Source organism: Molothrus aeneus, chromosome Z (assembly GCF_037042795.1).
Source record: "Molothrus aeneus isolate 106 chromosome Z, BPBGC_Maene_1.0, whole genome shotgun sequence".
NCBI lineage: Eukaryota > Metazoa > Chordata > Aves > Passeriformes > Icteridae > Molothrus > Molothrus aeneus.
The window spans coordinates 52932596-53076774 of NC_089680.1; positions in this window are offsets into that span (position 1 = coordinate 52932596).

A 144179-nucleotide genomic window follows, 5' to 3' on the forward strand; every position below is an offset into this window, starting at 1 on the left:
AAGCCAATTCAAAACATCATGGAAGTAATCAAAAGTCAGTCAACAAGACAAATAAATCTTTGTAAAAGATAACTACATATTAAATCTGAGGCAGTTTAAGAAAATGATGGTAGATATAATGTGTTTACAAACGAGTCTGTGAGAATATAAAGCAATGAAATAATAGTGTTGATTAAATCTCAAAAGGTTTGGAGGTGTTTTTTAGCTAGAATAACCATCAAAATTTTGGCTACTTTTCCAAATCTCATGGTTTCAAGAAGCTGACAAACAAAATAAAGCAAACACAAGAAAACAAAAAAAACTAGACAAAGGAAGAATATACACAGAAATCCTTGCACCTTCTTATTTCAAGTGTCTCCTTCCACCTGTTCTATTTGCTAATGCTTCCCAGAGGTATATAAAAAGTGATAATGACCCTAACATTTCTTTATACGTCTTGATTCCTAGGTAGGATCTTACTTATGGGTGTTTACATGTACATGTCCTTCCACCAGAACAACAGTCATTTTTAAAACTACTAGTTAGGGAAATATATTCATATGTAGACAAAGTGGATAGTTGATATTGAGGAAGGTGGATAGTTGAGGTAAAGTAAAACATTCAGATTTTTCGTTTTTAATGGGAACGAGGGAACAGGATTGATTCAAATAACAGCAGATGCTTAACTTGTTAAAAGAAGATGAAAATGCAACAAAATGTTATAAATAGAGCTGCACAGGAGAAAAGGAAACCAGATGGATTACATGTTCTGCATCTGACTGAATTATGGGTAACACACAGGTGTTACAGCTAAGGCTCCAGCACAGCAGCTCTCCTGTAAAATGCAGAATTAGAGGCTGAACCTAGACAGCACTGTGATCAGAAGTCCTCGCTTCCCAATTATCCTCACACATCTTTTTGGTGCATGCCTAGAATGCTCCCATCTTTTCTTTACCTGCATTTTCAGGTCTTACCCTATTACAGAACATGGCTTACATAGATTCAGACACAGGAATGTTCTTTTTTGCTTGCAGTGACTCAGCTGAGTTTGGGATAGTAGCAGGAGCTAAAAGGAGCCAGTAGGAATCTGAGAATGTCAAGATTGTGCCCCTATATTTTTTGTAGTGAATGGGCTTGGAGACACTTAAGGAGTTTTATCTATTCCTTTGTCCCTCTTAGAATTTCCCAAATATTTACCTTATTTCCCATTCTGGTATAGAGGCCCAGGTTGCTAAATCTCCAGATGTAGTTGTGTGTCTGTACTTCACACTATCTCTGCTTTTTACTGTGTGGAATGTGGATTATCTCCCTAGCTAAAGTAGAGCTACAGGTACTCCAGATGCCAGATAATGGTCCTTCCCATTATCTGTATTTATATTTTACATACTTGCCAAAGCTAGTAGCTGCCTCCTTTTAATACTATCCAAGAATAACTTTTAGGATACTTTATCATAAAAGTGTTCATATTCAGGAGAAAATTTGAGTACTTTAGTGGTGTGTTAGTCATCTAATTTCTTTTTACAGATCAATGTTGCATTTACTTAATGTTAAGATTGACAGAAATGTAGTTACCAGTCCATCACTGTCCATATTTTGTTCTTCTGTTCCCGTTGGAACTAGGTGACCTTTAAGGTCCCTTCTAACCCAAACTATTCTATGATTCCATGATCAGTTGCTCTGAATTATTCTGTGAAGCAATCCCTCCTTCTGTTGGCTATGTAACAGGTTTAGGGAGATTAACATCCTAAATTCAGTGCCTAAAATCAGTTGTGTAAATGTCACTTTTAACACTGTTTCTGCTGTAAAGTATGTAAAGCAACTCGGTATTACTCATATGCTCCCAAAGTACTTTGTGTCAGCAGTGAGAATGACAGCTTCTACTCAGAAGAGGAGGCCCACTGGATGCCTCTGCTGTAGTACCTATGGAAACACCTCAAAGTGGAAAGAGATGAGCCCTGGTAAGAAGGAAAATGCAAACAGCAGACAGAAAATTATTGACGGTTTCCATGAGCAGAAAAATTATGTAAGCTTCAAAGTGAGACCATGTTTAGAGCAGCACGTATTTCCACACCTATTGCCAGATATTAGTTCTCGGAATCTGTAAGCAGCAAAGCCAAAGTTTTCGCTTTGCTAGACAACTCTTTCCATGATGTCCTTAAAGGACTAGGAAGGAACTTGAAAAGTTTAAAGGAGTTATGGTACATGAGGATATTCTCAAAGTATCTAGCTGCAAAAGCCACAAATCTAAGTACATGAGTTAAAGAAGAACTCATTATTTCAAAGTGAAAGAGGATATGCAACCAGTTGTACCCAATTTAAAGTTATTTTTGGTGAAAGCAGTACTTTTATTGCACTCCTGGATTTACTGTTGTTGCAAAACATGTGTTCCATATTTTGCACGTCTGTTTTCCCAGATGCTTAAAATCTATTTATCAATGAGACACATTGCAGAAAAAATTCATCCTCTGTAGATAGAAAATGTGACCCTGTTCTTTAAATATGACATTAGGCATAGGTTTTAGTAATTTATACTTTCCATGACTGAGCATTTCCTTGGTACTGACTGAAAATTTCCATTGTGAATTATTGTAATTGCAATTTTTTTCTACTTCTAATAACTCAGTTTCAGTCAAAATCAGTGACAACTATCAAGAGGGGATCACAGATCTACCTACTCTCTACCATGAGTGCTGTATGACTGACAGGTTATCTGTTAGACTCTTGGAAAAAACCACAAGGAATTAAAGTTGTCAGGAGTTGCAAATAGATGAGGTACAGAGTAAACAGCTTGACTCTAAGAGGACTTTAACAGATATAGTGAAATAGCTGTGTTCCTGAAAAATCTTGAAATGGTCTTTAGGTAGAATTTTACCTAATGGGCAATAAGCGGACTCATTCAATTCAGCTATATTTTAGGTGAAGGAACCTTGTGAATTGTAATGTCCATGTCTGTAGCACAGCTGCATAGTGGTGGCATCACGCCAGGTTTCAGAAAATTTTTGCCCATTTGTATAATACTCAAGCACCAGTTCTGTGAATCACTGAGGGCTGACTGGAGGCTAAGGGAATTTCATTTCTCGCTGTCACTCACTTGAAAGCCAGACCCGGCTTTAAGAGTATTCCAGTCATAGAAAAAAGTAACCACCACAACAAAAGGCTGATCATTTGTGGCTGATTTTGACTATTTTCTGAAATAAAGAAGATTTGGGAACAAAACTACAACAAAATGTATGTTACTAATTTATAAAGTACAGAACAAAGTGCCACATTCTATTCTTTCTATTCTTTCTATTCTCATTTCTTTTTGTCATTTTTGCAGGTAAATATTCATAAAATATTTATCAACAGTCTCATTATTTTTAACTAGAATATATTATGGAGACAGCTGAGAAGCAAAGAGTTTTCTGTCAAACTGTAGTTTGTCTTCAAATGCAAGGTATGCCTTCATTATGAGGGATGATTTTGTTTTTCAGGCTGAGTGTGAATAATACCTAATAACAATGACCCATAATATCCAGACCCAGACCACTAAGGACTGCATGAACAGCCTTCTATTTTTTTTTAAATCTTTTTTTACCCCTTCTCACAGTCTACATTTTTCTCATTTGTTTGATGTTTTAAATATTTTATGATTGATTTAACACTCCTTTCCAAGTGGTGCAGAAAAGGCTCCCCGAGTTCAATGATTGTTTCCCAGGATTGCTCAGATTAGCCTGCTAAGGACAGGTGCTAACTTTTATTAGCCCCTGGAGAGGAAAGAAATTTCTATTTGTTGCATTTCTCACAGTTCTCAAAATTGTGAAGACCAGGCATACAAGTGTAATTTTGCTGAATGTTTCATATACAAAGAAGTCAACCATGCAAACACTTAAACACATGCTTGGCTTTATACACATGAATAGTCCTATTAAAGTAATCTATTACTATTTTTATGGTCAAAAAAAATTGCATTTAGAACTCTCCAAAATTAATGCTACCATTATATTTTATAACTTAATGAACACATAATTTAAATATACTTAAGATTTAATTACAGGTTTGCCATTGAAAGAGTCTAAGAGAAGAGTTATAAAGATATTCCAGTAATCTGGAACCCATGGTAAATTCATTATGTTCCTTGACAAGGAGAAAACTTACACCACATTATCTGTAATTTCATGTGAAACCTGCAGTGCATTACAGCATCTAAGTAAATTGAAAGAAGGTAAAGGCTATGCAAACAAAACCAAAGACTTTCAAATGGTCTTAGAAAATTAGTAGCTTTGCACTTATTTGCTGGGGTCAATTAAAAAAATACAATCACCTTGAAACATGTCTGAGATAAACAGCCAAATCCTCTTTCAGTGATCATAAGATGAGTACAAAATTAAATATGAAGTACAACTTCAGCCCAAGAAAAAAATTTAAAACAGAACAAAAACCCAGGAAATGCAACTGTGACAGGAAAATCTGTGTGTCTGCACTATTCTCAGTCAGAGAGTTTAGATGCAAAAGCACATATAAATCCAAATCCAAGTGCATAAACAACTACCACACTGCCTAACAAAGAGAGGATCATGATAACAAGGATGGATGTCAGCAGCACATGCTGCAAAATCCAAAATCAGGTCAGAAAACACCTGCCAATATTGAACCTATGAAACTGCCACCAAAGCAAACTAGGCAGCAGAGCAAACAATGATTTATTCCCAAAGTCTATACACTTGTATTCTGGATGCTGATATTTAAACAGAATTTGTCAGGATGGAAGGGATGATATAGCATGGTTTAATAGCTACATTTCTGTTGTTACAGCAAGAAAGCTAATAACCAAGTATCTGTAAAGGCTCTCATTGTTATTTTGGGGGAGTACGAGGATTTATAAAGGTCTTGTTTTAGCTGAAATTTTGAATTACTTAAGTACTTACTTTTTAGCTGTTGTTAAGACTGTTTCTCACATGTTAGCATAATATGAAATTAGACAAATGGATGTATTATGGGGTGATTCAGGGTATTACAGAAAAGTGTTTTTGTAATGATCATATACATTGCTTAAAAAGGCTCAAAATTACAGTGCCTTGTGTTACAAAAAGCTTATTCTTTCCATAATGGTAGCGTGATAGCATGTGGGTGGAATGAGTGGTTCCCAGGGCATTAGCAAAGTGCTGGTATAAAATATTTTTGTTTTCTGTAGTTGTTCATTATATTTTGAAGTAAAAGAGTTATTGAATTGTATGTGCAAAAAAATATTCATAAAGAAATTGTAATTTGCGTTTTTGCCATCATTCATTAATACCACACACAGTCACTTGTTAACCAGAAGCAAAATCAGGCACCTCTTTTGCACTTAAAACACCACATAATGTGTCTGGGACTAAATGGTATTTCTGTTTTACTGAGAAGCCTGTGTAAGCATCCCAGCAGACAGATTCAGAATGCCTCTTCTCCAAGAATCACAACATGTACAGAGTTGGAAGGTATCTCTGGGTGTTGTCTAGTCAATCTCCCTGCTTAAAGCAGGATCAGGTATAGCAGGTTGTCTCTCAGGATTGTATCTCTTGGTATGACAGCTGCTCCAAGCCCTTAACCATCTTTGTGGCCCTTTGCTGGACATGTTTCATTGTCCGTGTATCTCTGCTCTGGGCAGCACAGAACCAGACCAAACACCAAGGTGTATTTCTAATCCGGTGCTACAAGTTCAGTTTGGTGTCCACCAGGAAACCCAGGTCTTCTTCTGCCAAGATGCTTTTCAGACAGTTGGCCACCAGTGGAAGTTAGTGTCTGGGGTAATTCCACGAAAAGTTCATGAAGTTGCAATTCTCTTTGTTGAAATTATTGACAATTCTGTCACACTCTTTCTCCAGCATTGTGAGCTTCCTCTAAATGGCAGCACAACCACCTTAAGTGGTCATTTCCCCTGGTTTTGTATCTTGTGCAAGCTTGCTGAGGGTGCACTCAATCCCACCAGCCAGGTCATTAATGATGTGGTTAAATAGTTCTGGCCTAGGATCAGACCTAAGGGTACACCACTGGGACTGGGCTACAGTTGGACTTTGTGCCACTGCTCACAAACCTTGGAAGCCAGCAGTTCAGCCAGTTTGCTACCCACCTCCTCGCCTGATTATCTAACCCATACTTCATCATTTTTTCAATGAGAATGTGATGGAAGACAGTGTCAAAAGACTTGCTGAAGGTGAGATAAACAATATCCACCGCTACCCTCATCCATTAAACCAGACATTTCATTGTAGAAAGCTATTGGGTTGGTCAGCCATGATTTTCCCATTGTAAAGACAGGGTGATTACTCTCAATCACCTTCCTTAAGTTTCTGAGCCGTTTACTCTGAAAAGCACATAAAGGTTTACTAACTTCACCTTTATAATTATGATCAGTTTATAGCTGTTATGACATGGTAATTGTAAAATTCTTACACAAACCAATTGCTGCATTAAAAGCATGATCTTGATGTAGGCATGGAGTCTGTGATTAACAAAAAAATGAGAGAAAGATGAAGTCCAGACAAGATTTATACTAAAAGATGGGTTTGGAAATGCTATTTGGAAACCAGTTGTCTATCTTTTCAGGCTGGCCAGATATAAGAAATATTTTCTTTCTCCCCTTTGCTGTAGAAGTAAAACGATTAGCATTATGTGTTTGGCCACAGCTCAGCAACGGAATCAGTGAAAGATTATGATCTCTTCATAAAACTGCTTCCCTAATCTGTCTAATCGATGTGGCAGTATTCCTGTAAGATTCTCCCTGGGCTAGCAGCTGAATGCTCAAGCAATGTACGATTGTGAGGTTGCAGCAGCACAGAAAGTTACATTGCAAAGAAAAAAAAATATTTTCAAATTAAGATAAATCTTGTTTACACAGCATGGGAAAAGGTTTGGATAGTTCAGACAGTTCAATTATTAGAGTTATTTAGAACAGGCTACAAACCCTTTCTATAAAAACATTGTCATATTTTTCCTCTATCCTTACCATTTAACACAGAACAACAAAACTCTCTCAATGTTTCTTTCCTTTAACTATCTCTAGCAGTATACAACAGTATATATTTGCATACTGACTGCATCTGTTAATCAATAGTTTGGTATAAAGCTCTGCTTTCCCCTGTATTTGATGACTCCTGAGGAGTCTGTTTTCCAAAAAAATTTCCTTCTCTCCTCTATGTGCTGCATTATTGGAAATCTGTCTGCCAATGTAGCCCAGTGTCTGTAAGTACTGTCATTAAGAACCCTCTGTTTGGGGTTCATAATTCAAATGTTCCCATTATTCTTAAGCTGAATTAGAAGCAGCCTCTTAGCCAAAGATGAGTTTCCATAATCACCCCTGAATATGGTTTCTTTTCTTTTGAGCACACACAATACTTGAACAAAGAGTAAGTTTTCTGGAATAACAAAAGTCCTGAATTTTACTGAATTTAGATTCTACTTCTCTATTCTTAAAGCACCAATCAAGAATTTTCAACCTCAATACTTTATTTGAGAACCACTTCATAATACAGGTCTTAAATATGGTCTAGATAGAATGGTTTACAATTGCTTGAAGAAATCCTGTTCAAAGAAAATTATAAGTATATAAGTCCATATTTTTATTCTGAGTCCCACAGTTTGAAATTTTGTCTTAAAAATGAAGTAATTTTTTTTCATGACAAGGAATATGCAACTTGCTTTGGTTAGGGGATGTTGTTCATGTGAGTTAGAGTGTCCCTCTGAGATTTTGTATCACAGATTTGTAATTAAAGTTTCAAGTATCTTTGCAAAAGAGTGCCTCTGTTTTGGTAAACTTAGCGTGCTACTGTCATCTTCCTGATATTGGAAGTTCCCACCTTCAGTGGGAGCTGATGGTTCAATCTTCAAACATTATCTTTTCCTCACTGGCATCCATCATTTTATGTAGTGCTTCTGATAGCATTGGCCACAATGTGTAAGATCTCACATAATATTGTTTTACAACTTTTCTTGGAAATTGTTCCAAAGAAAAGTGAGCTCACCCTCAACCTTTGGCATGTGGACATCCCTCAAGCTGTTGGACACACAGAGTAGTAAGCAGATTATCTCTTATGCAGTGGTTGTGAAAATTTTCTAACTGCAGATTTCACCCCATGTCTGTCACATTTCTTCTGATTTGGTGTAGTGTAACATCATGCAAAAAAAAAAAAAAAAAAAGCTGAAACTCGCCACTGTCATGCAATTCTTTACTAAGAAACAGAGTGTTAATGAGAAACAGCTCTTGAGACACTGTTGTCATCCTTATTACTGAGCAGAATGTGTAAAACCATAGTGTACCACCTGATATTCTTTCCTTATTTCACAAGGTCTATCTAATGCTGTCATTCTCTAGGACAGGAATAGGTGCCATGAATACAAACTGGGGACTAATTCAGCTCTGTCTTCCATCACCCGCCTGGGCAGCTACAGCCTTTGCTGGAAGAAGGGATTTTTTTGGATCCAGAGTAAGTGTGGCTGAGATAAATTCATAAAGATGCACTGACATGTGAGCTCTAAAGCTGTGCGCATCCATCAGAGCTGTTAAGCGGGGGATCACTGGGGTGGAGACCAGGCAGGGCAGTCCAGGAGCCAAGGCACACAGCAAGGCACGCAGCACCATGCCTGCTCCCAAAGGATGCAGGCACCAGGAGGCCAGGAGGGGGTCAGGTGTGCTTGGGGCACTGGTATTTTTCTACCCACAGGCAAAACTCTCTCACGGATGCATCTCCCTGGGGAGACAGAGCAAGACATGACAACCTAAGGCAGCATTTGATATGTTCTTTTATATATATGTATATATACACACATATGTATCTACTCATCCTCTACTGATTTTAAGAAAATTAAAACAAGAAGTTATCAGAAATACACTAGCCAATGCCTCTTTTTATTAAAATTTATGCCTACTATTGAAGAAAGGTCATCATCTGTCTGTTATTCTATTCAACAAGCATGCTGACTCAAGAGAGCATTTACACAGGTCTGCCAAATTCCAAGCTCTCATTGCAATCACCACTGCATGCAAGACATGCGACAATTTTTTATCACTTTTCTGAAGAAAAATGCCTACAGTGATGTATCTCAAGAAAATCTTCAGCGTTGAGCAAAATGCATATTTATTTTTGCCAGACAAGATCTAGCTTAGTTTAAAAAAATATCAATATGCACATTATGTGGTTAGCTTTTTGGAACAATAAATAAATAAACACAATGAGGCCATATTTTCTAAATTAAATTAAAATTAAATGCAATTTCCTATAGTTCCTTTAGTGGACATACCTTTTGCACATGAGAGGAATTCAGACACTATAGTTAGGGAGAGAGCAGAATCTCTACAGTCATTTTCTCTGAGCAGAAAACAGACATTTTCTTGTCATATGTACATCAGTTGGCTTATTTCTATTTTTTATCAATAAACAAAACAAAAAATTCCCCAAACCCAAACATCAATCATAAAAAAACCCCAAACAATAGCAAAAAAACCCCTGCCAAATAATCAAAAAAGCCCAAGACTCACGTTGTACTGCATTGTTATTTTCACTTGTAACTAGAGTTACTTTTTTGGTTTTTTGTAACATTGTCAACATGTCGTGTTGTCTCTCTAAGCAGTAAAGGAGGCTTTGAAGATATTCACATGTGAAAGGTGACACAGCTGTTATAACAGAAAGTTATTAAAGTGTAATGTGTAAGTAAAATATTAAAATAACTTATAATTTGTGTTATTGGAAGGGGCCACTAAACATCAGACACTTGTTAATCATCAGTAATTCAGAACCATAACTCAGACTGGAGTAGAATACTGATAACTCTTTGCCACAGTAAACAAACAGGAAAAAACCAAACTTTTCAAACAGGAAAAGTTCTAAAACATTAGCCCATAGTTGCCCTGAAGAAAAGAAATAATGACAGGTGATTTTTTGATTTGTGGTATTTTCTTGAATTCTGCTAACCTCCAGTGACAAAATTTCACTTTATTTTCTCAAAGAAATATAAACTCCCTTATTTACCCAGAAAGTCTTGCAATTAACAGAAGGTAACTCAATTTGGCTCTCAATATGCTTGAGAATTTGTGAACTTAAAACTAGCAACAGCTTAGATATCTTTATTATGACCTTACAACATTTACTTATGACAAGAAAACACATCACCAAGCATTGCTGTGTGTTTTTGGAGCCAGTCTTTCAAATTTTAAAGCAATGGACAAGGAAATTTTTAAATGGAATTTTACTCTGTTGCTCCCAGCTCTCAAAACATAGCTGTTAACAGTGAGATATCAATCAGCAACAGTTTCTGCTAGGAAACAAATTCTTGATCCAACAATAATTTTATGAGCAAATCTGAATTTCATTCATCTGAATCATGTCTTTCCTGCAAATATTTCAGATGGGATAAGGATTGGTCTAGCAATAAACAATAAAGAGAGTTAGTGTTTTCTTCTTCTTTTTTTGGAAAACTGACCTGATTCAGCTGTATAAGCAGCTAGGGTCCAACCCTCATGTGCTACAGTGGATTAATGTGGATTAATTACTCCAGTGCTGGAAAGCACTGTCTCTGGGAGTGCTTTGGGGTAGCATGCAGTGCTGAGACCAGGAAGGCCAAGGCCAAGTTTCAGAAGGTAAAGGAAGTAAAAGGGTGTGAGGGTGTGAGGGTCACCTAGATCTGAGTACCCAGCCACTCATGAGGACGTTCTATTCTTTGAGGAGAAAGGTGACTTATTTATTTTAAACAATAAACCACCTTGGGTCGGAGACCTCATGCAAAAGGAGCAAATCTCTAAGCAAATCTATTCAATCTGGGTGAGAAAAGAGTAACAAGTTTCAGGGGCTGGAAGTAGGCTATTATAAAATGTTGGAGTTTATCACCAAGACCTTAGGTGAAAAATTACTATCAGAAACCTTGGAGTCAACTTTACTCTGAAATGATGTAGATGTGAACTTTAATCTGTGTTCCAAGAGAAAAATCTACAAATTTTCAGTAAATATCTAAGGTAAGTAGTGTTTGTTGTTCCTTCCCACTTTGGTATCTTTGAATGTGTTATCCTTTGCCTTGAAAATATTTTTCCATGGGCCTTAACTGTATTTCTCTCAGCAACACCATGGAGCTTCCTGCCATGCACTTAGCAAAATGCCAGTATTTTTAAGACAACTAACCAAATGGTCAGGAACTTTTTCCCTTCTTCTACTGTGTAGTTGACCAAAAGGCTTTTGGCAGCATTTTCTGTCTTTTCCTGTCCCTGCGGAGTAAGAAGCCTGGTGAAAGTACAGCCAGTGGAGGAAATACAACTCAGATTTCTGACTTTTAGAACTAAAAGGACCACAGTTTTTGACTGTGAATGAATGCTTCCAGCACACTAATTGATACAGTCTGGTAGTGCTTATCTTTGTAGGAATACTGTGCTTGGTGAAGCCTCTTCATTTATGAACATTAATAGGACTGGTTTTCACTGTTTTTCCTCTCAGTGGTCAACAGATATGGAGATCCCCAAACTTGTAAATAATTATTCTGCATTAATTGACTCATTATGATATCATCTATAAGTTAAAGCAAAGGCAAATCTATGACATTTAGAAAATAAGGCTGGACAAGCTTATCTAGACCTGCATATACTTAATATGAATCCTGTTTTACATTTTCCATCAAGAATCTTAAAAATAACCGGGAAAGATAAGAAGGTTATAAAATTATAGTAATTTTCAAAGATGAATAGGGATAGAAAGACAGAAAGACACTTGCTTTGGATGAATTCTTTCTGTTGAGAGAGAACTTACTCCAGGATAAATCTTATGAATTTTGACAACTACTTTCAAATCCAGGCACTATTTTTAATGAGAGGTTGGGTATGTTAATAAGATGGGATATATAATTTAGGGTCTTTAAATAATATAAGATGCTTATCTTAATTCATGCAATTCCTTTTAAAAAGTATCAATATTCACAAATGTTCAATTAAACATATGAAAAAGTTGCCATCTTCAAAACATTCTCAGCAATGACAACCTGAGTGGCTCTTTGACTCTCCTACCTGCTCTACTTCTCATGTTAAATTTAGAGAGAGAATTTCAGATATATGTGGTAAGGCTTACCACTATGGGTAATAGATGATTAGGATAACATTAAATCTTTGTGGAAATCAAGTATAACTAATCTGCTGTAGGCAAGAGAAAAATACATGACACAGGAAGGTTTCACTTTACACAGTATTTGCAGCTAGGCTGAAAAATACAGGTTTTCAAACATTAAAAAAAATCAACATTAATAAGAGGCTATGGAATTAATAAAGGACTGTTTGTTGGTTTCCCCCACCCTCTGATATTCTTTGTGCTTTTTTTCCTGCCATCTACCTTATGTTCAAATCAATACCATCTGGTCTTTAGGAACACAGATTTGTAAAAATCCTGACTAATTTTCCTTCACAAGTGGGTGAAACTCAAAATAAAATTGTCTTCCAAGCCGTAAAAGAAAGACAGACCACATTGGGTTTATAAAAATAAAAAATCATTTTGGGCCTCTTTAAAAGATTCTTTATCCTGACAGTCCCTGCTCAGAATTAGCTATGGGAGTTATTTCTCACATGACTTTCTCCACCACAGGAAAACCAGTTGACTTGTATGCCTGTGACTTCCTTTGCTTTAAAACTGCAAGTGTGGTACTTCATCATCACCACTTGCAAGGCTTTACAAAAAAGCATATTTTTAGAACAATTAGCTTCCTGTAATGTAATGGGCATTTGAGTGGTGTCATGTTTTGGCTATTACTCTGACTTAAACCCAAAATATTCAGCAGATGATTTATGGTTTTCCTTTGCTCTCCAGAACATCATCATCTCCCCAGTTGTCCACTGGAGATTGGAATTTGTGATTTATAGTTATGTAGTTTCAATTTTAATTTTTGTCTCAAAAATGAGAATTTCTAAGAGGGACACACTTTCTCTCTCAGCTCTGTCAGTGAAAGAGCAGTGGAACTCTGGCACATTGCAGTCATTCAAGAAATGTGTAGGATGTACTCATGAATTAATTCCCCCATATTAATAATAATAATTAATAACAGCCTAAAAAATTTTAACTCTTCTTTAATGGTGAAGTACATATCTGTCATACCTGGAACCAGTGCTCTTTGGAAATATAGATAATATTGATTCTCCTGGCCAGAACCAAGGGCATACACCTTCTGAAAAAATTAAACTAGGAAAAAAAAACCTAGAAAGGGCTGCAATGTCAACATCTCAGTGTTCCTTATGCAGACTGCTCCATTGTTCTAATTTTGTGTCCTTTATAATTACATCAAGTTGTTTAGAATAACGTGATCTAGGGGTTTTTTTCTATTATTCAGGTTTGGGGATTTTTTTGTGGTTTTAGTTTGGTTTTTTGCTTTTGTTATTGTTTTTGGTTTTGGTTGGTAGGGTTTTTCTGATGTTTGATTGGTTGGTAGGTTTTGGGGTTTTTGGTTTTTTTTGTTTGTTTGGGTTTTTTTAGTCTTGTAAGTACACCAGTGTATTTTCCCTTAGTCTTCAGAAGTTTAGTTGCTTGGGATTTGTGCAGTGGATACACATGCATATACAGCGACACAGTTCTGGCTGTGGCTGCAAGTTTGTGCCTGTAACTTATGAAATATCAAATAGTAAACGGCAAGAGCCTGTAAAGTCATGCTATTTCATGTGATCTGCCAGAGCAGAAGCCTGGTGCCACAGGTACCATCTTAGCCATTGAGTTCAGTCCCTTGCAGGCATAGACCCGTAAGTTACAATAAGCAGAGGATCCACAGAAACCTTGGATGTGCTGTGACACACCTACAGTCATGAACTACAAAACTCAAACCCATAACAAATTCAAGACTGTAAAAAAGGCTTCTGAATCCAAAACTGACAATTATTTCAATTGAACCTGAAGAGAAGTGATAAATTTCAGTGTGAGCAAGACCCCCATGACACATATCTCCTCTCATAGCTGATCTAGAAAGCATCAGGGGAAACAAACTCACCCATCATGTTTCTCTCCCTGGGCTTGCATCTAAAGTAAAGGTTTTCACAGTCTGATGGAAAGCTAGCAGAAGCATCAAAATTTGATGAATATTGTTAATAATATCAATGTATCAACATAGCAGACAGCAAGTTCATGTTGCATTCTCCAACAGATTCCAGTACATCACAGGCATTAGAATTCACCTTGCAATTTTATGTTCCATCTTCAAGAATTTTCTTCTATCATGCAATTCTTCCTGAAAAATTGGTTATCCGTCATTTGTAGCAGACAATACATAGGTTAGCTACAATTTTTTTTCATTACAGATATTCTCCTAAAATTTCTTGCTAATTTTTGGAAAGCAGAATTTGAATTGAGTTGAAGTAAATTTTGTTTGAAAAATTGTGAGATCCTTTTCTCACGTGTTGGTCCTTTTAATGTAATGTAATGTAATATTGTTATTACATTTTAACTTTTTTTTTAATTATTGGTCTCATATACTTTTAAGAATTGAAAGATTGCATCAAACTGGAAAAGTTTTGACTTTTTTTTCCAGAGGAAAACTTTTGGAATGCATGGTAATTTTCAAGATGACCTGGAAAGGCGTTTAAGGAATTGAAATATAACTTATCTCCTTAAGTTCTTCTGAAGAATATATGATGTCCATAATGATACCATCACATTCCAGAGGCTGAGGAGCAGTTGGTGGCTTGAAGTGTCTGGATGTACATAGGATTAGCAATGTTTGATTTTGAGATGCTTGGTAAAATTGTTATTTTTGTAACTGATATGTTGTATTTTCATTTTTTCAAGACCATAATTCTTGAAAACATTCTGCCTATAGATAGGCAGAATGTTCATGATCTAAAATTATGCAATACACTTATGCTGATTATCTATTTAGAATAGAGGACATTTGCAAATCTTACAAGTATAATCTCTACTTTACTGAGTTGTGTAAAAAACTCTCTCTGGGGTGATCAGCAATAACCGTGGAAAACTAAGATGCTTTAGTGGCATAGTCCCATGCATAGGCACCCACTTCCAGTCAAACATATTTTGTATTTTAATGCAACTGCAAACACAGTTTTTCTGCAATTTCCTTTAACTCTAGCATCTGTGTTTGGTTGATTTAAATCATACTCATGTTTCTCAAGTGAAACCACTAGCTAACCAAAGCCAGTTTATTAAAATGTTTGTGTTCTTCTGTAAGTTTCTAAGCAATTTACAAAACATAAATTTATAATTAAGAAGGGTTTCAAGCCAGGGTTACTGCAGGGAGTAAGTAAAGATTTCTACTTGTGTGATTGTAAATATTCATCAAAATTCTCTCAGAAAATGTTTGAAAATACTGGAAAGTCTTGCATCTTCTCATCTCAGTGCTACAGAATGTGCTGCACCTTGCTGAAATTCTTTTAAAAACTGCATTTTGGCTCCTAGAAAACCTACAAATCTTTTATTGAAAGGTTAATACAAGAATAATATGCTACAACATGATGAAAAAATGATTGGAGATTGTGATGTTTGCTTTGAAAAGTCTTTCTTCTGAGTTCAAAAGATGTAGTAGAGTTTGAAGGAAATATTTGGGGAATATTTACACTGATCTTGGTATTTGGTTTTTTTTTTTGAGGTTTGGGTTTTTTAATGTATTGCTTAAATTGTGTAGTTTGTGTTTCTAGCTGCACAAATGTGTGATGTGTAAGGCAAAGAATCACAGCAAGAGCAAGGGTATGAGAAGCAGAAGAATAGAAAAGAGTTATTTCTTAAAATTTTACTGTCAAGACAAGGTTTTGTAAACTGCCTACTTATTGCCTATTGCTCTTTTCTATTCTCAGGTATAGCCACTGACACTTAAGAATTTAAACGCCTGAGATGGACCACTATAATTTTCTTCTATCTGATCATGGTTTCAAGATCCTGCACAGCAGCAGACCAGCATTTTTCTGATCCTTATTCTGAGTAATCGAAACCTTTGCTGCTATACCCCTTTCAACCTATTGTTTGATTAGCACGTATCTTCCAGCCATATGAAGATTTTGTAATGCCTTCTTATGCTATAAGCCATTTGTAATCAGATACCACTTTTATTTTTCAATACCTTGTCACAAGCAAAACAGAATTGGATTTTGCTATGCCTTCTTATTCTATAGAGCCATTTTGAATCAGCTATCACTTGTGCTTGCTGTCACATGCAAAACAGCTTTCAGTTGGAGAAACATATTTAACTCATCATTAGTAAACATAAAGTTCTGATCAACGATTTGAATGTTGGAAGTAGGGCAAAAAACTCCAGAAGCATTTATACAAGTACTTAGAGAAACATTTATTGTTGCCTTTTCTCAGCCTAAAGTTTTTATATGTTTTCTGGAAATTGTGCTCAGTGCATCCAAGTTCACCCAGGGAGGTAAAGGTGGTGTAGGAACCTGAGATGCTTTGTCCAGTGGCTTTCCCATGTTCTGTGACCCATGGCTTCTTTCTGCCAGCTGATGCTTCACAGATTTCTGACACTCCATGAGCAACTCCATCTGTGACACTTGTCTGTGCTCCAGAGCACGCCATCCATGGCCTGAAGGCCTTTTAGGGATGTACCTACCCCCTTTTGGCATGAAAACCACCCCAAGAGTGCATATGCCAGTGTTGATCCGTATCGTCTGCACAGGACACTATTCGCTGTTCTCATCAGACATATTTCATAGTGCAGTTCTAAAGTTTTTGGTTTTTTCCACTGGTGCTTACACAGATTTTAGCACTAACTGCAATGGCTTCCATCTGTTCTTCCAATCAGATCACAACTGTGACCCCCTGCTCCTTAAATGTTTAAATTCTGTCCTTTATACGATATATACAATAATACACAATAATATTTCTGCCTTTTTTGGATAAACAAATAGACTAAGCTTGCTAAATGTCTCAAGATAAGGCCTGTCTTACAGACAACAGACTTTAATTCTACTTATTTTCACAGAATCGTAGAATAGTCTGAATTGGAAAGGACCCAGAAGGATCATCAAGTCCAACTCTTTAGTGAATGGCCCATATGGGTTTCTCACCCACAATGTTGGTGTTATTAGCACTATACATTTTCAAGTCCTTTCTAAGTTTTAGACATCATTTTTAGAGAATTGAATGTGACATGCTGGTATACTTCTATTTACCATGTGTACAAATGCCAGTCTCAGTATTCAGATTTTAAATTTTCCCTACAAGGATATCTGCCATTGTTGTGGTTGCTGCTTAGCTGTGCATTTTAAGCTGAGACTGATGTCTGTGATTTACCTACAATTAACACATTTTTCTCTTTCTGAAGAAAAACAATATAGCACTCTCAGGACAATTGGGGTGTTCTGTAGAAGTTCTTTATTCCTACTGTTTTATGTTGTGTCCTGCTTGATTTAATAAGACTGATAATCCATTGCTTGAAGGCTTGCAGCTGGGGTAAAAGCTGTCTTACCCTGCAAATTCATTTGTGCAAATAAGTTGCAAGCAATGTCACTTCTATTTCACTTTTTGAAAAAACGGGCGTATTAAGTGTTTTGTACCAGTCTTATGGGTTCAAACCAGAACAGCTTTGCATTATATGGAGGTAATAATCCTCTCAAAGACCACAGGAAATGTTTGCCTGCCTTTAGACAGGCAAATTCATTAGACATCTTGCAGCGAACTCAGTTAGCATCAAGCTCTAATTATGGATAATTATATTTGAGAGATTTAGGAAGAAAAGATATCCAAACTGTTCTTCAGCTTGGCTTCATAGGACCACTTGTAAGTCCAATGCCTCTAGTTTAAACATAGCAATATAACTGCTAGCTTGTGACTTCCACGAATGCGGCTTGCTGGAAGCTGGTGGAGCTTTTCACTGTAGACTTGCCTCTGCTGCTGCATTGCCCAGGCACAAGCCTCAGGGGATGGGCTCCTGGGATGGCAGGAGATCACTCCTTTCCCACACCCTTCATTCTAGCTGGCAGAGCAGAGGTGTTAGAAGGGCTGACACTGCAATTCAGGTCTCTGTGTTGCAAGGAAAAGAATTAAAACGTATAATATCAGTGGGCATTTTTTTTTATTCTTCCTATTAGCTGATTTTTCCATTTTGGTCAACTTACTGCTCTCAGAGTGGGAGAAACCTGTTTGCTGTTGCTGTTCCAGTTAAAACAAAAGAAATTAAATAGTTTCTTCCAGTGGCCTGCTGCACAGCCTCCCGTAACTGGCTAATTGGCCTCCTATAATTATTGCCCTAGTTGAAACACATTTACTATTAGATGGGAGGTTTATGTAGGTCATCTGGTTTTCTGGAAAAGTTGGAATGTACTTAGGCATGCAACCCATTTACCTTATTGCTGACCTTTATGATTTTCTAACATTTTAACTCTGCCACAACATATCTGGTTTTAAAGAAAAGTATATCTTTTGAACAAAAGTATCAGTCAAGTAGGAAAATTAATTTTAACCTATTTAGAGCTTTAATGGACAGCACAGTGTGAAATAACAGTTTTCCTCTGCATGTTCATTTCAAGTATCTGTTGAAGTATGTACAGTCATGCATGGGCCTATAAAAGTTTGACACTCTCTGGGAAAGCACAGCCTCAAGCTGCAGGTCAGGACTACAAGTAACCACTCGAGTGGGCATATACTTGCATTAGATGCATATAAAACTGAAAAACAGAAGTTGTCTTGCTTCTAGACTTCCACTTTCAGCTTTTTGGTTCATTGTTTAAGATCATCTGTTAAACTGCTTTTCTGTTTCTTCTCTGAATAGAGATATACATCTCAGATTAGAATTATGCCATAGTTAAATTGTTTTAGAAATGAAATTTTGTTTATCATTAACCTGTTTTGAGGTTAACTGGATGTATAAAGAAACTTCAAGTTCTTCTGGTTCTTAAGCATTTTATTAAGGATTTCTTTGAAATATACAAGGACCAATTCTTCCATTGTCTCCTAAGACCATTAATACCTAATATTTTAATTTGTTTTTGTTTGGAGTGAAAAAAAGTCCTTACCAATATGAAAAACCCTTAGTTAATTGTTTCCCATTTTCATTTTCTTCAGGTAACTTTGACTTTAAATTCAATACAAAATTTTTATCTGATTTTTCCTGTTGTCTGTAGCAACATTTCACTGGGGTGGAACTATCACAGAGTCTCAGAGCACAGTGAGTTGGAAGGGACCTGTCAGGATCACCAGTCCAGCTCCTGAGCCTGCATTGGACACCCCAAGAGTCACACCGTGTGCCCAAGAGCATTGCCCAAATGTGTTCTTGAACTCTCTAAGGCTGTTCCTGTGACTACTTCCCCGAGAAGCCTGTTGCAGCACCCAAATACCCTCTTGGTGATGAATCTTTTTCTGATATCCAGGCTAAACTTCCCTGAAACCACTTCAGGCCATTCCCCTGTGTCCTGTCCCTGTCACCACAGAGCAGAGATCAGTGCCTGCCCCTCCTCTTTGCCTCACAAGGAAGCTGCAGAACTGCAGCGAGGTTTCCCCTCAGTCTCCTCTTCTCCAGGCTGAACAAACCAAGGGACCTCAGCTGCTCCTGACATGGCTTCACCAGATGCTTCACCATCCTCAGGGCCCTCCTTTGGGTGCTGTCTACGAGCTCCTAGGCCCGCCTGGGAATGGACTGCATTGGTTTTTATTATGTGCCAGAGGGGCACTAGAAGTCCCTTTCCTTCATTGGCAGTTTGACAGTTAAAGGACTGAGAACCTGCACAAATATGGGCACAAAATTAATGCGTCAGAGCAGGGCTCATTAGAAACCTGTGTGTTTGGCTAGTTGGGCTAGACAGTATTCTACAGCAATTTACAGATTTCCTTCTGTGCCAAGGTACCAGCCAGAAGCCTTGTATGCACACATTAGGATCCCAGTAAATTACACTGAGAGCAATCAGATAATGTTGTTAATATGACTCACTTCAGTGCAATTTCTTTGCTCCTCCCTGTATGATTAATTACAACCAAATTGATGGTGCCAGCAATGATTAATTTACAAGTTGAGATGCAGAGTAAATGAGTTAAGCAAAGCTGAGTTGGCATTGCCCCTCATTTAAGAAACTGCACAAGGGATCAGAATTCACAGCTAACCTTGTGACCCACTACTGTATTTGCATAAGTATTGGCTGGGTTGAATAGCTGCAAACCTACAGTTTATTATTTTGAATAGTAGCTGTTTAGAAAAAGAAATATTTAGTTTAACTAAATCAGAAAACAAAGAGCATCAATCAGTCTTCTAGTGAAAATTTTCAGTGTAATTCAAATTCATGATCGTGTAATATGAAAATGCCAAGTCTTTGATAGTGAACTGGAGATGAGGATCATATTCTTGATGAAATCCCTAAATTTCTCTGAGAAAAAAAAAAGAAAAAACCAAAGCCCATAAATAAAACCACTGAATGAATAAATATATTACATATATTACATTTAATAACTGCTTTTCCTTTAGTGATAATAAATCTATCCTCTAGGAACTACAAGTACTTCCCCTGTTGTATGTAAGTCAGAATTATTGTCTGCATTGTGATGACTGCTAGAGGCTGTCGTAGGATGACTTTATGATGCTTGTATCCTAATCATCTGTTCTGTTTATGCTGGATATTAATTTCTGCACCTTTAAGACTGATTCTGAGTGAAGTGGGGGGAAAAAGAAGCTCAAGTTTGTTATCAGAAACTGCACTCGCTCCCTTGCATTCCAGCTCCCAGACTGTGTTTTCTGCAGTACAGACAGTAGGAGAGAGCTCTTCTTTACCTTTAGTTAGTTTTTTCTAGCTAACTAAGCCAGGGAAGTTCCTCTGACTGTGGCTTTTCTTTTTCCTTGGAACTGATCAGCCTTGCTCTGGACTGAAATCCAGAAGAACACTGGGAGTTCACACCTGTGGCCCACTGGGGCCCAGGATGCTGCATTTTCCAGCACTGGATGGACTGATAGGGACTGAGCAAGCTGAGCTACACCCCACCAACAGGACTCTCTCTGAATTTGCCATCTCTTCAGAACAGCGAGAGGCTCCACTGTTTAATATTATTCATTTTTCCATGTTTGTGAATACTTTGCTTGTTAAATAAACTTTTTTTTTCCACTTTTCTCCAAGAAAATCTTTTCCTGAATCAGATGGAGGAAGAGCCACTTGACTCTGCTTTTTAGAGGGACCCCATTCAGAGGTTTCCTCCAAAATTTGCCCTAAACCAGCTCAGAGGCTTACATTCCTGGGCATCACAGAGTATTTGAGCATCTTCCACATATAGTTGAATAAAAGTAGTAGATTTGAGGGGCTTGTGGAGACTCCTACACTACAAAAATCAGATTTTTAAAAATCAAATTCCTTGTGGTGTGTACAGTGTACATTATGTAGAGGTAATTTCAAAATTTAATATTTCTCATGAATTTTCATCTGATGGCAAGTGTTTCTGATGAATGAAAGAAATGACCGGTAGCCTACTTTAGGCTCTTTTTCCACTACTTTAGCTTTTTTCTGTTTTTTTTTTAAACAGAGGTGTTGATTGAAAAATTAAGTAGACTTTTACACATAGCTATTTGCAGATACAGGGGAGGTCTTGAGGCTTTGAAATCAACCATTGAAGACAGGTAAGATCTGGAATGAGAACTCCTGCTCAGTATGTGCCTTTCAGCGAAAAAGTTTTTCATCCCACCTGGCACAAATTAAATCAAAGGAAAACTCACTTCTGATTATGAAGGCCTCACAAACCAGTACACTGGAAGCAGTGCCACTTATCAGTTCCCTTGAAGGTTCCATCCTTGAAGCTTCTGTTTCAGTACCTGCCACGCTGCCTGACAGCTATTTCCCAAGTGACTATTGGTGCTTTTGAGTGTTCTGTGGCAGTCTCAAGGCAAAGAGAGCCGTGCTAGGCTGAGCACCAGCAGAATGGATTAAAGATTCAAGGGCGTAGGTAAAAAGAAAAATATCAAAAAGCTTTGGAAACACACAAGCCAACATGCATGTGTGCTAGTCAACTCTTGCTTCTCTCACACTCAGTCTTTGAGCCTGTTTGCCCAGATAAAGAGACAGTCTTTGGACCAAGAACTGCTGTGTCCCATGAGAAATTTCTAACCCCTGTTCTGAGCAACTGATGTCTCCCTGGACCACTGGATACACCCTTTCTTACCCAAAGAGTAACATCTCCAGTAGGCAACATAAAGAGATACTCATAAGAAGACAGCTATTGTTTAGTGCTAGTTAGACAAAGGATCTGGCCTTGTATGTTTTATACCTCACTAAGTATATAAACCCAATGTGTTGTTTGGGTTGCGCATACAAGCTTCCTCTCTCCCTCTCTCTGACACAGCCAAATGCATACTATTTTGAAATGCCTGGGATATATTCCTTCACAGAAGGGAAAAACTAAAATTTCAACCATTGTGTGGGAAGGAAGGCTACCTCCCATCTATCTCTAAATCTAATACCAAAGAGGGTACAAATATCATTAACCAGCAAATCAACCTATTATCAACCTTCTCTATGTGGTGATAAGAAAGCAGGCCTTTATAATTTGAGAATTTTTTTTAATAGCTTACACTGTTGAATACAGAGGAACACAGAACAGAGGAATATCTAGAACAGACTTTTTAAATGTCTTAGAATGACCTAGTCTGGATGGAAACCATGTAAATTTCAGCAGCAGGGTGCTAGAAAATTATTCAAACTGAAAATGGAACTTTAGTCCTCAGCTCTAGTTAATGATATATGGGACCTTCAAAAGCCACACCTTAGTGGCTGCCTCCATATAAATTTTGGTTGCTGAGAAATGCTTTTTCATTGCTGTACATCCAGTATCCTAAAATTTGTAGCCCATGGGAGATACAGTGCATCTGTTTTTGCCTTGCAAAGTTCCTCTGGATCCATCAGTTATTATAGAACACAAACTCTTATAGAAGATTATTTGGATGTTGACAGCACACATAGCTTACATTGAATTTTCAATTTCTTATTGGTAGTGCTTGAAAAAAACTAGCTTTTTTTCCTTTTTCCCTTTTTTCCCATAAAGCAGAGAATCCAAGTTGTGTTACATTTTCTAATGACAACGTGTGTTAGCTCATTGAAATGAAAAAAGGCATGTTCTCAGAAAACACACCACACAGGTTATATGGATATATAAATATATACACCAGGGATATATGCTGGCAATACAAGACTCTGGTCGACCCTCCATCCTAGTGTGTATTTCAGGGATTAAGAACTGCCGAATGAACTCCTATCTGTTAATGCTGGTTTCTGGATCTTTGGAGTTAGGCATCATGTCATTAAAAATAGACAGGTTTTTGTGTTACATCAGATTAAATTACTGGTACTTCCTGGCAGAGTGATGGGCTAGAGAAAAACAGCTGAATTCAAAAACACATGGATGATTTTAATAACAGATTTCAAGAAAATATACATATCAGCTATTTTCACCTCTGTGTAGGAGAGAAATCTGTAAGCTCATCTTTACATTCCTCCAGGTCAAATAGAACAATGAACAACTGGATTGAGATTACTGAAATTCAAGTCCTTGTTCAAAGCCTAAATGTGTTTTCTGTGTCGTTTTATGATATATATGTAGCAGTTTGGACCTTGCTGACCTCCTGGTGCTGTTGCAGAGGCCATCTGTGTAGGTTCCCTGAGGGACAGGCTCTGCTGCAAACAGTTTGTTATACAGAACTCCCTCTCTCTTTTCAAACCCTAGTGCTCTTTTTAAACACGATAAAAGTGAAACCCTTTCCTATTAAATGTACACTATTTTACTGTTTTTCAACACAAGCTATATACCACTTTCCAATTAGGTTTATTTTGTATATCCCAAGTCTATCCACTTTCTGAATCTGAAGTGGGTGAATATAAGGTGCTCTCTGCACACACCATGTAGTCTCAGTAGGAATGTAATAACAGAGAGAGAAAAATTAGATCTGTACTAGCATCAGATTAATGTTTCTTCTGAAATAATATGGTATTAATAATTCATCTCTTTCACTGTAGTAATGTCCACCTCTCACAAAAGAAACATCACTACAAATGGCTTCTAGTTCCTGATTCTTGGGTACACCTTGCAAAAAGCCAAAAGATTAAGTTCATAATAAATATACATTTTCATATGGGCAGTCAAGATTGAGATAAGGAACTTTCATTTCCTTATCACTTCTGCCAGAATCACAGCTCTGGATGTCAAGTGAAGGCTCCTCCAGGGTTTTCCATCTATGCTGAGATTACTGTAACCTCTTCTGCATGGACATGGAGTTCCATTCCAAAGTGCTATCAATTTGGATCTATTCAAAGCCTTTAAATCCTATTTAAATTAATACCGATTAGTAAAATTTCTCCTGAGGTGCATGTAAGATGCAGACAGAAAAGAATGAACAGCCCTCTTTGGATTTAAAATACAGTACACACCAGTGTCCTCTTCCTGGGAGCTCAAGAAATTTGGAAACCATGTTGGAGTTATGCCAATGATCATTTTTTCTCGCTTCTTGTTTATAATGCAAAAGCACAACAGACCTTTTAGTAATCACAAATATAGAGAAACAAATCCATAGAATAATTGTGTAAGCAAGCTGCTGAGTTTGTAGAGGTGGACATTCTTAATCTCCATGTATGGATGGCCCATAATGCGTGTTTTCTTTTGGAGGAAGAAGGCTTCCCATATGGAATAAAAATTCTTGAGAGAAAACGCAAGGTACGTCTTTTTGTCCTGTGCCTCAGAGGAAAGGTTTGTGTGTTTACAGCACCAGCAGTGATAGGAAAGTTACCTTTGTGTGCTTTTCTAATATTAATTCAGTTATATGGCTATTTTAAAGAGCACAAAACTGCAAATGTAAAGCAAGGGCTACTTGGAACACTCTTTTTGAAGAACAACACTTCTAAAATTTTGTAGTTCTTGATTGAAAAATTATTGTTATGTTTTACACTAAACCACTCAGACTGGAGCAGATCTGAAACAACACTTTGTTTCAACTTCTGTATTGAATAAGCAATAGTACCATGATCCAGCATCCACAGGTGGTACTACCATGGTCTTTTTATTCTTTGTACTGCACTTAAATATTGTATATCTCCCAAAACTCATATGGGAATAAGATGTGGACATCTGAGGGCCTTCTATACTAATGTTGATAAATACTGGATTTTTTTCCAACAGAGAAATAATTTCTACCCTTAAAATAATATCACTTTAAAATTACACTTACTACCTTAAAATCACCTTTACCTTTAAAATATTACTACTATTCTTACCAGAAACTGACTCAAAAAACTAGGGTAACTACATGTACAGCAAATTCTACCTTGCTTTTGTCCCTATTTATCACCAAAGTCAAGTGACATATCAATCTCATTGGGTTATTGTAATCTGGATGTAACAGGGAAATTTTTTATGTGAAAAACAGTTCAATATGATCAAACTAAATTTAAAATAGGCTTACATTAAATTAATAGTAGGTTTATAGGGGACAAATGAAAATTAAGCAACTTCAACATTTTTCTTTAAAACCTGTTAAATGAGTCCATTTCTCTCATTTGAAGTGTATACTTTTGCCTCCTATTACAAGTACTGTATCAAATTAATTTGCAAACAAGTAACCTTTTCTTTTTTTGGTAAAACTGGTGTTCAGTAGGAAAGCCAAAATTTTTCAGTGATTTCTAAATTCAGGTTGAGATTTTAGCAAGGAGACTGAAGTAACCACGTCCTTGCTGTTACCTTATGTGACAAAGCCTTTCATTTCAGGTTCAGTGCCAGTTCAAGTGAAGTTTCAGGTTATATTCTTGCAGGGCTATTCTTTTTTCCTCTTGGTTCAACCCCAAACAAAAATGTGCTCACACAGCCCTAACTGTGAGATTGTGTAAACACAGAAAACATGACAGTGAACATGGGGGTATTGAGAAATGTAACAGGATACCTGGTATGGTGAGCTGTGAAGAAATACAGCTCTTGAGGCCTGGAAATCTCAAGATTTGCATTACTTCTATTGAGAGTCTTTAAAGATCTCTCAGTATTAGAGGATTTAAATCTCTACTGTAGTAGACCACATATACAAATGTGTGGCTTTTTTGTATTCTCTTGGCTGACATAAATATTAGTTTTAAATAAGCAGTTATGGTCATAACCTTTGGGTCCCAAGACAGATTCAGTCTTTTCTGTGAAATGATAAAGATGTAGTTTTGAAAATAACTTGCACCAAACTCACTGGGGTCTTGAAAACCTTGGGGTTATTGTGTCCACTGCCAACAGTCTTGATTTCATATGTAAAATACTAATATTTAAAACACAGAGAAATTTTTCTATATTATTCCTGCAGAACTTTTTCCTCTCATATGAAATTTCATCACCCCTTCTGGGCTTGTTATAGCTGACATTCAAGTCCTCACTGAAGCTAATGAACCCTATATTTTATTGATTAGGTTACATATCTGCCTTAGAAATTTTTGGAGGTATAATTTCTACTCTGAAAAAAAAAATGTTTTTTTTCTCTTACAAATGGTTGTAAAGTGTGCTAAGGCACTGATAGACAATGAATTACATATCCATCAACCTGTATTGCTCAACTAACTTTTCCAACAAGTTTGGAAAGTATGCATTCCCTTATTGCATAAAAAAGCTGAAAGAGGATAGATTGAAGGATTCCCGTTTGAAATTAATAAAATTGAAAGGTTTTTTAAATAGAAGTTCCTTAAACTTCTGCCTGCAGGAATAAAAAGAAGCATTTCAAGTAATCTATTTTTTTAAAATGCTGTTTTATTGAAGTTATAACTTACCATCTTAAAGTGTACCTTTTTCTTCCATCTTTAGCATCTGACTGAGAATTCTCCTTTTTTAGAAAGTTATTTTTTATTGTAGCCTGTTTATATTCAGGCTTTACTTATTTTTCTTAGGCCTGACTTCACTGTTTGTAAAACTACCCTCTTCCCACCTCCATTTAAATGGCTTCAAAAATGCATTGAATGCATTTCTGATAGTTGACTCACAAAAGAAAAGTCTTTCTAGGGCCAGTAAATACTAGGCTACACAAACTAGCTCCAAAGTCCATGAGCCCTCAGCTGCTGGCAATGGGTGAAAAATGCCACAGGAAGAATATCTGCCACCCTTGTTTTCCCAGCTTCACCAGTGTTAGAGTCTGTCACATAGACAAAGAGCAGTGGGCTGGACCCAGACTTAGAACACTGCATCTTGTTTTATACTGTTAAACATTTCTTTACCTGCTTCCTCTATTAAATGCTCATTCTTTCAGTTTCAGAGCTCCTGTGCTCAGTACAGCATCTCTTCACCTCCCAGAGAGGGCCAACCTAGCACTTGATAGCGCGGGCCTAAAATATTATAAATAATATTTATATAATAAATAAATTTTATAAATTTATACTATAAATATTCCTTCAGTATAGATGTTCACCTTAGGAGGCCTTGTAGAGATGCAGTGAGCTGAAGTCTTTCCAGAGCACATGAGAGGAGTTTGCTTCACTCGTGTTTCAGCAAGATGGGCAACAAATTTGAAGTTAAACGAGGCCACTTGCACTTTGATTGGAAACCAAAGTGGGTATCAGCACTGTCTTCTTTGGCAGCAGAACGAGGCCAGCATGGATAACATGTACTTCTAATACTGTCATGGTGCCTAATTAGTCATTAGCCCTGCATATCTATAGCCCTGAGAACTTTCTTGAGTGGTGGAGAATAGGTGTGCTCCAAATTTGGGGATTGAATTTGAATTTGAAACCATACGGTTTTGTGCTTCTTTATGTTTCTTCTTCCTTCTTCTGCTCTTTCTCTGTAGAAGAAAAGAAAAAAACCAAACTGGCCAAAGGGAAAATATCACATATGAGGTGTTTTTAAATGCTGCTACCTAGACAGGTTAGAGGAAAGAATGAAAAAACACATGTTTAAGCTTCTCAATTTCTTGTGAAAGTAATAAAAAAGTAAAATGATATGTCTTTTTGGACATGTTTAGTTCAGTCTTGTGAATTTTGAACATAGCTATGATGGTCTTGATATAATTCACTTTAGTGAGAGCGTTTTTGCATTTTATTTTATATGCTTAGACCAAAGGCACACTTCCCATGATTAAACAAAATATCATCATGCTTCCAACCCAAGCCATTCTATGATTCTGTACATTTCTCTTAGGGCAACACTATGGCACCAGTACATGCAGGAATTTAATGAAGCTCTTCCTCATGTAAGAAAGGTTTGGGGTTTAGGGTATGAAGTGTAATTTACCTTTAGCCAAAGGAGAAAATAAAGAAAATGAGATTTTTCTCATTGCTCGTATCACCTCAACTGACAGTATTTAAGGAACCAGCAACCCTTCATGAAATGTGGCTCTTACACTTAGCCAAGATCCTATAAATGCCAGAAGATGGAGGTTTAAGGATGAGAATATAGTACACAAGAACAGCAAAAGTCATGAAAGAAACCAAGGCCTAAAGGTTAAGCAATTTGCAAATTACGTATCCTAATCTATTGAATGTTTTCTTTGAGGGGAGAAAAAAAAAATAAAATGACATTTTTAAACAAGGCCAGCAGAAATGTAGAGACAAAGAATAAAGGATTTTCTTCTTAGTGTTTCAGATAGCTATCTCTTGGTGCTTTAGATTGATATCTCCAGGTAATTTTAGCACCTGACTGAGCTGTGGGCTGCTCCAAAGCCAGTGATGTAACATCTTGACAGTCCTTGGCTCTGTCTAAGATTCTTCAGTGAATGTGACCCAGCTTAGCCTGGCAAACAAGACTGAGTTTAATTTCACATGCCATGCACAGTGGAGGCTCTGTGAGTATTCTCTTTTCTAAGAAAATTATTTTATGATTTGACATCCTTTAGTATGTATGATGAGCAACAGGAACACAGCATTAATAAGCAGGCATCTGTCATCTAAAAATTGTTACTACATCTTCTGCAGTGCTCTTTTTGTTTTCTTAAGAAAATATTTAAATCTAATAGTAGCAACTAATGGTTGTAAAAAGATGAATGTAAGGATTTTTGCTAGGACTGTAGAGAAGCAAAAGGAATGAAAGAAAGACAGACCATATGTGTAGTATATTTGTTGTTACAGCTTGCACTCATTAAAACCATGTTTGTCGTATTATACATCATTGTACTGTAGTTGTAGTAAATGTTCCTTGTAATACACTTTTCAAGTACAAAAATTGCCTCAGAAAAGAGCGTTTAGGAAACTAATTCTATTGAAACCAATGAAGTGTTGACACATTGCCTGATGTGGATTTGTTTAAGGAGGCATATTTTAGGTTATAAAAGTACAGTCCTTAAGGCAAAAATCAGTGACTGCTTGGTATAGTGACTGAGAGAACACTGCAACAGTATGTTCAGCAAGAAACCCCTCATTAATCCTTTCCTGTAATTCTACCCTATTCACCTTCCCCCTTGCCTGACTCAATAGAATTTAAAACCTGCTGTCAGCACAGTAACTAACCCAGAACCCATTCATTACTCAGTTAAGGCATTTGAAATGTTTGCTGATTTGTCCATGAATGGGAACACAGTGTAAATCTGGACTGAGGAGAGGTTTTTTTTCCCCTTGTCAGTTTAATTGCCGCTGTGTGATGTGTTCGAGTGTTAGGAATCATCAGGGGCTTTGACACCCTCGTCTGTTTGAACAACCATAGCATTTCACTGCACCCAGCCCCCAAGAAAATCCAAATGTTTGCAGCTGAGAGAAAATATGCATCATTTACTAAAATCTGTTTATTTGTGTCAAACAAGACAACTATCACTCCCAGCAAACTTCTGGTGCCAGAAGCCTATTTCAGAGTTAAACATAAAAAGCAGTCATCCTCCTGCATTCTAAAAAGTGCTCCAATGTGACAGAGTTCAGCAGAATTAATGATTAGAGGAGTAGACAATTAATATAGTGTCTCAACTGCTGTTACAGGACTTGTGTTGAATGCACAAAAAAAAGCCAACAGCAATTTGTGGAGTATTTACCTAGTACCGAGTAATTCCAATCTCAGTGAATGACTTCTCTAGACTCAACAACCAGAAATCCAGTTGTAAGAAAGGTGCTCAACTGGACTGCTAGAAAATGTATATATGTCAGTTATTTTCTTGATGTATTAGCACCATTTGGTGATGACATATCAGAAAGGCTGCAGGGGACACTTGGACATCTGTGATGAAGCTTGGAGGTCTGCTCCTTTTGGCAACACTATGACAGCTTTTTGTATGTATCCTGCCTCACAAGTAGCAATCTTTGTCATCTGGTGGAGTCTCTTGCTGTTTTTTACTTTGCCATCAGCAATACAGAGTGGAGAGGGCAGGTAAGTTACCATTTCTATTTTCAGTCAAGTAATTAGCTCATTCAAGGGAACTTCCCCCTCTTTGGCCCCACCATTTCTTTATTTTGTTTCACCTCAACATTTCTAATTCTTTTTAAATATAACTTTCACTCTGAAAGCCTGTCTTTACACTCTGTATAACATGAACAGCATTGCTCCTTACCTTACAATGATGCTCACACACACATAGCCACACAGCCCCAGCCTGCATTGTGCAGCATCAATTGCTCATACAAACCGTGCAGCACCAATGGATCACCAAGACAAGCCAACAAATGCCATGCTGCCAGCAGACCAAATAAATCATGGGGGTAATTTCTCTCATCTCAGGGGAACTTCTCCCAGGCTGAACGTGACTCAAAATCTTAAAGTCCTCTCCATATCAGGCTTCAGGATTGGTAGTGCTGCATTACCTTTCACCTCACCTGCCCTCAAGTGGGTGTTTTGGACTGCAGAGGTGCTTGTTCCTGTTGAGCCCAGGGTTCTGATGCTGCTCTCATAAATGCCACCCTCTCAGGCAACTGCAAAAGAAATTTCTGATGAGTCTGTTCAGCTAATGCCTTTCTAACTTCCAGAATAAAAGAGGCAGCATTACCTGCATTAATTATTGTCTAGGCCCATGCTAAGGAGATTTTGCACTGCAGTTTGGGGTTTCATGCTGATCCAGTTGACATAGCTTGGATCAATTTGACCCGCTACTGCGGTTGCTCTCCTTTGATCCAGAGCAGTTTGTAATTTGACCCATTCAGATGACTTTCTTATAATAGCCCTAGCAAGACAAAACCAAATCAACTCCATTTATCTTAATGGGCTTTTTTTCAGACATGAGGCCTTGCCAATCTTTTGTACAGAAGAAAAAGGAATCTGTGTATCTGATGGGCTTTGAAATGCCATCTGGTGTTTAATGTTATTGTGCTCTGTTCTCATAGTGCCTGTGCTGAATCATATCTTAAAAGTTCAACAAGCATTCACTCGCAGCCACCATTCAATACGATTGTGTCATTATCAAAGATTTGGATTTATCGAACGCAGCCTGCAAACAAAGCAGATTTTACAGACCCTTCTCCCTGAGGCTCTGCTGACAGAAGTCTTCAAGTATGAAACCTATGTGCCTTACATCTTTAGCTGCCATTCAGACATACAACAATCCTCTTTAACCTCCCAAATTATTTATCGAGACACAATCATAGATGTTAAAAAAACAGGAAAGACTTTTATTAGGGTTGTGTTAATCTCCTAGAGGCTGAGTTTGTCAGATCCTCCCTATATAAATATAACTAAACTAGATTTCCAACACCCTGCACCTCTCCTTTTGAAATGATGCTTCAGATGTTTTCAATACTTCTCTGTTCATTATTTCAATGACATTAAAAAAAATATAAGCATGTTTCCTTTTCTTACTGAAAAAACTTGTATTGCACATAGAAAGCAGAAAAACAGCTCTCCCCCTCCCAAACACGATCATCCACCAACAGACAGCCTACGTATGACAGACAGCTTACCAGCATAAGTGACTTTAAATACTGCCCTCTGCTCATGCCTTTTTATATATTACTACTATTCTTATTCTCTAGACAGAATTTTGACATCCTTGAAGCCACCAGCACAATGCCCAGTGGCTTCAATAGGATCAGGATTTCACATTCTGTGTGTTTAGTTTTCCACCCTGTTTACTCTGAACTCCATTTAGCATTGCTCTTATTTTTGGGGGGTGGGGTTGTATCTGCAGCTTGTGTCTGCTTCTTTCAGTTTTATCTTCCACTTCACCCATGTCTACTGAAGCACAATGTGAACCAAAGAACTTCTTGGATGAACTTCCAACCTGTCATTTCAAAGTTGTTTCACATGATAGAAACCCAAAATTCTAATCCGTATTTTTAACAAAAATATAGATGTATCATGTTTCTGTCTTTGTACACAAACTCTCCCTACACTTATATTTTTCCATGTAAATAGATATAGATGCATATTACTAATTTTTTCTTTAAATTAGAATATAAATTAATCAAGCAAATAATTTTTTCACATTTAGTTAAATTAATAAACTTATGAATGTTAAAGCTCCTTTTTATTTGTTGTCAATTTGTTTTCCTTTAAAGGTACTTTAATTCCTGATTTTAGAGCTTTTAGAAAAACAATGTCATATTCTGTTTGTATTTAATAATGTTTGGAATGCTTTTGTATGAAACACAACTGTGGAGCATTTTTTGCATAATATTCATGAACTATTTCCCCTGAAATGCATTTTTGTTTTTATACCTCAGCGAACAGCTCTGTTTGAGTAAATGATCCATCCTTGACTCATTGTGTATACAGAGAGAAGATCTGCCTTTGACTGTTGTTTTAATAAACTGGAAGTCTGCCAATTTTCTCTGGTAAGAGGAAGAGAGCATTAATGATACCACTGCGAAGCTCGTCCTTGTCTGGTCTTATACTAAATTTAACCCCCACTGATCCTTTTTTCATACTGAAATGGTTGTTCAGGCTAGTCAAAAAGCACAGAGTACTAATTGCTGTGATTTGAAAGCAAGAAAACTTTTACAAGTGCCAAATGTAACACATTTTAAATTCTTCTTATAGCACTTAGAGGACAGTGATTAATGAGTTTGTTATCTATCAAAAACCTTCAGTTTGTGTTATCTATCAAAATGCTTCTCTCTTGCTGCCTGGTGCAGAACAGGATTTATGGTAAAGAAAAACCTGCCATCCATCCACAGTATCTAAATTTATCAACTCCACACATTCATGCAAATAGTGTTAAACGATAGATCTGTAGCTATCTGGAGATTTAAAACAACAACAACAACAAACTAACCCAAACAGAAAATAAGAGAAAAGAGAGAAATTTTGAACCGCCAAAACAGTGATCTTAAAAAATAAATTATATCCTTCCAGCAGCCTGAGCAATAGAGTGTTCTCTTCATGCCACCAATTTCCAATTAAAAATTAAATATTAAATTGCCAGTGATCAACAGACTTTGTTGACAATGCTCAGTAATATTTCTGATTGTTTTATTTTATCCTGTAGTTCTCTAGAAGTCATCTGCAACATATCTGATAAGGGCCATAGATTTTTATACAGAGAACTCATAATTGCTTTGCTTTGTTCTCTAGCTCTTAAGCTTTCACAGAGAAAACCGCCTGCACCTTGCATAAAGTACACTTTTCTCCATCTGTCAGGCAGGGAATTCTCTGTATGAGAGCAGCAAATGCAGAAAGAGAAGAGGAACATATGGCCTGTCTTAGTCCTCCCACCCCTCCCCCTGTTACCTTGTGATTGCTCTCTCTCATGCATTTACATTTTTAAATCAATTTATCTAATGGTTTACCAACCACAGAACACTAGCCAGGCATTGCAGACATGCCAGTTTCTGCTATGTACTGTATATTATTTCATGGTGCTTGCCCAAAAGGATGTGACCTGCTTTATGTCTCCCTACCTGGTAGGGAAACCATCAGGCTTATTTCTTTTGTTTCACAGTTAATTCAAACTTTGTGCCTTTGAGATTTTCGAGAGCATGAAACAGGTACAATAGGAGATTTTTGATCCCCTATTTTGCATATTGCAGCCATGAGACTTCTGAGGTAAGAACATGTGTTTTTCACAAAAATGGTTTTGTCACTTGCTATTATATCTTTTCAGTTTCCCAGTCATGCAAAAAGCTGGCTGGCATACTATGCTGTAAAGTCAGGTTTACCAATGATCAACAGCAGTGACTCGGTAAATTTGCCATGTCCCCTTTGCCATGCTGTATTCACATCACAGCCAAGTTATCACCAAGTTATCAACCAACACCCATAAAAATTTTGATATTGAATAAACAACGTGGGTGGGGTTTTTGTGTTTTGGTTTGGTTTGGTTTGTTTTTTTGTTTTGGGGTTTTGGTTTTTTTGCATGAACACAAGCAACAACTGTCTTCAGAAGATAAAAATGTGCTTCTTTTTTCCAGGATTATTGGATGTAATTGAATTAAATGAAATTATATCCTCTGGCATAATTCCAAGCACCCATTGGTACAGGTGCTTCAGCCATTTTTAGAGCCAGTGTGAGTTCAATATTTGAGGTTCTACACAATTAAGGCTCAGACTGACCACCAGAAATTTCACATCTTTTCTTTTAAACTATTCACTATTTCTGTTAATCAGTAGAATTAAGCAATTGTGTTAGTAAAATCTGCTCTCTTTAATGCAGTCCAGAAAGCTTGTGGAAGGTAATGGAAAAAACTTTCTGACTCAAATCCTACATGTGCCGCCCAAGGGCGGTGCACTCCTGAGTGTGCTGCTCACTGGCAGGAAGGAACTGGTTGGTGCTTTTTTCTTAAGGACTTTTGGGAGGTAAAGTGATTACTTGTTTGTTTTAAAAAATAACATATTTAAAATAACTTAGCATATTAGCTAGTGGAAATATTAAATTGCTTAGCTATGGCAACAAAGTCATCAAATGTAAGCAATTAATCAGGCATGAAAAGAAAGGGGGAATGGGAATATTAATTTGTGTACCTTTCAATCCTGACCATTCCAGGATCTTGAAAAATATCTAAAAACAAAAGCTGAAGCATAGTAACTAACAAGAGATTTTTGTTCAACCCACCTGTAAATTAGGTAGTGAAACTTGACATACAAAGTGCCCTAATGGGTGTAATTAAGTCTAACTAGTCTCGGCTATTTTCTCAAAAGTGTAACATGAACAGTTACATAACATCTCTAGGCATATTTGTTTTGTAAGGTGAAAACTAGAAAAGTTCAGAGAGATGAATTATACTATGATAGCAATATTTTTGATTTACGTGCTGTTGCTGTTCTCTCCCATGCCCTGGTGACAGAAGTCACATTCCCTTCCAGCATTCCTCCTCCTCTACTTTATACACTTTCTCATTATCAAATGCCTCCATCTTGTTTAAATAACATGGTTCTTAACCCTTGTTTGATGTTGGGAATGTAAGGTTGTTGAAATTACAGCTAGAAGGATATGAGAGTGTGTGTGGATATGTATTCAAAACCATTAACTTTAGAGCTATTAATCCAATTAACTGAGTTGAAAGCTATTAAAAACATCAAGCGTTTTGCTCAAAAAAACTGACCAAATTAGCAATAGTTGACCTAATGTATTAGAAATTATGCATTTAATGTTACTAAATGTTCTTTTGTAAGGGCTACATGGTGTCTAAAATATGGGATCTTTCCTGGTTGAGTGTGTCTTGTTGGTTATTTAATTGTCTACCTAACAGGTAGGTAAAAACCAGGAAAATAAGAAGTCTGGATATGTTTAGCAGAACACCATGGGATGTTTGGCATCTAATCTGGAAAGTACAGCTCCTTGGCTTCTATGGTCCCTCATGGGGGAATATTCAGCTGTTTTGTGAGAAGGAAATGAAGTTTGCTGCTAAACAAAGCTGTTATTCCAGAACTGTGAGGTTGTGGAGCACCAGGAATTGTTCTGAAGTTGTTAAGGCAGGAGTTGAATTTTCTTTCCAAGTACCTTTTTTGTCATATCTCCTTTGTCTTCAAAAGAATAACCTTTTGAGCTTGTTGCAGAAGTGACATGATGTCACAAGAAGCTTGAGTTTAGACCCTGAACATTATAAAGGGCAGGATGGAAATTCAAAAATCCAATAACATGGTCAGGAGAGTAAAAGAAAAAGAAATTTCCTCCATTCTAAGAGGGAATCAATAAAACATCTGAACTACACAACAGAGATGGAGGTTGCTTTTCATCATATATTAGCTAAAATGGGTTCTGCTTTATGCAAAGTTTCATACTTATGACTTCCATTTTTATCCAGCATATATTTTTAATTAAACATGAAAAAGTAATGAAAAATAGAGTACAATTAATTTTGAAAAGCAGATTCTGTGAATTTTTTGTTTTGCAAATAAAAAAAAAGCTCAATAGAAGGTTGCAAACTGCTTTTTGAAAGCCTGTAAGGCCACACAACCAAAATATTTCACAACATAAGCAATAAGGGATTCTGGATTCCATCAAAAATAAATGATTGAAGTGATTCAGCAACAAGAAAAGATGGGTGCTGTGCTGAACCTCATACACATCAACAGGAGGGGAGTCCTTGTGGCTGTAAAGGTCAAAGGCTGTGACCATAAGATGGTGGAATTCAGGATCCTGAAAAGAGGGAATATTAAAAGTCAAAACATTCAAGCTCAGCTTAAATGGTGTTGTCAGTAACCTGATCTAATTGACGATGTCCCTGTCCATTGCAGGGGGGTTTGTATTAGGTTTTCACTGGGGATCTCTTCCTACCCCAATCATTCTGATATTTGATTCCATGGAAGATCAGTGGAGACAGGCTGCTTTTGGCAGTGCCCAATGACAGTATAAGAAGCAATGGGCTCAAAATCAAACACAAATAAGATTTCTCCTCAACATCATGAAACACTTTCTCTCTCTTTAGGGTAACCAAATACAGGAGGAGGCTAGCCAGAGAAGTTGTGAGTCTCTATCCTTAAAGATATTCCCAAAGTTATGGTCCTGAGCAACTGGCTCTAGGTGGCCCTGCTGGAGTGGGAAGGTGGGATCAAATGACCTTCAGAGGTCCCTCCCATCTCCAAATATTTCATGATTCTATAAATGCAGCAGCTGTAATCATTTCCTTTTTTTTTTTAGAAGATTACTTTTTTCAGAAGATTTATTTGCAAGTTAGTAAAGATAATTTAATATAAATGGATTGTTGTTGTCATTTACAAGCGACATACAGCAGTAATTTTGCAAGCAGGTACAGCAATTTTGCTTCACATGTGTATGCAGCAAGCAGCAAAGATACAATCAAATATGGTATGAGAAAGACTTTTTCATTTATGGCTTGCTATTTATACTGAGCTATTTCAAATTTCTAAATTCAAGCTTAATATGTAAAGTATTTTAAATAATTGATAATGTACTTAAATAATTAAACACTGGAAAGGTACTTTTTCAAAGAGAGGTGCATCTATTTACATTCCACAGTGCTTGAGAAAAGATGGTGGTTGCCTTTGAATTACTAGAGTAATTGTCTCTGGTGACATGCAGAGAAGCTTCACAAAAGCAAATAGCATTAAAAGGTGCCTCTCACTGATTCAGTGTGAGTGTATAACATGGATAACCATGTCAGAAAGAGTTAATATATATATATATATTAGGGCATAGGCACTACAGATGCATCTCTCTTCTTAGTCTGCTGGTGGGGCAAAGAATTAGCCATGGAGGAGAGGGAAGAGTGGAAGCCTTGTCTCACTTTACTCTCCCTCCTCCTCAGTCCTGCTCATAAATGCTTTTCCTATTTTTCAGGTTCTGAAGTTGATGGCAAAGAGCTCTCCAGGGGGAGCTTACAGCTGTGATGGTATTTGGGTTGCTCTGGGTTCCCTGGGGAGATTTAGCTGGGCACTCAGTGCTGGTGCCCAGACGAAAACAAAATATGGAATTTCACTTTGCATGTAGGAAGACTTTTGAATCTTGAAATCTGATTTCTCAGCAGGTAACTTTTTCAATATCAAAAGGACAAATAGGTTGGGGGTGTTTTAAGGCATAAGGGTTTATGATGAGAGATTTGTTATCCCACACAAACCTTGCCACAGCACAGTGAAAATAACACCTCTTAAAATTCATCTTACACTAGTCATTTATATACTGATTTCTTCCACCCAAAGGAATGCATCTGATAAACTACCACATTAACTATAACTGAAACAACGATTGTCTTCAAATTCCTATTTCATTCAAGAAAATTAGGAATTAGAAGTTCTGTGCAAGGCAGCTTTGATTAAGTCAGATGTTTGTGACCCTGCTACATTTTCAAGTTTCTATTAATGCTGCACCATAGGATGAACAAATGCTCTCTGCTTGTAAAGTAACATTAAGCTCAGAAATAAGTTTCCCCAGTTCAGGGCATGCATGTAATAAGCACCCAAACATTTTGATTATTTACTGGTTCCCTAAAGACCTGTTGAGGTAAAGAGCACACCAAAATATTTTTCATTTCAGCCATGATGTGTGAAAACATAGATATATTCTCCTTTAGGCTGATTTCTATTCTGTTCTGACAGTTTATTTCTGAAGCTGTTTGAGTTAATTGTCTACATCCCTCATTGTTCACTACTTTCAGAAATAGATCTGAATTAATTCACGTAAATAAAAGACCATGCAGACTGATTTTTACCTGATAATAATTTCCTATTTTAGTGATGCTTCTCTTCTTATGAGATGGATTTTCATTAAGAAATTGTTGCAAATTTTAAGAAAGTATCTCATTTTTCACTATAGTAAAGGTTAGCAGGATTAAGACTTTTTTATTTTACACTTTCTCATAGTATTCTAAAACATATTCAGTTTATACTAGCTATTCACTCAGCCATAACAGTAGGGAATTCACATATGAGCTTCTGTTAATTACTTTGGGCTGCCTTGGTTCTGGGTTTTGTTCACTATGTGGTTCACTATATGCTGGCAATAACATTTAGCAAGATGAGCCAGAAGTACAGATTCATAGAAAATAAAAAGTAAAGTTACATTCTTAATCTAAAGCAAAACCAAAACAAAACAAAACCCTAAGGAAAAAAAAAACAGCCAAAAAAAATTTAATGGGGTTATATGGAATTCAATTGTTTCAGATATTTGTGTTGCTCTTCCGATGTTGAATGGTGGCTCTATCTTGAGGACACATCAGTCCAGTACTCCCAAGGACTTTCAAAACTAATCCTATCTTACTGGAAGTTTCTTTTACCACATTTCCCATAATTTGAAACATCCACTTCTGCATAATGGGTACATGCTTGTGATTTACTGTAGCCTTAAAGACACAGTTGTATTTTGCAGGGAGTACATTACCAGTTATCTTAGTATCAGACATGTTTCATACAAGTATATGATTTGCTGTCTTTTATCATGTGTTTTACAAGTGAGCTGAAGATGACTGCTTAAAAAGAATGATCAGCTGCATTTTTCATCTTAAATCAGCTGGATTCCTTACAATGACAGTAAAGGCTGTGTTGAAGGTGTTGGACCTTGACTGTTGACCTGATACAAGGATGATAGGTATGTTTTTAATCATCACTTGTCTTCTCCAGATGAATAAACTCTAAACTGATGTGTCAATATTATGTGCAATAAGGGGAGAATTGGCTCTACCTTCCTTTACAGTCTTACACTCCTAACAAATAAACCACTTGATTTTGTCACTGTTTTAGGAAGAAACCTTATATTCTTTGTCCATGCAAAGTAAAAATTCAAATCTACTTCTGTCTATTAGGACAATTACAGTGGCAACTTGGAAGTCAGATAGCTGGTAATTGGAAAAGGAGGGGATCCTTCTCAAAGTCAGATAGGCAATGGAAGGCAACTTCCATGCCCTTTACCTAAAAATATTAATGAAATTGGCTCACAAGGAGAGGTGAGAGTGACGGGAGAAAAAGATCCTCATAGTTTATAGGAATTATTTTGAAGCTTAAAAAAGATAGCCCCTGCTATGCCATACCCCAGTACTCATGCTCTTGTTAAAAACGAAATTAGGATACAACATACAATTTCTGTAGGGTTCTGTTGGATGTAATTCACAACAATCTAGAAACATCCTATAAATCCTGCCATTAAAGCCAGATGGGATGTATTAGACCAACAGTTGTGAATGAGAATTCACCTTCAGTAAGGATAAAAAGGAATTGTCAGGGTGTGCCTACATAAATCTAAACTTGTATGAAATCTCTCCATCCTATCTCTTTTCCATTTTCGATCTCAATAATACTGAAGTACTGAAAAATGGGTTGTGTAAAAAAAGACAAAAATAGGAGTGAGGAAGGGACAAAAACCCCAAAAATAAAAATAGAAAGGGTCACACAGAAAAAACTGTTCTGGACATTCTATCCCTACTCTAAATTCCATATTTTTTTGTCTAAACTTAGTCAATGCCATATATCGTGGCAACATAAATGTTGTCTGTAAAGACATGTCCCTATAAAACAAATAAATTCACATTGTTATTTGTTATTTCTAGATCAAAAATTTAGACCTTTTTGTGATTTTCAATTATGTAAAATGCTGTTGAAAGGAGATTGGTTTTCGTCAATGTGCATTTACAACCAAATTTAAAGCTGGTTTACTGAACCTCTAAGATCTACACATTTCAGCAGATGGTCTCTTGTGTGACATTTTTCCCAGGAGTGTCCAGGTGCATTCTACTATAGTGTATAGTATCAAATGAACAACTGCTTTCATGGCTGAGTAAGTACTTTCTAAAAAGAAAGACTGCTTTTCTCACAGATCTGATCTGTGTTTGTGAAATATGATACTACTATCAATTTCAGAACAGAGAAAAACCCACAGAAGCGCATGAACTCAAACATGATAAATAGCAGGTCTTAATCCTAATCCTATTCCCAATCAGTAAAGCACTTCTGACCTGAAGTTGAACTGAGATTTTCAATTGAGGCAGAAAACCCCATTTCCTCATTTCTATTATTTTCTTCTAGAGACAGGCTGTTTAGAAGGGTTTTTCTACCACTGATAACTACTATTGGGAAACACAGGCTACAAATCTGTAAAGTCAGAGTGGAAATTTCAATGCCATGTTGTATGTTTTGGAAAGGAGAGAGGATGTGTTTGGAGAGGTAAAGTGAAGCAATTAATGTAAATCAGCAGTTCTGGCATAACTGTGAAAGAGGTGTTACAGAACCTCTTCACTCCATTTGTGATGACTTAGGGTGTTTCCAGAATTTCTTCACAAGGCAGCACATATATATGTATATGTATATATAAATACATATATGTATATGAAAAGCTTGTCCTGACACACATGATGTCAAACTTCCCAGGTAAGGGACGTTTTAACTAGCCAAAAAAAAAAAAAAGTGTTACTGTTACTGCCATCTGAGTAAGAGCTAATGGATGTGTTATGAAGTAACCATGCTAGCAATTAAAAAAAACCAATTAGTAACTACCAGAGATGTGAAGATGGGTTCTTTTTTCAAATTCATTATTGCCTTTTATCTGTGGACATAGCTTCATTTCTGAAGAAACTTGCCAGATTCACAGAGAAGGGAGTTCTTAAAGTGCTACAGTACAGGCACACCATCTCTAAAACAACTGCAGGTCTGTGAAGGTGGAAATATGGGTTGGGCTGTGGATGCTCTTTTGTGACTGAAATAGCCAAGCAGATCATCTTCAGTTACACAGGGAACAGGTCTGCTGATTGGTATGGGGAAGCACAGCCCAGAGCAAACTGAAAAGAGGGAAAGAAAAAATTGCCATCTGGAGACTGAGCAGCCTATCAGATAAGTGGAGAGCTATTGAGCAATACCGAGAGCTCTTGTAAAATTACCCCGCTTGGAAATCTGACTGAATAGCTAAATTCTCCCTTGTTCCTGTTCAGACATGCTGGGCAGTTAGTGGTTTTAGAGATCTACAAAAGGCTTGTTTCTTTTGTTCTTGGTTTGTTCCTTATGTTTAAACCAAACAATACTTAGCTTTGAAAAAGTTGATTAATTACAGCTGTTAAATACCATGTATTGAAGAAAGAAATACACCGAAGAACAGCTGAATAGTAGATTTCAAGGGAGAGGCTGACAAAATGGTACTCAGAAAGATCAGCAAGGGTCAAAGATGTAGCTAGGGCAGCTGGTGAGCAACTAAATCTTTTCAGTAAGATTCAGAGTAAAATAAGGACTCTTGCTGGCAAAAAAATCCCAAATCATTTTCTTTTCATATCTTGTATTTTCCTTCTTTTTTAAAATTTTTTTTAAAGTGACACAGAATTGTGCACGCTTGTGCTGTGCATGCAATTGACTATGTGAAATATGTATAACCGTATCCCTTCTCCAATCCAGTCAGGCTAACGGGAGCAGACTCAGAATGCACCCCAAGTCAAACCATTAACTCCAACTTGTTGTAAAAACTCTGCTGTAAACACAAAATCTTTCCTAGAGCTGAAGATGCCACACAGAGGCAGTTTTGCTAAGCCAGTGAGCTCCTGGAAGCACTTTTTTGTATATTCTATTTTCTGAAAAAAGTTTCACCAACAGTTTTCATCTGGGCTAAGCAGTGAACTCCACCAAGGAGGAGTCCTTTGAAGAAGACAAGCTGTTTCCCTGGGGAGCTCTGTGGGCAGAGGGGAAGACCCTCATTTCTTTCAGAGCTAATGTAACTGTGATTTTGCCCATGTCTGTGTGAATATGCAGAATCCAAATGTTTGCCCTTTGAAAACAAGCTCCCTTGTCTTGAAATCTATTTATGGTTCCTACATAAATAATATGAAGCCTCTTTACTTATAGATGACTCATAGTTATGTGCTGTAAATTGCATTTCTGTGACGATAAAGTGAGTTTGTAGCTGTTGGCATACTGCAGAAAAGCTCTTTTATTAAAAAAAAATCTAAAATTGCAAATGCTCTGGATTGACTTCATCCTTTTTACCTTTGATTTATTTGGAAAATAAATAATGAACTATGAACCTTTTAGCTAACTCTAATTTTGCCTCAGGAATTATTCTGTCCATCATAAATTAGTGTTGTTTTACTTTAGGCACAAATACAGCTCTATCTATTTCAGCCTGTTTTACTGTCATCCTTCACTACAAAAGAAAACAAGACTGAGAATTTCTAGTTTTTACTCACTGCTCCTTCAGTCAATTTTGCTTTTCTTGTTTCCCACAATGCTTGCTCTCAAGTCAGCAATTGTGTTGATTTATTGACAAACCACAGTTTACAGTAAATGTCATCCTAGGGTAACATTATCTGAAGCAGAGGTACTGAGTGACTGAGTAGGAGTTGTCACAATGGATTATTCATACCATACTTTCCAAAATCTGCACATATCTTGGAAAGACCAAACAAATGAGGAAGATGTTAATATTTTTTTCTAGATATTTATCATCTAGCTATCATCTAGGCTGAAAAGAAGTAAATTAGAAAGGTTAATGACACTGTAAATTAATAATTTTCTGCACAGAATGCCTTCAGAATTAGACAAGCAAAAAGGTGATCTTAACAATTGTTGTTTTTAAACTATATTCTATCCAAATCTGTCTTTGCATATGCTTGTGCAATTTTATTATACTGTCTTTGTTTGATAATTGAAACATCTAATGTGGATTAGGTCCTGCTTCTGCTTGAGTCCAGATAGTCACACCAACTCCAATGTGCCTAAGCTTCAAATTTCCATGTGTTACTTTCAAATATTGACACATGTATACACCCATGCAAACAAGGAAGTAAAAGAGTTCCTTAACCCTTAGCACAAGTTATTGCTTTTCTTTATCTTAAAAAAAAAAAAAAAATCTCATGCCTAATAACTGGATTTTGCTCCTCAGCTGTTTCTTGACTGTTTTTAGCTGCAAATGCATCAGAGAGAGAGAGTGCAGCACGAGCTTGTTTTGTAAACCAAGCAACCTTTCTTCTAACCATGGCAGTTATATAAGAGGAATTTTAAACAAAAGCATTTCCAGCAGCTAGATAAGCAAGTGTCTTGCGAGAAAGATGGAAGGCTAATGGTAATTCTTCTGCCAGAAAGCATTGGAAAATAAAACCTGTCATCTAGAAAATGACAAAGCCATTTCTAATCCCTGTAGACTAGCACTCTATCTTTTGCTGAACAAATATGCTGTTAAAGGTGTTGGCCTGCAAGCCAAACACAGAAAAATGTCACATTGGTATCAGAGTGGAACTATTAATCTGTGTTTGAAATGTATTATAATTACTAAATTGTTTGCTTGAGGAGCAAGGCTTCCTAGAAATGCTCTTCTTAAAGAGATAGACAAAACACAAAATTGCTATAAACAAAATGCTTCTTTTCCAAGGAGCTTGTGAACAAAAGCATTATAAGGTGGCCAGGGGGGCTGAAGAATTTTGACCTGATGTTGATTAGATCAGTGGCAGAACCAGAGATAAAGCATAAATTTCTCTAGTTCCTCATCTAGTGACCTGTTCATTTGACCACAGAGGCTGATAAGTGATGACCGTCACACGCAAATTTGTTTGAAACATCCTCTCCATTTCCTCTGAATCTTTCTCTGGTACAGAATTTTACCCCTGAATATCTGTATGCTTCTAACTTGGAAAGACTTTACCACTGCCCTTCTCACAGTACTTTTTTTCCTCTCTCATTTACCTGCCAAGCCGGTTATTAAACAGAATGTTGTATGTAGCCAGTCTAAGAGATTAGCTGCCTATGTAGGTGTTTTTTAAGTGATTCCCCTGCTCCTTCCTCCCATCTTTTGGTCAAAAATACAGTTTCTATCTGATTACAGCTGGTCTCTGCTCAACCTTTTGTACAGGGCTGATTTAGATTTTCCAGTTCAGTCACAGCAGGAAAGATAAACCCTGAACCACATGATGATGTTGGCAGTGTCAGACAGTGGAAATGAAGTCTCCAGGGGATACCAATTGACATTTCAGCACTTTGCCTGCCAAAGAACAGGCTTGCACACATTAAAAAAAAAGTTACAGAGCAGAAAAAAAAATTAAAAGTCTTGAAAGTAGAAAGCACATTTATGTGTCTTCACATAATGGATGGATACTGACCTTTGATACTTCCTGCCCTCCAAAAAGACACCACTTTAGGTTCCTAGCAGTTATAAGTGACTCAGACGCATTTTAAGTGGAGAGTTATATTTAAATAGGAACTATGATTGTTTTTTTTCCAGTAGGAATTACTAGGATTCAGAACTCCCTTACAAATTTAATTGTACAGTGAGCTTTATAATGCAGTAGGCTTACATTTTTTTCAATGTTACACCCGACTTATACCACCACAGCTTGATGGCCTCTGCTAGCTCTAATTCTCACAAGCAGCAAACAAGAATCTTCCTGAATGTTTTTGACAGAGAGAGGCTTTTTCTCATCTGTCTCCTGCATTTTAATTTTTCTTCAAGCTTTAAGTTACATTTCTTTTTTTCCAATTAGAAACAAAAAAAAAGTGTGAGAAAACAGAAGAGCATATTCAAATCATACTAAAACCTCTGTTTGATTTCTCCCACCCCCTTTTCTCTTTCTTCTTTCTTTTCAATGACATTTCCTATGATGAGCGCTCAGAAAGAATAGCTATTGCCTCTCTTGTCAGTTTTGTTTTGTCAGCTCTGAATGCTGGGTCTCGCTTTGCCATTTTCAAGGTCTCTTTCAATCCCTTGAACACAGCTGGTGCTTCAATCAAGAGCTCACACCGTGAAGAAGCTGGCAGTTGATCCCCAACCAACTATGTGGAAGATACATAATATATTTCACAGTACACAGTGGAATACCCTTTTCATTTCATCATTGAGAGAGTCTGCTTCACTCAGGAGTTCTTCTATACAGAAATATTAATAATGTCCCATTCTCCTCAGGGATGTGAACATTTGAGGGTTGAACTTCAGTGACCCCTACTTGTCAGGTTGATGTGACTTTAACAAATTCAGTAAAGGAAGCCCTTTTGAGCCTCAGTTTATGGTTTTGTTAACTTCACATTTGAGAATGGATTTTTTTAATCACCTCTTGGAAGAAGTTGTAGGAATTTAAGGCTGTGAAGAAAACCTGTGGATACCCAAACATCACAGAATCGCATAATTGAACTGTGCTATTGAAGTAATGCTAAAAGAAATTAATAATCTCAACTTTGTTTTTAACAATTATATTTTGGTTATCAAAAACACAATTGAGAATTCTTGCTTTAGCTTTTATTAATAGTTTACTCTTCAATGTATTAGCTGATGCTGTTAGAAATTGTCACAGACAATCCCCACTAGTTAAAGTAAGAATTGTAATGTAAGTACAAAACTAGGAATGTTGTGAGAATTTTTGCACCAAATCCTCCCTTCAGAAGGTAAAAATTGGCCGCTGTTGAAGCATGATTAGCAGGACTCACAGCAAGCAGGGCTTTTGTACAAGGATGGCTCATGAACCAGTGCCTTTTGCAAACCACTGTTTTGATTATGGGAGAAGGGATTGCAAAGGCTAGCGTGTGCGCAGGAAACATGACAGCAGGTCTCTCTCTTCTTCTGAGCTAGAGAGGATCTCTGTGTTATTCCTACTTGCTGTGTTAATCTGGTCCTGCAAAACTCGTAATTCTCTATGACTGAGAGTCTTTAGTTCCTATTAGCCTTATTGAACCTCATTGCTTAGCATTCAAGCAAGAGAATCCATTCAGCTCTGTTTTCTTCTTATGCAGTGAGTTAAAGGAGTTTCACTAAGCACTTTCTTTCTTGATTTGCACATACAATCAAAAGTGATGTGCTTATTAGCATATTTTTCTTTTAAAATGCACACACTTTAAAAATAAGTTGGAATATGTTAGAAATGGTCCCAAAAGAGAAACATTCACACTCTTTTTACATAGGGTATAAGTATTCATTGTTATAATTCTTTATTTTAGGGTAGGGGAAAACAAAGACACTGGGTGCTCTTAGAATTTAAAAGAATATATTGAAAAGAAAAAATCCATCCAAGTGTGAAAAATCTGAAGCCTGTTTAGGAATGAGGTTGGGGGACACTGTATTTTTGCTTCAAACACAGAAAACCTGCCAGATGGGGTCCATTTTCTGCAACATCCAAAGTCAGTGAAATACAATATTTACAGAAAACAGGTTACTTTAGTGGTTTGATGTGCTTGTAGGACACTTTTTTCTTCTTTTAAATATTTTATATTTTCTCCATTTCTCCACTCCCTTGTTCCCTCACATGAAATGACAACCGTGGCTAGTTTAGCAAGTTAAGATGTCAGTGTGGGTTTCCTTTACTACAAAGAAGACATGCCACTGTTAGCAACTGATCTAACAGGCACACTGGCTTGATCGTTGAAAGCTGTTCAAGCTGTCCTTGGGCTTTTCTCTTTCTTCTTCAGCTCTTCAGAACAATCCTACTTTGTCTGGGGTAGGATTCTCTCCTTAGCTTAACACCTTGATGCTCATTGCAAACTAATTGCTTTTCTCTTAGCCAATTCAATTTCTAAATTTTCCCGATACTAGTTCCAAATATTTGTTCAACATTAGGTGAAGCGTTCTGCACACATGTTACAAAGGCTTAAAATCAGCACTCTAGACAACATTTGTAAGGGTAAGATATACTATCACCAGAGTGAGATTTGGTCAGTCTGGGAATGCTTTCAATAAAGCTAATGAATTGATATGGATAATTTTGCAATTACTTGACCTGAGGGAAGAGAGTTCCCACCTCTAATTTCTCTAATTTTATTTTGAACATAACAATTCACCCTGTGTATTCAGTTATGTGTTTCATTAATACAGAAAAGATACACTATATATATGGAAACAATTTTATATGCTTGCATGAAGCAAATATTTTGGTTGCTACAGAAATTTATGGTGAATCATAATAAATTAAGAAAAATGGTCTACTTTTTCTAATTCTGTACACACAGCTGACACAAATAGAAAATTCTGACTGAGCAGGAATTGCTGATGCCTCATTTCCAGGCATTTTAAACTTCAGTTTTTAAACAGCCAATAGCTGAAACACCTTATCTTAAAAATAATAGCTTTCCTAAGAATTTAATTAGGTCATCTACAGGGGTTATCTTTGGCACTCTGAAATTAGCTTTGTTGCAGACACTTGGGAGGACAATTAGGACCCATCTTATTAGCACTGAAGGTTAAAACTCCAGCACTGTCTTGTATCAGGACATAATCTTTCATGCTTCACAGCTTTAGTTCTCACAATGAGTTGCATTGGAAACAGTAGAGGGGGGAAGTGAAAAGAGCAGACTTGAAACAGCTAAATAAATATCCAGTTTAAGGAAGAGCCTACAGACTTTTTATTCAATGAACCTAATAAATATGAGTTAAACAGGAAACAAGGTTGGCAGGAATTGGTGAGCTACAGTTAGATGCAGCAAATTCTCTGAATCAAATTGCTAAAATTATGTTCAAAGAACAAAGTATTTATCTGATATTGAAGTATTTTTTTCTTTGGTGGAGGAATGTTAACTATAAACTGCATTTAGAATTCTTGTGGTAATCAGATACATTTGCTCAGAATGAAATGGTTTCATTTTCAGTTGGGTTGGGAAATACCATGCTTTGACAGCTGTACTGATATTAAGCATGAAAATCATGACAATGAGTTTGTGCTCACATAATAACTATGGAAAAAAATTCACATCTCATAATGCCTACTTTAAAATACACATTATATTAAGCAGTTGTTGAATATGGCCTCTTTCTAGATTTAACATAATCAATTATTCGTAAAGATATTTACTTCAGGGAAATAACTATTTCATGAAGCTACATTTTTCTGTGATAAAAGGAAGTTGTATCTCACTTGCTGGCTATGCACAGCCTTTTCATAGGAAGCCTTCCCACGTGCATTGTGCAATAACAAGTAAAATGACCCTCCAGGGTCATGGGATAACACTCATGCTTTGCTGCCTGCTTTTTTTTTTCCTTTTTTTTTCTTTTTTTTTTTAGTTGCACCTGCTGCGTGCTTCTCAATATAAATAGGGACTGCTTGCAGCAAATCACAGATGTTTTACACACTACAAAGACGGGCAGGAAGCAATCACTATAGGAAAAGCAGAGGCAGTGAGGAGGACAAAAGAGGGAAAAACCCAACTTTGCTTTACATTTTCTTGGCATTTTCTCAGTGATCAGTGCTGCTGTTAGTTTTTAGTTAAAATCCTGTTTAGCACATGCAGAATGACTTTGTTCTTATACTCTTTCTCCATGAAATCTAGACAATCAGGAATTGGAGATCTGCGAAGCAGGCAATGTTTTTTTCGTTTCTTTGTAATCTATAAATAAATTAAAAATACAATAACACAATAGAAATTTGCTCATATTTCTAATTTTTTGTGGTTCTTAAACCTGTTTTCATACAGATTTATCTGACTTAATTATATATGTGTAGAATTTATAAACCCAGCAGGCTGTGGAAATTTATTTGAAAGGCAACTAACAGCTCTGTTAAGAAAGAAAAAATATTTTCTGAGATGCCTTTCCAGATGTTACATTGCTTTTATTTTGTGCAAAGCCTTCTCTTCTCCCTAGTCTCTCCATGTTCTTTTATACAAATGTATATTTCAGCTTTGGATATGGGATGTTACTCCCATATAACAGCTCCAAGACTAGAAGAAAGAAAGCTTGAATAAAAAAAAAAAAGTATTTTAAAAATTTTGGCATTTACGATGTATTGAAAATTGCATACATGTGGATACATCTTCTGATACTATAGGACAGACTTTCTCATCAAATAGTTTTTCCCTTGATCAGAGGATCTTAGTAGTTTTATTAACTTTGTTTAGGAATTCCAGAGATTGATAATTATGAATAGAAAACCAAATACAACAGAAATAGCACATAAAACCAGCTGGTTTTTTTGCTTTGTTTTTGTTTGTTTGTTTGTTTGTTTGTTGTGTTGGGTTTTTTTATCAAGGGCTGCTTATTTATTTGTTTGTAGGCTGGCTTTTTTCCTTCATATTCTAAACTTTGCGCTGTCTTTCAGAATTATTGAACCATAAATTCTCTGAGTCTCTGCAGAGTGCTTGTCCTGTTAACATGGGGATCCTATGCCTTGGTCAAGCCATCAGGACACATTCCAAATACAGACATTGTCTCAGCCTCATTGTCTGGGGGTGCCCCAGAAGGCTGTGGGTACAAGGCTGTGACTGTAACCACCTCACAGCAGTGACCTCAAGGATAAGTCTGGAGGATCATTGCCTCTGGGATGACTGTTCCAGGAAGTTTTTACCAGGAATGTCTTGTGACAGCACAAATCACTGTTTGCTTGGAAGCAAACTGAGGAGCAAATACAAACTTCAGAATGGTTTAAGGACATGGACATATAATCAGGTTATCTCAGGTTTAGTAAAGAAAACATGCCAGAAGTACCTAATCTCAATTCCCAAAGACTAAAGATCTGGAAGATGTGTTTGCTTCAGTTTTTTCCCCTACACTGTTTACCATCTACTATTTTGTAACTCTTCTATGACTGTTCTATATTCCTATGGCTAAGATTAAGAAAGTGTTTTGCCTTAAGAAAGCCCTCAGGCAATATATGCTTTTCTTTTCCTTTGTCATGTCAGACATCAAACTGTAATGTGTCTGCTTGGCAGGCAGGACTGTTGAATCGTGCAAGGTAAGAGCATCATGGCAGGATAAAGTTAAACAATTTATGGCAGAAAGATATGGAAAGAAAATGGAAAATATGGAAAAAAGTTGCCACCGTTTTTTACTTGCAGTGTGGCTTCACACATTTAGACATATTTGACCACTCATGCCAGAGGAGTGCTCACCAGAAAATCTGGTATCTAATATGTTGCAGCTGTGTATAATGCTGTCTCTCTCAGATTTTTCTCAATCCAGATTAGATTATCTGCATTGCTGATTTCATTCAAGGCAGAATTTGGAACTGGGTGCTTTGTACAGCAATAGATAACTATCTCCTGCAGGCTGATCTAATTGACCGGCTGGCCATAGGAGTTTCTGACAGTAAAATGAGTGTGGTAAAATGAGTTTGTTTTCTGCAGAATGAGCAGTTTGAAAGAGCAAATCTGTGTAATGATCACTCAAGGGTCTTCCCTGATCTACTAGGGGAGATGTGGCCCTCCCTTCTCCAGGACCATTTAATAATGCCCCTCCCATCACACCATTCATTAGCCCTTTCACCAGCAAGGTATCTGTGCATCCAGTATCTGTGGGTGTAATTTGCTAAGAATGAAGATTACTACTCAGCATGAAGCAAAACCAAATATCTCTGTGAAGCAAATCTCCACTATCTTATTAGACAGTATATTTACCTTTCACACTGTCTGGTTTCTTCCTTCTCAGAATTCTCTCTGGTTTTCTTCAGCAAAAACAAATCAGATTTCATCAAGTTTCCAAGAACTGAGTTAGTACACAGTTCTCTGTATTTGCAGAAAGTACTGAAAACACAAGGGCAAAATCAGAAAGCACTTTGCTTCAAGTAGCTGAGATGATGGCATTGAAAAATTCTTCTGGGAAGGAGATTTCAGGGAAAAAATGAAAATGTGACATCTTCAGCCACTTTCAATAGAGTACTCTCATAAAAGAAAATTACTGACTGTGCCTGTACAACTTGCTACATTTCCAAGAATACACACTCAAACCAGTCAAAAACTCTTCTGTAAGGTTAAGGAGGCAGATGACTGTCTTCTTACTGGCTTGCACAACTCTGGCATTTAACAACACATGTAAAAATGAAATAAAACTTCAGACTCAACAGCATATCTGTCAACATTTACCCATTTGAACAGACTGGTTTCAGGTAAATAAAGGAGAGGGAGTAATACCACTTTGAGCAAAGAGTCCCAAAAGGAGGAGGCCTTAAATTTGTACAAAGTACTCTAAACCTTTTGCTTCATACAGAGGGCCATGTCTTTGTCATATCCTTTAAAACTGTTAATCTTGGGTAGGGAGTGTATAAACTGTATATCAAAAATATCGAATTATGCTTTGTTTGAGACTGTAATTTTTTTTTTATTTTAGTATGGGAAAAGTATAAACATGCTTTGATTAAAGGTACTACTTGTCAGTACTTGCATTTTTGTGAAATTTGGTGTTGCAACTGAAGGTTTTTTTCTGTATACCCTTTCTAGGCACCTTTTTGTGCAGTATGAGTCGCCAATTTATTTCCCAACATTACCTAAGTATTTTAATATACTTTGTAAAAGATTTTCATTCTTATAAATTTTAAATTAGAATTAGCTAGTTTTTGTGTGCTGGGAAGTGACAAAGAGTGGTTTTGTCAGACTGTGTCTGCACAACTGAAAGCAGGCAAAAAAGAAGTCTTTCCAGACCAACTAGACCTGAACTTGGTCCAGACTAGAAGCTGTGTAACCACATTAGCATGGCTCTGAGCCCAAGCTAACAAGCCCTACTAAGAGGCACTAAAGCAGTTACACAATTTTTAGATCAGAGCTGGCTTGTCTCCAACTACCTTGGAGTGTAACCAGGATGATCTCAGGTTTGTCAGAAAAAGGCAGTATAGACAGAGACTCAGGCCCCTGAAACAAGCAGGCTTAACCTGTTCTCTAAATTAGGTCTGTAGCTTAAGGTAAGAAAGAGGGACAGAACAGACATGTGTGAGAACAGCATAGTTTAGATAGGGATTTAGGGTAGGAAATAAAACAGTACTTGTATAGTACAGTTACTATTTATATAGTTACTATTCTTTCAACTTGTTCCATTAACAGATCAATTTGGCAGATGGTTTTTACATAACACTTGAAGAAAGGGCACAAAGGATATGCTCATAAGACTTAGGCAAAGTTAGTAGAAAAATCCATGTTTAGTTCTTTCATTTTATTTTGTCATTTGTATAAAATATATATTTTTTATTTTTCAACTCTGTTCAAAGCCACTCTGCTTCATTGTCTCCTGTCACTTTTTCTGAAAGTCAAAATTCATTCCCATATTAAGTGCATCTATTTTTGTGGCTAGATCTTGGGATGAATTTCTGCTGTTTCATAAAACAACTTTTTGTCAGCTTGCTTGCCTTTCTTGACTTCTTTTGTTTTTTCCCTATCTGGCAGAGAACTCAATTCCTTGAGGCCTCCTCTTTTGATGCTTTTGGTATGGAGTGCTGCTAGAGACAGACATCAGACCTAGAAACCCCTAAGTCTTGTGAGGGCTTATTATGAGTATTCCATCTCTAGACACCTGAATGACGATGTAGTGTTATTCAGATGGCCTCAGAACAGTTTTGGAATGACTTGTTCTCTAGATATATGCCAGCAGAGCAGAGCATCAGGTTCCTGTGTTTGTCTGTCATCCAGTGTGACTTCTAATGTATTTTAATTTAAGTCCTATTTGGTCTTCTATAAAGCAAATTCTTTAATAACTTGTTCTTCACTTAAATCACATTAACAATATACCCCTAAAAGTATTCTCCTGAGTAGTCCCATTTTTTTTAAAATGACAGTTTCTTTATAGAGAGGAAAGAGCATTTGAAATAATGTTGGGTATTTTGCCAAGTCTGTCAAAAGAGTAACACTTCCACTTTCTCAGCTCTGTCTCATTAAAATTGTATTCTAATTCTGTCTCAACTTGGTCTCCTTGCTTCATAAGTCATTGCCTGCTCATTACTTGTACTGTGAGAGATGAAATTTATTCAAACCTGATAGCAGGGATAAAGAATTGAAAGGCAGGCAGCTGGGAGAAATGAAATTAGCTTATTCTAATGCTTTTTTGACAGGATTTTTTTCATTGCCATGGGTTACTCTAAGTGTCAGTTTGGATTTGTGGTACTGTCTTTGTTAGGTTTGTGGGAGATTTTTTAAAACAGTCTTAACTGCTAAACTATGCTTTCCTTTGTCACGTCCATTGAAATAATGTTCTGTGTCTGTGTTGATAACATGGTCCAATATTACTTGCTACACTAGTCTGTAATTGTTTTACCACTACAGTTGTCTAACAAAGATTAAATGTTTGCAATTGTTTTATAGTAGATTCTTCAGCCCAGTATTTAGATAAATCGGATACATTCAGAAAGATCTGGAAAAATGATAGACAATGCAATATAACCTATATGCAATTTAATGTGTAATACAGAAGGGAGCTGAGTTTTCTAACCCAAATATTTTTTTCAAGCTTTGAATGTCAAAAGAATACACTTAGGAATTTCTAATTTTGAATATAGAAGAGTATTAGAAGTAAATTGACTTAAAGCACAGCACTTTTCCATTATAAGATTGAGTTGTTAAGAAATGATATGGTCTAATTACTGAACTTGATATTTTTGACTACTTGGATTATGAACAGATATTGTCATTAACTAGCTAATTAAATTGACTGCAATAACAAGCCATAATTTAGAAATATGTTCTAAATTAGTTTTATATGAAAGCAAAGTCTTTGTTGATCTGTGCATGTGATTAATGTCAAGTGTCATGAATTAGCTCAGGGATCTCTGGTGCAGGAAGGGCATCATAAAGAGAAGTATCTGTGCATTTGACAGAAACAGATGCAGTCAGAAGAGCAATTTATATTTGAATAAAAATTTGAATTAGAAAATGTTAATAAGTATGCATACATGTGTTTGCTGGAAGCATACAACATAATGGCTCAATACAGAGTGAATTATATTCTTCTCTCTATGGACAACATGATTTCAACTGTGGTGCAGCTGATTCTCTTACCCCAGAATCTTCATGCTTACATCATTTTAATATTCTGCTACTCAGAAGAAAAAAAGCATAGGATTCTTAATCTTTGTATACTACAAACATCTTTAAGAAGTTGGCTGATAATGTCTAAAATGGCCTGTTAATTAGGCATGGTGTTTTAAAAGTTTTTAAGGATTTAAACATGGAATTCCCTACATATTGCATTTGGATTTGCAGTTCTGTCTTTGTTAGGTTTGCTTATTGGTGCTTCCAAATGCACATAAACTTAAATGCTAAAATGTACTTTCCTCTAGCACATTATTTGAAGTAATATTCAATACTGTGTTCAAAACATTCACTGGGATGTACTGTTCACCCCAAATGTACTTCTAAGCAGAACGTCTTGACCAGGATGCTCTGCAGAAAATATATGCTACAGCACCCACAAGCTAGATCAGTAAGAGTGGGGGTCTTTATTCTAAGTTTTCCTTTATTTTCCTGTGCAATATTCATGGCACACTACTTCTTGAATTCTTGCTCCTGTTTGGACATTAGATTCTTTAGGCAAAATGATTTACACAGGGAAGTAATTGTAAAAACACAGAAGTTGCAGTCATAATAGCGGAAAAGAGAACGGTTATAGATTTCGGGAGAAATATATTATAGATGTTCCCATATAATTAGTCACCTGAACTGATTTCTAAACAATATTTGACACCAATGAGGTAACAGGAGATGAATCTCAGAGGATTGATGAACTCAGTCTGCAGCAGTCCAAGCATCACCCTTCTCAGTAATCTCAGCTAGGGACATTAAAAAAAATGTCATCTCAGGTATCAGTCCTCCCTTTAGTAATAAAACCCTGTAAGGAGACATGGAAGTGGTAGAACTAGATTTTCTTTTTTAGTCACTTACCTTTATAGAAATAGAGAGGTCCTTGGCAGTTTAAGATTTCTAGAGTTAATTAAGGCAGGGATTGATAGGCAGCTGTAAGCTTTCTCTTTCAAAGATAACCTTAAAATATTTTTAACAGAAAAATTGTAATTCTGAAAATCATTTTATATCATGCAGCTGTGTATGCTCACTATCACATACAATAATTTGGGCAGTGAATTATAAAGATAATCTTATTTATCTTGCACTGATACAAAAGAACCAGATTTTACATTTATGATTCAAATAAAATCTCAGTGAATAATTGATTCTTCAGTTTGATCATGAAAAGTCAAAACACATATACCTAGTCTTAACTGAAATGAATTAAATTTTTGTAGGAAACAATTCTCTGAAAAATGTTTGAGTTGAGCAAAATATTTCTCTTCATCAAATGGAAGTAAATCTCACAGCTATCAGAGTGGACTATGCCTTGACCCTTGTGCTTCTTCAGACAAATAGACTAAATACTCTCCACCATGATTCTTACGGATTCCCACTAGGAAGCTGCAACTCCTAAGTGCGGCTTACTAAGTTTGGTTTTTTAATATATTAGCCAACTTGAGGGATGGCTGCTGAAAAAATGCAAATAAAATACTTTTATTTAAGAAGGGGAACATTAAGACAATAATTAATTTGAAGAACTTGCAAAGCTTTAGAACAAATTCTAGAGGAAGGAATAGATGGAGGGATAAAAAGTAAGAGAGAAGTAAATGCAGTTGGCATTTTTAAGTTACTTCCTGCTGGATTAACAACTGTCTATGTTTAAAAAAAAATATGTATTATCAAAGGATAGATAATCTTACCTATCATGACTATTAGTTTGCCAAGGTGATATAGTCATCCAATACAAGTAATATGAGCAAGAACTTTAAACAGATTGATAAATTTGAAAGGAAGGAACCTAGGAAGAGTGCATAGTACAAGGGTAGCTGGTTGGATTTAATGACCTAGGAGGAGATAACCTCCTTGCATGTGTTCCTCAATAGAAGGATTTGAAATAAATTCTAGAGAGGTCTCTAATAAACTCTTGGAAATTTTCATGAGTATTCATGGACCTGGAATTTTTCAGAGTACTTATTCAGACCAGCATTTGTGAGCAAGGATAGCACAAGGCAAGTTCTTAAAGAAACTATGGGGAATTAAACAAGAACAAAAAGAAGTACCAGTAAAATAGGTAGGTGGATAGTAGCAAGGGATGTCATGTCTGAATTGCTTCAGTATTCCATGTGTGGGTATCTGTTCTTCTGACACACTCCAAATGCTTCTTGAACCTTGAGTACAATGTCATTGCTACATAGAGCATGTACTATCCTCTAGTTGAGGGTGAGGGGGATGGCAATTGTTTATGATTTTGAACAACTATATAAATTGCAGACAGAAATCAGTTGAGGTGCAGATATACCAGGAACTTCAAGAAGATGTATTACAGAAAATTTTAAGAAAATTGGACAAATGATTGCTAAAATAGCCAACAAAGAAACTATTCAACATGATGCAGAAGAAAGAATTCGTGCATGGGTAAGACCAACAGCTGACCAACAGCTTTTTGGTCACATTTTTAAAGCTACCTATCCAACTGAAGTGCCAGACAGCACCAAGTGATTTCTTTTTTTTTCATGATCAAACCCAGTCCAGGTTTTCAGAACTGCACAGAAAAACCCACCAGGGTGGTTCATTTTGAGCAGGCCTGGATGGTATGAGTGAAGCTTCCAAAATTACTCAAAATAAACAGTGTATAGAAAACAATGAGTATTTCAGGTCATCCATAAATCATGTTCAAGATATTTGAACTGAAGAGGAAAAGTTACTTCTTACCAATAGACTCCTTACAGATGTTTTTATATAGTTCATTGAGTAGGCATGAAATAACTTTTTCGATGACAATCAACTCCTCATGAAATACCAGGTGAATTGTTTCATGCAGCATTAGTAAATGCCTCCATTCTGCCATTCTCTTTGCTATTTCAGTTCAAATACACAACAATAAGGTTTTACTTGGTACAGAGACTAAAAGCTCAGGAAAGCAGCAGTAGGGTCAGATTCAAAGATCTCCTCCCAACATTACTTACTGTGACAAAATTTTTCCTCAAATTCTTGGGTAGGATTAGCCACCCATTTGATTCTGAGCAGAAAAGTCCACACCCTGCTAGTGAAATGGCTTTACTTGAAAGCTGCTATCTTCGGAGCAATCAGGACTTAACATAAAAAGCTTCTTGATCATTAGCCTTTTTTTTTTAAGAATTACCTTCTAGTGAATTAAAACAGAAAAATGCTATTAAAGACCTGGTGTTAAAAGCCAGATGTCTGGTTCTATAGAAAGATGGTATCTTCATGTTTTGCATTAAACCAAAGCAGAGGTGCATTGATTATGGATCCTTCCTGATCTTCCTGAAATTTAACAAGGGCTGTTCCCAAGTTTTCTTCACCAGCTAATAACAGGATCCTGCTAGCAATCTGCAACTCATTATTGATCAACCCATGGGCTCAGCAGTCAACACTTCACCAGGAAGACAGGACACATTATACAATCTGATCATAGTCTAAAGGGTACAAATGCAAGTGCACCGACTTTGCAGCCTTCTCAAGGACTGTTGCCTTATTTCTGTTAAGGCCCACAATGTTGTGCATGTTCACCCACTCACTGACCATGTACAACAGGAAGAGCAAAGGAAGCAGGTGTTGGGTGGCTGAGTGGCCGAGCTGCACAGATCACTGTGACAAAAGTTGGTCTAGTACAAAGAAATGCTTCTGCAAGCAGAAAGGTGCTCTAAGCCGCAGACAGTAATTATTGATAACCCTCTGTATGAAGGAAAATATCCTGTCATCTGTCAGGGGAGCAAGGTGTCACCATTGCCACCCTCTCCCATCTAACCTGTGTCTTTTAAATTGACTGCATTTGTAATTGATGTGTAGAGTCATATTTGGTTTCAGAAAAGGAAAGAAAAAGAACAGGAGTACAGGTTCTTACTTTACCATATAACTTAGAGGTAACCTTCAAGGTCCCCATTTTTCCCTATGATTCAGAGAAGTGAAGGCAGGGAGAATTTAAGATACCTCTACCTTTCATGCCAGTGCCACAGGCAGCACGTGTTCCCAGAAAGGTTTGATCCCACAGTACTTTTTCCCATTTCTTGAGGAAATGGTAATCTCTTGCCTTTGCTGAAATGTTTGCCTATCAATCTTCTGGACATCTTGAGAAGGACAACTGGCCTCTCCTCTGAAACCATGTGACTAAAACTTTCTTGGCTTTACTGACCACTTCTCAGTTTATCTTGACTAAGTGGACTTCTATAGTATTGGTTCTTTGTATATTTTCCAAAGGCTGTTGTAGGTGTATATCTTGCTACAATGCGCCAGCCAAATATCATTGATCTGGAATGACAGCAGCACGTTTGCTCTAGCTGTCATTCTGTCATTTGAGTCAGCTGCTGTTGCTCTGAAAGGCCACCAGCAGCAAGCTGCTACTCCAGCTGCTGAGGAGGTAGCCAAGCCTCGCTCACTCTTCCTCTCTCTGTGTCCTTCTGCTAGCTCCTTTGTTCCCGTTTGGCATTTCAGTGTAGCAGTAGAGCAAGACACGTGGTGGAGCTGTCGTTGCCAGCCCCATGTTTTGTTCCTCATTCTGTCTCTGACTTGGAGCATGATTTCTGTGCCTCAGATTTTTACAGAGCATTTTACAGTACCCTTTGAGATCTACAGATGCAATAGATTACTTAGATACAACCTAGAAACTCTATGTTTTCAATTAAGATATAAATGACAGACATGCATTCTAATATTATTTCTGGAAACCCTTATAAAATATCTTTGGAATGTAATTTGTGACCTTGTGAAAACTGACACTTGGCTTTAAAGGCAGCTTTTGCTTTTGTCTCTTTAAGTGAAACCCTTTGTGTTGACACACAGTTATTTAGGGAAATAAATGCAACTTTGTATGAACTAAGCTAATGGAGCTTTAACATGAAGGGAACGAATTATAGCACGTTGGGAATTTTGGTAGGAGCAGAGATACAAAGTTGCCACATTGGCTTAAAGTGTGGTTATGAGTCTGGTTTGCGAAAAGACAAAAGGGTGAGATTGGATAGTTACTTTATGAATGTGGATGTAACAGAGAGAGCTCATTGGTTTCGTAGCTCTGTGTTAGATTCCCACAGCCCTGAGCAAACAGCTCTCAGCCTTATATTTTCTAAGCTTTTGTCTTCTCACTTTGGAATTCTGACTACGGGCACATTACCAAGCCAACTGGATTCACTACAAAGCTCCAGTGTAGCTCTTTTTATCACAAAGATCAAGACAACAATTGTGTGCCTACAAGAAAAGAACAACTAAAACCATCAAGCAAACATTAAAAGAACAATTTGAGAGATAGTTGCCTTTGAACTGCAATAATGGGCAACATTCAGTCCTGAGATTTGAATTCAGAGTTAAAGGAATTCATTGCTAACTGTCTTTCCTTGTAATTATCCAAGCTGCTGGCAACATATATTTTCAGCAGCATTAATTTTGTGCAACGTAATATTTTGTAGTTGTGCTGAACCCCACACAAAGGCAACATTGTAAATCTGCTTTATGGAGTAAGTTTTGTTTATTATAGAGTTCATATATGAAAAAGGAAGAAATCTAAATTTTATGTTGGCTTCTCCCCAAACCACAGAAAATGGAGTATTGTTTTACAAGAGCTGGTTCTGAAATATCACTTTCCGACTGTAAAAGAAGCACGGTGTATTTACAGATGCATTCCTCAAGCATGCAGAAAGTCCAGCTGCAAAAATATAGTAGGAGTTGACCTTTTTTTTTTCTTTCCAGAATAGCCGTTTCGTACTTTTGGGAGACCTGGGGGGAATGGGGAGATAACAATTTTAAACGAGATGCTTCATTTTTCAATGCCCCAAAAGGAACTTGGGTTGAAATCTGCCAGACACCAGTAATTCGGAATAAACATTCTGCCTGACGATCCTTGACCACTGTTATTTTAGTCCTGATACTGAAAACCTAAACCATAGAAATAGTTTCAGTAAATCATTCTGCACTCGTTTGTTATTCTTCCCCCACCTCTGCCCTGCCGTTTTAGTAGATTAGCTTTGGAGTCACTGTTAATCAGATGCCTGAACCTTTTTTTTTTTCTTTGAAGAGTGTTACATGATTTTAAAAGTTCTTACCAGATATTTTGATCTTAATAGAAGTATTACAGAATATTAAGTGACCTGGAAACCCTGAATTTTAAATTGGCAATTTTGGCCATTGCATGAATAGATGATGAAATATGTGATGTGCAATTTGAGCAAATTGAATGTCATTCGTGACCCATAACTGGTGAAGAAGACAAAATTTTTCACTTCTCTCCATTGAAGTATGGACAGATTTGCAGTCTCTCTTTGGCATCTTCACCTCCTCTGATCTCAAGAAGAATGCAGAGATGCAGTGGTAGCAACTTCTACGGTTCTGTAAAGAAACAATTAGCTGAGTGATGATTCCCACACTAAATATGTGTCAGACCACTAGGTTTCTCATTCTCACAGTTAAAAGGTTACAGGAATTCAGAATGGCTATACCTTTAAAGAGTTTTCTTTACTGACCAACTTCAGGAAGTTGGTACAAACTACGTGAACGTTCCATCTGATTAGTCTAGGAAATTGATGAAGAAAACACTTCCCTTTGACCACTTTTAGCCGTACATCAATCTAACATAAGGGAGTCCTTTAAGAATTGGATTAAAGAAGAATTAGTGCCCTGGAAAGCTGAGGTACAGAGGACAAATTTTATATTTCACAATATTGGCTGTCCTGGAATGTGTAGTTCTGTGTGACTCAAGTGAAATTTGGGTTGTATTTTGCATACTACATTATATAAAACCTTCTTCTTGGAAAGCATTTATCTTTTTTTTTATTATATTTTTAAATTGGATTTACTTGTACTTGTTTACAAAAAAAAAAAAGGAATGTACGTAGTCTCTAGAAAACATGAACTACAAATAAATTATTCATAAGTTTCAAGTGGGAAGCTTGGATATCCTCATTTTCTCAATTCTGCTCTGGCCAGGCCTTATAAATCATGCTGATGTGTTGAGGCACCAACAGAAAATAGACCTTCCTTTGATCTGATGCTGCAGTTGGTCTAGATTGGTGGTGTCCTCTCACTTTGGTGCAGCTTACATGTAGCATTGCAAAAAGCCATGGTACTTTAATTAACCAGGAAAAAGTCTCTCCTGACATTGCAAAGGCTCTCTGCTACACTCTTTTAGCAAGGACTGTTCTGCTCTACTTCTCTGGTCTTCTCTGTTCTCTTTCATAACTGGATTCTTTTTCCATACAGTCCAAGAACTACTTTTCTTCATGTTACACACCTCTGAGAGCTGATTCATTAGTGTTTATAAAGTTCTGAGAAAAGCTAAAATTAAAAAAGAAACTGAATGTTTATCTTTCCAATTTGCTGGTTTAATTGCTACAAATCCCATGTAACAACAAACAATTGGAAAAATACAAAAAACCTGGTGCTTTTCAGGCAGTTAGTGCACTGTCCATGAGGTCATACTAAGAATTCAGTTATAGCCTGTCATATTTTTGCATTACCTGAACCATCTGCATCATAAGTTTGTGTTTTATTTCAATTTTTCTCTGAAGGTAAGGGTTTCCTAAAAACAACACCACCTAAGAGCTAAACTTTGCGTTTCCACTTTGGCAGGAACTTAAGTTCCACTCTGATACATACCTTCCCATGGTGATTTGGTGTCTAGCTTTTTAGAAAAAAGTACTGAGACTCTCCTCTGTTTTTAAAATTATTTTCATTAAAATTACCACAAGTCCAGCCATTTCAGCAAATAATTTGAGTATTTTTTGCAAGCACTATGAGACAGTAATGCAAGTGAATTAAATGAGCATCAAGTGCAATTAGGTAAAGGCAAACAAAATTAAATAAGGTCAAATGAAAAGAAGTGGTGAAATCACATTATATCACCACTATTAGATTTTTAGTAGATATGTTAAGTTTCTTGTTTTAAATTATCTAGTGTTAATAGAAAGTTGCTAATTTTGGCATGCCTACAAAAGTATCATAATAATAGTCTGGCAAGAAAATTAAACATTATTCATATATGTATGTGTGAGTGGAAAAAAATCAACTGTGGCTTTAATATGCAGTTGTAAGAGGGGGAATTACCATCAGAAAGTGATCATATAATCATGCATTATTTATATAGTTATAAGAGACACATTTGGTATCTTGAGGTTTACAGTATTATTGTATTATTTACATTAAACTGCAAGTCTTCATCTTATTAAACAAAAAAAGCATGGACAGTCATTTTAAAAGAATATTATCTCAAGAATACCTATTTATAAAATAGCTTTCTATTCAAAATTTTAAAAATCCAAAAGGCAGATATAATTCTCTCAATTGCTGTTTTACTAAATGAACTCATTGGTTTTAAATCCTCCAATCAGAAATCTCATTAAAACAGTATGCAGACTCCATTTTAAAAGTGAGAAGAGGGCGCTTCTGGGAAAAAAAGGAATAGTTGTCTGAATTTTCCAATCTATTTTCGAGCTGTACTGTACTTGACTTGTTAATGAAACTATGAGAGTGAAAATATTACTAATTATTTTAATTTTCTCTTCATTTTTGCTTTGTGTTTGCCACAGCACTGCCAGTACTGGTCATTATTAAATATGGGCTAAAGTTTAGACTTACACATTTCTAATTGGACAGAGTTTACACCAGATTAGTCAATGGAAAACAATACCTGTATATCAAGCTCTAAACTTTTATTTTATAAAGAAAAAAAAACCAATCATGTGTAGTAAGCATAGAGCACATTCAGATCATTGTTTTGTGCCTCTATGCCTTGAAAGTGTTTTATATCTATATACTGGCTGTCCTGGAAATCCAAAACTTAATCACATCAGGCCTTCAGTGGGATCTGTTTAAATAAGAAGATATCCCTCAACACGATTTCTGGCAAGCAAAGATCAGTTGGAAATGGAGATGCTAGAAGATATTTTTTGCCATGTATGGGACAAAACAGTTCCTTGTTGATAGTAGAACTAACCCAACTGTCTGTCATTTAATTCATTTGTGTCCATTTTCTTAATAATATGTGTGAAGATTTTATTTAAAAGTTGATGTGGAAATGGAGGTAATTTCTTTTCCTTTTAGAATGCAGGATAAGAACCCTGAGGAGTCTCTAGTCTCAGTGCTAGAGAGGAAAAGATTCTGCACAGAGACAGATGAGAAGTAGACCTGTTTAAGAACCTTTTCATCATCACCAGTCATCGTAGCAGTAATAGAAGAAAGACACCTAGTGTGAAAACTTCTTCAGCTCCAAATGAGAGGTCCAGGTACAAGAAATGACAAGTGTCATGTAGTCCCCTCCGCTGGCTTTCAATCCTGAATGAGCTGCACTGCCTGTAGTCAGGTTAGAAATGAGGGCCAATCACTGTGACATACACAGGCACCACCTGCCAAACAGTTAGTGTGTGCTCATGTGAGATTGCTGAAGCTTTCTGTCTACTTTCCATTAAAAAAATGCCTTTCTGTTAATGAGTTTGTGCAAAGTAAGGGGGTAGTAGATCACATTTAAGAGGCGACTGCCAAAGATCATTATGGAACATTCAATGTGTGTGTGTTTATCTCCTGTTAACTGGAAATCTGCAGCAAGTGGTACCCTCTGGGTTGCTTTAGCAGGAGTTGCCAGCAGGTCAAGGCTGGTGATCCTTCTCTCCTGCACAACACTACAGTGTAACACCTGAAATGCTGTGCCCGGTCTGAGCTTCCCAGTACGATGCACATGGACAGACTGGAGGCAGGGCAGCAAAGGGCGGCAGAAGGGCTCAGAGTATGCAACATGTGAGGAGGAGCAGCCAAGACAGCTGGAATTGGTCAGCCTGGAAAAGAAAAGACTGAGAGGAATCTCATCTGTGTGAACAAGCTCTGGGGAGCAGGGGGAGCTTATGAAGGTGGAGCAATGGTGCCCAGTGACTCTCTTCACAACAGTGCCCAGTGACTGGACCAAAGAGATAGGACACAAACTGGAAACTCAGAAAATTCCAATCACGTTGTTTCTTTTGTTGTTTTTCCTAATGTGACAATGATCAAACAACACAATATGTTGCCTGGGGTGGCTGTGAAGCCTCTGTCTTTGGAGATATCCAAAGCCCTGTGCAATCTGATCTTTCTGACCCTGGTTTGAGCAGATGGCTTCAACTGGGCAGTATCCAGAGGTCTCTTCCAGATTCAAGCCTTCTGTAAATCTGTGACTTGCCAAGAATTATTACACTGTGACACAATATGTTGGGGGAGTGCTTTCTTCTTTTTTTTTTCTTTTATTTTTTTTAAATAGTCTAATAGTAATATGAAACATACTTGTTTTGTTATTAAACTCAGAAGTATACAAATCTTCATCTTGGCCCTTTTTTTGGGCAATATTCTCACAAGACTTCATTTCTTCTACTTAATTTCCTTTTGTTTTGTTCCTCTATTTATTATAGGTGAAAGACTTGGTTCAAGCAGCTGACCTTTCTCCTTTCCAGGAGAGTGTCAGTCGCAACTGAAAGCAAAATAGACCAAACTTTTTCTTCCACTTATTTAATCCCTGTGTGGGTCTACCATTGTTAAGAAATAGCATGACACGGCTTTGAGGTATGAGATGCAAAGGAGAAATAGTAGACTACTCTGCCTGCACTACATGAGCAAAAATTACCAGGCTAAGTGCAGACTAACCCCAGGAGCAGGAGGTGGTACCTTGCACCTTGGGAAGAACAAAAGTCTGCCTTGCCCCCCTCTCAACTTGTAAACCAATGCATGCTAAAGGAGCTCTGATATGCAAACCAACATAGATCATAATGGAATGAACCAATTTTACCCAAAGCTCATTGCATCACCTGGAGCTCATCCTCCCTGCTGTGCGTGCTCAGCGCTGATTGCCAACATCTCCTTTCTAAAAACCAGTAACAGTGCTTGAAGACAGTCCTTTCTGGAATGTCAGTGTGTATGTACACTGTCTGTATAAATTTATCCCAACGACATGTAGTGAAGTGACATTGTTAATTACCATAATGTTTTGCTTTATTGTGTGGTCCCAGAGAAAGTATCTCATTAGTGGTTTACTTTTTTTCTTTGTTTTTTTTCAAAAATTATCACTCTCAGAAATAATTAGAAGCACCATGGTGATCAGGGGGATGTGGTAGTTTAGTGGCATTTCAAGCAGACTATCACTGAGCTGGACTCCTGTGAAGAGCTTTTGGATGACCAGAGCTGGCAAGGGGGCAGCTCTAGGGACACCTCCAAAACTCTCATCCTACCAACATTAAATCCTGATCCTGTGGTTCTAAAATCCTGAGATTAATGAATAATAAGCCTTTTTGAAGGTAGAAGGAAAAAAATCAAACATTTGTTTAGCACTTTAAAATCATAAACCATTTTTTCCTACACTAATGATACCGCAGAATAAAACACATCAGATGGAAAAGGTGCAGTGTCATGATTTCCAGCAGAGCCATAAACAGAAATTTTATAAATTATTTTTTTACCAACCATTTTTTCATTATTCTTTTTTTAAGAGGAGGTTTCCTGTTCACTTCAGAAAAAAAAGTATACTTCAGTGATTCTCATGGCCACTGCCCAGCTCTTTGCTTTCAATTAACATTCCTGAAAATGAAACAAACAAAAAAAAAATCACTTCTATAAATGTTTATGGAAAACAAATAAAAACATCCCTGAATGTCATCAAAGTAGATACATTATTTTTATTCCAGCATATGTTTATGAATGCTTTCTTGATGTATTCTGCCAGCTCTAGCCTTGAATTTGGTCTTTATAAAGCATTTTCAAAATTCTTTTCCACTTGCCTCTGAACCACCATGCTTATTCACTCACATTGGTTTGTGTTTTCCATATGTTATCTCTAAAAAACAGGATTCCACAAAACCATGAATGCAGTAAATCTTGAGGCAAAGAGGTATTTGACATGTTTTCCTTATTAAAATCTTGTGATATCCTTCAGCTATATAAAACCTAAGCCCAAAAAGCACTGACCAGAACTGTGCAATTGCCAGTTACATAAAACAGCCTGCCCTGCCCCCATTAAAATGGGGATTTTAATGGCTACAGAGTCCTAATGTTAGCACTGATCTGCCTGGGACTCGTGCTGATTTTGAAAGCCACATCCTGGCTTCTGACTACATTAGTGCAGTGTGATATCTTTACCTTTTCACAAGCAAAACTAACTACATACAGCATTAATAATTTATACCAGGAAGTAGCAAGGATGATAAAGCTCTGACTGTCAGTCTTCCACAACTGCACAAGTGTCTTTGCATGTGCCTTGCTTCTGAAAGGAAACCCTTGGCAGGAGCATAGAGACTGGGTGTTAGTGTACAAGCATAGGCGGTGAGCCACCTATAGAGACATTTACATCACAAATCCCACTTTACATGAGCTTGAAAGACAACTGTCTGCCTAAATTGTGCTCATATACTCTCACTTATACCATCCTACAAGGCCAGATTTGAGCATTTTTTTGAATTGTGAAGATTCTTTTACTTGTGCTGGTACTTGGCTTGTTTGCTTTGAGAATGTAAAAAAAAATTTGATTAACAGCTGCATTGTTCTTATTAACCTCGTATCCGCTAAACACTTTTGTTGTGTTTAAATATGTGCTTAAATTGTGCTGCTGTTGTTACAGCTGGTGCTGTGGTTGGTGACAGTACCACTCCAAGCAAAGTGGAGAGCATTTTTACTATCATATGATGTACAGCAATCTCATCAACAGGATAAAGCTATCTGTAAAAAGGAGACACAAAGAACAAAAAAAATTACCTTAGTCTCATACATCATTGTATTTAGGAAGATCCACTAAGTATCTGTACAAAATTGCCATTTTCTAAAGGACATATTCTGTTTGTATTATTCTAATATATCAAAAAATACACTTCTGGGTGTTTTTTCAAACTATACTGTAGATAACAATACAGCGTTGGTGGTCTTTATTGTATTTTGGGGGCGGGGGAGGCTATTTGCTTGAAAGCTGTTCCAAAAAAAAATAATAGGATTATTCTCATCTTTCATTTAGTTTAATAATACACTACATACATTTGTCAATCAAATTAGAATTACTGTCAGACCATAATAATGCATTTTAGTTTAGCCAATATCAGTCAGACCTGATTTATTTGCTTAATACAAATCTAATTGACTTTCAGGCTGCTCTTCTCTTTTCAGCTGTTAACCGACCAAGTACATCTTTAATTTCCAAGACCGATGGTTTGGTAGCAGTTGAGAGGAAGAATGATTTGCATAAGGCCCCAGAAGGGTGCCAAAACTCTTCACGCTTTAAACAACAGCCTTTATTATTCTGTAAGTGGATGTGTTGAATTTTCATGCTTTTGTTTCCAGTTCAGCCCTGACAGAAAGAATAAAGTAGATTTTGCCAGCACCCCTGCTGTGCCCTGAGGGAGAAATTCAATGTGCCTCATTTGTCTTAATTGGAGAACCGCCCTTAGCACCAGCTTTTTCTATGAATATATTAACATAACAGACAGAAAAGTCTAAGACCACCTTTCTTGGAGGGTGGGGGAGGGGGAAGACAGAAGTAGTTTTTTTTATTTCTATGAAAATTAAAAACTGAAAGAAGAAAAATTTATGCATCATCTTCTGGTCTTCTTAATATTATTTTTGTTGTAAACCACACTATACAGGAAAAATGCATCCAGCTTACTTTATCTCCTCAGCGTTGATAGGAGCTGGGTAGAGAGAAACGTGATAAATATCATCCGGGAGAGAGAGCTGAAAGCTGCTCTTTATTCTTCATAATGTACTAATCCTATATATTTGTTCTTTGGCTGCTTGTGTTGCTATTTTTTCTGATGGAGGAGATAGTTTTACACAGAGACAGATGGGCAGTAACTAGGAATAGCGCTAAGAAAAAAGCCCACAATCTTACAAAAGTGAATTTATTAACACTGAAACAAAATGCAGTTACCTCTGTCAAAGGAAAATTTCAAGCCCCATGCCTATTCATTTGAGAAATATTAAATTCATATTCACGTTTTTCATTTCATATAAGAGCTTTAAGTCTGGACAAACAATCTGTGCAATGTAAATCATTTTTAAATCAGGTCTCTTTCAGCGTCAGATTGAACTAATGAGATTTAAAGGGCAGATTTTAAAGAAGAGATATTTAGTTTACATGTTTTTATGATTAGAATTAATCCTTATATCTGTTAAATCAACCACCTATTGCTTGTATATGAAAAACATGGGGAAAGGGTATTTTTTGCTAAAGAGTGATATATACATTTTCTTGGAAATGTGGCTGCTTTTCAGAAACTGGCGAATCCATATTTAGTCTCGATATTTTTCCCTTGAGACTCCAGTACACTGCATCCGTCACATAGCCACTTAAATAAAAGTTTCCATGTGAGTTAGAATAAAGGTTTGGCTGTTTGTAGGCGTTTTAGGGATCTCATGGACATTATAAAAAATTAAAGTATTCTTTGGGGCAGGATTTTTTTCAGTCAGTCAACTGGACAAGTTAATGGCTTAGAGGTTTGATTCCAGTGAGAGGTGGGGTGGGGTTGTTAGCACAGCCCCTGGAGAAACAGGAGACTCACTTCTGCTACTTACTCTTGCCTGTTCTCCGGGGCAATTTATCAAAGCCAGCCACCACTGTAGCATTAGCAGTCTTTCACACATCTTACTTCTCCTATTAGTCACTGCTGAACCATTTTTCTCCTACATGCATACTCTCCCTAAAATATGCTCAGCCACTTCCTTGAATTTTCTTATGTCTTTAAGAGTGATAATAGAAATGCTTTTTGCATTCTTGCATAAATGGATATGAAGAATAACAATTTAGCATTATTTATTTCTGAAAGTATGTAGGTGTCTTGTTTTGATTGCAATAACTGTTAATTTGTTTGGAAGAAAATGGTGGTTAGGCCGGTGAAAGTAGGCATCCCATTCTGAGCAGTTTCATTTATGTTAGAAAAATGACAATGATTTATAGTAGTTCACCTGATAATTCAAACTGTTCCACTGAGCAAACAACCCAGCAAGTCAGAAAGATGAGCTTGTACTCATCTTGTTTGCTCCTTCCCTGTCCCAGTGTTCTTTCCTTTGGTTTCCAACTGGAGGCTTTTCATACCTGCCTAGGTTAGAAGGGAGAATTTTCTAGAGTATTCCTCAGAATAATTAAAGGGAGTATTTTCTTTGTCTATGCATTTCTAGGAAACTTCCTGGAGTATTTATTTCTAATGTGCTTTGATTCATAGGAGAGAATTTAAAATCTCCCAATGCAACATAAACAGGCTGACAATAAGATATGTCACTTCTAAGTAATGAGATGGTGAAGGAAAATGCTGTATCTCCACACTGTGATCTGTAAATTTGCTGGTTTAAGCAAATTGCAACAAAAAATTTGTGTGGAAAAAGAAAAATCTAATATAGGTAGAAAGAAACATTGCAGGGCTATGTCCTTGTTATTTGTTATGGTGTTTGGAAGCTTCTATGAATAGCACTCTTTTGATGGATCAAAGCGTCCTCTCACTTTTCACAGCACTAAAGCCTCTTCCAGTGCTGTACAAACAGATGGTCACAAACCAAGGAATGTACACTTTAAATAACTCTCTGCTGATTATTTGCATGTGTACCACACTGCACATTCACAACAAACCCTTGTTCTGTCATGTCTGTCTGTGATTTGAAAAGTGTTTGATTTCTAGAGTTTTGTAGGATTATGTGGTCCCCAGTGAATCAGATCTATTGTCAGAGAGGTTATGGAGAGCAGTAGCGGGTCCTTCACAACTAATTTTTTTCAAGCCCCTGAGTCAGTCGATTCTTAAGGACTCTGCTGTCATATTTATCCTATCCTATTTAATGCTGCCTCTGTAGATGGGTGCACTTTCCATCCTTCTTGAAACAAATAATGTGGAATAGCAGCCCCCTCCTCTAAGAGTCCTTGGGATGGAGTCCATACATGACAGCATTTGAAAAGCATTCAAGGGAGGAATAGTCACTGAGTTCTGTACAGAATGAGAGTTAACTGCTTTCCACAGATGACGAATATATGATGAAGGACTATGTGGATTTATGTGGGAAAAATAAGTGGTGTTTGATAGAGACAAGAAAATATCCACAGCTGGCTGATAAGAGGGAGCACATAGAGAATTAAAAAATATCTCCTCTTATGAGTAATCCTTTGCTTGGGAGCTGTAAGCTCTGCTCAGTATTAATGGGTAGGTTCTGCACATGTTTGTTCACACAGGTGGGTGAACAACTGTAAAAAGGAGCATGTATTCAGCTCAGACTTTTTCTTCTCCTAATTCAAAAAGGTGCCCACTTTAAAAAAAAATTGCTCTCTGCTAAGATTAGGTGCACAAGCACCTAATCATCTGTTTCCAGTTATACCACTCCATTTATGAACTTTTGTGGATTCATGAGGCTGTCTGCATGTGCAGTGGACTTAAACATTCTCCATTCATTATGGAAATGAATAAAAGTCCCACTTGTGATGTTCACAAGGCTAACCCACATTGGTAGCCATTAAGTTCAATATTACCCTTGCAGAATACTGAAGGAGGTAAGGATATGTTATGTGTTCCAGTGGGTGCACAACCAAAAAGAGGCATTCACATCTTAAACACACAAACTGTAACTATTCATATGGAACATAAATAATGTTCTTTTCCAGAAGTATGGTTTTCAAGACATACCTGACGGAGGGTAGGATGGTGTAATTTTCACTATTTATGAATAGGGCAGTGTGCAAATCCACAAGCCACATACTTTATGTGTAGCATCTGTGTCCCAAGAAAAGTTCTCTCCGTCTCCATGTCACACAAGAGTTACCATCATAAGTACTTATTCCTATGCAAACTGTTGAGTAAATAGGCAAATAAAATGCATGCAGTGTTTTGCCATATTCTGAGCTGTTTCTTCCACAGACCTGTAGTTAATAGAACATGAGATTTTACTAAAATGCAAACTCCTGTTTTAATCTCATTTTATATCTCTTTTTTCACCGATGTTTGTTGGTAGTTCTGTGGGGTTTTTTTATGGTTTGGTTTGGTTTGTTTTTTTCTTAAAGAAGTATATGTTTCAACAAAAGCAAACAAAGAGTTTTAATGTATGGTTGTGCTGGGTCTGTGGCAATGAATTACATAAATAAATTCTACATGAAGAGATAAAAGCCCTTTCTAAATATTTTTGAAAGATTAAAGGCTAGAACATTTGCATTGGCACATGCATAACGTAATTAACTCCTGTGAACATATTCCTAATGTTCAAAGGATGATTTAGTGCAGAAAAGGTTATGCTTTCTTTCATATTGTTTTCATTATTCAGGAGCTGGAGGGGTTTCAGTGCCCACCTGATGTCTGTTTCTCAATGGTACACAAACAGAGCACTGAATTGAAAACTTAGTGTAAGATTAATTTTAAACACTGATTGAATTACATGGAAGAATCTACAGTGATTGCATATTCTTGATTTATTAACAGATTTACAGGAGTATGTATAAATATTGGTGCTACATCTGCAAAGACAGATATTGGTAGACTGCAAAGATAGCTCTCTATAGATGTGACAAATTTACTGCTCTTATCAAAAAGGATCTGGAACTCAGATCCCTCTGTAGTGACTCATGTGTTCAGCTTTCTCCTGGATATTTAATCCAGCAAGTTACTGGCCTGCCAGAAAGCCATCAAAAGACATTTGTCACTGGATCAAAATCAAATATGTATCCTGGCTGTTAAGAAGGGCTTTGTTGGACTAAATGACTGTGCCATTTTAGACAGTGCTGCAAGATTAATGATGACACTGGTTGTCCAATTTTCACCCTTGAGGCAGTATTACAGAGATGTGCCCTTTCTGTGCACCTGATGTTACGCATATCAAATGCATCATTCCTTCTGCTGTGAGTCTCAGTAATGGTCCATGTTTCCTGCTCCCTCTCCACAGAGGAACATTAACATAGTGTGGGTGTAATTTATCTTGGGGAGGGGATTGCTGCAGAGAAGTGTGCTTGCTGGAGTTATATTATAAGGGTTAATCACCTAATCACAGAGTACACTTAACAAGTGCATGTCTCTGACAGAATGAGGCCTCTGGCATACACTTTTGAGCCAATGCAAATAAACTCTTCCTCCCTATCATCATTCTTCAGTTGTAAAAGGTATCAGTGAGCAACTTGTCTTCGATAAACCTTATATTCTACCTAACCCAAAGCCCTTGCATCCTGCCATTATTTTGTTGAGCCCTAATAGTGACTTTAAGCATAATTTCACAGAAGAATTAGAAAATAATATGCTTTATGAGGGCATTTTGCCCCATCCATACATTAGAAGACTGGTGAATAAGCAGCATGGCTGGCAGCACTCAGTATCTGTGCTGTGTTTTTCTCCTAGGTTGTGGGCTGAGCCACTCTCCAATGTTTCCATGTTTCCATTCCACCAGAGCAATTTTTGCTCTGATAATGACTTTACATGCAACTTCCAGCTTCATGATTTTCTTTTCACATGGTACTGAGCTGCTTGTTCTCTCCTGCTGCTCATGTCAGAAACAGATGAACTTGGAGGTCAGCATGAAGAGAAAAGAGCAATATAATTGCATACCACAGAGGCCAGATGTTTAGTAAAATCATGGGGAACCTTGTCAGGAAGTACCATTGAAGTTCCTGGGAGATTCACTACTTTCCCAAAGGAAACTGAAAAATAGTATTCCGAAAGACAGTTGTTCTTTAACAATAAAATGCCAAGGGAAATAACATGTCCCTATTTTTCCTATTTATTCTATTATACACCTTCTCTCTCCTTTCTCCTTCTTAATTTTTTTCTATTTCTTTGTGATCCATCTATAGTACAAATGATAGCTGAGAAGTCAGAAAGTGCTCTTAGTTTGTGGAATGATCTTGTTTCTCTTTGTTGTTACGACACATAATGAAAATATCACAAAATTCTTAGACATTTATTACACAAATGTATAGGAAGCCTCTCTTTTAGGCACGGTCCTCCAATACCTCCAACTCAACTAATCAGAAAGTTTGATATGTTTTTTATAATATTATGCTGTTTTGTGGACAGTAGCTAACAGAAGTTGTGAGTTCTGAGTTTGAAAAATCTGTATGAAATATAAAGCTAAGACAACAGTTTCTTGAACATCTGAGCTTAACAGTCACTTTTTATCATGTTAAAAGAAACATCATAACTAGGAATGAAACTGTGTTTGATTAAATCCAAGTTAACAACAGTTGAGTAGTGGTCAAACTTACGACATCATAGAAAAGATTCACATCCAATGAAATTTTTAAGTGTTTTCAATCAGAAACACAAAGATATATATATGTCTGTATACGCATGTCTATAATCCCAATATTTTTGCCATCAAAGTGCAAAAGAAAGAAGGTACTCACACTTATAATTTTATAGACTCAGATTTAAAACAGCTGCTGAAGCAGAAAGCCTGAGGTCAACACACACATTTGGTACTTCATTAGTGAACTGGCCAAGTTCAACTTGTGAGATGGGAACTGCAGTGGAGTAAGCACCAGCTGTCATCTTCATTGCTGCAAAGGTACAAATTAGTGCACCAGAGGAGCAGATTTTTGGTGCTGACCAGCTAACTTTCTGTAATAGACACTGAGAGCAATTCAATGAAGCTAGGCTGGATGAAAGCAGGTGTTTTCCTGACTTTCCCACCTTAGCATAATTTCTTACTTCCCTTTCCCTTCTTCCTAGTACGATTATTACTCTAGCAGTGGTAGTCTGAAGAGGAACTGACTTTTTCAAATTACTGTAACATCTTACTTTCTTCCATTTTCATGGTTGTGAAAACTCCGGTGGGAGAAAATTGGAGGACAAGCTTGCATGGACACCTTCTCCTAATTCCAGCAGTGTTTAATTACTACTGGATGATTGCTACTCTCTTAAGTAGATGGATGTGATAAAACCTCTATCTGCAAAATTTTTTTTCACTGTAATCTCCAGACTCAGACATGCTTTTAAGGGCTTCTCTTCTGAAATAGTGCTGAAGCTGATATTCCTTGGGAGTCATCAATCGGGTTTCTGCTCCCATCTTTACAAATTAATTAAAAATAATTTCTTGACTAGTCTTCAGTATAACATCTAAAGAGTTTATGAAAGCTAAATAACAACATACAAAACTTAGGAGTTTCTTAGTCTTGAAACATCAGTGGAAGTGTTGGCCTTGTTAAAAATGTGTGCCAGGAATTTCTTGTATGGAATAAAAACTATTTAGAAAAAAAATGCCGCAGAGTGGTATCTATGAGAACTCAGATATCTTTCTTGACACTTTTGAATATGAAACTACTTTATCTTCCTGACCCCAACACTCAGATCAAGTAAATTCAGCTTTTTGTTGTTGATTCCAGTAACAAATTAATCAATGGCAATCTCATCTCTGTAACAGCTTATTTTGTCAAGCTCAAATTTCAGTCATTTTGCTGACAGGACAAAGTTGTCCATTTCAAGGGGATACAGAACTGAACTGTACTATTCACCCAATAAGCCATCCCTCACCAAAGTTTGGATGTGTCATATGCACTACTAGCACGATAGTGTCTACTGCATGTGTTTGAATAGCTCTCTTTGCAGTAAAATGTCCTTGTGATAGCCTTTGTCAGTGATGTTTGGTTACCACAAAAAGCTACTGGCAATATTATGCTCTTCCTCAGTTGTCAGCTGCTGATAAGTTGGGCAGTTTCTGTCTTCACTGGTTCTGGGTAAGGGAGGATGTATCGTTAGATTTTCTATGTAATGTACATATGATAAGACTTTTCAAATCATCTTAGCCTCCACATAATTTAATATAATTTCAGTCTCTCATTTCCCACCTTGTAATTAGAATATATTAAGCTGTTTCAGTGATTCTGAATTTGAAAATGCACAGGCACTGAAGTATTTCTCACCCTAATATTATCAAGTCTAATATTTTAACAGGAAAAAAAAAAACGTAAATGCAAATTCCCATTCTCTTTGTATAACATTTATGCAGTAAAGAATGAGTTGAGTGTGCAATTTTTCATTTCTAGATAGCTAGGAATAGTAATGCATGAGCTGCAGAAGAGAACATTAATCTCTCAAGATGCTAAGAAATGAAATGTCATATAGAGTGACTTGTTCTTCACTGGTGATTTCTCAGCATCGAGATTTTTGGGTTATTTCCCTTATAACATTCTTCATCAAAAGAAAAAAATATCACATTTCTGATTATATTAGATTAGAGGAAAATCATAATGTTTCGTAAATTGATTCAGATAATGTTTAAGTTCTCATGTGTCATTCCTTTCTTCTCATGGGTAAGTAATTTTAATTTGTTGTTCCCAAAGGCAAGTATTGGACAAGTGGAAGAGAAAGGATCTGACAGTTTTTTACAATTATTTTATTATGTCATAACAGTGCTAATTTCTAAATAGGGCAATTTTTTTGTTGTCGTTGTTGATTTTTTTTTTTGTTTTTGTTTTCTATGCTTCTATTTTTAATTCAAACTAGTAACAATAGTTATGTGATGTTTTGGTTTATTTGTAGGCTTGAGTGCATACAGATGCATGCCCATGTAAGTTCATTGGAGTTAGCCTGAGGATACAAATTTCTGTGAGAAAAACATTTGGTTAGATCATCTTCCTCACTCTCCAGGCCTAATGTTCACAGGGGATCAAATCCTCCTCTCTTTAGTGGTTGCACCACTTTTTTGATGCTGTTTAGAACTGCTTTTGCCTTTTTTGGAAGATCTAATTAGAACTTGAGAGATGTGGAGAATTTGAAAGAGTTTCTTGCATGGAAATATGAAATTCACTCCTGGAGAATAATTTGTGTCTTTCAAAGTGGGGGCTTTTTTACCAGGAGTTGTGAAGTCGATGGGGTTTTATGAGCTCCCTGCAATGATAACATCCTTAGAGATGTAATCCTGCCAAGTATTGACACAAAGCTTCAAACAAGTTGCAGAATCAGTTTTGGATCAGATTATATTATTATTACATAATAGTATTATATACTGCTCTCACACCACATATATGTAATGATGATGAAGTAAGAAGTTTATCATATGATTAGGTATCATATTTCATCGAATGAATCACTTTTGTTAAATTGCAGAAATTTAAGATACCACAGCTGCTCTTTGAACTTCATTTATTTCTGCATATCTTCTCTACCCCTTGCATAGTTCCATTGTAAAAACTCAGGGTGGCCTCTTCTGTTTAATTTTCTGCTCTGTTACTCAGACACAACTCCAGAAATCTCTGTGCAGTTTAGAATATTCAATAACAGCTTTGGAAATCTTGCCAGTCAGGATGTCTCAAATGTCATGGCAACACAGAAACTGACCTGATTTCACAGAACGAACTGTAGAAGCGTTCATGTGCACATTAACTGCTCTTGTGTGGCTCAGTGACCCCCAGCAGAAAAATCAAGACCTTGGAGGAACTGGGCCTTCTATCACATAGTTCTGCCTTTAAAATAGAATTAGCTCTTGCAGAAGTTCACTATGAAGAGACAGAGCATTGACAAGTATTGTAGTACATCATTAAAAGAGTGAAAGGCAAAATGATGTATGTAAAGGAGAGCAATTTCCTAAAGAAAAAAAATCTGTGATTTTTTGTGTGAAAGAGGAAAACCAGCAGGTTTACCAAGCTGCTAAAACTTCTTCATATACATAGTGCTATTGCCTTATGTTTGCTTTTTTCTCTTTTTTTCCTTAGGCTTCAAGTGTTTACACTACATTACTAAGACACTGTGGGTGTCTTCTTTAACACCCACAATGGTGTCATGAGCTGTAAGATAGATGACAATTTAAGAATGTGTCAGAGAAGAGCAGGATCCTGAACAGGATATCAGACTTGATACTGGAAAGTTGTATCTACCACTACTGAAAAAAGACAGAATGTCAGTGATGTGCTTGTCAATGTGACTGTTATGCTTTTTCCAATCTATTCTACCTCTGAATTTAAAAAATTATGAATATACTTGCCCATTAGGCTTGTATGAAGAAATAATCCTCTACAATAAATTGCTCTTGCATGTTCCTACAATAGTCAGCTTGATGCCACATCATTCCCTTTCATACCAATAAATGCCATATCTCAGATTTGCTTTGTTTCCTTAGCTATGACAAGCAAAGGAGAAATTTATAACGCAGTGCTGACTTTTCAACTGTTGCTTTAATTTAGCAGTTACTTCTAAGAAAGTATAAAGAACTGTAAGACACAAAGCAAATTTCAGGATTACATTGTCTTTGTGGGTGATCATAGCAACATAATTTCATATCTATTCATAGAATTTCACATAGCGTTCATCCTGCTCTCCCTTCTGATCTAAATGAAGGTATCTTAGTCATGCTACAAAACTTTCTTCAGGATATGTTCTAAACCCCTGAAATTTAGAGTGTTTCCATTGATTGCTCAGGATTCTATGTTAGTTTTCAAAGACCAAAGAACAGAGTACTACTGAAGAAGAGAGGCAGGTGTAAATTAACACATTCTTTTCTAATGCCTTTCAAGAAATTTCTCCACATGTTTGTCAGTGGATGAAAACACCCGTTGAGATCATCATACACTATGAATTGTTTGATGTTTTGTAAAAAATTATCCTAGATGATCAACAAACAGAAATTCACTTATCAGCTGCATGATGTTGGTGAATTCCTGTAGAGTTAGACAATTCATTGCTTTTATGGATGCTATTTTATGTTTTGTCATTTGTCTTTGAACAGCAACTCATTCTGTGGGAGAAAAATTTGTATGTTTCTCTTTTATGCTTCTTAATATTTTCACTTTCTGGAAAACCAGTAAGTATGTGGGAGTGGTACCACTCATATATTTGCATCTTCTTTCTGTTATTCTTTGTTTGCTGGATGGTATAAAATGTAACATATACTTGGGAATTTCTTTATACTTGGTGACTGTGATGTGACTGTATTGTCATAATGAATCAAATTAATACAAAGACCTGTACTTTTCTATGTGGTGTGGCTGTATGGAGATTTTGAAGAAAATTAAAGCAGTTTTATAAGAGAAAGTACTAAGTTCTGAAATTAATTTCACAGTGTCTAAAACTGTTTGCTACAGCACTTGACCATGACATCCTGCTCCACCCTCCCTTTCTTATAGTACTTGTGGCTCCTGCATTGGTATTCTGGAATTACTTTTGTGCCTCTTTCCCAAACAGAATTCTGTCTTGCACCTTCTTGCCGAAAGGATAAGGATCTTGTAAGCCCTTCTGTGTTACTACCAGGTGTTAAAAGTACATTAGTTCCTCTAGAAGAGGAATCTTCTTGTCATTACCAGTTCATTTTTACACTATGCTAACTACTGTCCCAAAAACATTTACTGGCAACAAGCTCGTCACATCTAAGGGCATGAATAGTGCAGATTTCAGAATTTAATTTTTAAAATTTTTTAAACTATTTTGTGTTCTTAGTGCGTTTGTTTTTTTAAGACATGAGTTGAAGTTTTGCTTGAGATGCTGCTGTATTAAGAGCACCATTGTGAAAGATTTTTGTGCCATCTTTCTTGTGATGGCTTTCTATGGCTTTCTTGTGAAGGAAGGCTATTCCACGTGGAAGATTTCAAAGGATATAAAACTGTTGTACTTCTGGTTCAAAAAGGCCATCTTAACAAGGCCAAGCAGGGAAAACATAGCTTCAACAAGCTCTAGAGCAGAGCAGTTTGGGAGAGCAGAGGGAATTTATCTCCTAATTCATAAGCTAAAACACATGACATAGCAAAACATTCTACTGTGACTCCTGAGGGTATGCAGGGGTTGAAGAGAGATGAAAAGGAATGAAGAGTGATTTTCAGGGAGGAAAAATGTTTATTCACACTATGCAAGGAAAATACATTGCAAACAGCTTTTGAGACAAAGTGTCATCAATTAAATGGCAATTTCACTGTGATGTTTATGTACATGTATGTATATCCATGCATTCATGCACAAGATACACATAAACATGCACACATAGACACCAATGTATGTACATCACATATGCATTAAGATATTTCTGTAGAAGACCATCCAAGAATCTCAAAGCATCATGCAAATGTTAACCACTATATTCTCAGTGTGATCCCATAAAATCATTTCAACAACAAGGGAACTAAGCTACAAAGAGTTTAGCAATCTTCCTCATGTCAGTACAAATCAACATGCATTTATTCCCTGTTATTACTAAACATAACAGAGCTATCGTCCTCTATTGCTGGTGAAGAATTGTGCTCTAGGAATGAAAGGAAACAGGGAAGCTACTTCAGGATGGGAGTGTCTGCAGAACAAAAGCTTTATTCTAAAATAGTTTTAGGAATGGAAAATTAAGTGAGCAGAGATGTGTGAGCAGAAATTACTTTTTGCCAAAAGATAGAAAATAAAAAGAGAGAAAAAAAGGACAATGATAAAAAGAAAGCATGGTGAAAAAATTCTTCACATTCAACAGGGTCACTGCATCTTTATTTTTTTTAACCTAGTCACAATTTTTTAATGTCATGGTGAATTAACTTTTTGACTTATGCATCCAAAGTAATCAGGACAAATAATATACCAACAAATGGTATAATAGAAATTTTTTATTCAGCTGCTTTTCTGTGTCAACTCTTAGTACAAAAGTGAGGCATATCTCATTTTAAGGGTGAGCAGGACCCAAGGCTGGAAATTAGATGGATAAATAAAATAATAAACTATTAATTTTAAAAATAATAAATAAAATATTAATTGCAATCATAAGATAACATCACAGCCTTTTATTTTCTGAAGCTGCGTTTGTATAAGGCCTCTAGAAAATAATTTTTATGCACAATGACATATATTTATGTTTAAGGCAGATACTTGTCTGGCCTTGCTTGCATCTTTGCATGGAGGGAATACCAGAAGAGGAACGCTGTGCAGCTCCATCACACAGCAAAGGGATTGACCATGTTAATCAATAACATACTTCCTGCTGCTCGAGTTTAGGGTAGATGGATGAGACAGGATTAGAAATAGGATGTGTATTGGACTTGCTCCCTTAAAAAGCATCTGTAGAACATATTGAAGTTTATGTCTGTATCTTGGCCAGAAGACCCAGTCAGTTGAATCCAGTCTAGCTGTCAGCTGTCCCCTCCCAGGTTAATGTGCTCTTTTTTTTGTGCTGTGATGACACTGGGATATTTATTTTGAAATTTCTTTTTCCTGAGCTAAATGGAACTGCTCTATAATCTGCTCCTGATCTGTAAAAGAGTGGGAGGAACCAGGAGATTGATTATATGAATCCTCGTGAAACCTGGGGGAAAGATTTTTGCAAGCACACCAGAGGAACACAGAAAGATTTGAGTTTTCTTTGCCATGGACTTTGAGTTCTTTAGAAAATTGAATCAAAATCCAAGTTTCTCTATTAATTTAAGGTCTTCCTGTGATAGTGACTGGTTGGCATATCTTTTCCAAATCTTTTGCCTATAATTTCTTCAGTTTCTTTCTAAATTGAGCAATTAGACTTTAAACTGAAAACTGTAACCTTTGTAGAGTATTTACATTTGTGTCTTTCTTTGGGCATGGATCTAGCAATATAAATAAACTTTCTCCTATTTCTGTCTTTATATGGTCTGCATTTGAAGGAGCAGTCTTTTTTTTTCCATGGTGTGTCAAGAATTTCTCAATGATCCTTTCTGGACTTGTGTACAGAAATGGGACCAGTTTATGACATAAAATGAGAAGTTCCTAGCAATCATATTTATTACTTTCTGACCTGGCACAGGTTTAGTCTTTTCAGATTGTGTTTGTTTTGACCATTTTTGAATTTCTTTGTGTTTCTAACAACAATATTTTCAATGTTATTATTGTCCTTTAATACATACTTGTGGTGATTGAGTATGTGCTCATTTACCACTTCCTTTTTTTGGATATTATGCCATGGTTTCTGAGCTTTCTTGTCCCAGACCTGAAAAAGGTCTTGCACACTTGTTTGGTTTAAACTATGTGAGACAATTTAGGATTATAGGATAATTGTGAGGGACCTCAGGAGGTCCTGGCCCAGTGTGATGTTCACAGCAGGGTCAGCTCTGGTCAGAGCAGGATGCTCAAGGATTCATTCAATTAGGTGTGAAACCCACCATGGATTGAGACAGCACAACTCCAAAACCTGACAGCATATAAAGCAAGTCAGAAGTGTACATTTTTGCAAGACTGCTCTTCTAAAGAGAGATGCATGTTGTTCTGGGATGCCATGTTCTAAGTACTACTAAACAAAATCATACTTGGAAGTTTTGTGTTGGAAATGCTAAATTAAATATATGAATGAGTAAAATCTAATCAAGCTTGCAGATTATCTTTAACAGAAAGGCTTCATATAAAAAAAAGCCTTTTGACAACACATGCATTTGAGACACCCATTCTTTTCAATACTGCTCTCTCTTTGAGGCAGCTGAGTTGTTCCAACATCTCACTACCACTGCAATGAGTAGGTCTCATCCTTGCACTCTTCTTTCATTTCCTTTCACTTTTCTGCATCTGGTTGTGTAAATCCAAACACCCTCACATACTCACTCCAGGACATTCCAAGAAGTTAATTTAGTCAAAGACATATTCTTACCCCCACTAAGTCAGCTGAATTTACTCATGCACATGGAGAGCAAAAGGAAGAATGAGGTGTAGAGAGGATGAGGCTGCTCACTTCCACAACATCGTGACATTAGATTGCTCATCTGGTGGCAATCTATACTTCTATAACCCTTTATTTCTATTTTTAAAATAAGTGTTTACTAGAACTTTTCATATAATTAAAAATGCTATTTAAATTAGATTAAATGGAATAAGGTCTACAAATATTCATTTTGACTCAAGTACCCTTGACAGTGTGATTTCCAGTAAAACTCAGGTTTTTGTTTTGCTATGTTCTAAAAATGTCACTGGAATGTATGTGTGCACATGTGCACACCTTTGTGTGTATCATACACATATATAGAAGCATACCTACATGAATGGTTTGTGGAATTTTCCAAATGCTTTGGCATTGTGGTTATGCCCTGATCCACCTCTGTGGAGTGTCTGTAGCAATAGCTGTGGTGTATGTCTTAAAAACCTTATAAATTTCTTGAAATACCATTGGATGATAGACTTTGTAGTCCAGATTTTAATTCAGTAAAATACACAGAACTGTTATCATATTAAAATAAATGGACTGTAAAATATTGGGGGGTGGGGGAGAATTTAACATATGTTGTACACAAACAAAAGGAAAAACTGCTCAATAATTCTGAAGACTAATTCTGTAATTAAGGACTAGTATAATTTAAAATGTTCATGGCACAGAGCTAAGATTGTGCATTCTGACTGTTGAATATTTAAATATGGTACCATAATGTTCTCCTAAGTATAGATTTTGAGCAGAATAAAAAGAAAATCCTCAATGCTGCAAAATAGTCACTTCAAATATTTATCAATTGTGAGATGTACACTGTTAGTTAGAAATTCTATTCAGATTGTAAAGCCAACTAAGGAGAGATCTTCATGTCAGAATCAGAAACAGAACACAAAAAAAAGTCAGCTGGAAATGCTTTTTAATGTGTAAAAAGCATTTATTTTTTTACTGTCTCCATTTTCCTCACAAAATCAACTAACTTTTTTACCTCTCTGTCAATAACCAAAAGCCTAGAATCTCTAAAATAACTGAGGATTTAAAGGCGAGAGAGTATTTTTTAACACTGAAATACTTGAGGTCTGCTTCAGCTGATATGTCCAAACCAATTCCAAAACTACCAACAATGGCAGAAAATTAATGAATTATGGAGCAGATCTATCTATTTGTTGGTTACAGATGCAGGGAGTCCATTGTGATTCTTTAAGTTCAATGAGACACTTATTTAATCAAGTTTTTAACTAGATCATTAATTGCAATTTGTTTCATTGTTGTTGAAAATTGTTCCTATACAATATCGTTAAGAGTTAGAGAGAAAATAAAATGTTTGATTTCCTAACTGACAGTAGGAAAGCATGTTTAAAAATTCTCATTTGTTTTAGACTTCAGTCCGTTTCTAAACAAAAATGCAAATATAAATCTTTACTTCTCTTGACATTCAGTATTCTTAAATATAGGAATATTTAAAGGTACCAAATGAGAGATATCAGACAACTGAAGATGAATATCTGATTATCTTCTTCTGTCGCTGTTTCCATGACGGAAAATAAAATCTCTTCATGACAGTTCACAATTATAGTAAGAATAGAAATTGATTTCACGAAGAGTCAGCAAGCTGGTTTTGCCCATTTCGCTCTCATTTGTTTATTTCCTTGAGCCAGTGGGAAAGCGGAGGTTTGTCACCAGGTGATAACGCTGGGGAGACGGCATCAGCAGACAGACAACACGATCTAATCAAGACCATCAAATGCTTGTGTGCATTTATCAGCTGCCAGCTAATCAGGCACAGGCCTAGGCGGCAGTAGCCCAGGTCAGAGGGTGCGTGGCTGTGCTCGGAGCCCTGTCCCGCTCACGGCGCGGCTGAGCCCGGCCGGGCGCTGCCCTGCCCCGGGCACGGCGGGCAGCGCTCACGGCCTCCGGGCGCTCCACCCCTGCCAGGCTGCCCGGCGAGACTAAAACAGGATACGTGGGCCAAGGACGCCTTTTCTTTTCTCTAATTTGAATTGAAAACATCTTCACAGGTCTGTTTGCAGCGCAGGCTGGCACAGGTGAGGCTTTTGTGAGCCCCCAAATGATGCTACAGAGCTCTCATGCAGGAGGAGGCCAGGGCGGTGCTGAGAGCTGGGGCTGAGGGCTCGGAGCCACATGGCACAGCAGGGCTGCGCACAAATTCAGGGAGAGGGAGACGTGTGCAGACACATTGCCCAGCATAATCTGCTCCAGTACAAAATTATTCCTGATCCGAACAGAGCTAAAATGTCCACATTTGCCCAAGGCGCTGTAGCCAGTTGGCTCCAGGGTAAATTGCCTGTAGAGGTGAATCCCGGCTCAGGGATTTCGTGAGAGCCTGCTGCTCGCTGTGCCTAAACTCACAGTGTCAGCAGCTTTTAATCATATTAGCTGAGGAATTAGTGCACGTCTCAATGCAATCTGCATCATCCACCGTAAAGAAATCATTATGAATGTGTAGTTTATTCTTTAAGGGAAAGATGGAGCAACAGAAGGGATCAGTCCGCAGCAACTTAGAGTCCCGTGTCATTTCATCACAAAGTCAATAGCTCTCTTCATCCGAGGGTGAGAATGCTGCAAAAACAAACTGCTTTCTGTTCTGTAGCGACGCCTGAAAGAGCTTGCGCTGCAGTAATCCTAAATCCAGGGGCAATCTATTAAGAACTCAGCACCACCGACCCTGAGAATCCACTGATAAGCACATTCTCCCCCCTCCTCCTCCCCTGCTTTTTTTAAAACTAATCCTCTTAAAGATTGTGCTAAGTAATGAAAGGATGGGATGAAAGAGGCCTTTTTCATTACTACCACATAAACCGCTTGTGTAAATGTTTCATTAACACACTGCTTGACCAGTGTTTGGCGCTCCCCGCCCCCACCGCCGCTATGGTTCTGCCGCAGCCTGCGAGGCGAAATGTGTGATTTACACATGTTTAAGAGAAACATTCCCACACTTGAATGCCGCACTATTCTTTAGAGAAGGAGAGACCTACAAAAAAAGCATTGTGGAGGACATTTTAATTTACAATTCTTTTTTTTTTTTTTATACTGGCTTAAAAAGATCTGTTACTTCCAACTACACAGAGATTGTGCTTTATAGTTTAGCGAGGTTCCTCTAATAGACGTTTGTCTCTTGCAAGCACCCTCAGGCAAGATGACATTTATTAAACATGATGGGTTTGAAGAGATATTTATAAGTTTTTATTTACTTGGAGAAAAAGGCAAAGGGTTTCAAAGGAGGTTTACCCTTTTGTATGCTGAAATACAGGCAGTACATTACCTTTTAACCCCATGGGTACAGTCGACTTCTTCAGAGCAGTGTAGAGAGAAAAAGGTTTTAAATTGTCAGGTTAAGTCGCACAGCATGTATTTGAATCCTGTATTTGGGTTAATTTTTCAGTATTTCCTGCTCGTCTTATGACTGTACACATGAGGTTCTCTGTCCTGCAGCTAATCCTGCATACTGGCCATTTTCATCATATTATTGAAAATAAGAAATAAGTCATTATTTTTCACACAGTTGTTGTTTCTGTAGAAATAAACAGCACCTACAACATGGATGACTTTCATGCTAACAATGTCCGACACATAGGGCCAGCAAGACCTAGCACATCAACATCAATGTCAAGTAATTCTGTTGAAACCAGTGCTGTTGTTCAGGGAAAGCTTTGCTGGAATTTCACTACGTTTACACAGATGCCGTAAGGAGTGGATCTGGCACATGTTGAGTAACATTTGCATTTAAAAAAAAAACCCAACTGCACACGAAAAAAAAAAAAAAAAACAAAAAAAACCCACCACCAACAACAAAAACAGCAAAAACCCACACAAAAAACCCCAAAAAACCACCACCACCACCACCACCACCAACAACAACAAAAAAAAAACAAACCAAAAAACAAACAAACAAAATATCAATTTCTGTTTTAAACCAAGCTTTACTTACTAAGGAAAATGAGAAAATAACAGATCTGTTATCACAATCATACCTCTTCAGAAGGAATATGTGAAAATGTTATTATAATTGTGTTCTACTGCCACTATCCTTACCTGAAATTACATAAATAAATGGAAATTGGTACTAAAATACAGCAATCAGGTGTTTATTTTCAATCCTACTTGTTGCATTAAAAATAGCACTTGCATTGCTATGAATTTGACAGTTACTATGGTTAGTGTAAGTTCCACGTTTAGTTTGGTATATGTAAGCTTATTTGCCACCATGACCATGATCTGGTTTCAAAGTGAATAGATTCATTTGGATCAACAGTCCCTCCAGGGGTAAATGCTTAAACATATTCAACCTTCGCAAGAGCTGAAAACATCAATACCTTCATAAAGCCACTTTGATTTTTATTGACAAAAGTTGTGACGCTAATTCACATACATCATTGTATACTTCACTGAGTTTTTAGCATGATACTTGATTTATAGAAAGAGTGATTCAATTTCTACAAAGAAATGGTAGGTTAAGTTGCCCCTCAGATTCTTTCTTCAGCTCAGAAATGGAGGAAGTCAAAGGAAGGCTCCTATTGCAATACAAAAATTGCTCAATAAATGTTCATGTGCACCACATATTTTACTTGCTTGGTAACAGCTAATAGCAATGTAGATGTGTCAGATAAGGGACAATCAATTATCTAATGACGTTGCTAATGTGACTGCAGCAAAACCTGTGGATTATTTCTCATCAGAAAGTGTCTCTGAAGTGCATTTCTCCTGCTGTACTCCATATATGTTATAAGAAGGAAACATTTTGTTAATACTTCCTTTCTTTTACCATTGTTTTTTCATTAAGAAACTATAATCATTGATCTCTCGCAGGATATCTTTAAAGCACATTGGTAAACCCACATAAATAGCATAAATATCCCCATACAAAAAGTCAGAGCACTTACATTTGGTATGAATTTGCAATGTTTGTTTGATGTTACACCAAACACAAGCTTAAAAATGTCTTCTGTAGATCATTTACTTTAAGCAGTTACAAACTGATAATAATAAAGTATGGTCCAATAAACTGAAAAGAAAATATTAGTTACTTTGAATGTATTCTCAGTTGTATTTTTTTACGATGAGAACAGGCAGCATCAGAATTATCTCCTCAGGGAAATGGTGAATTTCCCAGTGCTGGATTACTTTTAAAGATTCAGCCCGACAGGTTTCTTGTCTAGAACATGGTTTTGTAAAATAAGGTTGAAGCATATGGTCTTTGAGGTGCCTCTCCAACCTGGTATTCTATGATTCTCTAATTTTATGGTTTTACATCTCAGTAAAGTTTGCCTGAACTATACTCTTTCAAATTCTTCCTGATTTGAAGGCAGATCCAACAAATGCATATATACACTGTCTCACAGAAACACTTTGTTGAATGAAGCACAATCAAAACTACAATCAAAAGTTCCCAGAAGTTTGTAAAACCTTGCTTGGACTCATCAGTTGGTCCTCAGTGAGGGTAGGAATTTTCACCTCACCATTGCCACTGGTAACACACTAGCCTGATGCAATCCTTGCCATAAAAAAGCCCAAATACTGCAAAGTTACCCTGTGCTCCTGGGGGATCTGAGGACATGCCTTGGGGAGCAGCACATTCCTCATCAGTGAATTTCCTATCCATCATTTTCAGGAGAGAAAGAGCTTTGAGTAGCAAAGCTATAAGACAATCTATTGTAGAATTTATAAGCTGTATAACTTTTTCAGGGAACAGCTGAGCTTATTTAGAGGCTGAAATTGAAGGCTTGTGTCATTGTGATGGTACTGACACAAAAGCAAAGCAAAAATATAAAGAGCTGTAGAGCAATTACTTTGTCAGGATTTGCTGGATTAAGCTGTTCATAAACTCAACGTTTTTGCAGCTACAAGAGAACTCACTTCTAAAAGCAGATAAACTTAGAAAGCTTAGGCATACTATAGGACCCATCAGCATCTCACAGTTAATTAAAGGAGTGAGTGGAAAGCATCAAGGCTTGCCCCCCTCTGCATGAATAATTCACCGCCTGTATCCTTTATTAAAGCCAGTTACTTCACCACAATGATTTCCAGCCTGCGATGCACTGGTCTCAGAAATGAGAGATAAATTGCAACAAGGCCTGCAGCTATATTAATAAATTGAAATGAACACTTATTTGCTCATCTAATTAGAACTGTAATTTTTTTCAAATCATGTAGTAATGCATTACCTTGGCAGCCAATACCTGCTGCAAGAAATAATTAACAGAAACACTTTCTTAGGGAATTCTTTTTCACTGAAGACGAAAGTTTTCCTCCTGATGTTTTTTTCTTTAAACTATTTGTATTTAACTATTTTGCAATAGAGATCTGTTGTGGATTTTGTGCTGCTAAAGAGGAGAAAATTTTGGTGTTTGAAGTGCCTGTAAGTATTCATAAATTTGCAAATAAAATAAGAATGTGTTAAGCTACTTTCACCAATTCTCTTTTAAAGTTGTAATCACACGATATACACTTTGAACAGTACTTGAAGAATGCAATAATTTTTTCAAAGCTTTGGTTAATGTCAAAGCCAAATAAAGTAATTCAAAATGAATAATTTACTGAATTTCCAGCTGTATTTGCCTTATGAAGTCTATTACCTCTGTTTGCAAATCTCATCTTCAATTCACTAACTTTGCCCCTTTTTATTTTCAAATATATTTGCTTGCATTACCAATTAGAAAAATGCATTGTCAAGTTTTTATGAGTGTGGAGTTGGGTGTTAAAATTGCAGAGTTATAATATCTCCTTCTCTGTAGGCACAGTTTGAATTATGAAAAGTTTAACTTTTCCACTCTTCAGCCACTCAGAGTAGAACAATGTCCTGGTCTCTGCATTAGGTTTACAGATTTATGCTTGTCAGTCCCATCTTTCCTGATCACTGGTGCCAACATGCAAATTTAGTCCTCTTATCTTCTCCTTCCGAGAGCACTAAGCCAAAAAGAGGTTTCCTGAGTTAGGCTGGAAAATGGCCGTTGAACCACAGGGCTCTGACAATGTGTGCATATAGGTATCAACAGAGGTTTCCCTATTGGTTTCCACAGATACCTCAATAGATATTAAAGAGAGAAGTTTATGTGGTAAAGAGTCAAATGATACGAAGCCCAAGTATTACTCAAACAGATATCATCACGAGGAAAGATGTCCCAGAGCAGCAGAGTCCTCAGCAGTTTCAGCAATGCTTGGCAGTGGTGCATAGCCACCATAGCTCAACACTGGGAAAAGTATATATTATAGAACAGATAGAAAATGGAGATTGCTGATCAAGGGAAGGATCTTTTCAAACAGAATATAATTTTCTTTTCCTATTTCTTTTAAAAACATTGAATTTGCCAGATACATATGACCACTAAAAATGCTAGTAAAAAAAAAAAAAAAGCTGACATTTTCTGTAGTTAATTTGATAGATTTTTTTGAATAATCATTAAATGGTTTTAGGGCAATAATTAATCCATGGATATGGAATTAGAGAGCATGGCTGAGTTTGAGCTTGCAATTGTTTTTTATTTGGGGATTCAGGCACATAAAGAGATTTGAATGTGCAGTCTGCTTCCTCCTGGCATGCATTCATCCAGCCTGGGAACGCAAAGCTTGTGTGTTTAAAGAAGCATGTCAAAACTGCTTTGTAAAGAAGGGGGTAAAAAGCCCCAGTCCAAGTGACAGGCCTAAGTTTAGTGTGCTAATCATATTCATTCTTCTTGTAACTGAAGGAACTCCACTGTAGAACTTAAATGAAATGAATGGTATTTCAGACACGTGGTTAGTGATTTTATATGGTCAGTGTCATTTTTCTTCTTCTGGGAATTCAATTTGTTCCTATTATGCCAAGGTCACAGATTGGGAAATCTCAGACAACATTAGTTCTCTGCCTTTGATGCAAAGGGTCAGTGGATTAGTACAAAGGAGCATTAATCCAGTGTGCTGGATCACCAAATTATATTTAAGTCATTTTTAATGAATGACTGGGAGCTCCTATTAGTCTTCTTGAAGAAAATAGAAGCAGGCCTACAAACAACTGCTTCATAAATGAATATTCAAGGAAAAGTATGACTTCAATGTCAGCTCTAATTGCTGGTTTTACCCTATTAGTAGAAGCTTTCTGCAGCTGAATTTGACATACACTTGTTTGCACACTGTTACTAGTCAGGACTCAGTGAAGTCGTGTAATTAACACTTCCACATTATCTCATGCAGTGAAAGCAAAGAGTAAAACAGACGACTCACTTTGTTTCAGTTTGCTCTTGCTTTCTGATACAGAAGTACTTAAGAAGCGTGAGCTCATCAGAATGCCATATGGAGTCAACAGAAAGCATAAAAGGGTTTTTAGGAAGGAGTTCATCAAAGCCCATTAAGAGCTAAACAGTAAGGCCTCATCAAGTCTCAAGTCATGGTGCTACTGCACATAGTCAAAGGTATCAGCCTTTGAGGCTGACTCTGCTGATGTCAGTCAAAAGACATTGTGTCTGCTCGTGTAGTTAATTCCCTACACAATGCAGGGAAATTATGTATCCATACAGTCGTTCTCTCCTGTGCAATGACAGTGCCCACATTAAGGAAACTGTACATTTAAAGCCATTGATTTCACAGCATATGCACGTTTTGAAGTCATGTTAGGAATGTCAGCATAACCTATGACATGGAAAATGCCTAAGTTTTACACAAGAATTTTTCATGCTTATCATTCATGTATTATTTGGGGTTAGAACACTACACCACTTTCAGGTGTAAGCTCCTCACCAAAAGTCTAATATTCTTAAATATTATTTCACTAACAGCCATAGGACAAATTCACCAGATTGCGGGAGCAAGCACTTTAAATGAAGATTTGATTTTCTAGGCATGTGGTTTCAGGAAAATCATCTTTTTAAGTGACATTTTCTTTGCATAACATGTCTGCTGAAACTTGGTGCTGTGTAAAAAGAACCATTCCTTCTTTTTCCTCTTTTTTGCAATGCTATAATCAATGATGGAAAACAAAAAATAAACCCTTAAAATGAGAAAAAAGCCCCACAATCCAAGATGGCTACAAGAACATTCTATTTCAACATCTCAGTGCAGCCATTCAGTTAACAAGTACTCCCAAAGCAATATGAAATCCAGTCATTAAATTATTATTGAGAGCTCTGCTGACTTAAATACTCAGATAATAGCAAAGCTTGTTTACTGGATGGAAGCTGGCCAAGAACATTTGAAGAATTAACATGCATGTGAAATTTCCCACAATTATGAAATAGCCATTAGAAAAGGAAATGGCTGAGTGCAATTGAATCCCTCAGAGCTGCTGTCTTTGGATGCAAGTACTTGCTGCGCGGATAATAGAGCCCCACAATTTGCTACCGTTTGCGTCATTACCACCTCTATTGATTTAACCACCCCACGTGCTCCTGCTTTATTATTTTGCTACTCAAGAGCAGCATCTTAAGTGATGGGGTCACAAATGTTATCGCATTACTGTGATTTGGAGAATTATTAAAGATGGGTCACTTCATTACTGAGATCCCAGAGGTGCTGTATGTAGCAGAGCTGCATTAGTTAAGTTCAGTGGAGGCTGGCAGGGGCTTACACAGGGCTGGGGCTATCTGTCCTTTACTTCAAGACTAACAGTGCTGCTACTCATGCATTTTTAGGTACGTGCTGCTGAGCATGTTCAGTGGAGCTAAAATGGGTTTATAAAGAACGTCAGTGGGCCACCACAGGTTCTTCAGCTTTGTTTGCAATAGGTCACAGCACAGTGTAGCTTGTCCTGAAATAGCATCCTGCAATGGTTTGTATCCTTCAAACAAGGTTTCTAATAATAGCATCTCTTCTCACTCTGGGCACTGTCCCAATGGCTACAGACATCCAGAATGAAGCTAAAACTAATCTAATCAGAACATTTTTACAGGGTATAGGCAGTAATCTGGGACACTCTCATATTCCAGAAATAGTCCTGAGAGAAATATTGCTGAACTGGTTTCAGAGTAAGTACAGTCCCTTGTTTGATTTTTCCGAGACTGAAAGGAACTGAGTACAAATCCCAGCCAAAGGAATTACTCATGTAGGCATTTTGCTCTCTCTCTTACACTTCATGTTCTAGCGGGCTCCAGAAAATCTGCAGTGAAGGAAAAATGATGAGTGCAGCTGCCTCAGCAGAAGACCAAAGGATGGACAAATTCATTTAAACGTGGTAGAGATTATCTTGGCTTGATTAGGAAAATACTACAAGAGTAAACTACAATTTATTTTCATATCCTCTGTGTTTGTACTGGCTGATACACAAGTTTCATGCTACTCCCTACAGAAACAAGATTTAGCCTTTCAGGTGGAGTGAGTCTGTCTTTGCATTGTGGGTGAGACCAATGCAGGGTGAGTTCCTCCTCTCACCACCACGAAGACATGATGTAACCAGTTGTTACAGCCACAGTGGACCCCTGACCCATCTCTGTCATAAGGACCCCTCATGTTTATGTGCTCCACCAGCTCTCAGTATTTCTGTTGAAAGGGCTAAGGCTGTATGGTATACACAGTAGCTGAGGAACCATGCCATTTAAAAGCCAAATTATACCTTTGTATTTACTATATCATACTGTGTCTGGAATGGAAGTTCTTTCTTTTCATATTTGGTGCTATTAACACACAAATTGTTACACACTGTACACTATGAAGCTTGTTTGACTTTTAAAGTACCTGAATACTAATACCGGTTGTTACAAATAGCTTACACCCATTTGGTTGGTTAACCTGCAAAAGAAGATGAATGGTTTAAAACCTGGTAATTAATATGGTAGCAAATATTTTTCAGTGACGTTATTGCTACCATAAACTGTAATCAATGGTTAGTAAGCAGCAGCCTCTAGTTTCAAGTTCTGACTAATGATGAATTAACTATTTCTTAGTATTTATTAAAGACTTTTCATCAATCTGCATACAGAACATGATTTCCTCTGTTGGTAATTAACATAGTCCCCTGGGTGCTAAGTCCATATATCTATACCAAAATCCTTATTGGCAGACATGAAAAGCAGCAAATTTAACACCATTTCACTAGAGATTTATGTTTTTGTTCTTTTAAACTGGCAACTTATAGAAACCAAAAGTAGTTTCAAAGAATACAAAGTCTGGCTATTTAATGGCCTATTGTTTGCTGAATTATATCAATTATACCATTGAACTGCACTCCCCTTTTTTTTTTTAAATACACTCAGATCTCAAAAGCAAGAGTCTGGAAGTAGTTAATGATCTACAAAAGTGAAAAGGGTAGGAATGAAGGTAGGATTTGTTTGATTTTTCAAAAAGCTAACTGGACCTGGTTGGAAAAAAACACCACAGAGCACTAATAAATATATGCCTTGTAATAGTAAAAGGAAAAAGGTACACCTAACCTTTCTAAATAGCCTAAGGGCAGAGGTTTGCTTTTCAATGAAAAGGTCATCTAGAATGAATTAAAGTCATTTTCCTCCTGTGGTCCAAGCATGTAACTTCACTTTGAAGGTTAGAATGAAGTTGTTCTTACCCGTGTATCTTGCAGATGTAGTTTTAAAAGGTGCATTGCAAAAAGCTGTCATAAGTTTTCAATCTGTCCAGGGAAACAAAAATTGTGATAATTAATATATTGCTTGCCAAGATGAATCTTCTAATTTGCTATTAAAAGTAAAATATTTTTATGAGTTAGTTATTTTATGCTCTTTCAGAGAGACTCTTCTGCCAATTAATACTCTTTATATTTAGCATTTTTCATTATTTTTCTATGTTAAATGCTTTAGTTGATATCTCTGCCTGAATAGAATCACCCAAGAAAATATAGCAGCAGGGATTTTGTGCTACCAGCCTGACAAGTATAGACAGTGGGACAGTACATGCAAGAGAGAAGATTTCTATACACCAAACTAAAATGTATTTAGACAAATTACAGAATGAAGTGATTACATTGTAAGGATTTCAAAAATGTCATTTTTCAATGGTCTTACACAAAAGGGTAAGACAAGGACATATATTCGGGAAAATAAATCAACAAAACATAAAAGCATAGTATATTGCCTTTTCACATGGTTTAGAGACATAATTAAAATTTCCCAAAGAGCTATGAATGTCATCAAGGATAATAAGAAAAAAGACTAGAAGAGGAATCAACTATGATCAAAATTTCTCCAGAAGAGGATTTTACAAAGTATTCTAACAGCCTTTACCTGTCATCCTCTAATACCTACTGTGGCATCAACTGAAATGGTTACCAACAGTTTATTTTGCATTGGTCAACGTTTTCATAAGGAAAATGACCTTTTTTGGCATCAAAGGAATGCTAGAAGAACCCACCCATGGCTGAAGCAACATGGATTCTTGAGTACTCCAGAAAATAATGCCCATGGCTCAGTTCAAGGTTTGAATTGTATGGATGGGAGAGCAGCAATCCCCTCCCTCCTAAAATCTCTTATGACAGATATTCTCACATACAAACCTGGATGCCTGGCGTGTCTCATGGCATGCCTTTCAGCTGTGCAAGGGAGGAATATTGATGGAGAGGCGGGAACCCACTGACTGTCTGAGCATGGCACCTGTATCCACTGTGATTTGGGTAGAACATATGACGTTAAGATTTTACTGATAAAAGCAGCTTTGGGGCAAGACTTCTTCATACCTGTGGAATATGAGAAGTGTGATCAAACAACAGGTAATTGTCTATTTGGTAAACAATTAATTGCCTCCCTCCAAAATAATTTTTCTTTCTCCCTTTATTATTATTTCTTTTCTCCTTCTTTTTTGGAAATTTGCCCTTTCATAAAATATATGTCTGTGTGTTTTCATTCCAAAGCATTCCTCTGTTGTGGTTAGGTTCCACAGGAGGGTTCCAGCTTGTAAAGGTTAACTGTGCAGAAATCAAGGCTTTGTGCATTTTTGCAAAGGTCACACTCATCAGTAGTTCTGGGAGGACTGCTGGGAAGGGCTGTAGTAAGTACCCAGTGATTGAACCACAGCTCCAGGTTTCATTTCCTTTAAGAATACTGTTACAATCACTGGTTTGTGTCACTAAGAGATAAAGAGGCTGCTCAGTCACTTGAAATTCAATTTGTACATTACTCAAATCTGCTCCACCTCCTTCCTTCACGGTGCCTGGCAGCTGCTTGCTGGCACTCTGAATTTCAAATGCCTGAGCTGCAGGAAGCAGTTTAATAAACGGGATAGGTTTTGATTAATGTAACAAGCTGAAAATAGACAATGATGCAATGCATATCTCAGCATATCAGCAAGAATCACAGACTCGGATCAAATCTTTGTGTGCTGAGGAAGGCTGCTGTGGCAGAGAGTTCACCCGGAGATGAATATTTATGTTTCGATAACACCTTGAAGGTTCAAAAACTACCAATATATAAGATTTAGACCTGTAATCCTGTTAAGTCTCTGAGCATCTCCTACAGGTGACTGCACAGTCATGAAGTTCAAGTCTAGATTAGGTATTTGACATTGACTGAGTTCCAGCAAGGGCGCTGTGCACTTCACCACAATGTTCTTGTTTTATCTGGAAGAGATAAATACTGTATTTCTTTCAGTATTAGGAATGTAAGGAATCATTTGCTGTGCTGTATACAAAACAATGACTTACATTTGTCATTTGATTCATTAGCAATTCACCATCCTACAAAAAGCTGGCAATCTTTGACATGGTTTCAGACAAACACTCAATACAGAGTTTACACTCATCCAGTGTTCATCTGTAGCTTTAATGCTAGGAAACCTATTCTATTTCCCAATGCCTGCTGCTCCAAGACACAGACATTCAGAGCACTCAGAACTGACATTATGTTAAAATTCCTCTTCTAAAACTTGCAGAATCACAGTCTTAGACAATAGTATTTTATCCAGGTAATAGGCAGTGGTGCCTCACAAATGGAAGGAGCTGAAGATGTCACTAAAGATTATCTCCACTGTCTTATGTGTGAAGAAAATATAAATAATATATTTACTGGAAAGGTCTAAATTATGAAGCTTTGACCCTGCTCATTTTTTTCTTGAGGTCTTTCAATGAGAGACCGCAAGAGACTGAACCTGGAGAGGCAGGTTGCTTCCAAAGATGGCAGTGGGTGAATGTCAGGTCTTTGGGTATCACTCCCTTAGTAATTACTCACTTTTCTGTGAAAATATATTCTATGTTACGATTAATCAGAGTTATTTGATTTATTGGTTTTATTTCCTTAATTTAAAAACTTAATTATGCTCTCAGTTGCCTAATATGATGCTACTCGAGTTAAAAATCTACACCTGTTTCATTAATGTGTCCAGAGAGTAAATTTTGTGTAAATAGTTCTGTAATGTTACATGAGGTACTATTGAAAGTGGATTGCTTTCTTAATTGAAAATTATTGAAAATTGAAAAGTATTACAAAATTTTTTGGGGTAGTTCTGTTTTCATAATTATATAATGTATGTTCATCTCACTGTTATAAATTACTTTTTTTAATCACTGCTTGTGAATAATTAAATAAACACTAGTTCTGTAATGAAAGTTTCTGATCCCCAAACCAGAGAATTTAATATTTCAGTGCATATAAGACATTATCTTGAAAATGTGTACTGGAAGTAGCATTGACTGTATATTCTGTCGCACTGTGTTGTGGATTAACAATGTTGTTGTATTTAAAATAATAATACATTTAAAATGTCTTTCTGTGTTCATTTACCTTCATTCTTAAAGTCAAATATACTATGATCCTATAGTCTAGTATCATACATTTAATTTTATCTTTGCTTCATTTTTATCTGGGTTATCTACTCTTCTTCTCCTGCTACCCATAGAAACCACTTCCCATATACTTCTGAGTCTATTGTTCATTTAAAATTTAAAAACCCTGAGGACTATAAATCAATAAAATGTTAACTCTCTGATAAGTCTTATGCCATGAATAACAAACATTTTCAGTCAGCAGTTTGCAAACAAGCCTTCGGCCAATATTTGTTTGTGTAAAGCATTCAGAACAGAGGCATAAAAGATATTTTATAAAAATCAGGATTTGTTCACAAATTATTCCTGTGCAGGAGAAAAAGCTGGAATCATAATCTGTTTCATGCACAATTAATAACTAAAAAACAGCTCTTGTAAGTATGCCGAAAATATCAATATGCCATGATTTCCAGTGTTTGGGATTTGGGTTTTTTTAATAATTAAAAATAGGGAGAAAAGAATCCCAGAAAACTAAGTTGTCCTCTTTAATTGTGATGTGAGTCAATAGTGTTATGGGTAAAAAACAGAAGAGCAAAGCAATTCTGATGAACACACTTAGACTTGAACATCAGTTTCAGAGCTGTTAGAGGTGAAATAAAAAAGTGCATTCTGGTCTTGCTGAGTTTCTACAGAAGTTGTTTGTTGTATTGAGATAATTCTTTAGAGGTTCATTGAGAGAAAATGAGGGAATGGATATATCTGTTTTCATCTCATTTGATGTATCTTTGTTTTCCATGTGACACACATTTCTCAGAGAAGCAAACAATGTTTCCTATGTCTGTGGGAGAAACATGCTTTATCTGGGAATATATGTGGGAAAATAAATGGAAAGTAAAAACATGGCTGTGGCCTGTTTTTTCAAAGTTCAGGAAGTAATTTCTTTCTGTTGGTGTATAAACAAGAATAAGTAAACAGAAAAAAAAAAGGATTTATGAGAAGGAGGAAAAAGGCAGTACCAGAAATGTGAATACAAGGCAAGGTGTCCTCGAAGAAAAGAATCAAGAGCTTCAATTTGGGGCTGTATTTCTGTGTGGATTTCATCCTGGTAGTTGACACACTGATCTAAAGGTTTATTTATGTATGTATTTATGTATCTATATTTAACTTTCAGTGAAATGTAAATAATAAGGGAGCATTAATCTCAATTTTCACAGGGCAAGATAGCAGGTATTTGCATGCAAGTTTTAACTGTACAGAAAAAAAACATTGGATTTTAGAGATATTCAGAAAGGATACCTAGCCAGTTCTTCAAATGGTATCCATGAATATAAGGGGTGAGGTGGGGAAGCGCAGAAATTAAATTCACAATTTATAAGTCCTAAAGGAAAGAAGCAAAATGAATAATTGAGTCACCAGCAGTAACAGACAAGGAAGGATGAAAAGTGCTGATGTGTTTCTCTTTGCCATGTGAGGGCTGCCCTAGTTTACAGCTTTCCAGTTCCTTGAGGTCACAGGAGGAGGTTCAAGAGTGCAAAAAGTGGTGTGGGCATGGACAACACGAGATGAAAGCAGTTGGACTGGGTTTGGCCTTAGTCTCTTTTTCACTCTTCTATTTATGAAGGTCCCATCAGCGTGCATTTGGTGAGGTCAAGTTTTCAATTCTGGATACACATAATTACATCAGTGAGCATAAGAGAAAACTTTTATTTAACCTGTCTGGTTGTAAAAATTTTTAAGTTTCTTTTTTACTAAATTGTGTACTTTAATCCTTTCTATTGTAACTCTTTACATTTTGTGGTATGTGCTTTGAAAGCACTTCTATGTGCATGACAGGAATTATATTTATTATATGCACACCCTCCCAATTGTGATAAAATATGCAATTATGAAATATCAAAGTTTCTCAAAATGTTCACATTTTAAGGTGAATGGATTTAATCCACTGATAGACAAATGAAAAGTTCAGTTGTTAACTGCATACTCCTGCTTGATTGGTGTTGAATGTTTCATCACAAGTTGAGTCCTATATGATTATTTTGGTGATTTATTGCATTTGCTTCAGATATAAAGCAGCTCTTTGCTCAAACATAGAAGGCTTTGCTGTCCTATGAACTTCAACTGCTCTTGGTGTAACACTGAATAGCCAGAGGATATGTTGCATTTGAAACACTCTTATTTTGTTTATTTTTTCACTGTAATTATGACAAATATGTCACCTTAATAACAAACAATAATATGTTATTATTCTTTGTAATTATGTTATTATCTTACATAACTCTTGTTTGCAGTGCAATGCATTTTATATACTGCACTTCCTATATTATTTCAATTAATATTTTATCTTTCCAAAAATTGAGTACTTGAACAACAATAAAGACAGAGTGGTTTGGGGTTTTTTCTCCCTTTCTAATACCAGAACTGCTATCTAATCTTCATATTTTTTAAAGCACAATTCATTATCTTAATCTTGTTAGTGTTCCAAGGAACTTCTTTATATAGCTTCAGTTTAATGTTGATCTGCAAGCATTATGTCTTAATACAAATGCCATCTGGTAAAGCTATATATATTTGTATAATGGCAACACCATGGAAAATCCTAAGTCAGAGTAAATGCATTAAATAAGATCAGAGTACTTCAGCAGGACAGGGTCCTGCCTGTTGTCAAGCACCAGCCAGTGTTTACCACACAAGGTATCAGTTCTCCTGCATCGTTCTGTAGAAATTTATCTAACTGAGTTTTATTCCAGGAGAAATAATATAAATTTTCATAAAAGAAAATACTATATTATGACAGCATGAAATGAATCATCTTCAATTGCTTTTAAAATTGTTGATTTATTGCCTGCAATTGGAAGGCTGTAAGTCAGGAAAACATTTTTGCTGTCAATAATGAAATATAGTTCATATATAAATAAAAAAATAAATCCATATCTCTATCTAAGGAGAGTGTGTATGTGTGAGTGCATGGATTTGTCACACCTGTAAATATGTAGGTAATCTATGTGCAAGAACACATGCATGTTTTGGCCACATCAAGAAATAGTAACAAAAATTGCTTCTCTAAAGTAAAAGGAAAACAAATTAACTAACCAGCACACATTAAAATAAAATCCGTCATAACAAAAAAGAATATTTTCTTGGAATGATTCATATTCGCACATCCCTCAGTGAGATTTTCATATATTGGGTGACATTGTGAAATGTCATTGAAGAAAAGGCATTTCAGTTTAGCCTTGAGCAAACATACACATACTAGAAGAACTGTGCATATGTAAAGGCTTTTTCTTCTTCCAAAAGGGACCTGGTTTTGCTATATTCATAACTGAAGCTAAGCTTGGGCTAGTGAGGTGCTGCATGATAAGAACTTGGTTAGCAAACACATTGAGCGGTCGAATGACTTGAATAACAAAATCCCCAGCAGTGTGTTTCAGTGCAAACTGCATTTGTACTCTGCAAGGAGATCAATGCTTCACCCTCATTGATTTTTGTCAGTGGCAGAACGAGGATTATGCACGATGTGAAACTGTATCCCCAGACATATTCAATCTGATTTCCCAGTCAGTGCTAAAAAGGCATAGTGTTGTCCTGAAAACATAAGGTTAGAGAAGTGTAACATACAAATTTGTACTTCTGGCAAGCCTGCATGTTAAATAGATTCGCCATCCTGTGTGTCATGTAATCCATTCTATAAAAATATTAGTTTGGTGCTCTAGAGTACATATATACATATACATATACATATACATATGTTCAAAAACATTGTGCCAAAGAGAGAATTTGAAATTCATTTCACACACATCACTTTAAAATGTAGTATAGTTTTTCTCTGGTAGACTTCAGCTTTATAGTAAACACATAAAAAGAAATAATTTCTTCAAAAACTTCATAGCAGGAATGTAGTACATCTTCAGAACTTAAATAACCTTGTAATTTACAATGTATGCCGGTTTTCAAAAAGTAATAATTTCAGTAAAATATACCAGTGGGAAATGACAGCTGACAGGAGCTTTGTTCTGATCTGCAATTTCCCCCTGTTTGTAGCTTCTCAGAGAAGCCATGGGAACACTATCAAATGCTGCTCGGCTTTACTTCAAGTTGAACACAGGGATGAATTAAATTAGCTCAGCTCAGACTTTTCCTAAGCTATTTGTTGGTGGACATAGGCAAAAAAAAGAAATAGAGAAGCAAGAAAGAGCAATGGTGGCTCAACCAAGAAAATTTTCTGTCTTCACCTTCTGCCATTCCAGTCTTTGGAGAAGCAAACACCACTCCCAGAAACTGTAAGCTGCTTATGGAAAAGGGCCAAAATAATGGATGTCCTAGAGAGGCATGTGTGTACCTTAAAGATATTTACCTGGAAAATGAGCAGTTCCTACATTTTATATTTTAAGATCACAGTAATTCTTTTCTGTCTGTGTTTATCCAATGCCACCAATTAGCTAGACATGTATGCACATCTCCATCAGGTTTCCAGTCATGAAAACTTAGTAAATGGCAACTAGGAAGCTTGAAGTTACTGGAAAATAAAACTCGGGGCAGACAAATCAATAAGGTTAATAATTCTTGGTTGAGCAAGTAGATAGGTTTTTTCAACTTATTTCTACAGGGCGATGTGAGTGGATACACAGAGCAACTCTTGAAGCCATTACAGAAAAAATCCTGATTTCCTTAAATTGGTGAAGGGAGTTGTATGTTACTTGTGAGATAAAGAGTGGCAAGCAGGACACTGGAATACTTCTATCAAGTGCTGAAGATCTGAATAAATGTGATGAGAGTAAGCAGTATCTTGGAAGCAAAATGTTCTCTTAAACATGGGAAAGTATTCCTCTGTTATAATGTAGCACAAACAAAAGCCTAGACAGAGACCTCATTGTTTGTTGTTTCTTTAGTCCTGGATATTTCAGTTGATATTGAATATTTGATCAGGAAAGCATTTATTAGTCTACTTGGCCTCTAAACATGAAACAAAATCCACTGGCCTATTCTTAAATGCTTTTGCTGTAAGTGGGCAGATAAACGCACATGTTTAAGCACTTTCAAAAAATTAGAGGTTAGTTTTCATACAAAACTCATTGGAACAACTGAAAATCTTTCCACTGTTCCCCATTCATCAAGCTTGGTACTTAATTCTTGAAAAACCACTTTAAAAACCTGTTCCTAAGGTGATTCTAGTTCCATGCTAAAGGTAGACACTATATCGGTTCACTGAAAATTATCTTGTTACTGGGGAAATTGCATTTTTAGGACCTGGTACATTTGAACTAGATGATATCAGTTTAAACAAACAGTGTAAAGTAATTTGATAATGAATAAGTAGGAGGATGCACAGAGAAAACTACCACCATTGTTTAACCTCAAAACTATGCTAATAAGTAGGGTGATAGACACGAAACTCCGAATAGCGGAGCTGTTATTCTAGCCCACCAGGCTGTCTCAGGGGACTCTTAAGTGGATTTGTTATACCATGACTAAATGTAGCTCCAGTCCAGCATTTTGCATAGCCTAAAGCATCTTGTTGCAGTATATTCTGACATGTATCTAACTAGATCTTTTTTGGAAGAAAATATATTTTCAGTTAGAAAGGAGGCATAAGTGAATGTTATTACATACTATTTATTTGCTTGCATGCAAAATGGAAGACTCCTCCAGAAATAATGTCTTTGTGAAAAAGACTGCCAGTAGAAGAATATGAGAGTGTCTGTTGAAAACTAAAGGGATCCTTTTGAAAAAAAAGGACAAAAAATTAAAAATATCATGAACTAATGAACGCATGCATATGCACATGTGTTTGTCTGAACCAAAGCCGATGCTAACACAGAGCATACTCCAAGAATTATCTGAACCCACTTTAGGTTGGATTCATCTACAGTTACTTGGCATTGACTGGTTACTGTATTTCATTTATTTTTACAACAGCCACAATCTGCCAATAAAAGATCAAACACTTTTGGTTGCTGGGTTGAAGTTTTTAAAAGTACTTGATGTTACTCTTGAATCTGCTCTCAGTTACAGCTCACTAAAGGGTCTGGCCCAGTGGTGGGTCTATAAATACAAACATAAGCTGAAAAAGCTGCTTCCAAAGCAGAATGCACAAATCTGAAGTTAAGTGATTTTCACTCCACTTTATCTTGTTTATGCAGTTTCCAGTTTTGAAAGTGGGTGGTTATGCAGAACGAAAAAAATTTAAAATCTTGTTTGCGTACTGTGTCCAATTTTCTGTTGGCCTTTTACAGCACAGAATTACATTGCACTTAAAAAGTACTTAGATGAACTCATTCCAGTTTCCCATACAAAGAAGTGCGTTTTTAGATAAACTACATTAAAATGAAGACAGACAAGCAGGAGATTGTATGTTGCGATTTTAATTTGATTACTGCAAGTTAACTTTTTATCTACTTTTTTACTTTCTAAAAGTGTTTAAATGCAGAGGACAAGACGAGCTGAAGAAACGATATATCTTCTTTGGAAAAAAAAAATTAAAATCAGCTTTTCTCATCTTCTCATACCTGTCATTGCAGTATCATTTTTGTTGGATAGAAACCTGATCTTCCAGTCATTCATAATAATTAAAACCCCTTTGTTTATTCTAAGAACATGGGGCTCCATGGTAAGTGCCTGGCATAATTCCAAATTAAGCGCAGTGAAAATGAAAATCCTTGTAACAACCATTAGCCTGTCTAGTCCTAGCTCAGCTGCCAGAGCAGGTGCCCACTCAGTGAAAATTTCACTGTCCTTTTTTTTTAAATTCCACACACCCCACCACCACCATTTAACTAACAGGCTGTATATGGAAGCCTTTATATTTGAAAGCTACGCAAGAGTGTAGCTTGCTGGTTCCATGCAGTGGCTATAAGGAAGAGCATTATTCTACTCCTGTCCCATGTCCTGGAGGAAAATTTCTTCCTCTTTTTTATTCAGTGACTGTTTTTTTCCTTTCAGCTTTCCATCACACTCTCCTTGTTCCTACACCTTATGCAGCTCTTCCTCTTCATATTTCATGTTCAGGTTCATTTCCATGTCCTTTTGACACCAGAGGCATGAGTGCACAGCTGGCTTTGCATGCCCTTCACACCAGGTTCACTTCAGACTCTCCTGGAGGGATTACTTGCCTCATAAGTGGCTCACTAGCCATCTCTCCTAAAAGCAGTCCCACTGTGGTGACAGAAGCCTGCACATGAAGTTCACTCGGGTTGTGGCTCACAGAGGGCCCCAGGGACAGGATGGAGGGCAGTTACATTTGCTCTGACTGCATTTACCTCATCATTCCTTCAAGTGCAACATTCTTCATTCTAGTGTGCTGAACCTGACATTGTGGACAGACAGCATCCATTAATGTTCCAAATATTAGCTAAAAATTGCTACATATGGTTTTGCCACAGTTTCACTTTTATCTGATCAAAGCAGATGATGGAAGGAGCAGTCTGCACAGACTGCAGGTGGTTTAGAGATTCTGAGAAACAAAGCCAAAATCTGCATGAAAAAATATGAGCACAATTGCTCAAGTGGTTATTTTATTCATATATACGACCACCTCAATTGCACCCACACAGCAGGTGCAATTCACATGTGCAGGATAAGAAAATGTGACTCTAACAACCAAAAAACCACCTGCTACCTGGCGTGTCCTGCTCATTATGTACTGCATTAATGAAGGGAATCTTCCTTTTACACAAATTCCTTTTGGTTGAAGCAACTTTCTCCATTCTGCCTTCATACTATCTACTTAACCTTTTCTGCAAGAAAATCCTATCAAATTTTGCCAAAAAAGTATTTCTGAATTACAGCTCAATTAACAGCCTATATTTCCAATCAGTAATGTACAGGTGTTCTAGTGTCTGGTTTTGATGATTTTGAGTCCTAGGAATTATACAAGAAAAGTCTTAAGCATATGGTAACAGTAAGGATCTCTGACTGTAGTGCATTTAAATCAAACAATATCCGCATTAGCATCCAGGAAACAGAGCCATCCTTTAACGTTCAACAATGCACCGCATAATGAATGGAAAGTTATTATGTCCCAGATGCCAATAGTTTCTTTCACTTATTTTTTTAGCTCAGTATGCAGTTAAACATACCAGGGTAAATGAGAGAAAGACTAAAAATGCACGTAAATAACCACACATGTCAAATTATACCAAGATCCTCCAAATTATACCCAAGTCCCTTAATTCCATAATGCTCAGTAGCATTGCATTAATTATTCCTGAAGTGTATCTAAATCCCAGTTTAATGTATTTAGCCTTATATTTCTATCATTCTGGAGTGTATTATAAAGTCATTACCAGCCCAATATAAATAAAGAAATTCTGGGCATGGAAGTGGCGATGCTGGAGACATAAGTTGAGATGGATTAGTTAATTGTTTTCCTTGTTTATTTTCCTCTTCTTCATTAAATCAATATCTGTTCTAAGAGGTGGCAGGAAGAATTTGTACAGTATTTGAGTCAACACAATGAATTTAACTCATAGGAATTTGAATGTATTTCTTAGGCCTTCAGTGATAACTCACAATATCAGTGGCCACAGAGAAAAAAATGGAACAGAACATGAAAACACTGCATAGCCCATAATTCACATTTCTGTAAGTGGAGAACTTTCCAATAAAATTCAGACACTTGAGAGGTATGGAAACTGCCGTGGCTCAATAAAGTTGATTGAGTGCCCTCACCCCCTTCATATAGTACTGGCTGAGGATGGGGGTTGGGGTGGGGGGAGGAGGGGAGGAGAGATAGAGAAGAAATAAAAAACAAAACAAAGCAAAAGAAACCACCCTAAAGATAAAAAAGATTTAACTGTTAGGTCTCCAGATTTAGTCTTCTGAAAATTCCCAACAAGTCTGCAAATCTCATCCTATTGCAAACAATTAGAGGCAGCACTAGATGTAGTGAATGACAGGCATACTAAACCGAAATAGAGTGCTTGATTGATTTGGTATATGACTGAAGGCTTCTCTTTTCTGCAATCAATAACATAAACCTTTTCACTTACTTGTCTCTCCTGCAGCTCCCTAATATTGCCTCTCTGCTGGGTGCTACACTTTTCTGGGAAAAGTTGCCCAATATATTGTTCTGAGATTAGTTTCCTCAGGGACCTTGATTCTGCAAATAATTGCTACCAATCCTAGTGCCAGACAGAATGAAATTACCCTTCATGGAATTTAAGAAAACCATTTTGTTTAAATTATTTTCATGATCTGACTCTTAATTTTCCTTAAAATAGCATTAGGAATGCTTCACCTTAAGTTATAAAAAATTTGCATAGCAGGGCTTCTATGTTTAATATTAAGGCATTGAGACAGATAAGAACAATGAGGGGCAGATGCCTGAACACGACGTCATACGAAAATCTTCATTTGTGCCTAAATCTTTGCAGTGACTTGATACTTGTCTTGCCACAGTTGCTATTTGTTTTGATAGCAGAGCAAGGTAATTGTGGATGGCAGAGAGGAAACAGAAGGGGCTATTCTGGAGAATGTAACCTGTTGAAAGACAGAATGAACATCAGCAGGCAAATTAAAACAAAGACATATGTAGGGCAAGAAAAGATTATGGGAGAAGGTAACACAACCCTGTCCTGTGATGCCTGAGCTGCCTAGAAATGCCTTCTCTTGAATAATCACCACAGTGGGAAAAAATAGGTGAAAAAAGGATACATTTTGAGAAGATAAGTGGTATCATGGTACGTGTTGGAAAAAGGGGATCTGGTATGTGATTTTCAGAGATGCAAAATCCTTGTATTTGAGCTGTGTGTCCTCACATATGTAAGTTACAGCTGAGAATTTGATTTTTGTTTTGTGTTGATGTTGAGGAAGGAAATCAGCTATGTCATCAGTCACGCATGTCCTTGACAAGTCTTTCTATCTGAAAAAAAGCCAAACTAACTTTCGAGTCTGCCATCTGTATTGGAGAAAAAATACTCTATATTTTAACAGCATTATCTTGTTCTGCTTAGTTATTCCAATGTTTAGCTGCAGGGGAAATTAAAAGAATTGTTCTGGATTTGGCTGGGATGTAGCTAGTTTCCTTCACAGTGGCCGGTACGGGGCTGTGTTTTGGATTTGTGCTGAGCACAGGGTTGATAATACAGAGATGTTTTTGTTGCTGAGCAGGGCTTACACAGAGCCAAGGCCTTTTCTGCTGTTTGTTCTTGCATGCTGGTGAGGAAGTTGGGAGTGCATGAGAGGCTGGGAGGAGACACAGCTGGGACAGGTGACCCAAACTGACCAAAGGGATTTCCAGACCATGTGACATCATGCTCAGGACATAAAGCTGAGGGGGAAGAAAGAGAAAGGGGGGGATGTTTGGAGTCATGGCATTTGTCTGTTGAAATAAGCACTGCACACGATGGGGCCCTGCTCTCCTGGAGATGGATGAAAACCTGCCTGTCTGTGGGGAGCAGTGAATGAATTCCTTGTTTTGCTTTGCTTGTGTACATGGATTTTGCTTTCCCCATTAACGTGTCTCTATATCAGCCCATGTGGCTTCTAGCATTTACCCTTCCCATTCTCTCCCCAAACCTGGTGGTGGGGGCTGACTAGGGCTTGGTGTTGGCTGGGGTTAAACCATGACAGGAACCCAAGCAAGTTGTTTTGAAATCCCTGCTTTCAAGGTGAGGTAGAAGAAACAATGTTGTGACTTTGGTCAAGTTGAAATGTTAAGCTGCTGTCAGGTGAAGTTGTAAAATGTAGTGTTCCCATTTACCTCTCAACTTCAGAGAAAGAAGCATGCTGTGACATAGTGAACATTTTGATCCCTGAGAACTTTCTTCAAATTTCAGAAAATAACCATGACCTCTTTGGATCTTTAAACTACAGTCTGGATAAAATAAAATGAACATGGAGTTGAATTTAATTTCTGATCTTTGTCCAGCCAATCTCAACATTTTAACCTTATCTCTGTAGTTGAGACATCTGAAGAAAAGTGTCTAGGGAAAGCTCCCAGGTGGTGACTCTGTGCTGGCACTTTGTATGCCCTTTCAGTCATTTAGGTCTCACAGCTCAGCTTATAGCAGAATATTATCTAGACTAGAGCTTCAGTGCAGTTTTCTACATTTGCTTCCTCTGTTCCTTCATCAGAAAGCCTGGCATGTATTTTGTATGAAGTCACCTTCGCACTGTCTGTGTTGCTCTGCAAAAAATAAAAAGCATCATTGAACTGAGTTTCTAATTTCCACATCTATTTCTGCGGTCATTTCCCAGTACATTGCTTTTAGCACACACTTCCCCAGTAGTAAGTGGTGGAGAAGATTATTTGTAGATTGTTCAACACATATTTCCTTCCCTGATTGCTTTCCTAACTTTTCTGGCCATAACTAATCAATAATACCGCTGATCTGAGAGATGTCAAAAATAGTTTGGTTACTTGGCTTTTGACAAAGTAACTTCTTTGTCTGGGTGGAGGGAGACTCCTTAGTGTGAAGCCAGCACAAAAAAAAAAAAAAAAGTTAATTCATCCCCTACCTTTGCAGGGTAGCCCTTTGTTTGCTGTGAGCTCAAATGTATTTCAAAACAGCACTGTTTTTCCTTCCAATACTGAGCTCTTCTTGTTGTCCTGCTGCTGCAACCACTCTCTTGACTTTGCCTGTCTTCCTCTCAGTGTCTTCTGTGAGAACATAAGAGCTAAGCCTGCATTTGTATTTATAGCTTGCATTTAATTGAAAGTTTTGGATGTTTGCAATGAGAAATTGAAAATTAAACAGCTGTGTCTTGACAGCTTTGGAAGTGCTGCTCATTGAACTCCCTGAGCAATTCAGAAAACATCTCGGCTGAAGAACAAAACATGGCTTATGTGGCTGTTTTACAGCATTTGGAGGAAAACACTGCTGCTATGAAGGCTTTATATTACTTTGCATAACTGGCATCACAACCTTTGTTTAATATTCAAGCAAGATTATACAGATAAAGAAGGAAGGCAAGAGGGAGGAAAACTTAAGCAAGCTATGGTTAAGACAGTCTAAAGGTCAAAATTGTAATATTAAATAAATCTTACATGCTTTTATAAACCTTAATTTATTGTCTACGTGCAACTGACATTTAAGCTTTGGGTTTAATACCAAGTACTTCAAAGTATTCTTGTAGAAGAATAGTCGATAACCCTCTTACACAGTATAATTGGAATTCTGCATGTTAGAACATTTGGTTTCTGAAAGATTTTTGTAAATGTTAATAGCTGTCTTTTAAAATGGTGTAAGTGTGAAATGCTATGAAAAGCAAAGGTTTAAATGTCACCATGTCTATAATTTTCATATTGTAAAAACTAAATAAGCTTTTACAATATGAAAAACCTAAAAGGCCTGCTGCAAGTTTGAAGATATAAGATATAAGCTAGCTCATTATTAGTTTTTTGAAACTGATATGACAGACACATTTTTTAAAACTGTGCATTTTAGTCTAAAATGTAAAGTTGAACATTTAATTGTCTGGAAATGTTACTACTGCCAAGTCTTCCTACTTAAAATCCATGATCTGAGTCTAGCAATAGAAGGACTTAGCTGGGAAGCCTCCTAGAGTGTTGCCAGAAGTATTCTCTTCATATGGACCCACTGGCACTCAGACTGAAAACTACTCACATCTGTCGTGGTTGAGTATTATGATTTGTACCTACTCACAGGGTGCTCTGGTACATCAGTAGGATGGGAATGGAAAACACAGATGGTTTAACCTTAAACATGGGAATGCATGTTTTTGCATTCCCTTGGGTGAATTTATCATGCCATGAATTTTGGAGAATTAAAACTTGAAAAAAAAAGGTTTTCATAGCCTAACCCTCTGCAGTCTTTGTTAATAAAGTCAATAGTGCAGCAATGAACATGCCACAAAAAACAAGAGACAACTATTTATGACTTATTTATCCTGCCATATTTCAGTATATTTTAAGAAAAAGAGGTGGCTCAAGACAGCCACAGTCTCAGCACTTTTTTGACTGTTACCAAAGGTATCAATTTATCTTCCAATCTGCCTAAATCAAAAGGACAAAAGCTTTTTCTTTAGAAAAGAAAAAAACCAACACATTATAAAGAGCAGATAACATAAACATAAATCACACAAAGAATACCTTGTCCTCTCATGTGGGCTTTAGGAAGCCAAAACAATATTTTCCTAATGTACCATAATAATAAGGGTTTACTCTAAGCAAAAAAAGGATAAGATAATCTTTGTGAGTTCAAAAAAAAAAGAACTATTTCAAGTGTCCAAGTATGACACTTGAAGTATGGAAAGTATGGAAATCCTCACTCCCTAAGCTGATTTCTTTAAGTAAACTTATTTACAAGATTTTTATGAAAAGAATGCATGAAGAGTTTCCACAATTTTGGGATTCATATATAGGAATAAAAGATAAAAGGGACAGAGAGCACATCCTGCAAATAGCTACAATACAGGGGACAGGAGCATATATCAGGAGAGACTCTCACAATTGGTAGTTAGTAGATTTATCATAGCAGAAAAACTTCTGTAACTTGAGTTGCTGAAGGTTTTAAAGTACCTCCAGATCAGAAAAGGTATGTGATGTGTTCTAATGGCTTTTACCATACCCTGTGGATCTCAGACCTGAAAATTCTGGGAATGGAGGGGGAGGCAGGGAGAGATCTGGGAATGAGTGGCAAAAAAAGAAGAGAGCATGTCAATCTTCATATAGATAATGTCACCATGAAGGGTTGGACAAAAAAAGGATGTTCTACAAGACTGGAATTAGTATAGCATCATAAGGTCTAAAGTTTAGAAGAATAGGTTTTCTGATATTCTTTTGCATGGTTTCTTATTAGAGACTGTCATGTTGCTTCTATGGAACACAAGAGTCTGGATCTATTTTTGTACTCTTCTTATTCTACTAAAAATTAGCCAGAAATAATACAAGGAAAACAGGTTATAATTTTGCAAGGTATCTTGTGTCCAGCTGCTATAGAAAACTAAAACTCTGTCAGACAGAAACTAAAGCATGGTTATATTAGTTTAGGTTTTATAAAAGATACTGAATGGACAATAAGCAAAAATCTGAGAGTTTTGTTTTTCTATCAAAGAATGTTTAGGGTACCATAACTCTCAGCTATTACCTTTATATATACATATATATATATATATATATATATATATATATATATATACACACACACACATATTATTGTTAAAAGGGATTTATGATGTATTCATTTATAATTTCCAGGTTTTTAATTCTCCTATTCCCTACTCACATTATCATTCTAGAAATTTAGAGCACTTGAAAATATGTTACACATCATGAAAACCAAGCCACTGACCTTGTATAATGGCCCATTTTCTCCTGCAAGAAAATATTTTTTAAAAATTATAGGGACAACATAAAAGACAGCTGCTAGTACTAAGTTTCTTATTTACAATAAGAAGGGAAACCTTCATCATATGCAGAATCCAGAAGGTTAATATGAACATGCAGTAAATGTTAGCTAAAGTATATTATGTTAGAAAAGGACATTTGTTCATTTCACATCCTGAATGATGCATGATTTTATAAAGCCATTTCTCAGTCTTTTCATTTTCCTTTTATTTTGTCCAACTTCCATCTTTTCAGTCAAAGGAAATCATCAAGTGACCTTGAAATCTGCACTGGTATTTTCCTGGCAGAGAAAGAAGCTCACTTTTCTCATTTGCAAAAATGAATATCAATTTGATCATTCTTAAAACTTCTAAAAGGTTAATTATGCTCTCTCCATGAGCACTGAATAAAAACCTCCTTTATCTCTGCCCAAATGAAACCCACAGGGCTCTCATTCTCTCTAACTCTGTCTGGAGACGAAATCCTGCAAGCTGTCAATTAACTCCTATCAGCTCATAGATCTGTGTGAGCTGCAGATGATTTTTTCATCCAAAAACTATGACAGCTCTCATTTGCCAGAGCTGTTGGGTGACTTTAAAAAATTCACAGCAGGAAAGTGTTATCTGGCTTTGGGCTCGCTGGAGAGAAAAAGAAAGAGTGAGAAAATGAGAGGCATAAAGGTCCTGGGTTATGGAGAGTTCATTTCTAGCTCCAAGATCTCCGTCTGGTTGCAAAACCCCACTTGAACTTGAATTGCATGTTATAAACAATAATAGAAGCTGAACATGGACATGTACCACAGAGATGTCTCCTTGAGTGTTTGGGTTTGGTTTTGGGTTTGTTTTTTTTTTTTTTTTTTTTGTATTGCTGTAAAATAACAGTCAGCCACAGAAATGATTACTGGCAAAGTACAGAATAAGTAGAACAGGCACCCCAATGTGAAGTATTTAGCCCGCTGATATTATTTCCTGGTTGAAAAATGGCTTTTTAATTCAGAATAGCAATCTGAAGAGGAAAGAATGAGAGACCATAAGAGTACTGAGTCATTTACTGTGCAAAATGGATGTTGCTTCCACTGAATAGAAAAAGAAAAAATTGCACTGAGCATTCAGTGATCACTATAGTTCTGCCCACTTGCTTTATTTTCATATTGTAGGGTAAATTCTTGAAGAGTCAGCTACAATAACTTGCAACAAAGCCATAGGAACAGGGGCTGATGGCTCTGTTTGTGTTAGAAACTGGAGTTAAAGTAATCAATTTTAGGTCCATTATAAAGTGATAGTGTTACAACTAGCACATGCATGGGACTTGGAAATCTGGCATTTGCTCCTGGCCCTGCTTTGACCTGTGGAAAGCTTTTCATTCTCCCACTGTGATATCACTGGGTTAGCTGTAAATACCAATGCCTAATCTCATATACAGACAAAAAACCAGCTCAGGTGTACCTCAGCATCCACTGCTAGACACTTGGAACATTCAATTAGCAAATGGAAATTACAAATTTTTACTGGAAAGAAAAAGAATTGATCCATCTCTTTCATTCTTAATTTCTGTAAATTAAAATGGAAGCTCTTAGGGACAGATACATTGAGATCTTCTCTTGGAAGTTTTTGTTCTAAAAACTAAAAGAAGGGAGGAGTAAATTCATTACTCTTTATTTGTGAAAACAATTTGTGAGCTAATTTAAAAAATAAAATTAGTCCTGATGTAAATTCACATTTATAGGATCTTCCTTTTCTGTTTCTGTCTTTTTCAAATTTTCCTGATATGATGAAGCTGCCACCAGGTAAATCATTCTCAAGATTAGTTAGTTGACTGATCTCAGCACAGAGCAGGGTGCATTATCCACCAGAAGTATTTGAGTTGTAATAAACTTTTACTTCAAATGTACTAGGAGAGTCACACTGTTGTTAAATACACCAGGATTTCATATGATTTCTAATAACATCAATAAAGGAGGGATTCCTGGACAGTCTGCAAGCCTAAAATCAGCCTCAGTCAATTGACAGAAAGGGGGAATCAATAGTAAAATAAAGTGAGCTAAAGAATAACTATATTGAGAACGACTTTTGAAAGAACAAATGTTCCTACAGAGCTATCTGCTAATGTGGTACTTGATTTTGGGGACAGTACGGGATTCCTTTCCAGCCTTGCAATTTATCTTAAAATATTGTTAGTATAAGTACTTTGAGGGTTTTGGCTGTGATTTAACTACCAATGTGAAATGAATTTATGGATCTTTTTATTTTTGACAAATTTCTGAAACAGATTTCAATGTGATGTATTAAAACATTTCCATGAGGCTTTATCTTCTCATGAAGCAGCAGTACAAACTAACTGTCATGGAATATATGCTGTTTATAGGACAATATTCTTCTACTTCCTTGAAAAAAACTAATGAAGACTGCAAATTCACAATGATTTAATTACATTTTAAATGCACCAAGAAGCTAAGAAGCTGTAATGAAAAGATTTAAGCGTGTTAATTATGCTATCAATATTACCTAATGCAGAGAGAAAAGGAAAACCTACTAGGCAGTAAGTAACTTAAATGGCTGACATAATGTGAAATATACAAGCATTATCTGATTTTATTTTCAGGTTCTAAAAAGTAACCACAGAAATTTTCACCTCAAGATTCCCTATAGCAACACATATTTTAAATTTTTAGAAAAAGCTGAGAGCACAGTATCACTTAACAATGTTACAGAGGTAGAATAAATATGAGAAATTGGAATCCAATGTGTAAAACCTCTGAACACCTAGTAAACTATTACATATTTTTATTTTTTGACCTGATAGTCTGTGTATGAAGCAATACCTAGTCTTGCTTTTTGTCTGATACTTTCTTGAAGGTTTCCTGTTCCCTTCCTTTCTGATCATTTCTATCCTAGTTTATCCAGTTGCAATGTGCATGCACCTGGCTACTTTCTTTGAGGTAAGCATGGCTAGTTTCTTCCTAAAAGAATCAAAATTCAGATGGATCAGTAGTTTTTGTTTGTTTTTGTTTTTGTTTTTTTTTAAGTTAATGAACCAGAAAAGTGACAGGAAAAAAAATAGACTCATATAGGAAAAACATCAAATACTTCAATGAGATAAGTGTTTAAAAGTTTATCTGCCAGAGATACATGGTTCATCACTATGGTATATGCAGCTCGTTCATTAATAGTGTGATTTTGGGATCCATCAAGTAAACAAAATCAAAGGTAGGACAATCAGACAACTGAAAGAGGTGGCTTTGATCAGTCTGGGAGCACATGGACTGGCCAGGTCTCCAAAGTGCTCATGGGAGACTCAACAGGACACTTCATGCCATGGCTTAAGCCTCCAAGAGAAGGCCTGACCTCAGCCTGATGTTTTAAATGCCAAAAGGAAAGAATGTGTACAGGGAACAAGCTGCTTTTGTGTGGAGGCTAATATGCCTTGCTGTGTTACAGATCTAAAAATTCTCCTCATTACAGATGAACGAGCGTCACTCTGGAGCTCTCAGAGTGTGTACAGAAAGACATCAACAGCACATATGTGGGAATTCCAACTCCTCTGCCCTTGTCACCAGCATGCCTCATTCCTCCATTTAGTCACTGGACTTGCAGGTAGGTTCAGCTGTTATTTCCAGGTGCTTGTAGGACATTTCTTCAATATTAAATGTAGTTGGAACTTTTAGGGAAAAAAAAATTTGAAAAGCTCCTGGGAGCCAAAAGTAGTGTCAAACTACTACATGCCTGGTCCTATGGAATTAGCATTTCATGTGCTTTTATCTCAAAAGGTTGGGCAAAATTTGGAAACAAGGGTTTATGTTCAATGTTTGCTGTAACAGGAGATGCAGTGCATCTGCAAAGCCCTGTACTTATATGTGTCTGCCAGGTGCAAACGTGGACTTGTGAGAAGGTTTCAAATGTTTCCTATTATTTGCCAGTTCAGTGCAAATATGCCAGTGCAAAACCACCTTTTATGCAGAACTCAAAAATGCTGGTGTATATTCAAGTTTTTATTTTGAATTTGCATACCATTTTTTTAAATGCAAAGTAGGAACATATGTACCCCTAGAACATTTCTGTAAGTGCTCATAAACAGAACTAGTAAGTACACTCAGCTCTTCTGCCAATGACAAACTGGTTTTCCTAATTTTCTATTTTGCTTGTTCTTGTGGTTTGGTTTTTTGGTTTTTTTTGTCTAAAGGCATTTTGAATTCCAGATTATGCTTTGTCCAGATAATGATTTATCTAGTATTCCATGTTTCTAATAAATAGCTAGATTTGTGGAATGTATTAAGGATGTAATCATGTTGGTATTACATTTCTATCCAGTTTGCATTATAATCAGGAAAAAATTCCCTTTGATTTCCAGGACAGTTCTATCAGACCAGAAGCACTTAATTTTTTAAAACAATGTTAAGTGCTGCTGTCCGCTGACATTGTTTCCCAAACACCAATGATTGTTCATTGACCCAGATGTGAACTTGTTTTTTTTTCTGCCTTTGTTTATAGACACCCTTTCTCTGTTATGCTTATCTACCCTACTCAGAGACCCATTTGACTTGCTGGGATGTTGTGATGGACCAAATTAGAAAGCCTGTGAAAAATGTTTTTACCTGAGTATGTCAAAATCAGTATTAAAAAAGGCACAAAATTAACATTTACATAGATCACGGACCTATACTTTACATTCCTACCATTGCTCAACTGTTGGAAAGAAGTGTGGTACTTGAAAAAGAAAAAAAAGCAGCCCACTTTGTAATGCCTAGACATGGGAATGGATGCCATTCTCTGCAGCTCAGCACTTAAATCGTAGCAAGGCAATGTACTATGTTTCAGGAAATTCACAGTCATTTCCAAAAGCCTGTCCATAATTGTGTGCAAAGTTCATTCTTACAGGACACAGAAACTCTTCTGCCTAGCAAACAAATCCCTTTTTTCTTTCTGTTTCTTTTTTCTTTTGTTTATTTTTAGGGGCTTTTTTCCCCCAACCTGACAAGCCTGTGAAAGCTGGAAAGGAAACAGAAACAAAATAGAAAGAGTGGCATTCCTTCCTATCTGCAGTCTGCTTCAGATGTAATGATTATGATTATAATCAACACTGACTTTTCACAATTCAGTGTTTTTGACCACAATTGGGTTCTACATGAACTTGCTCTTATACACATAAACACTGTTAATGTGCCACAGGAAAGCTGCATGATGCTTCAGACTTTCCATGCCAGATGTGTTTGCAACATGGTCCCAACAATAAAAAATGTTAGGTACATGATACTAAATACCTTTCTGCTTCAGAAGAGCTATTTTGCTTGTGTAAACGAGCACATGTCTTTTCTTCTCTATTATTCATTTAATGACTGTTAGGATAACTAGGGACAAATAATGCTCTCAGGAAATACATCAGTTCAGAAACTAAAGAAGCATTGGCATTTATTTTGTTCACATTGTAACTATTTTTAAATTATGTCTGAGCTTTCTAACTAAGTGAAAATTTCGGAAAAGTCAGAACTTTCTACCAGATAAGTATATTTCACTCCAAACTCAGCACAAAAGCTACATTTTATCAGGAATGAGGTAACAGACAAAAAATAAAGCATATTCTCCCTAGTGATAGATGACATGATATGATATCACCTTTGAGATCTGTGCTGTTTTCAGAATACTGTAAAACTGATTATCATTGTGGTCAAAGCTCAACAGTTATCTTGAATTTTTGGAGGGTTATCTTCAGTTATGAGTGTTTTCCTGTGACACAAGGGACACAGAAACAGCCTTTGGGTGGGGAAGCATTTAAAGCCTTCATTACTGCCTGTAGGGCAGTGTAAATCAAATCATTGAAGAGTTTCATGACAAATGCATGGATGAACATTTCAGATTTCTTTTTTTCCCCATGAATCTTTAGACCAGATCAGTGCACGCCTGCTCCTGTGTGCTCACCGAAATGTATTGAAGAACAGATTTGGTGGCCCTATGCTGGTTCTATGAAATTACCACATTTATCCAAAATATAAATATATATTTTGGGCAGATATATTTTAAAACATATTGAGCAAACAATTGAGCTGACACATTTGAGTAGTGAGTAGGAGAAAGGAGCAGAGTAGAGGTGAACACTGAGGTAAGATACCCTCTTGAATAGGATCTGCCTTTACATCACTTTTTTTTTCTCTTTTTGCAAATATCAAATCACATCCATACTGGTAACTGATGTACGTGACTGGCTTGGAAGCATAAACACTGCGAAATGTAAAAATAAACCTGGTCATTGTCCTGGTGCTTTCACTAACATAGAAATGTGTGCATTTAGAAACTGCACACAGCAGTGAACTTCAGCTTGTGAACATAGATTTCTGTCCCACATTCACTCTATTTTCTGTAGACTGGTATTTATATCTTCAAATATCAAAAGCAAAAGATTTCAAGAAAAGATTTGAGGTATAAATGTCTAAAATAATTGGAATAATTTTAGTCCTAAAGTACATCAGGCTGAACTATTTTCAACTGTAGATTCTTTGCAGAGGTGCTCAATGCCTGATTATTGGTTGCCTCGGTAGTTATCTTACTGATAACAGCAGATTAATACCTGACTGATTTGGCCTGACTTGGTGCTCAATTCATCATACTTATTGCCTGCTTCTTCTATCTTCTTGAGATGATTTCAGGCAGTTCCACTGCCTGAAAAATACAGGCTGATACCACTGTCCAGACCATGGGGATAGGGGCAACTTAGAAAGCCACAGTACTCTATCTTCATGTTCAGTAGAGTCAGCTGCAGAGAGAACCCTTACAGTTTCATGTTACAACCATTAAATCTGTAGTGGATGGTCCTTCTCTTTTCTGTACAGCATATAGGATTTGAATACCACAGGAGTTACATCGCCCTGGTCTGTCTTGCACTCCAGTTTAGGATTCTACAGTTTCTCCCACTGACCACAGAGAGTACCTTTCCCCTCTGCTGAGAAGTGTAGATGATTTTACTGCACAACATCTCTTGCCCATCAGATATGTATTAATACACTTGTAAGCAGTCACTGCGTGACATACAAGGTTTGACATTATACAGAGCTATCTGGAAGGATTTTTTAGCCAGAAAAAAAATGTTATAATGGATTTCCATAACAACTTTCTTGCACAAAGGCTATTCCATGTGTGAAAGTATTGTCTTTAAAGAATAGGGAGGCTTACATTGTGTTTAGACTAGGACAAAGATAAATGCACCAGAAAGGCAGCGTGGCCTCTTGGAAATTGTTTCTGTGTAGGCAAGAGGAGAATGTCATGCAGTGTTGTGCAACTGGACATGGACTGTGTTTTGTGCTGTGCAGGAAATTGATTGCAGTCTTCTGAGTACATTTACGATAACATTTGCTGGCAAAACCATTAATCTGACTGTACTGACTATTGTGCAACATCTACCTCTTCAACATCTGTGAACAACACATATCATTAAATTACTGTGCTGTAAGAAATGCTGTTAAAAGCAAATTTTAATGGTTATTTCTTAGCAGCTCTGAGGGAGCGCTGGCAATCATATTGCTTCTTCACAGGAGCTAGATGGCTTGAATCACTCAGAGAGGCTTTGCAGCAGTGGAAGATAGGTTACTGAATTTAAATGATCCAGTACAATCATTAGAATTCCTGAAAATGTCTACAAGTCATTGCACACAGGTATTTTCAGATTACCCCTTGAATACAGGAAGATTGGCAATGAAAAAAAAAAAGAGATGGATATGAAAAGACTGCTAGGGAGCCTTTCTCTGTTACAATATAGACCCAATTCTTGAGTTGCTAACTACTTTTTGCTGCTATTTAGCAGCTACAGCTTCAAGAGAAATAAACAGCACAAACTAAGAAAAGCAAACCATTGTTGCATTCATGACCTTATACCAAACATCTTTCATACTGAGCTCGACTGACTGGCATGCAGATTTGTTTCATAAACAAAAAGTAGTGTTTTCTCTCTAAACAATTCATTGTGAGCAATTTGTCATTGCAAACAGCTTCTGGCAGTTGACCAACTCCTTTCAGATAATCCTTCTTTAAACCAACTGGCCATTAAAATCTTGCCTCCCAACAATGGCAGCAATTAGTTCCTAATGAATAATTTGTCTGGATTACTGTATTTGCTGGATGAGATGGAATGAAGCTTGTATGTCATAAGCAAAATTGTTAACACTAATTTATCATTTAATTGCCTTTCTCCTCATCTAAATAATCCTGGGTCATTTTTAACTCTCTTTTTCATGGGCAGCAACTGAACCCATAGCATTTATAAGGCCAGAGGAATGTGTTTGACCAGAGCTATTGATTAGGTCCTATATACACATACTTCAAAATTTAGGTCATTATTTCCCTTTTATTGTGTAGAAAGAACATAGTCCACAATAAAATAAGTTCACAGAAGTAGTAAATAATTAGGATTTAAATTCAGCACAAAAATAGGGAAAGAACATGCAAGCATCACAATAAATGTAATGTAATTAATGTTTGAAAATAGGTAAAGAGATATTATGAGTCTACTATGTTCATATTTCTGGAATGTGGAACTACTAATTATAGCTTGGAACAGAAGAATATGAATATTCACATTTACACTACATTCTTTAAAAATCTTAAAATATGTCTTATATTTCTTTCTTTTACCCTTTTTTTCCTCTCAATCAGCAGATTTTTATTTTTCTTTTAATGGCTGTAGGTGTGTTTAGTGAAATCAATTTATATTAAGTGTATGTGTCTGAAAAAAGACTTAAAAAGAAGGAGTTGAAAAGTAGAACAACTGAAATTCAACTCATATTGTCATGGTGATCAATTTTTGTTCAGCTCCCTGTGTTCTCTGTGTCTGAAAGAAGTCACGTCTGCAAGGTGTGACTCCATTTTCTCATCTGAAAAATGAAGACACTAATCTTTCTGATCTCCCAGGTGATGTCTGATGCTAACCTCATTGGTTTCTATGAAAGCCATAGGTAATTTGGAGATGAGAGCAACAGAAAGGTCTATAAATAAGATAAAATAAAATTTGTGAAGGAAGCATTGATTTTAGTCAGGACTGATAATATTTCTTGTCAATACTGACGTATTAGTTTCATTTTCCATTATTGCTAGATATTTTAGTTAAGCTAAAAAAGTATAGCTTCTCAAACAGAGTTTGAGAGGTCTTATTTATTGGACTATAACCAAGTTCCAGTGGCTATGTAGCTCCAGGGTAAGCTACAAAGGGTTAGGTTGTATAAATATACACGGGAAGTGTCTTTTTCTGTTTCAGCCTTCTAGACTACAGAATCAAGAACACAAACATCATAACTAGATGATGTGAATCAGAGAAACACTTTCCCTTGTAGAGAAACATTCACCTCTCATTGGTTGTCCATTCTCCTGTCTGTGTTCTATGACACTACAGCTTTGTAAAGAAACAAAAATTGCATGAAAGGTACATTGCCTGAGATAATTAAGGCTGTTGCAATTTTCAGACTTTTCTTGCATTGAAAATTAACAAGTCAATAAGAGTTTGGAAGGCTAAAGGGCTGGAGATAAGGTCAAGCCCAGTGTTAACATAGTGTTTCTTTGCTCTTCCGGTCTCATCATTCGTTAATAATTACTATGGAAGGAATCAAAGTACCTGAAAAGAATTGCATTCTCACTGCCAAATACTACTGCAGTGACATAAAAAAAAAAAAAAATTAGTATGGAAACGGAAAATGTTAGTCTAACAATTTCTCTGTCATATTACAAGGTTGATCCTTGATACATTAGTGCACCTGAACCATAACAATTCCACAAGGTATCTGTAGTAGAACAGTTGCTCAAAAAAGATCCAGAGAAAAACTCTGTGTTAAAGTGCAAGATAGCCTTTACTCACTTACAACAAGTGCTAATTCTCAGACCAAATGGCAACCACAAATCTGCTGGAACTGGCAGCAGGCAGTTGGCAGAGCTAAAACCGTGTTAGCCACAGCCTCATTGCTAGGTCCTGAGGAAAACAGGGTCTTGGATTGAGTGGCACTAATGTATCTTCATGCATTAGTTGTCTTAAAATATTTTTCACTAAAGCCAGCAAAATTTACAGTGTGAAAAACCAGTTGAGAGCATTTGATTCCAAAGGAATTGCACCAGAATGAATATGTGCAAAGAAACACAGTCTTGATGTATTTTTTCTTCTTTTCAATTTTCTTGCATATGCCTGAAATTAAAGACCTTGTGATTAAATAGACATAATGTCTGTGGATATGGATGTCTAGATGCATACCCATACACATATACATAATTTATATTTATGCTTAACTACATATCTGGCTTCTTTCTGTTATCCAGATACCAATCCTGCATGCAACAAGACTCCCAGAAAAACACTACAAGAATAATTCTCTAAGAAAAAATATACAAGAGGCATATCCAGGACTAATTTCTTTCCTGTTTTGCTAAGAGTAGGATTTCAATGCTTTTGTAAATCATGTAGAGAGTTTTCTCTTATTTACCTATGTTTACAATGTTTATTTAAGGATAAAAAGTATGCACTTTTATTAATATTTATGCAACATTATTGAAGGTGACGGTTTACTTAAATGTTAAGGAAAATTGAAAGCTTTTTATGAGCACAATCCCTTTTAAAATAGAATGCACTTATAACTTTTATATCCAAATACAGTTAACTGACAATTCAGAAGTAATTAGTAATAAAAGCTGATTATCATATGGTTTGCATCATGTCTCTGTGTGTTTTAAATCTCCTACTTCCTTCAGTACAATCAGTCTTTGGGACTAATCTCTCCCACGTGAGTAATGCTATAAAATTGCCTTCACTACAGAGCAAAAGAGAAATTGTTTAAGTAAAGGTAGAGACTGTATAAATCATAAGCCACTCTCTCAGATAAAGGCCATTAGGTAGGTCTGTGTACAAATTTGACACTTTGTTTCCTTGTCTTTGACAGCCATTTAGAAAGGCTTAAACATACAAGATCTGACTAAAGCTTTCAAAAATTCATCATGGAATATTTGTTAACCTTGTTCTCCGTGATAGCTGTAGAACAAAGATAATATTCTTCAAATGGAGATAAATTACAGTCTTTCAAAAGATTATCACCAGTCTTAATCGAGTTTGCTCCTACAGCTGAACGGTCAGTGACCTTGTTACTCGCACAATAAACATACCTGCTGTTTTACGCTCACAGGGAGCAGGTTTACTCCAACCAGGCAGCTGAGAACAGCTCCACAGGTTTGTTATGGTTCTAACTTCTGCAGATAAGACAGGAAATCCAGCTGGTTGAAGAACAATCTTTGAATTACTTAAATACCAGAATTCGTGAGACTTAGTTAAATTTCTAATGGAGCTTGTGCATACAGATCAGCTGCTCTATAGACATGCTGGATGCTCAGCGGATGTAAATCAGCATGGCCCTGGAGATTTCCAGGGCATCGTACACACCTACTCCACTCAGCTGAGAGGCTGCCCAGGCACCTGGCTGCCCTTTCCTTCAGCAACAAAGGAGCTCCAAACAGACAGTGAGGGATTCTTAACATGTAGCTATGTGCCTTTTCAACGACCTCTTTTTGGTTTTGTTTTATCTCAGCTAAGAGTACTCATACACCTCCCTATTTGACATAAACATTTCAGCACCCATTTTTCATATTATAACACATTGGCTTGACAGGAACTGCACAGCAGGGAGTTGGCACTCAAGCCAGTTATGCCCTGGCTCTCTTTCATTGCAGAGATGTTGGGGTGGAGATTAGATTTTCATTATCTCCTAATGGCATTAAATCCTGCACTGTATGAGTCTGGAACTGTCCATACCAGCCCACATTCAGCAGAATCGAATTAAACATCACAGGTTTAATATGCAGTTTTTGCAGAGAGAGCACTTTTCTTTTTTTTTTTTTTTTTCCTATTAGCAACATGACCTTTATTGGAATCAGCACCTCTTGATGTTTCACAATGGCACAGCATGGTAAAGGATGAAGCTGGGGTGAAGGAACAGCTCTGTCTCCTCTGAAGCAGCCTGTGCACTAGTGAGCACAGCTGGCTGAGCACAGTTCAGTCAGTCCTGACATGAAAGGTAAGCCAAGGCAATTGTAAAATAAAGCATTTGGCATTACAGCCACTACATACACTGAAGCTATGACACTCTCTGCTTTCTTCTCTTCTTTTTTGTTTAATAGCTATTTGGTTTACTGAGTATTTTTTCATACTTTACGGGAAAAAAAAGGCCTTGAGTGCTTCAATGTCTCAGTGACAGTGGAGGTCACTCAGCACCACACAAAATCAGGCTATTAGCAAAGACATCCTCAAGAACTGAAGAAAAACTCCAAAATACCACCACCCCAAAAAAATTAAAAATAAAAATAAAAAAATTAAGATTTCTTAAAATTGCAGGCAAATAAAAAATAATATTTTGCTCTCACCCTAGAATTTCAAAAAGTATTTCAAGGACAATAAAAATAATAATAAAAATAAAAATTGGCTATTGATGATGAACCTTCATAAAAAACCAAAATCATGTTTTTGCTGTTTTGATATTCCTTTGCCCTCTTTCATATCTGATTGGTCTTCCCATTCTCATGATTTCTTTTGCTTCTGTGATTATTAAACTGTCCCTACAACTTTTCCTTATACACTTCTACAGCAGACTTTGGATAAAAGAAATAAAAATTCTTTGAGGCCTTTCACTCACCCTGCTGCTACATGAGTTGATTATCCCAGGAAATGGTTAATGGTGCTAAGTGTTTTCATACACTACAGCAAACCCCAGGATTTGACTGTTGCTTTTGTAAGTGAGCTCATGTGATTTTATTTTTTTAGGGGAGAGGAAAGAGTCTGTTTTAATCATATGGCTATGAACTGATCTTCATTTTCTAAGAAAACAGCACATGAGACTTCCTTCACAAAAACAACAGTTAAACCTTAGATCCACAGGGTTGGTTTTTTTGTAGGTTTGACACAAAATTATTTTGCATAACCTCAAAATTATGCTTACAAGGCACAAATAAGACAAAGCTAAGCAGATTCCAGTATTTATCTTTTTTTAGCTATGCCTTTGGGTCAGCTATGTTGTGCTTTAGAAGAGATAGCTGTGAATATCTCTGCACCCTCCTTCCCTTGCTTGCTCTGTAAAACAGCCTAGGGCCTTTGGCAGGACTGCTGTATTTACAGAGGTCACCATTACTTGACTTGTTTTGGTTTGTAATTACCAGCACACCCCACCAAGGTCTCTGGGTCTGAGGATTAGATTGGACTGCATGGCACCCATGCAGGCACAATAACTTCATGCCATCAAGGTATGAAGAGCCATGGCATCAGTCACAGACCTCTTGTTCAGTTGCTTTCCCGAGCTCACAGCCACAATCCCCAGGGTAAAAATCACTCACCTGCAACACTCTGGCCCAGGAACTGCAGCGGAGTCAAGTGGACCATCCAGAGCTAGCCTTGGCCGACCCTTTCAGTCCAGTGACAACCTCTGATGTGCTACTTGAGGACTATGAATTTGTCTCAACACAGGGCTTCTGAGGGCATCTTTGTTGTAGATTTTGGCTAGTATATTTAGCCTGGTGAGGCACGTTAACACTTACGTAAATTTGTGCAAACAGGAACTTTCAGACCATAGGCTTACAAACACAAATTCTGGAGGGATTTGGAGGCACATACACTCTCTACTTATGCATCCAAATCAGCTCTCCTGACTGCTCTTTTACTCACAAAGGTCTTGTGAAATTAGGTCACTTAATTTTACAGAGTTAAAAAAACTGAGTGTTTTAAATTTTCAGCTGAAACCCTTCACTTTAAAGAGAGACCTCACATTAGCAAGGAGCTGCTAGAGAAGAAAACTTTGTTTTCTTTGGAGAAATAACTCTGAGAACTTCATCAGAGTACATCCGGGCACTATGATAGCACACTATTTAATACCAGTGGATAAACTAGCTGAGGGAGACAAAAGAAATTGTGAAATCTTGTGTAGTGGTGAGGATTTTAATATGTTGCACATCTATTGCTTGTGACACCTGAGTTTCTGCAGGTTGCCAAACAGTACATTCTCTTAATCAGTAACCATAATAGTGCTTTTTGTTTGCACTCCCATATAAGAAATTAAAATGGAGACTAGAATTGTCTTTGATCTCCTTTACTCTTTTCCTGCAATTTATTCTCCCATTGTTATTCTGTATGAAAGGTTTGCTACCTTGCTACAGCAAAGTATTTTGGGGCAGGTCATACACATGAAGGGTAGTACTCAGTGTTTTTCTGTCACCCGTAATCCAAACAGAGCAAATGATGGCCCAGCCTTCAAGTTCCTGCCACTTTCTGGACAAGAACTTCCATCACAAAATGCAGGCTGAGCACTCTGATAGTTTTGAAGAGTCAGAAATACATTGCACATGTAAGTGTGTATGTTCTCTAAAAAAAGACTAAGCGTGTGACTTTGATATTTGCAGGTGGGGAATTATGTAATTGTCAGGAGACAACTGCATGCAGCAAGACTGATCCCCTCTCAGCTATGGCAACTCACAACAGGTTAGACAAGCTACCACATGCAAGGTTTTTCTGTATGATTGCACATTTGACCTTCTAAATTCTAGCCTGAAATGTCAGTGATAAATATTTTTGTTTGTTATACAACTCTAGCAATGTAATTGTTTTTACTACTACTCTTCATTTTTATTATTCTATGTGGTTAACCCCAGGATTCTAGAGGAACCTTTGTTTGTTGTCTTACACATGTTAATTTTGCTTATTCTGCACATTTTTCACTTTGCATGACTCAAAAATAAGGCACAGTGAATCTGTGGCAAGTAGCCACAGTTAAGAAAGAGTCTAGGCCTCCACAGAGTTGTTTGTTCAAAGGACAGCCAGGACAAAATTGGTTTGCAGAAATTTTTCTTTGACAAAAGAAAGCATTCTTTTACAGAAGCATTCTTGAAACCTGGACTGTAATTTGTCTCATGGAGAATGCTTGCTTGCTTGCTTGCTTGCTTGCTTGCTTCTCTGTTGGTTTTGCTTCTTTTACTGCTGCCTTCAATCTGTTCATTTCTTCCCTTTCTGTGTGTCTTCTGCTACCTGTTCAGGAAACATTACTCCTTCCTGTTGGGAGAATGGGAGAAAACATGCTTTTCTTCACTGATATTTTCATACTAGGACATCTGGACCACACTAGCTTTTGTGTAGCATTCAAGTGGTTAAATTAAAAATGAGCTGGAACATGAGAGGAGTCATGTACAAATGTTATAGATAACCCCTAGAACTTGGATAATATTTGTTACAATTGTCTACTGTCACAAGCTGTTTTAGGCCTTTCCCAGTCCTTCCAAAAGTCTGCCAAGCAAAATAAAATTATGTCACTACATTTGTGGCAAAACTTGACTACTGTTCATGGGTTTTTTCTTGAAGAGTACTAAAAAATAAAATTACCATAACAAGGACAATCAGCAATTAACATATCTAGCTAGACACAATTTTACATGAAGATGTACAAGTTGTTGAAGAGACACCTTCAACATTCCCTGAATCCTTGCAAATGCAAATGATAAATCATTTACCTGACTAGCCAATAAAATTGGAATCCTTGATTGGAAATCTCAATTTACATTTATAACAAAAGAATTCCCATAGGATTTTCAGCATGGACTATTTATAGCAAATGCATGAATTGCATTTGGGATAGCCTCATTGGTCATGTTATATAAAACCTCCATATACTCAATACAGTGATTTACCCAAAAAGCTTTTCCTGGGAAAATATTAACATTAGGGCTTCCTTTCTTCCACCAGTGTCAGCAGTGTTCACTCCTACCTGCATTTGCTTATATGCAACTATTTTAAATGTTGCAGAAGAGAACACAGTTCTAATATCAAAGAGAACTTGTCTCCTACTTCGGTGCTACTGCAGTATCATATTAACACACTTCCCAAGTGAAATATACATTTTTATAACTATGACTACCATTCTAAGATCAGCAGGTCAAGCATTTTATCAACAGAGTAACAATGGAATATCAGTAAAGTCTAATTCCCAAGGTAGAAGAATTTAAGGGCAATATCCTTTCTATATCGTGCTGTATTTTTACACAAAACCTAAACGGGAATGTTGGACTTCAGTGGGTAAGTTGGCCTACTTAAGTATCTGCTTTGCCAGGGAGAACCTAATTTTCTCTGTTAGTTTGGTAAGGAATAGCCTTCCAAAACTAAGTGCTTTAATTCAGGGTTTTTTTCCAAATTTTATCATGCCACCTCTTCCCCAGATTACTTAGGGCCAAATTTTCCTAACAGCACTAGCCACACCAGATCACTTTAAATTGGCCAGGGTGCTAGAGAGGGTTCCTTGAGTGAGCTGCATGGTGTGCCTCTGGATAGCTTGGGGGAAGCTAGGCACATCCCAAAAGGGTGCAGCACAGCCAGCACCCTTTTGGGATGTGCTGGAGTGCTGGAGTTACCATCCTAGCCAGGCAACTGGCAAGCATCCTTGCTCTGAAGAAAAGTCTCCAGACTGGAACATCCTCCTGTGAAAGGCTATCTGAAACCTTTCCTTTGAGGATCATTCCTTTAAATATGAAGTGTAAAACTTGCACAGAAAATAATCTCATCTGGTGTCTCTCCAACCTGAGGGAAATTAAGCCATCACCTCCCTCTTCTTTTTCACCACCCAAATCACCAAATTATAGGGCATTTATGGTCTAAGGTACTCATAAACTTTTTTGCTTCAGATATTTCATTTAAAAGAAAATTCTATAAGATTACCAGGACTACAAAATGGGGACGGGTTGTCTAGAATTTTTTTTATTCTTTCTTCTAAGTGCTGTGCATATAGGCATGGAAAGGGACAAAGATAGACACAACATATCTTATTAAACAGACAACTTTGCTATATTAATCCACAAAGGCAGAGCTAGAAGACAGTGGGACTACATAAGAACATGGAATACTAATGTTAAAAAGGAGAAATATAAACAGCCAAAGCTAATTGCAACTGATGAGAGTACCATGGAGCATTGGAAGATGTTTAGTCAGAAAGAAAGGAGGACAAAGAAAAAGCAGAAAACTGAAAAGAATGCAGACAAGCAAAGCTACAAAGACTAAAATCTGTAAACAGCTAGAAAGGCACTATAGAGGAGAGCAATTAAAACATTCATGAAAATAATATCAGGCCATTAGTGATTTCACTGTTAAAATAAGGATTGGCTTTGTCTGATAAAATGAGGCTTACGTCCACTTATTAAGCAAAAGAGCCAATGTGGATCATAATGAAAATTACACCACCTACTCTGTGGATAATGATGCAGTTTTTTCAAAAGTTACAAGAAAATTGTTAAAGAAAATTGAAGAAATACCTTTTCACTCAGTGATTGTTAAAACCCACATGAAGAATTCATCCTGAAGTTTCTTTTCTTGTCTTTCTGTCTCTTATATATTGAAAGGGGAGAAAAATTACCATTCCAAGTCCTTAGACTGAAAGCATCCATCATAGACATGTCTGTCTATGATGCCATCGAATCCAGGAGGTGAGGAAATCATGCTGCAAGCTTGAATTTCTAAATGAGCAGACCAAGCTTAATTGCACATTATTTGGTGTAGTTTCAATTATACTTTTCCTCATGAGCAAAGCACAGAAAATTTGAAGATGGCAGATACACTCAGACATTAATTGCTGTTTCAATTGCTTCTTGTCCAAGATGTCTCAATAATAGTCTTGTAAACCACAATGTGGAACAAAAATTAAATTCGGACATCTTATTGGGAAAAAAAATGGAACAAATTGACATAATAAATTCTATTGCAGTGTTTTTAATCTCAAGAAATGCTTTAAAGAACCACTGAGACTTTGTCCAAATGATGTCTCCAGCATAGATTTGTTTTCCAAAACAAAAAATCTCCCAAATATTTTTAACTAGCTTAATTATTGTTAATTATTTACATTTATATTAAAATAAGTAAGCTAATAATGAAAATACCTAACTAATAAATAATAAATTAAAAATAGTTTATAAATAATAAATTAAAAATATGACCTACAAATAAACAGTAAAATAAAATGTATTAGTATTTATATCAATTTTATCTTTGCATTATTCATTCATTGGCTTAGGGATTAGACTAATGTCCATTGAGCCTGAGAAAAACCTCCCCCTCACATTCTGGAAAGCTCAGGATTCAATGCCCAGCAGGATACTCTTGCCTGACATCCAAGTCACACTTTTGAGGAGCCATGCTGAGAGGCACCTCTGGCCTTTGCACATAAAAAGTGAATTATATTATTCCTGTATATTATAAAGTCTTCAGAGGGATTTCATTTGGGACTAAAGAATGCTGACTGAGAGAATCCAGGACAAAGAAGAAGCTGTAGAAGTTTCAGGAACCATATAAGGAGTCACTGAAAAGACTTTAGCATCCTTGCTCCCACCCTCTAAAGCATTTGCATGCCTACATTTATTGGGAAAAAAATAATAGTGTCTGTTCTCATGCATATATGATATTGCATATATGGTGTTCTCTTGCATATATGGTGTTCATCTGCCCTTTCACATTCAGCTTTTTCATTTTCCTGAAGATTTTGCTGATTCACAACTTTTATTTCTAATAAATTAAAATATTTTGTCCTGATAGATATTTGAGATAACTGCATTCCGTGGTATAAAAACTGGATTGTCACTTATTTCTGTGGACTTCCTGGTATCCTAGTATCCATAATAGCTCCTGCAGAATTCATAACAATCTTTTATTCTATAATTTGGGGAAAACAACAGTATATGTAAATCTATTTTTGAAAGGTCATAACTGTCTATTAAGCTGGACAACACCACCAGAGAAAATTAATTACAACTTTCCTTGATACGCCACTTGTGAATTAATTTATTTAAAATGTATATTGCTTTTCATCAAACAGCCTTTAATTAACAGAAATCTTACAAAATATGCTGGGACACATTATGCAGATTTTCCCTAGATATATTTTCTTCTAGGTTTTCATGGCACTTTTCCCCAGCAGTTCTCAATGTTCTTCATCCCAGAGGTAACCAGTGCTTCTTTTACAGCAATGATCTGAAGGCAATTTTTTCATCAAAATTTTGGAAATGTCCTCTAAATAGTAATGCTCTGTTTTTTTTTTAGTTATTAATATTATTATGATGCAATTTTCTGCTTGTGTGAAAGTACAAGCAAGCTGCCAAGGACAGATGGAGGGAAGAACATCTCAGCTTGTTTCACCATCAAACATGCAATCCAATTACAAGCTGTAGTACATGCAGGTTACCCTGTCTTCTAACTTCAGTGAGGCAAACATGAGAAGATACAAAGCTGTGACTTGAAGCACTGAAATAAATGTTATGACAGCAGAAGCTGGGCCATTTTCTGTTTCAGTCTGTATGGCAAAGATGGCACTTTGCCTGCTGAGACTGCGCAGGTGAAATGGCAGAGAAGGATCAGTATGAGCATATGCTGCTTATTACAGTGCTTCCAGATGTGTGTTCTTAGAAACTGCATTTTCTCCCATGTGATCAGAGGTCAGGAACCCCTTTGAACGACATCACTGGGAACCAGCACTGGTAGCCAGCACTGTTAAAGCAAGTCTTGATGGAATTCATGGAGATAAGGATACTGTTGGAATGACATTGCTGGAGATTGAGGGATTGCCCACACTGAGATGTTTTGGAGTCATCCTCAAGGAGAATTTCACCTCCTAGTTTTCTATAGTTGTCATAGTCAGGTAACAATCAACCTGAAAGGAAATAATTTTGGCTCCAAGAGCAGTTTCTGTCAATAAAATCTTGACTTTGCAGAAGTTTAGCCTACTAGTTTCATCCATGTCCCATACTGTACATTCGTTACTCTTTGGGGCATGCCACAAAGTCTTTCATATCTTTTGTAGGTATTTAGCAAGTCTGCAAGTTTGTAAGAGAATGAATTGAAGATTACAGGAGACTTTGCTGATTTTTTTATAATGTGCTATTGCCAGACCTCCTTCAGGAGTCTGTGAGAATCTGTTAACAGGAAAATTCATAATAGGCAATCCAATGAATAAGGGGTTTTACTGGGAAATACTACATTTTCTGACTGAGTATCAAGTTTTAGAGGATTCCAAGAAGTCTGGAGAGTTACCAGAAAATAAAATAAAATGGAATTAAATAAATAATTCCAATCAGTAAGAGATGAAGGTACAAAATGAGGTGAAGTCTGGATTGAAACATTTAACATTGTTTAAAGAGCTCCATCACTAACTCTTCCCTTCACAGGCTTATTCCTATAGCAAATATTTTTTAAAATATTTCTTTCCATGTGTCATTGCCATATGTTTTATATTGCTTAGTTTTCCATAAACAGAGCACATACACACATTTTACAGACTATTGATCTTTTTCCTGTTCTGAATGATGCTGATGGGAGTTTTGGGGTTTTTTTCCTGACTTTTATGGGAAAGTTTTTGGGTTTTTTATTTTTGGTTTGCTGTTTTTTGTGGTTTTTTTAAAGACTGAACTACATAATGTGCTGTTGGGGAGGTTGGTTCTTTTCTAAGCTATTCTTATTGTGACTAAGTAGTGTCTAATAGACTTTCTTGTTTGGAACAAGTACTTCTGTCACTCAGCTATCCCAAATGCACATTTCAGTAAATGAGGTCTACCCAGAGCTCTGCTACAGTCACTGAGGTCAGCTGGGACACCTCACCTTTCCTTGGCTAGTACACATCAAGGCCTTGCTCATCATCTCTTCATGCACTGAGACCACCAGTTTGAACATTTCAACTTTTACCATGAGACATATAAAGCAGGAGAAGTACATCTCATAAGGCATGCAGCTAAGCAAGGTGAATCACAGCCATGAATGTATCTCTGAGCAGTTCTAATGCTGTTGTCAGACACGCTTAGCCAATTAACCATTGGATTTTGTTTGCTATAATGTCAGCTTCCCTTAAGTAGAGAAGAGTTGAGTTAAGAGATCACAGAAGTATGTCGGCAGGTTAAAGCCGTACTATGAGGTCCATATGCCACTCCTGCTGCTGCAGAGGTCTCTGCCTTCTTAGCTGCTAGCTGATCCTCTCCAGACTGGTGTCACCTTGCAGACAGAGCCACCACAAGTGCTTATGTGCTGTGCCGTGAGCTGGGATCAGGAAACTGATACAGCTCAGAGACTGCCCTTGTCTGTCTCCACGTGTTTCAGATGGATCAGTTCCCTTATCTGCTTTTAGTCTCTGCTTCACAAGTGCTGCTTCTGGCAGGCTGCTGGTCAGCACAGTGGAGGGAATGGGAACATGAGGTGTGCATGGGAATAGCTGTGATTTTGGCAGTGCTGCCAGTTTACAGGTGCCCAATCCTGCAGCCTAAGATTGTCAATAAATTATGAGGCTTCATGACACAAGGGTTCCATGGATTCTTTTGTCTTATAAATTAGACATGACTGAAAAATTCTGTATACTACTGGTACAGAACTTATAAATAAACTAGGAATAGAAACACACAGGCAATGCAGACTTAGCAATAATTTACCAGAGCTGCATTTTTCTCCTTTCTGTGTCTGTTCACAGCATTAAGTCATTCAGTTAAGCCCTCTCTTTATTAAAGTAATCTCTTCTTATTTGTACAGGATGGCCTTTTCTTATGACCTATTTTAATAATAGAAACAATACACAATAAAGATCATATATGGATCCTTTGTCAAGGTTATCCCAGATAATGCAGAGATAAGCAATCAATATATCTGTTCAACAGAGAAAATTTTCATCATGTATATTTCCACTAATTCACAAAAAAGTTATCATGGTAAGGAAACACAAGAAAGGGAAAACTGATGCATATTGTCATATTTTGAAAGGATGGTGTGCAATTAGTAGAACAGTAATGAGAAAGTTAACATTTATATTCCTGTATCTTTCTCCACGCAGACTATCTTGCTGATTATAATTGGAGGATTGTTACCAGAGGAACATTTTTACAAATACTTTATTTCCCATGACCTGTCCAGGAAAGACCAGTAAAGTTCATTTGTACTTAAGGAATGGGAAAAGAACAGAATTTTCCATTACAATACCATCCTAAACCTTCCTTTTAGGGCCATGTCTTTCACAGTGATACGCCATGATGATACACATTACAGAATTCTCACTTCATAATTATTCTTCTAGCAAATGGTAGCCACTGGAAAACAAACAAACAAACAAACAAACAACCCAACCAAAAAAACAGAGAGCAACACCACCCAAGGTTGCAAAAGCTTATGTGAATCATTTGAATAGCATTTGTCTCTAGCAGATATCACTGCAATGAAAGAAAAAATGGTGCCAACTCATACAACTCATTTTAACCTCTGTTCCCAATGGGTCAAATGTTGACATGGCCAGGGAGATGTCAGAGCTGGTAGGGCTAGAGCAGTGCACTCCACTGGGGTGTGAACAGCTTCCACCATCTAAACAAATCCCAATTTCATGTTGACTCAGCTGCTCTTGAATCCTCAGTTTGTTTTACCTTAGTGAGGTCTAAGTTTTAGGACCTTGCCTAGAGCAGTGCTCTGTTTACATGTGATTTTTAAGTGTTGGCTGCTAATTGTACTATACTTGAAGAGACCTGAACTCAAAAGATCTTGAACAAATTTTATGACTCTTTTCATCTTGCCATACAACAGTAACACCACTAAAAAAAAAAAAAAGAGTCCTGTTGCTTGTCATGGTTGATAAAATAAATATGTTTTTCAATCCGTTAGTGATATAGTGCTTTCAGCAGAGGAGTGAATAATACCAGGTGTTCTGTGGGATAGAGACATTGTACTCACATTTCGTTTCATAGGAAACCATGGAATAAAGCCATGTTTGCACTCTATAGCTGGAAACAAAGAAGGTTATACTCTTGAACTGGCTGCCTTCAGTGTGAAATGTGGAATGAGAATGGCTTTGTTTACTGTGAGGAATGTCACTACCAAGTTTCTTAAGCCTTTGTCAACACCGAGCTAATTCAGCTTTCATAAAGACAGGGTAGGGCAATGAGTAAATGGATCAGTTACATTCTTCTACTATCACACTACATTAACATTAGAGTTTACAGGTTGCTCTGCTGAAAGGACTGTCTAAAATTTATGTTTCACAGGGATTTTTTTGGCTAAATCGTTGGCAGACTTTATTCTATCCCATGCTTTAGGAATACAAACAAGCAACAGAAGATGTCTGTGAAACAAACGATAATTTTGCAGTGATCTCAGCTGTGCAGTAATAGCAATTAAAAGCCAAAATACCTCAATGGTCACTACAATTAATGCCATTAAAGTAATTAGGCCCAGCAGCTGTAGGGTCAAATAAAGACAGCTCTGTAAATGACAATATGGCAAATGAAAATTACTGACATTTTCATCTAAATTATATTCCCTAAATTATCATCTTAACACTAAATAAATAAAGCCATGATAATTCAAAGACAGATTACAGACGGAAACTAGCATAACTACTTGCTCCAGAGTTGGCTAGTGTTAAAATTTAAATGTAATTAATAGCCTTTACTCACTGCCTCTGGTTATACATGGTGTTTCTCATTTACATTCCTTTGCAAGATGCTGACAGCACTAAACATCTGAAAAGAAAGATCTCATCCACCGGAGGAAAATGGTTCTTGATGTTATAGTGCTGATAATGGACATGGCTGCTGCACTGTTCTAATAATAAGGACCAGGAAAAGGAATGTGGGAGAGGGAGGCTCTATGCTGTTTTCTTTTCAGTTTTGTGTTCCAAGCCTTTCCTGGAGTCAACGTGAAATGTAATTGCTCTTTTGACCTCTATCTTCTCTCTCCCTAGGTCTGAGGAAGAGCTACACTGGTTGATTATTGCAGGAATGAAAGGCACTCTGACCTTGCCGACCGAACGCCTTGCTGCTTTCAATGTTGCCCATTATGCGGAAGGCAGGCAACTCCTGGAGAGAGGCTGAAATCTACAGGAGCGCTGCTCGCCGGGCAGGCTGCCAGCAAGGGCTCCAGCACACACGGGAAGACAGCTGGGGGAGGGAGAGGGGGGAGACTATATCAAAACATTGTTAGCACAGGGTATAAAGAGCTCTCAGATGCTGATCACAGATTGCTTCTTCATTAATAAGAATTTACATCATCCACCTGAAATGAAAAGGAGCAGAGACGTAAGGGAGAAAGAAGAGTACAGTGATAATGTTTTTGCAGTGGAATGGTGGAATGTGGCAGTCATTAATTTAAAAAAAAATAAATAAATTAAAAAGCCAACAAACCAAACAAAAAAACCTGAACCCAAACCCACAATTTTAACAAGAATAGACAGATTGTTGCTGTATAAGGATCCATTGAAAGTACTCCTCCAAGGAAAATGGGTAAAATATTCAGTTGCTATAACTATGCTAAATTGGAAAACATTCACCATAAAATCTTCCATAGAATATTTCTGGAGCTGTAAAAGGCTGGAAAACATACCAAATGCTATGTTTGACAGATTCTCTTTTCATGTGTGCATGTTTTTATATTTCAGAAACATATATTTCAGAAAACCAAAACCTCAGAATTCACAGCAGTAATAAGATATTAGTTGAAATTATTTCCTATTACTCTGACTGTAGCTTTCATTGCCCTGAGCCAGCCACAATGACTGGCTGAATGACGTTTGTAATTTGACCCAAAGATTATATGGAGACCCAGGTGGAGTTCTTGAAGGGCACTGATAGTTTGAAGACAGCTCATTTTAATTGAAGCTGCCCAAAAAGATGTTTAAATAACATGGGCATTTCATTTAGAAGCTGAGTTTATCTCAGCAGGGTCACCAGTATTTCAATGTCATCATGACTTGAATACATGTGCGTCTCATGTGTCTCTAGTGACTCATACAGAATGAATTGATGCTCTTTTGTTTGGTCGGTTTTGCTTTCTTTTTTGTCTCCGTCATTTATGCCTACCACAGAAAAACTCAACCAAAATACAGGCAAGAAACCCACATGTTGTCTCCCTAGGCTCATGCAAGGACTGGGTGATTGCTAGACCACTCTAATGGTCTAAGCTAATGCTGCACTCTCGCCTTTGAGCCACTGCCTTGCAATGACAAACACAGGCCACATCATGGATCCAGCGGCCATGCCGCACATTCCCTAGCCCTGCCAGCTCTCCGTCTGTCCTGCCAGGCTGTGGACAGTGGTGATGGCTACTCTTTGTGGCAGCAAGGCCAAAATATGCCGGCAATCCCTTCACTGCCCTTTGCCATTTCTCATCTCTATTCTAGAAAGCAAGGCAAACACTGTGTCTTCACAGGCACTTTCTGACTTGAAAAGGTGGTCTTATCAGATCACGGCTGCTCAGAAAATGAAGCTCTGCACCACACTGATGCTGTGCTGCTGACCAAGAAGCCTGGAGGAAGAAAGCCAAATAAACTGGTTAAAACTCATGACCAGAACTCAAAATATATTCTCCTCATTGCTTGGGCCAGAGTGTTTGGACCAGCAAGGGAGAATCTATCAAAAGTCTTTGTATATGGTAAAGAGAGTTAATGACTTTTCTTTTTAGAAGGAATGGTGCCAATTGAGATGGCACTGAGGTGATCTGAGTTTATCTAAGTTTATCACCAATACATTCCATGCAGTTATATCTCTAATGGAGCTCTATATAATCAAATTCCTGATTCATTACTGGAATTTGTGGCTATGACCAACACTCTCATTCAACTTCTCTGTGATAAATAAAACTGACTGCACACCTCAAAACTTTCACAATGAGGCTTGTTCTCCAGTCTTTCAATTTCTTTTCTAATTCTTTCTGCATTTTCTCTGGAATATCAACAGCTTACTTGAACAGAGTGCTCCTATACAAACTATCCTACTAAAAATATTTTGAACCTTATTTGAGAATCGCCCAGCCTTGTTATTCAGTTGACTATTCCCCATGGGCCTCCACTCATTTTCAGAGCTGCTGAAGTCCTCTACCCTGAAATACTGGCTTCTATTATTTGCTCAGAACTGAATTGCTATATGTAGGTCTGGTTCTTTTCTCCTTCCTTTTGTTGGAAAAAGAATAGCCATAGTGTTGTGTGAAAATGAAATAAGCCATGCTTTAAAATACTATGTGTAAAGAACCTGAGTGAGCAAATACAGGGGATCCTTTCATGCAGTTACCATACTTTCGATAGTTTTTCCATTGAATAAATACAGATTATATTCTGTATTTATATTGTTATATTAACACTTTACTTAATAGAAAAAAGGCATTCATATTGAATACTATTTGTGCTATTATTTTTATTAATGCCCTGTACGTTTCAAGAAGCAGTTGCCAGGATTAGTGAGAGAAATGGGAGCATATTGTACAGGCAAAATTGACATAGTAACACAATGAAGCCAGGTGACCAGGAGTCTAACACACAAATGAGAGTAAATATATTTTCTTCAACACACTAAGGAGCTAAGTGACTTTTTTCCCCATTCTTTACAGAGTTCAAATCCCTGGCAAACAGCTTGCTGCAGCTCAAGTTATTTTGTTTGGAGAAATCTAAAAAGGTTAAGCCAACTAACACCATGAAACAAATGGATCAGAGGTATTTGAGCTCTGGAAAGTCAAAGTATTAAATAAATTTAAGTTCATACTGTGCCAGTTCTTTGTTTTCATTGTTTTAATTTGAAAGATGAAGCAAAATACAACTACATTAGATAAAAACATAATAAAATAAAAAGATATGAGTAACGTGACATAACACATATAAAATAGTAAATAATTGTTTTTGCTCAGTCAGTTTACATAGAACCTCAGCAAATCAGCTTATTTTTCCTGAAAGCAGTTCAAAGAACACAAGCTGCCATTTGTACCCTGTGTTTTTTGCATCTTCCATGCTTGCTACCTAAATGCTTTGTATCATAGATACAAAATAGGAGTTTTGACTGTGCACCTGACAACATATTCCATGGATTTTGGCTGTCTCAATGGGTGCAGTTCTCCACAACACAAGTATCTGCATAACACAAATGGCTTATGAACATAAAGGCCTGCATGTACTTTCAAAACTGAATATTCGGTCTGCAATGCTTTCCACATTTTGGCTTGAGGTACAGATCCTTGTTTTGCCTGCAAATCAGGCATAGTAGGTACTCAGCCTAGGAATACATGCCACAGTACATGCTCTCCTGTCCACCTGGACCTTCACCCTATGAAAAAATAATAGTAAGTGAAATTTTTCTAAAATATGGTGGCATATTCACCATGAAATCACTGGTAGACTGAAAAAAAAATTATAAATTACCTAGTATAACTCTAAAAACAACTTAAGCAAGACTTTGTATTGCTCCAAAAATAAAAACTGAATAATAGTAAAATTTAAAATATACAAGTAATTTTCCAGTGTGTTCGTGCATTTTGGTCTCTAGTCTATTTGGAATTAGCTTTAAACTTTTTGAGAGGTTTTTTCTATTGTTTTGATTACCACTTTTCTTATACGTATGACACTTTCTACACTTAAAGCTCAAAAGAAGGGGTGTTAGTGAACTTCATAAAGATGACCGGAGTGAAATCCTTGAAAAATACATTAAAATGTTGGTTCTTGTCCTATCTGCCAGACCCTGCAAGATGCCAGAGTTTTACTGTTCTCATTGATCTGATCTGGGAGAGATGACAAACCCCTGGAAAAATTATGCACCACTGAGGCCCAAGTGCATCTATGGGTTCAACAACCGGGATTGATGCAAACGAGAAATCTAATTCTTGCTCTTTGCTTTATTTTAAAGGTTGGAATGTGGCATTTCAAAGACATAATGTCAGATAAGAAAAAGGGTGAATGTTAAGGGTTTACTGAATATCAGATTTCATCCAAGGAGATGAGAAAGACATAATTTCTGCAATATTTGCTAGATTATGGCTTTTATTTTTGTAGGAAGGGTGGCTGGCAGCTCCTTGTCAGCAGACGGGTAGGAGTACAAGAAGCTTCCTTGTGTTCAGTATCAGCAACTCCTGTTTAATTTGCATTTGAGGGAGCTTTTTCCATAGCGTATTCATTTGCCAGTGAGTTAATATGTCCCTGCATAATCAGATAAGAATGGAATAGAATTACTAATGATAAGAGGAGGTGGAATAAGGGCATGCCAGTAGAGCAGCCTTTCCTTCACCCACTTAATCTGGGTAGGTCATAATTTCAGCTATCTCAAGTTTAGGATAGTCTTATTTCTTTTCCCAGGGTAGGAAGGTTTGTTGCTTGATGTTTGTTTTTATGGTTTTTTCCCCCCTCAATGGTGATTTTAGAAAATTAAATGCTGTGGGTTGTCTATGACAGATACTACTTCATTCTGTGAAGGTGGAGAATACAGAAGTTATACTTGCAGCTAGAAAAATACACCACTTACCTCCTAAACCAAATAGAAGAGCAAACTAATTAAAGCAGAGTAAAAAATATTCTCTGTGAAGCATGAAGTGGAAATCAAAAAACCCTAGAAAATGTTTGTTCCAGTGCAATACAATCTTAATATATGCAAGTCAATAGCCATACTTGCATTGGAGTAAATGCAAATGCCATAAGCCTTTAGGGTTGTAACGCGCCATTCATGGGGCAGCCTTCAGTGGAGGAAGGAGGACTCCAAACAGCTTTGTCAGCTGCTATTGTGGCCGTGAGCAGCAGTGCGTGAGTGCCCTGCCAGACTCCTTGGTGCTCCAGAGGTGGTGCCTTGACCTCAGCCAGGAGGTCACGGCTGCACTGCAGGGGCTTGTGCTGCAGCCAAGGACAATCCTCCAGGCTGCTTAGCAATGCACTTGTGGGCCCTCCTGCAGCCCTTGGAGAGGGGTTCAGGGACCAGCAAAAGGCTGCAACGTGGAGCTGCAGCATGTTACAAAACCCACAAATTTACCACCAACAAATTCATCCCTACTAGTGCGTCTTGGACAAAGCAGTAGTACAAACACTCTGGAGTTTTATGTTGCATTATTGCTTCTAAGCTTCTGTAACTCCACATAGATTATCCCATCTAGCTGAAATACTTTGTAATGTAGATGAAGCTACTTTTGAATTAAAGAGAGACAGGTGTTAATGGCCAAGATGCAGGAGGCCCAATTTTAAACTCATGTATGATGTAATTTCATTTGGATTAGCTCAAATCCTAATTCGGTTTTCTGTGGAAATTCTCAGTGAGCTTAGTAGGCTACACCATTTAAACACAATAGCTAATGCAGAAAGTGGATATTCACCAATTCTGCTTTACAAATTTCATTGTGATTTTAGCATAGAACTGTGAGTATATAAGCCATGATATATTGATAAGTGTCATGAATATCCACAGAAGCATATAAGCAGTTTGAAAGAAAAGAAGGAGGGAGAGAAGGGGGAGAAAAGGAAAATGAAAACAAAAAAAAAAAAAAGAATTGCAGGGATAAGGGAGGGGATGAAAGGGAATGCAAGGGAAGGCAAAGCAAGGCAAAGGAAACAGTCTCTAAACATGTATTATGTGCCAAACCTAAAACAGTTTCTTCAGTGTAAAGCATTCCTGTGGATTTTGCTTGGGCCCCTTAAAATTCTTAGACATTTCCTATTTGAATATCATCTGCTCAGCAGGACAGATAAGCCAACTATAAACTATTCTGCCTAAGTGACATAAACTACATGACCTTGCACTGGCCTTTGCAAATGATTTGGACCAATGATGTGTTTAATTGGGAATTTAATGAGCGAAATAGATGTTCCTGTGCTTTTCCAATTCACAATTATGTTCTCCTGCTTTTAATTCCAGATAACTCTACTGACTTTGAGGAAGTTACAGTTAGAACACAATTTCAAAAAATAAAAAGGCAGAGAAACAGGCCCATAAGAACTTTGCTGCTGAAAAAAAAAAAAAAGCAGGATTTACACCACTATGGAGGAAGCAAATCCAGATGTAAAACAAGGTAAGTAACTACGGTGTCTGCTGAAACAGCCTCCCCAAAAGGAGCACGAGATTACTGAGAGATGTTTCAGCCACTGACACGAAAACTAAACTTTGAGATTGCAAAGCCTATTGAGCATTGGAGAATGCTTGATCCTGTCATTGAAATCACAAGCATTTCCCTCAACCAATACATCCCAAGAATCATCTTAAAATTACAATACTATAGTCCCTTCTGAAGAAAGCCTACACTTGATGCTACCAAGTCCAGTGTTTCTAGTCACTTTTCTTACTAAATCTTTTTTCAGTAGCTTAATTGAGAAAAATGTATAGCTATCTCAGCTGAATGGGTCTTTTTCCACTTTCTCCATCACTGTAGGACTTGAATATTTAGCACTGTCTTGAGAAATATAGCATAGAGAGTTATGGGGTTACTCATTCATATAGAAATATGCTTCAAAAATCACACTCAGAATTCAGATTATATTAAAAAATTCTAGCTTTTTTACTTTGATTTCAAAGTCGCCTTATCATTAGTAAACCACAGAGAAGATGCAATATGCAAGACAGGTGAAGGTCTGAGATCCGATACAGAACACAGAGCAAGAGGGCTCATCTCTGACATTATTTAATGCAGAAGTGCAAAGCTAAGGACATCTAGCCTCTAAGGTAGATACTCATACTGGATGAACAATCCAAGCAGGATCCTTATTCTAAAGTCAAAAACTTTAAAATAGAAGTCATTGACCAAGATATGGACAATGTGCTCAGATCACAGGGACACCAGGAGGAAAAGGTTCTGCTTCAAGTACAGCGTGCTGTGAACATATTTTACTTTTCCACTGGCCTCCAGTGGGGCCACTGAATTCCATTAAAAAAAAAAAGGCATTCTGCCCATACAAGTATGACAATGATTTATTGCTAATTCTTCATTCCCTCATGTAGTTTATTTATGGTAGGCAACTGATAAAGTGACAAGAACTACATGACTCTGATTTTTATATATAGTTTTGTTCCCTTTTTATTGAAGATTCTTTTCAAGAACAATACATCATTTAGTGAATCAGTAAGATTCACTAAATTATAAGAACCTCGGGTCCACACAAAATTTTCCAAAAACAGGTGAAACTAGCTTTTGTACTTTAACCTTCCCTCAGTCCCCTAAGGGACTGGTGTTGCCCTTCAGGTACCCAGACAATGTCTGGGAATGTCTGTGATCTTTAGAATATAAAATTCCAGCTCCACCGTATTTGTATGAAAGCCAATTCTGCATTTTTCCCTAAGTCATAGAAAATGTCAAAAGCCGTAAGGCATAATGACAGAGTTGGAGTCCCTGCTGTATTATTTATACACATTAAGATATGTCACAGCAATTGTCGTACATAAGGAAGCCCAAGTAGCTTGTATTTTTAAAGGTCTTCAAGTGGATATTTACATGACAATGCCTGTGAAGACCCAGTAGGTGTGTTCTGCTAGGAAAACCTCTGTGGGTCACTTCTTTCTGCAACCGGCAAGAGGTTGTTACAAAGCCTTGTAGGAATGTCTACAAATTTGTTGTCAGGTAGCCAGAAAAAAAAAAATCTGCATTTTAAGAAGGATTTATTCATTCACATAAGTAGACTTTACAGGTGTAAGTGTCTGTATGCTTCCACTGGTCCCAAAGCTGCTGCATGTACTTATTGAATTGGCCCATTACAGTTCTTAGTGATGGTCAGACCTGTCTAGTTTTTAGTGCAAAGCAGAAAAATTAATTTTATTTACACAAACCACTAAGGTCCCGAGTTCATGTGAGCAAATATCTGTGTTTAGGATCTATATTATCAAGTCTCTTCCTTAAACTCCATCAACAACATTAAGGCAACGAGACACAGAGTCTTCAAGAAAGCTATGCTGAAGCCTCTGAAACACAAGGATTTTGATTCAGCAAAGAAGATGAACATCCATTCCTGCCTATTCATAAGTCACCAGAAGGTTTCTGAAACAATGAACTTGCTTGTAGAAAAACCACAGACTAACAAAATGTGGTAACAAGATAATCCCAAATAATTGGGCTATGGTTTCTGTGACTGCACAGTGAGGTGGAAAGATCAGACTTGCAGTACATGGGCAACCCTCTACTGCTTTGTATCTGATTGTTGCTGCCCAGGCAGCTTCAGGAACCTGCAGGGCTGCTGGGCAGCTTTGCAGAGATTGTACAATAGGTCCAACATTCCTGGGGTTGAGCGTTGTGCACTGTCAGTTAGAATCTTTAAGAATGGAGACCTGCAACTCCATGCTCTCAGGTGATCGTGCATAGCAGCAGTAAAGAGTGAGGAGCACTCAGAAACAAGATTAATTACCCTTTTGTTTTGGTCAATTCTTACTGAGTTGTGAAAAACAGACAAAGTGATCACCTTTCTGCTTTTGAAATGTATGTGGTGATGAAAGACGTACATAAATTCTGGCAGCAAAGTTAATTTCCCTTTTTCTGCTTTAGCGTGTCATGCTGACCTACAAAAACATCCAATGGGAAACAGGTAAAACACTGCAAAGAAGAGGAGATGGTGTTAGCAATCAGGTGTTCAAATATTTGTTCTTTTTTTTTCTCCTGGATTTTGTCAAACTGCAAGTCAGAATTAAAGCATTTTATTGCAAATTCTTGTGTATCTTGTGTATCATTCTGTATTACTGGTCCTATTGTATTCCTTCAGCAGGGCGCAACAGACATCAGTTACTATTTGCAGGTTTGGAGATGTATATATTTATTACATCTTTCCTGAAAGGCTTGAAAATAAAAGCATTTTCATGTAGCTTATTAACATTATGCAAATGACAACATAACTAGTCTTGATTTGCTGCCACCACCTTGGAAATATTTAAATATTATTATTACTGAGCTCAAGCTTTCAGTTTTATCTTGGAAATTTATGCTTTTAGGCTCAATTTATGCTTGTCAACAAATAATGATCATAGATGTGAGCTGGTTCATAATCCAGAGGTACTAGGTTACAATGTGTTGCCATGGAAACTGTGTTTTATTGCATTTTCTCTACTTGATTTAAGATATTTGACAATCATAGCAACTGTTTGCCTGTCTTCCCATATCATAAAATATTCAAAAACACAAACAGCCAATAGGAGACATTCACACAGTTCTTAGACCTCACCATAAAAATTAAAAAAAAAAAAAGAAACTACAACCTTATATTTAATAGGGACCTTTTCTGAATAGTTTATCTCACAGAATGTCAAAGAGTGTTGGAAAATTCAATCGGAGGTTCGTCATCAAATGGACCTGTCTTGCCTGTGGTTCATTTTGTTTATTGCATCATATATCTTTTATGATCACTGGGACTTTAGCCTGAAACAGCATTTTCTTTAACAAGAGCCATGTTTCCTCTAACGTTGTTTATTGCATCTGAAACATTACTCTTTGAAACCACAGTACATTTTCAATTGAGCAAAGGTCTGTAACAGAATACAGCATGTCTGTGTTTATTCAGGATCGTGAGTAAAAAATATCCCAGTTCATGTAACATTAATCACTTTGCCAGTGTTCAGCTGAGGTCATTGCCACATTCCTAGCAGTATTAAGCCAAGTCAAGATTAATCACGTACATTAAACCCTGCAAGGAAAGCATGTGCAGCAGATCTGAAATTAGACATTTGGTGAAGGACTAAGAGAGCACTGTAACAAAATATGTTAGCAGTATTGTAGCAAGCTTTCAGAACAATTTGAGATTTTTACCTCCTATGCCCTTGTCAGCTCATCTATATTTAAGGCCTTGTTGCTGTCTCCCTCA